The sequence below is a fragment of the Nannobrachium achirus genome (genome assembly GCF_963921795.1).
Source record: "Nannobrachium achirus genome assembly, chromosome: 6".
Lineage (NCBI taxonomy): Eukaryota > Metazoa > Chordata > Actinopteri > Myctophiformes > Myctophidae > Nannobrachium > Nannobrachium achirus.
The window spans coordinates 65,002,986-65,147,164 of record NC_137815.1 but is presented as its reverse complement, the minus strand read 5'-3'; the positions used below and the strand labels follow the sequence as shown (position 1 = coordinate 65,147,164).

The following is a 144,179-nucleotide window of genomic DNA, read 5'->3' as shown; positions in this document are numbered from 1 at the left end:
TTATAAGCGCAAATATACTTGCTTGGCAAACCGAGAAGAGGAAGCTGTGACATTTTCTCACCCTAAATTATTCACATTTTTGACAACAGCGGACATGTGCCAAATGCAATGGAAGTTAACTGAAGGCGCTGTATTTTTCTCTTTTTCACTCTCAGTCAAAATGCACACTCTAACCTTTATGAGCGTGTGTTCCTGGGTAAAAGAGAAGCGATGCTTTGATGTTTTTTTTCTCTCTCAGAACCCACTGTGTTATCGAGTGCTACTTTACAAAACACACAATGTGGAATATTTTGTTTCTTGTGACAACACAATTACTACATGGAGAGAATGATAGCATCTTACAGTATCTCTGTAAGATTGTGCCATTTCAGAGCCTATTGATACATGAGCCCTATCTTCCCATGTAGCTCCTCTTCTGTCTTCCTCTTCTTCTGCACTGAAATAATGTCTTTAAGATACATTTAGTCGCAATAGAACATCCGATACTGTAGGGAAACCACTGGGCTGGGTGATTTACCACATACCCCAGATCTCTCTGTGTTAAATTTATAATTCTAATTACTAAGAAAAGGTAGGCCTATAGCTGCAAGCAAGGAGCAGTTACAGTAGACATTCACCCTATGCCAGGGGTCTTCAACAGGGGGTCCGGGACCCCCAGGGGGTCCTCAGAGTTACTACAGGGGGGCCACCAAATCTTTGTGTGATAGGATAATTCTTTTAGATTAACGACTTGAACCCTCGCATCCCTATTCTGAGGAGAACTTTGGCCTAAAATAGCAGATCTACGAGCTTGTAGATCGGCTATTTCCGGCAAATAGGTTGGGTGTGGAGGTAAAAAAAAGAGCAGACCAAGTACCGAGTGATAGGTTAAGTTTACAAAGTATCGACAATTTAAGAGATTAAATGTCTGAAATAACACATTAACATGAATCCAACATCGACTGGTGACAGTGCTGTCAAACAAGTCTATGAATCTACCTATGAAATCGATGAAAATCTGCAACACAGTTCTACACAACATGTAGAGGGGGTCCGTGCTTCATCTGTCCCTCAGCTAAGTAGTCTCGTGTAGCCAGACAACTATTCCACAATCTCCGAATGCTATATAGAGTCTGGAACGGCAGCTCCCGAACGGCGAGTATCGGAAGTAGCCACTGCTACACGGAAGTTGGCGGAACTGTAGTCCCACTGGAAACATAACAGAAGCACACTCGAGTCATTTTGAGCAGCATATTCTTGTTATGCGTGTATAGTTTAAGAAAACATTTGAAAACATCATGGAAGTAACACCAACAACACCAGAGAAAGACGAAATAACGCCCCCAAAAATATTGAAAGGAGTCATAATGCTTCCAGTAGGACATGTTATTGTTACTGCACCAAGGGAGCGGCTGCGTCACATCCGCTCTATCTCGCACTCATCGTTTCTAATTCCGTGCCCCAGACTGTATGCCGGGAGCATTCGCAAATCACGGAGGCAACAGTCTGGCCACGCGAGACTATCAGCTAAGGGGTCCTTGGCCTGAAAACGTTGAAGACCCCTGCCCTATGCTGAAAGGAGTCAGGTCAATCCAGGGACCTTCAGATTACCAGGCGACCACTCTGCCTCCTGAGTCACTGCCACCCATTATGGCACTAACTTGACCATTGAAACAAACAGCCTATTAACTATGACTCATTACTGAACCCAGTAACCCACACATTGCTGCAAAAACAAAACACAAAAACACACACAAAAAAAAACAGCTTCCTGGCGAACTCAGAAGAAACACAAGAACAGGAGGATTTTTTTTTGTCTCATATTCCTTTCATTTTTCCATTGATTCAACACGCAGTAATCCTCCCACCCCCCCTATCTGAGCAACGGAGGAATGCGCACATCCAACTCTGCAGATATTTAATACAGGACTGCACTATACATTATGGATGTGGGCCTCTCTGCAATATCCTTTTAAACAGAGCCAACACGCAAACAGAGAAAACAGCAAATGACCTGCCCTTGGAATACTGCTGGCGTTAATAAGTTCCATTGTAGTGCAGATTATCTGTCCATGCGGTATCTGTCTCTAAACACTGGAGTTATTAAAAGGACTTGGACGAGATGACCTGCTGTGAAGGTCAAAGTGGCCATCGTGTAAACAAACAACAAATCAGTCACTTCTCTCTGTCAATGGATCTCATAATGTCATTAAATGAACCAAGCTGACACACTGGCAGGCTGCCACTGTGACACAAGATGATGCATGACTGCAAGCTGTTTGATTGCATCCGATGTTGTTCCAAGGCCCTCAAACAACATTTGTGTGGCGAGTGTGTGTTTGTTTGTGTGCATAATACTTACAGTGTGTGTGCGTGCGTGCGTGTGTGTGTGTGTGTGTGTGTGTGCCGTGTGCCGTGTGTGTGTGTGTGTGTGTGTGTGTGTGTGTGTGTGTGTGTGTGTGTGTGTGTGTGTGTGTGTGCGTGTGCGTGTGTGTGTGCGTGTGCATGTGCGTGTGCGTGACTGCGTGTGTGTGTGTAGTGTACCGGTATGTGGTGCGTGCGTGTTTTATGCATTTGCGTGCATGTGTGTATGAGCGTGCATGGAAGCACCTGTATGTGTGTGTGTGTGTGTGTGTGTGCGTGTGTGTGTGTGTGTGTGTGTGTGTGTGTGTGTGTGTGTGTGCGTGCGATGAAAGACAGCGAAGAGAGGCTAGATAAAAATGGCACTGAGTTCATAGCGTACTCAATTTCTTGCCTCCTTTTTGGAGCAAACTGAGGCCAGTGACGAAACATAAGGATTCTTTTGAGGTCAATCTAAAAAGCTCTGAGGAAAGGGCACCTATATGAGCTAAACTAGACGCTCAGTGGAACGAATAAAAGACACAGAACTTGCCACAGAACTTGGAAATGCATGTGTGTAAGGTGACTATTACTCAAGGATGACAATGACAAATCTGTCAAGTAATTATGCAACAACAGATTTTTCAAATTGAAATGGGTTGGAAAATTACACAAGCTATTCTATGTGTGAGGCTTAGTTTCCTGTAGCCTACAGTATACAGCAGTGACCCCCAATTTGATGCTTATAGGCCATGGACCCACACTATTTTGTATCTTCAGGAACCCAAATTCCACTGTAAACCCATCCAGTAAGTGTTAACAAATGGAATCACATGGTTCTATCCAATAACTATATATCATTGAGCTGGAGACCCCATGGAACTCCTGGGGGTCATATGACCTCACATGAAGGACCCCTGGCCTACATGACCAAACAGCAAGTCATTCTTATTATTTAAAATCATGTTTGGGCCATGCGTCATCTTTGTGATTCTTATTGCAGGCAATCCATCATATGAATTAACACCTGTTTTGCACTGTGAAAGGTTCAGTGCTAATTTGACCGTGGGAAGCCCCACTGGATGTAGCCCACACCAACAGGTTCTCACCCCTATTGCGTCATACAACCGACGCGATCTTAAATACCGAATGCTTCTCACCATAGACGCGGACGGATTGCCTAATGTCTCAAGGGTTAGACGCATTGGGTGGTCTAAGAAGAAAGAAAAAAAAGTAGTTCCTGATGCGGGATTCGATACGCTCTGAAGGCTTCTTGGTTTACCAGCCACCCGTCGCTACCGTTCACGCCACTATAAACGACGGAGCGGCGCCGTCTCAGGCGGCGATGACCCCCGTGAGTCGCCACCGAGGCGAGCGATAGCGAGCCGAGTTGCCGCGACGAGCGGTGGGAACGCCGCATGAGCCGACTCAGCCGCGTTACCGAATTACGTGCCGTTATGGACAGAATAGTAAATCTTGACCAGGGGACTGCTTCCGCCTCCGAATGTGGCTCAAAGAAGGGACTACGTTATCATTTCACGTTTTGTCAAAGATAAAAGCACAAAAAAAAAGGTACTTCCCAGTCACTCTCGTTAGCTCAGTCGGTAGAGCATGGAGATACGGGTTCGATTCCCCGTGACGGCCGTCAGTGAAAAATCTTCCAGTAAACACATGTCGGCGCATGCGTACTAAGACTCTGTCTCGTCCAAAAACTCTCCGTCTCCGTCGCACCCTAGACGCAATAGTCACTCCCAAAACTTCACAGGGGTGAAGCAAAGGAAAGAAAGACACGGCGTCGGGAGGGTGAAGCAAAGGGAGTGAGAATGGGTTGCACACACCAGTGGTTCTCAAGCCTTTTCATGTCAAGGACCCCCAAATTGACACTTATTAGCCCGCAGACCCCCATTTGAAAACATATGCCAGGCAAGATCCCCCATAAGAGAAGATGTATACAGCTCTAGCAGTGATCCCCAATTAACCATTTTAATTTCAAGTTTTAATTTCCCAATTTGATATGCATTAATAGGCTACGGACCCCCATTCAATGGCATTTCTATCTCTGAGAGTGACCCCAATTTTTATTTTAAAATCAAAGTTAATTTAACTTTAAATGGAACCAAATGGACCCCCTGAAACTCCCTCAAGGACCCCAGGGGCCCCCCGGACCCCACTTTAAGAACCAATGGCCTATGTCTACAGTTTACAGTTTAGGCATTTAGCAGATGCTTTTAATCCAAAGCGACTTACAATAAGCAGATACAACATCACAATAATAAACAAGATAATAGGTCAGTACATTAACAGCAATATAACAATGTAAATGGATATCTATCTAGAGAAAACACAATATAATCAAAGTTCTAAAGAAACCTAAAAAGACAAATGCTAACTAGCTTCATGTATGATCATTGATTTAACTGTAGTGCTAAGGGTTTAGGTGGAGTCTACTGAGGATATAGCAATGTAGGCTTACATCTCCAGATATGAGAATGAATCAATTGTGTTTTCAGCCCCAAAGCCCGGGGGAAGGACCATGATGATACCACTTAAAATAATGACAATAGGCTAGCCTGCTACTGTATTCTTCCTCGAATCTTAATGGATTGAAGCCGGTTCTTGCGCCCAGAGCACAGTTCATTATCGATTCTCCTCAATGTACAAAGAAAAGCGCCAGCTGGAGTATTTTTCTTTCAACCAATGAAACCATCCATCGTCTTCTTTAGATTGTCCTCCTCGATGCTATTGTCACCTGACATCTCAATGGACGGCCACCTGCTATAGGCTACATTACTTTTTATGCGAATAATAATGTGACCTTTAATACCTCGCTCGCGGTGCACTCAGCCTACAAAACAACGCCAAGTCAAACTTCCATGCAGCGGCGTCAGTTCAAAAAAAGCTAAGGTATGGCAACATGATTGACTGGTGTCTTGCACGAGCGCGTGCCAACAGGCACGATTACAGTACATTTTATTATTTTCCCCTGTAGCCAAGGTATGGCAGCTGCCATAGCTTGCCATACCCAATTGACGCCTCTGGAATAAAAGATAACGCATGCAGTCACTGCCTGAATGGCAGTGTTGTTACTGTATGTGTCTGTTACAAATGTGAAATGTCAGTATCTAGGCTACCCTCTGTGCCTGGAAGACAGCATGGATTGCTGCTGCTCCGCCTGAATGAATGAAGCGCTGGAACACAAAACATGTTTGCCAAACTGTCAGGCGTTTGTCCTCCATGTCAATCCTTGCTCTCTCAGTCTCATCCGATGCTATAACCACCATTTAAGTGATCGATATCGCCCAGCCCGTACTTAAAAGCAATGCAATGGACAAAACATGGGGAACCGGCTAGAAAAAAGAAAAAAGTGAACACAGGCTGATTTTTAATTAGCCTACCTACATGAACGAAATATGAAGAACCCAAAAAAGGCACAAGGCTCACATCAACGCATTTGACATCGTCTTTGCGCACGATTTTACCTACAATCTTTTGCTTAGGATAGGATATAGCAGGCTAGGCGAAACGCGCACAAACAACCAGTTCAACACTTTTGGTTTCAAGATGATCTTACCTTAAAAAGAGAGCACTTCTTCTATGGACCGGACTGGAGACTTGCGATTTATCCTGCTTTAGTGCTTATCGTTCGTAACTTCCCATAAACGGACTCACCGACCGAAGCGGCGTTTTTTTATAGAAAGAACCGCTCACAAAGCTGGGACGGCCGAGCGCAATATAAACGGCAGCGGCGGTAAAAGATCATCAAGAGGTCTGTTTGTCCGCTGAGTTGGTGTCTCTCCGGCGAAAGAAAACGTAATAAGCGCCCGGGTCCACGGCGATCTCCATTACCGAGCACTTTAAACAGAGATGAGGAGAGGAGAGGAGACCGAGATAGACGGAGCTTTGTGAGGCAAGCGAGCAACCAAACTCACGTCCCCCTGGGGCGAGAGAGAGAGAGAGAGAGAGAGAGAGAGAGAGAGAGAGAGAGAGAGAGAGAGATGGGGACTGTGAATCAGCACCAAGGACAGCTCGCATTGTGTGTCTAGACTAGGCTCTTCTTTGGCTCCTATTTTTTGCAGCCTCCCCCTTTTTCAAGGCCCAGTCGATATTCAGGCTTGCCTTGGTACACATGACATACTTAACATTTCTGGGCCAAGTATGCTGAACATTTTTGTTTAAGGCAGTGGTTCTCAACATGTGGGTCGGGACCCCAAATTATTTTGGGGGGTCCCCAGATGATCAACTTTAATGTGCAACATTGTTTTCTCACTCAACAGTAAACAAACCAACATAAAGTTGAAGTGTATAGAGGGTATTTGGACATTTCTAGTGACAATTTAAGGACCTTTTAATACCTCTGAAATGACCAATTAAACATTGGCCAATTTGTCAAATATTGAAATCGCAAACGCGAGGCGTTGTGAGCATGTAGATCTGCTATTTTCACAATAGAACTGTGTTATACAAAATACCTCAACCCTTAGTGCTCGTCAGGGTGGGGGGTCCCCAGTTAAAATATGATTATTTTGGGGGTCGTGGCCTGAAAAGGTTGAGAACCACTGGCAGATTACACATTTTCACACGATAGACCTCTCTAAATAAGGAGGCCGAGAAATAAAGAAAAGCTGACATATTGAGGTTCTACCATGCAGGCAAGTATACAGAGGGGAGACCCCAGGCAGCTTAGTGCTTTATTATAGCCTTGTTTTCACCTGTCAGATGTGATAACCCTTCACTCCGGGAGGCCTGGGGGTGGGGAGGAGAGAGAGAGCTGCTCGCTTCTCCTTCTTTCCAGTGTACACTGACTGTATCTCAAAAGTCGACCCTGACCCTGATGATGCTCTCACACAAGTAACGAGCACAAGCACACAATGCAATAACACGGGTAAAGAGGTGTGCGAGAAAACACACACACACACACACACACACACACACACACACACACACACACACACACACACACACACACACACACACACACACACACATTTGGTCAGTCGGGAGGTCTTAAAAACAAAATATTGTATGTTTTAAACATTTTGAGAGGGTTTCCTTCTGAGCACTTTATTCTGTGGAAAGACGACATCAGCTTATATACAGCAGATTACCACATTACACTAATGACATTACAAATGACTTAGTGTAGTATAGTATAGTTGCGACCGTATAGGTCCCAGTTTAGTATGTGAACAGTGACCCTATCTCTGTCTATAACGCCTGACACTGTGGTTCCCCTGACACATCACTGTGACATCACAGGTGACATCACAGTGATGTCAGATACTCAGAGCAGGGATCTCCATATATGGGTATAAAAACAGGTGACATCACAGTTATGTCAGCTACTCGGAGCAGGGATCTCCATATGGGCATAAAAGGGATTCTGTGATGTCAGATACTCAGAGCAGGGATCTCCATATATGGGCATAAAAGGGATTCATGGCCAAGAGCAAGACAGATGGCCAACACAGATGGCGCGACCTCGCTTTTCGCCCTTAGGCGTCTTACTGGTATAGTATAGTATAGTATAGTATAGCATAGAATAGTATAGTATAGTATAGTATAGTATAGTATAGTATAGCATAGAATAGTATAGTATAGTATAGTATAGTATAGCATAGAATAGTATAGTATAGTATAGTATAGTATAGTATAGTATAGCATAGAATAGTATAGTATAGTATAGTATAGTATAGTATAGCATAGAATAGTATAGTATAGTATAGTATAGCATAGAATAGTATAGTATAGTATAGTATAGTATAGTATAGTATAGCATAGAATAGTATAGTATAGTATAGTATAGTATAGTATAGTATAGTATAGCATAGAATAGTATAGTATAGTATAGTATAGTATAGTATAGTATAGCATAGAATAGTATAGTATAGTATAGTATAGTATAGTATAGTATAGTATAGTATAGCATAGCATAGCATAGCATAGTATAGTATAGTATAGTATAGTATAGTATAGCATAGAATAGTATAGTATAGTATAGTATAGTATAGTATAGTATAGTATAGTATAGTATAGCATAGAATAGTATAGTATAGTATAGTATAGCATAGCATAGAATAGTATAGTATAGTATAGTATAGTATAGTATAGTATAGTATAGTATAGTATAGCATAGAATAGTATAGTATAGTATAGTATAGTATAGTATAGTATAGTATAGTATACTATACAGTATAGTATAGTAGTATAATGTGGTATAGTAGCCTACTAGCCTACTTGCCTATAGCATACATGTAGACATTTTAAAATAACCAGACCTGAGATTTCACAAAGCTTTTCTCATTTTATAATTGTGTTTTCCAGTAGATCAAATGAATTTAAGTTCCTTGTCAAGTTATGTCAACTGAGTAGATACATTTGTTGATCATTTGTTGAAATGATTGAAATGAAGGATAAAGAGCAGATGAGTCCATCATGTGATACTTCAGCTGATGAGCAGATGGTCTGCCTTTTAAACACACATGCACGCGTGTGTGAACCCTCCCCAGCCACACACACACACGTACGCACGCACGCACGCACGCATGCATGCACACGCGCGCACACACACACACACACACACACATACGCACCCACACACATACTGTACAAGGTGGCCTTGTAGTTTGCACATGAGTGATCTCTCTTTTTCTTTTCTTTTTTACCGAATGGATTCCCAGATTGGGCCTTATTATACTATATCATAAAAGGTTACAGATTAAAATGATATGTTGGGTTAAATCTACAGCACTAAAACATCAGAGGTATTCTGTCACATCTCCATGCTTCCTGGCTAGTTCCAAAAGGCTGATTACCATGTGTGCTAATTAGGCAAATTGTCTTGCAGTAATTAAGCAAAGTGCCAGCATCTGGCCTGCACATCAACTCATCTGACAGCAATCATCAGCCACATTAGCTCTTTAAACAAATAAACAAATGTTGATGGATAGTTGTACTTAGATGTACAGCTGTCTGTCAGCATCTCCTTGTGTTTAAGATTTGGTCCTGGGCTAACAGTCTCTGATTCAAAGCACGCTTTTGTAAATGTTCAACCCCAAAAGTCTAAACATTAAATTAGCACATCAGAGTTCCGTTTACTTTATTGTGGACCCTTGTGGGTACATTTTTACACGTTCAGGGTAAATTGATACTCTAGATTTTAGGGGTCTTGGCTCATCTCAAGGAACAATTGATTAAGACACTGTAAATGGTTAGTTGAGAAAGCATCAACATGTGCTGGGATGCACCAGATTGATTTGAGTCTCACCAGGAGTTTTCATTTTATATACAGTTGTAACAGAATACAATATAGGCTATAACTATGTTGTTGTCTTTGGCATTCCACATCATTCATTCATTCATCATTTGTCATTTTAGTGAGCACAGTCTAATAAAGACAGCATTTCCAAAATAGCATTCAGAACAATATACCATCTTCTTTATTATACCACCTTTTTGGATTCCTGGTGGGCTATGGCCCACCGGTGGGCCCACAGGTTGAGAATCACTGTTCTGTTGAGATTTGTAAAAAATTGCACTCACGCGCACACACACCTTTGCTGGATGTCTTTTGCCTTTTGTGGGTGTCACTTGAGTGTCCTGGACTTCCAGACCCCAGGTGGGCAGTCATACCCACACCCTCAATACTGGAGCTCCCCAGGGTTGATTACTGAGCCCTCTGTACGTCCTACTCCTAGTCAAGTCAAGTCAAGTCAAGTCAAGTCAATTTTATTTATATAGCACATTTTAAAAACCACCATGGTCAACCAAAGTGCTGCACAACATACAACCCCCCCCCCCCCCCCCCCCCCAAAAAAAAACAATAGAAGATATGCAATGTTACAAATAAAAATACAGTGTGAAGAAACACAAGTAAAATGTATATACAGAATGTGATTTAAAAGGCCAGGGAAAACAAGTACGTTTTCTATCTGACCAGGGAAGATGCAGTCTTTACACTCATGGGCAGGGTCCACAGGATCGGTGCGGCGACCGAGAAAGCACGATCACCTAGCTTTGGGTTTGTGAGCGGAACCTTCAAGCGCATTTGGTCAGCTGATCATAGTTGCCTGGTGGAATCAGGGGGTTCGATGAGGTTGGATATGTAGGGTGGTGCAAGATTGAATTGGGCTTTATAGGTAAACAGAAGGATTTTGAACTGTATTGTAGGGAGGATAAAACGGGGGAGATGTGGTCCCTAACCCTAACCCGGTCAGGAGCCTGGCAGCTGAGTTTTTAACCAGTTGTAGTCTAGAGAGGGAGGTGCTAGAAACACCTGAGTAAAGAGAGTTGCAATTCATGGGTTGCATTTGTAGTCCTAAACAGCCATGCTGGACCAACAAAGGTGTTTCAATTAGTTTGATTGGGTCTGTTTACATTCCCAAGCGGAAAAAAACAAAATAGATTGTAGCTCTTAACTCGCTCTTAATAGGTGTAACATCGCCTGAATCAATGTTTTTGTTTGTATATTATTTATTGCGGGCGCAACCGACGGAGCAGGAGACGTAGACCAGAGTTTTTCCAGCGGGGAATACATCTGCAGGGACACCGCACTGTGAAAAAACATACAACTTCCGGGAAAATTCAGCCCCACCTCCTGGAACGGTCTCTGCCCCATATCTTGACCAGGCTTTTCTCTTCGCAGATGAGTAAGCCTGCCTACGCGAGGCTACAACATGGCTGGTGTAGGACTACAAATGCAACCCATGAATAGTCAAGCCCTGATGATATCAGAGCATGCTCCTATGTCCTATAGTGGCCAGAAACAGTGCCACCACTATATTGCAAGGATTGCTGACAACACAGTGGTGGTCCGCCCAATCTGAAACGACAATGAGGAAGAGGAAGAGGTTGCATTCACCTGACTCAGAGAAAGCCTGTTGCAAAGAAGGCCAAACAAATGCCTTCTTCTTCACCGCCGGCAGTTGAGTAAGTTAAAGGTCTCTGAGGAGGTGGTGAAATCTTTCTACTCCACTGTCACCCAGAGCATCTTGACATCCTGACAGAGCCATCAATATCTGGTATGGGACTACCTCTTCCCAGGATCTGCGAGCCCTGAGGAAGGTTGTACTGTTGGCTGAGTGCACCGTTGGGAGCTCTCTCCCATCCCTGCATGACACATAACAGAAGAGCGGGAAAAAACTATTCTGAAAGACTGTAACAGATTGGTTGTGACGATGTGGCATGAAAAGCACCTCTCAAAGATCAGGGCTCAAGGCTGATGGAAAGTTCCTGAGGATGTCAGGAGAGCCCTTAAAGGACAACTCCGCACTAAATAACATCTACGCTCATTTTCCTACTTATATTGATCACAAATGACTGTCTATGGGGTCTATTAGGCAGAAATGCCTCCGTTGTTTCCAGACCCCAGCAGCCCTCATGGGCGTCATGGCGGGTCATGCTGTTGTAGGGTCTGTGTGTGTGCGTCTCAATTCAATTCAATTGAATTCAATTCAATTGAATTCAATTCAATTCAATTCAATTCAATTCAAAGGGCTCTATTGGCTTGCAAAAACATACGTTTACATTGCCGAAGCAGAAGTGTACACAATACAATACAATCAATACAATACAATACAATACAATACAATACAATACAATACAAAACAAAGTATGTACAACTGAAGGGAGTAAAACAGTTTTCATGTATCATCGAGGTTACTCAATGCAGACAGTACAGTACGGGGATATACACAATGATTAGTAGTCTTTAAGGCCACTGAGCAATAGTCGTCTAGCTAAAATACGTCTAATAAACGTCTAGATTTGAATGTTTTTAGACGTCTAAGCTAAGACTAGGGAGAGATTGAAATGAACCGTTGGGAGGCGGAGCGCTCCCATAGCCTATTTGCATGTATGCAAACGTTGCCTATAGTTCTTTTGTTTTAACCGGGCTGCCCGGCGGCTACAGAGATAATTGTTCACTTTGTGATACAAGCACCAAATTTTGCACAAAGTTTCCTCTGGACCTACCTTTTCCAAAAAGCAAGTTAGCCACTCAATTAAAAACAAATAGGGTTGGGGTCCCATTGACTTTCTATACAGTAAAATAATACAACAAAATAAATCTGCTTTAAGTAGCAAGTGAGGGGTCAAACTAGGGGTTTTTCATGAGCCTGAATCCAATGCAAGCATTTGTTTTGCACAAAAAACATTCCTTGGGCTAGAAAGGCCCCCACAAAAGCTTGAAAACCACGGTGAAAAGTGATGACTCATCACTAAACCATAGTTTTGTGGTGGCCTTTCTAGCCCAAGGAATTTTTTTCTGCAAAACAGATGCTTACAATGGATTCAGCACCATGAAAAAACCCTAGTTTGACCCCTCATATGCTATTTGAAGCAGATTTATTTGTTTGTATTATTTTACTGTATAGAAAGTCAATGGGACTCCAACCCTATTTGTTTTTAATTGAGTGGCTAACTTGCTTTTCTGAACAAGTAGGTACTAGGCATTGTTCATGGCAAATTTGGTGCTTGTATCACTAAGTGAACGATTCTATCAATAAATTGACTTTATAGCCGCTTGACCCATGCAGCTCAGAGAGGTAATTTTCAGGGCTGCGGAGAATGAAAACCTATCTGCGATCCACAATGGGACAAGCAAGACTAAACCATCTTACTCTGCTGAACTGTCACACGGAGGAGGCACTGAAACGGGAGGGAGGGGGAGAGGGGCGGGGGTAGCACTCGATATGGCTTCAGCTCCCCGCGGCATGGACAAAACTCGGCGCCTCTGCAAAGCTCTATACCACCACAATCAGTCCAAATGTATATTAGTGCCAAGGCACTCAAAATACATTCAAAGCACTTACAGAATGTGTTGTATTCTGAAACTAAAGGCGATAGTGAGGCCTATAGAGGAAGATAATTATGTGTCATTTCACAGTGCATACGAGATTATTAAATTTCACAGTGCCTATACAGAACAAGTGTAATTTCACCCTGGTGTGATTTCACTGCCCTGTCAACACCGCTCCAATGCGTTACGAGCAAGTTGTAAAAAAGAAATCCCTATCTCATTTGACTAACAACCACCTCAAGTGCTGCATTGTTACTATCTGTAAAAAGGAAAGTCTGTTGGAGAAGTGGGGTCCATACTGTACTGTGCTGTATTTGTAACAAATGTATCTACACAGTACATTAGATCAGGAGCTGTATTTCTGTATTTTACGAGCTTATTGTAGCATACTTACAGAAGCTAGGTCTAATATCTAAGCTAAGAGATAATTATTTTGATTTTGATTAATATAGTGTTTTTTTGGGGGCTTTTATGCCTTTATTAATAGGACAGTAGACTGACAGGTAATGGGGAGAGAGATGGGGAGTGACACGCGGCAAAGGTCGTCCGGATTGGGAAATTGAACCAGCGACGCTGCCAGGCATCTGTGCCTAAGTGGTATGCGCCTGGACCAGTAGGCCAGCAGACAGCCCTGATAAATGTAGTAGTTTATAGCCACAAGGCCTACTATACAAGTAGTATTTATTGCCAGCATTGTAATTCAGAATATATTAATCATATCCAAGCTTGTCAGTTGGCCAGAGGGGACAGTACATTTGACAGGAGGAAACCACAGGCCAGACTGTCCTGAATTCTGGTAAGATCGACTCATATTCATGATTCTGGTCCCTCTAGTAGTCTAATGAATGTCTCTAACTTAGATAGGACAGGAACATAGAGTATCTGTGTCCCTGGCACAGGCCAGGCTAGCGATGGCCCCTGGTTGCCCACTGGGATTTGCTGCCTTAACCAATTTCAACCTGACTTCCCTACTTTGGGGAATGACATTATAAGTGAACATTTTCAACAAAAACTTTTTGAATAGGGCTTAAGTGGTTACAATAAGTCCATGACAAGCTATCAGAACGCATTGTACTATATGTTTCATATGGTTCTGAAAGAAGGTCTTTAATTTATTTTAACCACTTAAACCCCAGCATCCCTTTGGGGAAATATTTAGCAGAAAATAGCCTTGTGTTGTGTTGTAAGCTTGTAGGTCTGCTATTTTCTAGATGTTCATTGTTGAGCGAAAACATAAAAGTTAGTAGTATAGACTAGTAAGACGCCTCGGGGCGACAAGCCCCGAGGCGTGGTCGCGCCATGTCTTGGCCGTCTGTCCAGTGATGTGTATCGGACCAGTTACCCATATATGGAGATCCAGGTACTGTATATGGAGATATGCTGTGAGACCCAAACATGCTTACTCAGTTATTCGTTCCTATGACATCTATCACATCTGACATCATACATACAATCATTTTTATGCCCATACATGGAGATCCCTGTCTGAACCAGCCACACAGATATGGGCTGTCATCCTCCATATATGGGCATTCCCATATGAAGTCCTTTTAGATATGGGCTTAATAGTGATGACATCATGGATCTCCATATATGGGCATAAAAGGGATTCTGTTAGAGTGGTTCTCATGACATCACAACATATACAATCCACTTTATGCCCATACATGGAGATCCCTGTCTCAACCAGCCACACCACTGTGATGTCACCTGTTTATGCCCATATATGGAGATCCCTGCTCTGAGTATCTGACATCACTGTGTCAGGCGTTATAGACAGAGATACGGTCGCAACTAAAGCCCTGAGGGACTCCGGTCAAACAAGTAGGGTTTAAAGTGATAGTTCACCTATTTTTGACATAAAGCTGTGTGAAATACTTGCCATTAAAACAGTGGTTAAAAATGTATTAATTGATTACCAGAGTCCCGTGGTCAGAGTTCTGGTCAGTTTCTAATAAATATTAAGTAGTTCCAATGGGGTGGGGGCCATTTGGTGTGGCCCAATCATTGAAAATAGATTAATCCACCAAACTAGCGTCATTTGTGTTGTTGGCCTATTTCTACCATATAGAGCGAGGTTTCGTTCTGATCAGCTGCCTGCAAAGCACCTTGTTTTGGGGAAATACGTTGCAGCGGCGTAGTGATACTGGACACAAAAAATAGTACCGTGTGACAGAGGGGTCAAAGTTGAACGAAAGTTGGTCTATTTGGTAGAAATAGGTCAACAATACAAATGAAGCTAGTTTTGTGGATTCATCTATTTTTAATGATTGGGCCATGAGCCCCTGCCAAATCACCGGAACTACTTTATATTCATCTAAAACTGACCAGAACTCTGACCACGGGACTCTGGTAATGAATTAATACATGTGTAACCACTATTTTAATGGCAAGTATTTCACACAGCTTCATGTAAAAAATAGGTGAACTATCACTTTAAGTTGTTAATGTAATCAGGTTAAAGTGTCCCAGCTGGATTTGGTTTGGACAGTGATGCTGGTGACATTCTGGACATGTGTTGTGTGGTTGGAGGCAAACTGTGGGATTTGCTCATAATACGTTACCATTAAATGAATTGTGATAATGAAAGTAGATGTTCTGTATATAGGGATTAAGTATCGTCTCAATCACTCTCTGCACCACATAGTCAGAGGATATTAATACAATCTGGGAATAAATTCCTTAGCAAGAAATGTCTTCACCAATGTGTTTGTAAAGGTGTCTAGTAACACATCTACACGTTTGAGATTCTAAATCCCCAGGGGATTTTTTTTTACAGCTGCTGAAAGTTTGGGTCCCATTCACTTACTATACACTACTATAGTATAGTGTATTATACACTATATATATCTCACACATTTTATCATCGCCATGAAAACACAGCTCTGACATTGTCATTGATTCAGGCGATGTTACTACACCTATTAAGAGAGAGTTAAGAGCTACAATCTATTTTTTATTTTTATTTTTATTTTCTGGGGAATGTACCGGTAAACAGACCCGCACCGCATGACGTGACTTCCATTAAGCGCAGCACTTCCGCTAGAAATCTTGGAACCAACCGGAAGGAATATTGTGGCCAGGGTGATATCTGTGTGGCTGGTTCTACAGACAGGGATCTCAATGTATGGGCATAAAAGGGTATGATGTCAAATGTCATAGACGTCATAGGACTTTCACATAACGAATATCTGAGTAAGCATGTTTGGGCTCTCACAGCATATCGCCATATACAGTACAGTACATGGAACTCCATATATGGGTACCAGGGGTCTCCATATATGGGTAACTGGTACGATATACATCACTGGCCAGATGGCCAAGAATAGGGGAGTTCTCTATAAGCCTCTAGGCTTCTAAACCTCTCCTGCACAATATGGTTATATGTATATATTTTTATATGTGTAGTTTTTATGCGCAAGAAGCACCATTTCTATTTCTCAGATTCTGTTATAGCTGTGGGAACGTTTTGGCCCTCACAAGTACAGTAGGACTCTCTCTTTCTCACGCATGTGCACACGCACACACACACACAAACACACACCAGACTGTAGGTGTCATACTGTTGTAGATGTTGTCTGGGTTGTGGGAGCAACTCACATATGTCGCCTCCATTTTTAACAGCCAATTACGGAGTGAAGCGAATGAGAACCCCCCAGAAGAAATAGGGAGGATGAAGCTGTGAAAGTGCTCTGTGTTTGTGTGTGCGACTTGCGTGCTTGCGTGCATGCCTGTGTGCGTGCGTGTGTGCGTGCGTGCGTGCGTGCGTGCGTGCGTGCGTGCGTGCATGCATGAGAAAGAGAGAGAGAGAGCAATAAAAGGTGAGACAGGGAAAATGTAGGTGTGAATTTAAGTGTGAATTTGCATAATAATAATAATCCTCGATTTTGGATGGAAGCCATACTTTTAATAACTTCTCAAGCGCATTTGGACTAAATGTAATTTAATTCAATTACAAAGTGCATGGAGTTCCCAGCAGCACGGTATTCCTCCCAAACTAGACACACAAGGGAACAGATGCATGTTGTGAAAAGAGTTTAATTTATTGGCAAACATAGTCTATCTGTCAAAACAGCCCAAAATAATATGGAAAATAATTAATTTTGGAACCAATAACGGGCTGACCCCTGGAGAAAACACCCACGCCATGTGCCGACAGAACTGTTGAAACTTGTGACAAATGAAGGGTGGATGTGAAATGATCTAATTGGTCCATTCGTCCACTTCAGTGTATCCACACTGGTTTTCGTTGTTCGTAACCTGTGTTATTACCTGTGGATGATACAGTTTAGGGACAGCGAGTAGGGGTGTAACGACACATTTTAACAGAGATACGATACGCATCACGATACATGGTTAACGATACGATACATGGATGATAACGGTTCATTCATGGCGATACGATACGATTCAATGATTTAAAATCGATATAGTAACTATTTAGCAGTGAAATGAAATCTGTGTAAAACGTGTAAAAATCTATTATTATGGAAGTAAACGCTGTGATTATCTAGCAAATACATGGACATTATATTTCAACACATATGTGACTCAGTGTGACTGAGGGGCAGTCATTTCGGAAGGCAGGGTTTTTCACTACTGCTAATATGATTTTTTTTTTTTTTTTTTCTAAAATGAAAAAAGCCACAAATGCATCTCAAAATATCTAGGCTACATTTAACTTAAACACCAGAGCTTAACTCTGCATGTAAATAAGACTTTTTTTTAATTAATGTGAGAGATCGTCAGGTCATTTGCAGGTTAGACATTTATTTAGAACTTGAATATCTCAAAAGTAGTATTTCAGCATGGCATCATTCTATAAGCCATATCTTCAAAACTGTTGGGTCAATCTCCACAACCAATATATCATTGTGTAGCTATGATCCCCAGCTTTCAAATGAAATGAAAAAATGAAAATGAGAAAAAATGCAATGACTAGCCGTCAGCTGCGCTGGGACACATATGGACAAACCCACCTTGACATGAACACAGAGATTACACACATTTATCGATAGACCAAGAGTAGCTATATGGAATGGAATGGTAATTAGACCCCTCTTTTTCATCTTCCCTCTTAAAATTGCCAAATACAAGTACTTGCCAAAAATACTTAGTTTCCATACAATCAATTATTTGCATTGCAAAACGATTCGATACGATTAGCCCATTTTAAAACGATATGATACGATACAAAGCCAAAACGGTACAATATTTTGCTTTTGCAAATATCGTAGAATAGATCATTGCAAATTAAAATCGATTTTTCGATTCAGTTACTATATCGTTACACCCCTCACAGTAAGCCATCTCACTTGCTCTCCCCGTTACTTCCCTCTCCTGTCTTCATTATCCTCTGTCTCTCTCATGGCACATCAAGGCTGTCACTTCCTGGCTGTGTTTCTCATTTTGCGTTCCTGCTGTTCATTTGCAGAGGTATCCCGTCATCCATCCATGCTGACGTATGGTTTTCCATCCTCTTTCTCTGTACTGTAGTAGCTCCACCCTCACACCATTATCCTGTCTAAACCTAGCCTTACATTAAGATCATCCTACCGAGACATCCCAATTGTGACGTTGGGATGACGGTAGGAGACTCTTACCGGTAAAAAGTATTTGTATTGAAATCAACAGACTAATACATTGTGCAAAGTTACCACTGTAGTCATTAACATTGGGAGAATGACGGCGGTGTCTTCTATTTTGCATTTGTACATGTGTCGTTTGGCCGACCGTCCAGCAGGAGTGTATAACAAAGTCGGTAAGACTCTCCTACCGTCGTCCCAACGTCACAATGCAGAAGTCTCGCTAGGAGACTATTAATGTTGTCTAACCCCACCTAGCCACGCACCATGCACAAATATGCACACAAGACAATGTGCACACAAGTGCAGCCTCGTTGCTCTAGCACATCACAGCAGTCACCCATTAGGAGCCACAACAAAGAACTGCTCTACAGGCACATCACAGCTTTCCCATTTCCTTTTATTTCCATTTCATAACTTCATAAAATGCAAATAAGCTCAAACATCCTGTGTTATACCTGTGTTATATACAGACGTTGGAGTTAATGAAAGCATATTTGGAGATATTTGAATAATAATTTGGAGAAAGTATGAAACATATCCACAACTTTCCAACGTCCCATCGTGCAATTACGCAGAGGGAGTGCGGCAGTTCCGGCGCCGCAGCCAAGAGTGATCTACAAGCTCACAACGGTTGCATCTGTGACGCGATGTGAGCTTGTACGGTATGTCTGCTGTTCTTCGGAAGTGTCCCACAAATAATTCTATGGTAAATTCTCAAGGAAACAGGTGGATTGAATATAATGTTTTTTTATGGTAGGCCTAGTGTAGGACCATCTGTTTACCTCTTCACTCCTCTTAGCTTAGTACTAAGCTAACAATGACTCATGGCTCTGCCACCCCCACCCAAAATATAAACAAACTGAACAGAACCTCCTTTCACTTATTTAACACAACTGTCGCTTTATAAATGGTAGTGGGTAGCCAGGCAAATGCAGGATTAACGGCGGTTTAGATAAGAAGATTAGTGAGAGGATTTTGACCACACGAAGGACAATTCTGTTCAGCCTAGCAGCCATTAACTAATTGCGATGACAGACTACAGTATCTTAAGGGCTTACACTTTGTTGCACGCAGTGTCGCACACCAAAATTAGCAGATCTATAGAGATCTGCTGGATAGATCAGCTGGATATATTCATTGTGCGACACCAGTGCACAACTAATGCCAGCTTTACACCAAATGACTTGGCAATCATTGTCGCAGAAAGTTTTCTCGATGGTGGAATGAAAAGGTTTTGCAGCATGCATTGACATCTCAGTCATTTGTTTAGTCAGAGCTGTCATTCAATGTTATATGAGATACTTCAATGGTTTCCAGTGGAAATAAGCTTAGTCTTTTCATGGATCTCCTTTTAGTAGACCTTGTACCAGTGAACTGTACCGTCATGAAACTGTACCTTTTCCTATGCAAACTTCTAATAAAGTCTTCAATCAATCAATCAATCAATCTTAAGTGGGCCTAAATACCGAGGGCTTCCAACGTAAAAAAGACCGTAAAAGGTCTTATTTGGGATGTTCCTTTTGGGCAGGGTGTTCAACTGTACTTGTTCTGTACTACATTTCAATTGTATTGACTATACTTGTACTTTTCTCCATTTTTGTCTAATAAAAATTATCAAAAAATAATCAAGTCTATTTCTCATCTTGGTGGTTCCGATCAAACCCGAAATGTTTAATATTATCTTAAAGGACAACTTTAGTTTTTTACAACAAGGATTCATATTTTAAAAATTATTTTATTATTAATTATTTCTATTGTTTTAGAGATTCTTATTTTAGTGGTTGGGGGCATGCCTACAAGTGGCTAAATATGTAATTTTACACAGAATAAGCCCATTCCCAAGATACACGCAACCTTTCATGGTTGGATGTAACTTATGGGGGCTAGAAGTGTTACTGTAAATAGCAATAAAGAAACTGCTGGCTTAATTGTGTCTAAAAAGACATATTTAGCCACTTGTATGCATGCCCCCATGCGTACGCATGCCCCACATTTTAGCACGGTAAACGCGATAAAACAATAGAACGAAGCCAATGAAAACATTTTAACACTCACTTTTTCTTTTCTTTAATTACAATCTAAAATATGAACCCTTGTTGTAAAAAAACACAGTTGTCCTTTAATATTAGTCTTTAGTCTTCGCACATGCCCATGTGAAATGAGCCTTATCCACAACCAATAGGTGAACTTGCTCAAGCAAGTATAAATTCAGCTTTAAAGTAAAGACGTGTGCATGTGCAAATTATATTCTGACCCAACAAAATGACAGATTTTCAATCTAGTAATAACACATAATAGTTTTTGGCAAGTGACAACATTGTGCGATGGAGTATCTAATTAAAGTTTTGTGCTTTTTCTGTTTTGTTTTATGTGTCTATGGAGTTACCATTACTCTAATAGACCCCTGGGTGTGGTTATAATATGCAAATGTGTCTTCCCTCTCTATCTTTGGTTTCTTCCTGAAAGCTGAAAGCCTTTTTAGTCAAAAGGCCCAATGAAAATACACCACTTTAGTGACACACTAAAATCATCCCCTCCCCTTAAGTTATTAGGCAGTTTAAGCTGCCCGTTTCTACAACCGCAACGCTGCTATGACGTAATCACCGTAGCGGTCAAAATCATTAAGCAAACAGCCGCCGGCGACGGGGGCCCACCCCTTCTACTGAACTCTTTGGTTCCCAAAACTTCCCATGGCGACGCGTCTATGCAGCAGACGTAGACGCTACGTGGAAAGGGAGCTTCTGGCGTTGTAGAGACGGCGGCAACGGCAGCAGGTTTATCTGTCGAGCGCTGATCGTTCCCGGTTACCGTTGTCATCTGCCGTAGCTGTTCAAAGCTGTGGGCGCGGCTCACTCAAGGTGGGTGTTGCTAAGGCGAAAACCAGGTATTTAATGAACAGGTGGGTCCATCCATCCATCCATCCATCCATCCATCCATGTGTGGCCACATAAAAACATAATTTTAACACTTTCTGTACACTTTTTTTTTGGAAAAAAAATCCTCCTAGTATAATACCTGATGATCATGTTTTATGGGGGGGAAAAAATCCCAGCACCCTTAAGTTTTAGGCATTACACCTATTGGTCACTCAGATAAGAACAGGTCTATTTCTGATAGCCGCTTGCAGTGATTGCGACCGAAGGTCGCATTTACCCTGAAAAACCTTGTCACTTGAGTGACTTTCCTTCCTTCCTTCCTTCCTTCCTTCCTTCCTTCCTTCCTTCCTTCCTTCCTTCCTTCCTTCCTTCCTTCCTTCCTTCCTTCCTTCTGTAACCTTCCTTCTGTAACCTTCCTTCTGTACAGGGAGTGATGTCAGTGTGATGTCAGCGAGTTGTGACATCACTTCCTGTACGGGGCGGCTACACGAAAGACTAAAAAAAGAGAAGGATACACAAGACTAAGAAAGACAAAAAAAAGAGAAGAATAAAAAAGAAGGTACAGAATGACTCATATATGGGCATAAAAAGTATGTCATGTGACATCACTTCCTGTACAGACAGTCAGACAGACAGACAGCCATTGACTCTGGCCTATAATGGCTACTGTCTATGACGGTGGTCCCATATGACATGATGGACTGGACTATCTCCATAATTATATAGTGTTCTCCACATCTCCATGTTTAGGCCCTATCGCTCACACCCTAGGTGGGGTTGGCGATAGGGCCTTTCTGTGTGGAGTTTGCATGTTCTCCCCGTGTCTCCTAGGGTTGATACCCTCACAAAAACATGAACAAACTCCCCCCAGAATGACAACAACTAGAATCGTCAGAGAAACGCTGTGGTTGGCCAGATCCTCTCCCTTTAGGGCGAGGTCGCATGTCACCCTGAGGTCGCATTCCACCCTCAGGTGTCTTACTAGTATACATATACAGTATAGCAGCAGAGGAAAAGGAAACATTGGCCATGCAGTTTAGCGTGAGTGCTATTAATAGAATTATACCAATACGGTTTCCTGGCATGAAATTTGTGACACGCCAATAACCATGTAAATGAGATACCTTCTCCACTCTCCTGACATCTTGGAGATTTTTCATTTGTTTGAATGAATTCAGCTGGACACATTTGAAACACGCACGCATGCGCACTCACACACACACTCACACACACAGTTTAAAACTATACAGTATGACATGTGTAACTTGTGAGCTATGAAACATTACCAGTCGTGCACGTCATTTCAGATCTTACTCTGTGACCTTGCTTTGTGATGTTCAGAGCAAGTCCAGAAATAGCGTATATGGAGGTTAAAATCTGTGCAAATGGGACAGGCAATGAAATGGGGGCAGCCATGTTCACTTTAAAGAGCTCAAGCTTCCTCGTGACATTTCATAACAATCCCCACATTGCAGATTCATATAATATGAGCATGGGATTTTTATGTGCATGCCTGGACCACAATCAGAGACATCCTGACAACCACTGTGTATAGATAATATAGCCTATACACTTTATAGTCCTCAGAGATAGTCCAACAATTTCAATATTTGAACCAATGTGGCCATGTATGAAAGAGATATAAATTGTGTGTGTGTGTGTGTGTGTGTGTGTGTGTGTGTGTGTGTGTGTGTGTGTGTGTGTGTGTGTGTGTGTGTGTGCGTGCGTGCGTGCGTGCGTGCGTGCGTGCGTGCGTGTGTGCGTGCGTGCCTGTGTGCGTGCGTGCGATGTTGGGAACAGCTGGCTCCCTTGGGGACACTCAACTGAGCAGCTAATGCAGTTGAGACAAATCCACTTAACATGATGATGACAACTGTGTCGTTTTCTACGTAATATCTTTACTGCTTATCTGTATTCTTAATGGTTTAGTCACAATAATCTAAAGATGCACATGCTGCTGTTTTGTTGATTTATCAAAATGCAATGCTGTTATTGTAAGACTGTTGATCAGCTAGCCGATCAACATTCTAAAGGATTATCTGAAGGACCGATAGCCGTTGGTTTTAAAGACAAAAATTGGCATGGTCGATAAATTGATTACTGTTCGTGTTTGTCAGTCTTGCACATCTCTAATGTGTGTAATCACCTTTCATTTTAAAAGATAATTTAGTTAGGCATAATCATTTCCAAATACACGAGAACTGTAAAGTAACACAGATACATACATCTGCGACAATCAATCAACCAACTACAGCTAAAACGTTTATCCTCATAATAAACATCTTTGTTCAGAATTTTCAAGTAATACAGAAAGAGCAGTTTTCACCAACCATTAAGAACTTCATCCCAAATAGTATACATACCTCATTGGTTGCATTACAGAAGTGAGGATTCATAATTCTTCAGTTTTTAGTTAAGTAAATACTTACTGATGGGGGAAAGGGAAAATAAACAGCATACATTTGTCCCCCTTTCATTTGTGCATCATAAGTAATGATGCACAAATGAAAGTAATGAGTTCTGCCTCTGCTAGCACTAAGGCAGGAACCAAGAAATAGCAATTTACCAAACAAAACAAAAAATATCTGACAATAGGGGCAGTTACAGTTTGTAATATTTCAAACTGTTAGAGGTAGAGATATTGATTAATGTTTACTGTCGTGAACAATGACTTCATTCAATATCCCCCCCAAAAAAAACATTCTGCTAACGCAGGAAGTCTGTTTGTCTTTCCCTGGCTGAAACACCCAACACTCCAAGCGTCCTAAACCAAGATGTATCTGTTCCATTTGGGCACTCTCAGAGAGCCCCATAAGGTGCACCCCGGACTAGACACTGAGAAACAGGGTCATATAGACTGTAATAGAATGACCTCCCCCATAAAGACTGCAGACTCACCTCTTCATAGGCCTATCTCACCCCCTAGCACTCCTTATTCCTTCTATCGCTTCTTATCACCCATTTTTGGGTGAATAGATGCTTATACTGTACTATGCCAATATTTTTACTTGTTCACATAACTTATTTTAGTTTGCTTGAATGATAAGAATTATATTCAGATAGAGTGTTGTTTACCTAGTGTAGGTCTCCTCCAAAACATTTCTCTGAACTCTACTTAGCCAACCTGTTCATTTACCCTTCCTTTGTTGACTAGGAAGCATGCCATTCACTCTGATCTTGCACTTGTTAGTTGCTCTGCATAAGAGATTCTGCTAAATCTCTAAATTGTTGTGTGTGTGTGCGTAAGTGCATTAGTGCGTGCGTGCGTGCGTGCGTGCGTGCGTGCGTGTGCGTGTGTGTGTGTGTGTGCGTGCGTCTGTGCTGTTTCCGTCTGCCTGCCTGTCTCTGTGTTCATGCGACCTTGGGTGTGTGAATGAACATGAGCCAGATTTTTGATGAGGCTCAAGTAATCCGGGGTGACATGACAAATCTATTTGGAGAAAAACAAACAACAGTAACACACATCTGCTGCCTCATTACGGAGACTGTTGTTGGTTTTCAGTGGGATGGAGGTAAAACGTGGGATGGAGGTAAAACGAGTGTCACAGACAGCAAAGATCAGCTCTGATGACTGGCTGTGTAATCATATCTGCCATGTTCCTAATTAACAATGGAACAAGCTGTCAGAACACTTAGTGGCACAGCAACCAGCTAGCCAGAGCTTTATTCTTCTTCTTTCGTGTATCATCCTCCTTGATGATTGAGAAGAACAAGACACAGGTACCAGTTTATTTTTGAAGCGGTGAAAGCCGCTTCCAAGGAGTGGCTTTGTGTGTCCCCCGTCCATATATGGTCATTTCAGTCCAGAATGAACAGGTTTTATCTGTCTGTAAATGTGTGTCCCCCATGTCCATATATGGTCATTTCAGTCCAGAATGAACAGGTTTTATCTGTCCGTAAATGTGTGTCACATGTGTGTCCCCCATGTCCATATTTGGTCATTTCAGTCTAGAATGAACAGGTTTTATCTGTCCCGTACGTCCAGAATATGTGTGCAGTGTCCGTCCCGGTCTGATGATTGGATGATTAAAAATGTCCAATGAGACCATAGTTTGAGGCTTGGTCAAGCTTCACATGACAATCCGGCCCACCAGATAAAATCATTCAGAATTCAGAATTCAGAATTCTGTAGCTCTAGACAATTTTATACTCAGATTCACTGCTTCACTTCGAACCGATGTTTGATTTTTAAAGCTATTGACAGGTTATTACCACCCTATATTAGAATATTGATAGATTGGAAAAAGAATACTCCAGACCCACTCAAGTGACTGGCTTCAACTTGAGGTTCCATCGATTCACTCTGAACTAGGTAAATCAGCTTTCTGTTTTGATGCTCCCGACTCATGGAAATTAATGCTCCTATGGACAATTTAATAACATGCTCTTAGATCTCCCTACCTCAGTATGCAATTGTTTTTAACTTACTAATTGTCAATGATGTCTATGATGTTTTTGTTGTTGTTTTATATTTGTATGCTAATTGTTGATCTTTGTGTATGTAATCTCGTCAGCATTGCAAATGAGGGTGAACCTCAGCTCAATGCTCTTTTCGAGAATAATTAAAGGTTTCAATCAATCAATCAATAAAGGGGGGGGGGGGGTCATTTGTCATTTTAGGTTTTCCATTGTTTCCTCTTTAGATCAGCGCTGCACATTGTCAGAGTATACTCTAAGGGTGCCGATATACAGGTAGACAACAGGTGCCGATGTCTATATCGGCACCCGTTGCCTGCCATTGCATGGGTAAAATTAGCTATGGTCCAGTGCGCTCTGACAGGCGGCTGGCTAAAAGACTAGACCAGGATTTCTGTACCCCTCAGAACTCAACTTCAGTCAAAATAAACAAAACTACTTCGCTACTCACCTAACCAAAGGCAGTTTTGCTTTGTTGAAAGTCTATTCTCTGCGGTGGGAAACCTCTCAGCACCCCACCCACTCTGTAAAATACATTATTTTTGTCAAGAAATAAAACGCATCCAACTCGACCGCCGCTTATTTCCGGGTTGTGTCTGCGGTGGCCGCTGGGTAGCTCGAGGTGGGAAGTATGTTTTGTTTATTTTGACTGAAGTTGAGTCTAGTCTTTTAGCCAGCTGCCTGTCAGAGCATCTCTCTGGACCAGAGCGAGGGCAAATACGCACAAAGTACTTCTTTAAGCAGAAGCACAAGGCCTCTTTTCCCCCTCTTACAAGGGCTGCTCTCAGTAAAAATGGAGATGAGTCGACAAACATGTAAGAGCTAAATTGATCACACTGTTTAATGTATATTTTTTGCACCCCTATTTGTCTTGTGTATTTTGAGTTTAACGTGCTTAAACAGTATATTCATGTTTAGACAGTATTGTATGCTATTTTGTCTGGTTAAAGTGCGCCCCCTCTTGGTGATGCTGATACTGTATATTTGCTATGTTGTATAACAGCGCACTGGTGAATTTAATTAGTTGATGAAAGAGAAAAGAAAGAGAAGAGACGCTAGTTTGTAGCAGAAGGAACACAAATAGTTTTGACCGTGTTCACAGGTGTTTTTCGAAGTCAGAGAACCTGTTTAGGACAGAAGACTACACACTAAAAACTCATGGGTCATTTCTTGACCCAAATCATGGGTCATTTGTGTTAGGTCACATTTCTGGGTCATTTCTCAGAGCCACAACCCTTCCTTGAGTTATTGGGATATTATTTTGACCCAATTCCAGGGTTGTTCGAGTTAGGTAATATTTATCTGGGGGTGACCCGTTTTTGGGGTTAGTGGTAACCCCTATACTTGGGTCAGTTGTCTAGCTTTGGGCCAATCAGGGGACAGGCACCATAAACCTGTTTGCAAAGCATGCTGGGAAAAGCATTTTTCTAGGTTTCCAGAGACATTTTCTAAGCTGTTGGGAGCTAAAAATGCTAAATATGTCATATCCTTGTGTCTGTCTCGGCAAGCTGTCTGTCATATGTCTGAATTTGATTTGTCAATATTTGAGCCTAAACCCTAACTGTAAGTGCTTGGCTGCTAGCTTAGGGTTGAGCTCCCTCCCCAACAGCTTGTCTGAAAGAGAAGAACTCATAGTAATTCTGAGATTATTTTTGTGTATCTTCTCTAAACTATTCTGACTATAGTATTATCAACATTGTTGCATAATATATTGTATGCACTTTTATGTTGATATTACCAATCTTCGAACAAATCATCTGAGAAGAAACCCTGAAACATTTCTGATGTTATGTTAATGACAGATAATATTGACATTGTCATTCTAAAGACCATGCATATGTAGGTTGTATTCATTTAGCCCACTCAACCCCAAAACTTGGGTCATATTGACTACAATCTTGGGTCATTTTAAACAAATAATTTGGTTATTTATTTGACCCAATTTATGGGTCAATATTCATAACCAAATTTCTTGAGTTAAAATAACCAAACCTGGCATTGGTCCCTATTTGACCCGTGAGTTGGATCAAAAATGACCCAAGTTGAGTTGTTTTTGACCCAGCAGTTTTTAGAGTGTACTCTGTTTTGTACAAGAGGAAGGATTATACGTTTTTTTGTTTCTTTTTTGGGTGCTTTTGTACTGCCTGGAATTAACAATAAGTAAAACCATCAAACGCCATCCTTGCCTCATGTGGAGTCCGTGAGTACTGTGGTCCAGTTTCTCTTTTGGATGTACAAATACAGTAAGCCCACCTGTGTTTACGTGTCAGACCATTCCTCCAAGCTAGTGTTTGTGGCAAACGAATTTTTGGGACTTTAAGAAAACTTTGCCACTATATTTAGTCAAAACTATTTTCCTTATGGATGGATATATGGATGGAAACGCTAATAAGTAAGAGGAATTAATATCTGCATCAAGATTCAAGCCTATAAAACTGTTTTGTGGAACTTGTGACTGAAAAAGGGAATATATTTTCGATTTTTGAACTATTAGGCTACAAGTAGTTCGTTTTTCACATCAGCTGGTGGCAATATGAGTGATGAGGGCATTACACAAGAGCCCCAAGGGCAGGAATGTGCAGTTCCCGAGCTTAGTCACAAGAGGGAGCCAAAGCCCACACAAAAGGCTGTGGAGGACAGATTACACAGGCTTATGAATGCTAGAAGATACAAGCTCAGAGTGATGTCTGCTAAGGAGAACGAAATTGGAGAGCTTATGCAAGATGATTGCAATGTGGAGGAAGTTGAAGAAGTACTCTTAATAAACCTAAAACAGACAATTGATGGGTTCATTGAAGCGAATAGAGCTGTGCTACCTTTCATTGATGAAGCTGAACAAAATGCAGACCAAGAGCAATGGTTTGAACCAAAGCTGGTGTATTTCCATGATATTATTGCAAAGACAGAGCAATGGATCGAGGAGGCCAAACAAAGACGCCTTACGACGGCACTGACATATGACGAAGATGTGACCCCCTTGGACAGTGTCTCTGTGATCTCCAAAACAAAACGTAGAACAGACAACAAATCTGGTATTGGACCAGGGTCTGTAGGAGGTCATTCCCGTGCTTCCCATGCTTCTACTGTTACCTCAGCTCGCTTAAAAGAAGAAGCCAACAGAGCAGCACTGGTAGCCAAGGCAGCTGCCATGAAGCAAAAACAAGAGCTGGAATTACAACAAGCTCAGTTGCAAAAGGATATGGAAATTCAGCAAGCACAGATAAAGGCTAAGATGGCACAGCTAGAAATGGAAACTGCTATAGCAGAGTCTAATGCCAAAATCAAGGTTTATTCAGAGTTTGAAGACCCACATCATGACATCATGTCACAGGTGAAGCCTGAAGAGGGTGCTGCTTTCATTCCTAAGCAGACACAAATAAAGCTGGGCTCATCACCACACTTACCTGACGTCAGACGCAGAACGACCGTCTCAGTCCCACAGTCCCACACACCTGGCCTTGCTAGTGTCAGGTCTGTGACTTATCGTGATCCGCCACCAAGGCAAGAATACACTGTGGGTGGGCCACAACAAAATGATGACATGGGGAACATTTTTAGAGTAATGCAGAGACAGAATGACATTACGGAGATGCTTGCAAGGCAACAACAACTGTCTCATCTTCCTCAAGTAGACGTTCCAGTTTTCCATGGCGACCCACTCCAGTACAGATCCTTTATGCGAGCGTTTGAACACGCCATTGAATCAAAGAGCCAAAATGATGCAGACAAGCTCTACTACCTAGAACAGTATACTAGGGGAGAACCGAGAGACCTCATCAGAAGCTGTCAACATATGACACCAGCACGAGGTTTCAGAGAGGCAATGAAGCTACTCACAGAACATTATGGGAACGAGCTAAAAATCGCCACTGCTTATATGGATAAAGCGTTCCAATGGCCTCAGATAAAGTCAGAAGACAACAAGTCACTGAACTCTTTCTCACTGTTTCTTGTGTCATGTCGCAATGCCATGGAGGACATTGACTACATGGACGAGATGGACAACCCTGCCAACATGAGGGTCATCATCTCAAAACTCCCTTACAAGCTCCGTGAAAGGTGGAGAGGGGCTGCTTTCGACCTACAGGAAAGACAGCGGGGACGAGCCAAGTTCCCAGATTTGGTTCGGTTTATTGAAAGACAGGCCAAAGTCAACATGGACCCGCTCTTCGGGAATATAGCAGATGCTGGGCCTACTACAGAAAAAAGAGACAAGAACAAGACAGCAGGGAGAGGTGTTAAGAAAGATGAAACTAAGCGGAGTAGCTTTGCAACTAATGTCGTCTCAAGAGAAGAGCAGGCACAGTCTACCCCTAAGCCAAAACAGGATAATACCCCTTCCAATGTTGCCCTTGTCAAACCTTGCCTGTTCTGTGAAAAGAACCATGCTATGGAAGTCTGTCACTCTATCCGTGACAAACCACACAAGGACAAAGTTGAGTTCTTGAAAAAATCCGGACTCTGTTTTGGCTGTTTAGTCAAAGGTCACCGCAGCAAAGACTGTAAAAAGAAAGCAACTTGCCAAGTGTGCTCGGGGAAACACCCCAGTCTGCTCCACATCTCCAAGCCAGAACCCAGCTCCAGTGAGGGAGCCGACAGCGGTGAGACAGAACAACCCGTCCAGAGAGCTGCTGAGCCCGTACACCAAGAAACCAGTGCGTACACAGGGGCCGGTAATGGGGACGGCGTCCTTGCCATTGTGCCTGTCCGTGTCAAATCCAAGAAAGGTCCCAAAACAGTCGAGACTTATGCCTTTATTGACCCGGGCAGCACAGGTACGTTCTGCACCGAAGACTTAGCCAGGCAGCTGAACCTCTCAGGCAGAAAGACAGAGATTCTTCTGCAAACCATGAACCTGAAAGGGAGTATCGACAGCCACGTACTCTCTGATATGGAAGTAAGCGGTCTCGAAGAAAACAACTTCATAGACCTGCCCAAAGTGTTCACACAGAAGGAGATACCAGTGAGCAAACAGAACATTCCTTTGCAGAGGGATGTAGACAAGTGGCCATATTTGAGAGAAGTGAAACTGCCTTACATTGATGCTGACGTGGGACTCCTGATAGGGACCAACGCCCACAAGGCAATGGAGCCATGGAGAGTAATTAACAGCCAGGGCAGCGGACCCTACGCTGTGAGGACAGCCCTTGGCTGGGTCATAAACGGACCACTCAAGGAACACAAATATGCCAGTTCAGAAAGTGATGAACAGCAATGGTTCACTGTTAATCGGATCTCTCTTCAGAGCATAGAAGAGTTAACCATCCAACAGTACAACCACGACTTTCCTGAGAGGAACTGTGATGACAAGTTGGAGATGTCCGTGGAGGACCATCAGTTCATGGACAAGGTGACAAACTCTGTATGTCATGTTGATGGGCACTACTATGTCAACCTGCCCGTAAAGAATGAAACACTCGACTTGCCAAACAATCGGAGTGTTGCCCTGCAGCGTGCAGTTAATTTGAAGAGGAAATTCATCAAGAATCCTGAATTCCATAAGGAATACACAGCCTTCATCAACAGCATGATAGACAATGGTCATGCAGTTCAGGTACGTGATGCAGAACACAGACGTCAAGATGGAAAAACCTGGTATATCCCCCACCATGGGGTATACCACCCCAAGAAGAAGAAGCTGCGTGTCGTCTTCGATTGTGCCGCTTCCTTTCAAGGTACATCTTTGAACGACATACTGCTCCAAGGTCCAGACCTAACAAACTCACTTGTTGGAGTGTTGTTGAGATTTCGCCAGGAACATGTTGCTGTCATGGCTGACATCGAAGCAATGTACTACCAGGTACGAGTACCTGATGAAGATACAGACCTCATGCGCTTCCTGTGGTGGCCTCAAGGATGCCTCACAGAGAACCTTGTGGAGTACAAGATGGTGGTCCATATCTTTGGCGCCAAGTCGTCCCCAAGCTGTGCAACGTTCGCACTGAGAAAGACAGCTGAGGACAACCGAAGCAACTCATCGACTGAAACAGTGGACACTGTTCTCAGAAACTTTTACGTTGACGACTGCTTGAAGTCAGTTCCAAGTGAAGAGGAAGCTGTCGCTCTGGTAAAAGAACTCACTGCACTGTGTGCTACAGGAGGGTTTCATCTAACGAAGTGGGCCAGCAACAGCCGCTTGCTGATGTCGTCAATCCCAGAAGAGGAGAGGGCAAAAGATTTCAAGAACCTGGACTTAAGTCAAGATGCATTGCCTGTGGAGAGAGCCCTAGGTGTGCAATGGTGCACTGAAGATGACTCGTTCAGGTTCACCATCAATACCAAAGACAAGCCAATATCGAGGCGTGGAATCCTCTCTGTCGTAAGTTCAATCTTCGACCCTCTGGGCTTTCTGGCGCCACTGACCCTCACTGCAAAGATGCACCTCCAACAGATGTGCAAAGACAAACTAGGATGGGACGAGAATGTTCCAGAAGCATTGGCTCAGAAATGGCTGAAGTGGCTGAACGACCTTCATCAGTTGTCTGACTTCAGTGTGAGGAGGTCTATCAAGCCTACTAATTTTGGGTCCAACACCACCGCCCAACTTCACCATTTTTCGGATGCAAGTGAACATGGATATGGGACCGTGTCATACTTGCGACTTGTTGATGAAGACGGTCAGCCCCACTGCGCTTTCTTAATGGGAAAGTCCAGGGTGGCACCACTGAAACAGACCACAATCCCACGCATGGAACTGACAGCGACTGTCGTAGCTGTCAAAGTGGACAAGATGATGAAAAAGGAACTTCAACTTGACTTGCTGGACTCTGTGTTCTGGACCGACAGTACCACGGTGCTAAGGTACCTTGCAAGTGAAACAAGTCGTTTCAAGACCTTTGTCGCTAACAGGGTTGCTGTCATCAGAGAGAACACAAGATCAACGCAGTGGAGGTACGTCAACTCCTCACTGAATCCAGCGGACTGTGCGTCACGTGGACAAACAGCAGAGAACTTCTTGAAGAACCACAGTTGGATCTACGGACCAACTTACTTACTGACACCAGAAGAACAGTGGCCTGAACGGCCTGACCTACAACAGGTCCAACTGGATGACATGGAACTGAGGAAATCAGCCACAGTGAACGTGAACTTAACCCACACAATAGAAAGTCCTGTGAGCCGACTGATTCATCACTATTCCAAGTGGTATCGACTGAAGAAAGCCGTTGCTTGGCTGCTCAAGCTCAAACAGGTTCTTCTGCAGCTCAGTAAAAAACGGCAGGAGCTCAGAAGTACCCTGAGTCAGACGACCACTGACTCAGCAACGCTGAAGGATGCAGTGGAACGGAGCATGACTGACTACAAGAAAACACTGGAAAGAACGTCTCTGACTGTGAAAGACTTAACAGATGCCGAGAGAGAGATTATCCTCTTCAGTCAACGCCAAAGATTTGGCGAAGAACTGTCAGCTCTGCAACAAGGAGCCAGTGTCAAAAGAAGTAGTCCAACCTACAAATTGGATCCTGTCCTGCAGGACGGCATACTCAGAGTCGGAGGCAGGCTCTGCAATTCTTCTATGACGGAAGAGGCCATGCACCCTGTCATCTTGTCTAAAGACATGCACATTGCTGTTTTGATCCTGCAAGACATCCATGAAAGGATTGGGCACTCTGGCCGAAACTACATGCTCTCAGAATTACGACAGAGTTACTGGATTCCCAAAGCAAACTCTGCTATAAGAAGACTCCTCAAGAAGTGTGTTGTCTGTAGCAGACACCATGGAAAGGTTGGAGAACAAAAGATGTCCAATCTACCTCCCGACAGAGTGCTACCTGACCTACCCCCGTTCACAAATGTGGGGGTTGATTACTTTGGCCCTGTTGAGGTAAAAAGAGGTCGCAGCATTGTGAAAAGGTACGGTGTGCTCTTTACTTGTCTAACTATTAGAGCCGTACATATTGAAGTCGCACACTCCTTGGACACGGACTCGTGCATCAATGCACTGCGCAGGTTTGTGTGTCGAAGAGGACAAGTGAGGATAATTCGGTCGGACAACGGCACGAATCTAGTTGGTGCTGAGCGGGAGCTCCGCGAGTCCATACAGCAGTGGAACCAATCCAAAATTCAAGACTCGCTCATGCAGAGAGGAATCCAGTGGATTTTCAATCCACCAAGCGGCTCTCACCATGGCGGAGTTTGGGAGAGGCAAATCCGCACCGTGAGAAAAGTCCTGCACTCTGTATTAAAGCAGCAGACACTCGACGATGAGAGCCTCCAGACAGTTTTATGTGAAGCTGAAGCCATCATTAACAGCAGGCCCATCACAACATCGTCAGACGACCCCAGTGATCTTGAGCCCCTGACGCCCAATCACTTGTTGTTGATGAAGAAACAGCCGTTGATGCCTGTAGGCCTGTTCCAGACAGCAGATCTGTATGCTCGTCGACGTTGGAGGCAGACTCAGTACATCGCCGATCTGTTCTGGAAGCGGTGGACCAGAGAGTATCTGCCCCTTCTTCAAGAACGCCAAAAGTGGTCCCAAGTCAAGCGAAACCTTGCACCTAACGACATTGTACTGATTGTGGACGACTCTGCCCCCCGCAATTCTTGGAGCATGGGCAGGGTTCTAAAGACTATCCCAGACAAGAACGGTCTCGTCCGTAGAGTCTTGATCAAGACAAAGACCAATACCTTGGAGAGGCCAGTTGACAAGCTTTGCCTGCTCTGCGAAGCTGACTCATAAGAAGAAGATGTCAGGACAATGAGAAAAGGACATTGAACTTTATTTGATTGTTGTGTTTAGCTCTTGAAATTTCATTTCTTTTGTAATTGATATGCACCCTGAATAGTCAATTAGGGGCCGGTAATGTAAGAGCTAAATTGATCACACTGTTTAATGTATATTTTTTGCACCCCTATTTGTCTTGTGTATTTTGAGTTTAACGTGCTTAAACAGTATATTCATGTTTAGACAGTATTGTATGCTATTTTGTCTGGTTAAAGTGCGCCCCCTCTTGGTGATGCTGATACTGTATATTTGCTATGTTGTATAACAGCGCACTGGTGAATTTAATTAGTTGATGAAAGAGAAAAGAAAGAGAAGAGACGCTAGTTTGTAGCAGAAGGAACACAAATAGTTTTGACCGTGTTCACAGGTGTTTTTCGAAGTCAGAGAACCTGTTTAGGACAGAAGACTACTCTGTTTTGTACAAGAGGAAGGATTATACGTTTTTTTGTTTCTTTTTTGGGTGCTTTTGTACTGCCTGGAATTAACAATAAGTAAAACCATCAAACGCCATCCTTGCCTCATGTGGAGTCCGTGAGTACTGTGGTCCAGTTTCTCTTTTGGATGTACAAATACAGTAAGCCCACCTGTGTTTACGTGTCAGACCATTCCTCCAAGCTAGTGTTTGTGGCAAACGAATTTTTGGGACTTTAAGAAAACTTTGCCACTATAAACAAGACTGGACGTAAATTACCTTTGGCTATGATTTCTATTTTGCTTAAATTGTTCTAAATGTGCTCATCTTTGTTCTTATCTCTATTATTTAGCAGCCAAATGTGTGTCAGTAGAAACTCTGCTTATAGTTGGGGCGAATCCGATACTTCCGTGATCACGAGAGCAAAGGGCCGTTTCTCAGTGGTTTTGTCAACTATGAAGGTTAAATAACAAATTTTCAGTCTCATTCACTTACCCCAAAAGACTGTGAAAAGTGATGACTCATCACTAAACCATATAGTTTTGTTGGCCGTTTTTAGCCCAAGGAATGTTTTTCGTGCAAAACAAATGATTGCAATGGATTCAGAATAATTAAAAACACCTAGTTTGACCCCTCACATCCAACTTAAAGCAGATTTTTTGGGAGTCATTTTTTCCTTTATAGTATGTAAGTGAATGAGACTGAAAATTACCCTAGCTGTCAAACATTTTGCCCGCATTTTTAGGGACATGGGAGCTCAATTTGTTTGTTATTTAACCTTCATAGTTGACAAACCCACTGAGAAACGGACCTTTGCTCTCGTGATCACGGAAGTATCGGATTCGCCCCAACTATTATCTGAATCACCACCGTGAGGCTGGCTCGCGAGGCTGCCGCCTTGCAGACTGTATTGGCCGGAGTATTATTTGATCTTCTTTCAGTGGATGAAACGCTCTGTTTACAGTCAGACAGAACATAGGAAACCTGAGAGGGCCAACAAGATGATTCTGTTCAGCAGGGAATGTAACTGGGAGGGATAGTATGGGTCTCTGCATCTGCATGTGTAATACTCCTCACTGTCCGGTGAAAAGAAGCAGATGAACATGTCACTGGTATAGGAGGAGATGTGGTTGTCTGCACATCCTCCCCAAGACCCATCAGTAGAGGCCAGCAGTGACAGAGACAACACCAATCCAATCCAACCCTAAAGGCTTTATCATAGTCTGAGGTGACGATCTATCACCTCAACTTTTAGGTGATAAGCTATCACCTAAAAATGAGATAACAAGTGGAGGCCATCATAGTCATTACGGACACGGTGAAGTCCTATCACCGCACCTCTGAAACCAGGAAAGCACACTGATCTGCAAGCTCACAGTTTGTAGATTATGCTATTTTTGAAAAGGAAAATAAATATATATATTTTTTAACATTGAAACAAGTATCTGAAAATCTTTCTAAATCTAACATGCCCAAAATAGGGACGCCAGGTTGAAAATAGTTAAATGAATGCTGAGGGCTTTGCTGTGCACCAGACGACTGCTGGCCTCATTACCGCAGACAGCAAGACAACTGAAGGGAGGAATAATGTCAGCTGTCATCTCCCACCCAACCCAACGTGCAGCTCAGCATTTTGTCTCATGTGGTTGTCCTTCACTGTTATCATGCAGGTACTCTGCGTGCGTATCATTGTTGTCGGGTGGAAACCTTGTATGTCCAAAACCGTTTGTTTTGTATTTATAATTTTAAAAATGATTTAAACTAGTGAAAACAGCCGATCTACAAGCACACAACACCTCACGGTGCAAGGCGTTGTGTGCTTGTAGATCTGCTGTTTTCGCTACTTTTGTGCGACGTCCTTGTATGATGAAGCAGGGCTTTACTTTGTGAAAAAAGATATACAGAGATACGAGGTTTCTGCCCGACAGTTACGATATACAGTACTGTGTACAGAATACATGGTAACAGATCCTTTCACCCTCGGCAAACGGCCAAACGGGTGAACGGATTGGTATTCGTAGTGGTGGTTTATGTATGTTAAATAATATTACAATTTATACCTGCAAAGTAACAAGTAACTAAAGTTCTCAAATAAATTTAGTGGAGTAAAAGTACAATATTTGGATCCGAGATACAGTGGAGTAGAAGTAAAAGTATTGGACATTGAAAGTTAAGTACAAATAACTACAAATTTAACTTAAGTAGGCTACAGTACTTAAGTAATTGTACTTAGTTACTGTACACCACTGGTATGTGTATGCATTAGCATGTGCGTGTGCCTGCGTGTGTCCTGCGTATGTTTCTAGAAACTCTGGGAGGTTTATGGTGATGAGTTGAGACCCAGTTAGAAGGTTAATAACAGGTCCTTCAGGGCCGCAACGGGAAGCATGTGTGTGGAAGAGCGAGGGTAAGTGTGTGTGCATGCGTGTGTGGACGTAAGTGAGGGGGGGGAGAGAGAGAGAGAGAGAGAGAGAGAGAGAGAGAGAGAGAGTGTTTCCACACAAAATGAAGTGGAAACTGAGCTGTACTTCCTAACCGGCGAAACCGCCTGTCCACTGTACCAAGACATCAGAGACACATACTTCCCACATCATAACCACCCAAGGAGAGTTTGAAAACATGACCAATGATGAAAAACTCCCATACCTGCTGCCCGAAGTAAAACAATGTGCAAACACAGCAGCAAGATTCGTGAGCTGCTGTGATAGGAGAAGGATATCAAATGGAACCCAACCACCTTAAAAAACATTGTATATCCTTGCTCTGCCTGCACGTAACCTTGATGCATGACAACTGTTACACTCTTTTCACCTGTACATTTTGTATTGTATTGTATTGTATTGTATTGTATTGTATTGTATTGTATTGTATTGTATTGTGTACACTTCTGCTTTGGCAATGTAAACGTATGTTTTCTCATGCGAATAAAGCCCTTTGAATTGAATTGAATTGAATTGAATTGAGTTGAATTGAATTGAATTGCGAGAGAGAGAGAGAGAGAGAGAGAGAGAGAGAGAGAGAGAGAGAGAGAGAGAGAGAGAGAGAGAAACCAACTGAGTAGGATGGCTTTTATGGGGATATACTGTATGGTGAAGTAAATGGAGAGGATCTGAATACATACTGTGTCTCTGTGTCTCATGATTATGTTAGCATAAATCTAAGTATGCATGTATGTATCTGTTTGAATTTCATTGCAAAGGTTTCATTTGCATTTGTAAGGCATTGACCTTTCCATAGATCATACTGCAGAACATTCCACAGAAAACACTAATATCTTTCAATTTGTATGCAGTACAGTACAGTACAGTACAGTACAGTACAGTACAGTACAGTACAGTACACACATGCTTTCCTTCTCATGGGAAATCATATTTACCTACCTAAATGATCAATACGTGGAAAAACAGATCATGCCACATTCCAAGGACACACTGGGCAGATTCTAGAACCTTGACTGAATTAATCACTGCCAGAGAAATGCATAATTACAAACATCTCAACATGTATCAGATAATTACCATGCACAGCTGGATTGTCTTTATTGACTGACCCGGTGGTGAGGCTTTAAAGGGGTCCCACCATTCTTTTAAAAATATATATTTTATATAAATATTGGTCCATAATACGTTTTATACAGGTTTTAGCCTAAACAACCACTCAGGGTGAGAATGTGTTGCATATTGAGACTGTCTGTCTCTAATTCCAAGCCATTTCAGATGCAATACCAAAATGCCCTTTGTTGGCAACGGGGCGCTGTCTTTGGGCTAAAATTGGAATGATACAGTGAATATTAGAGAACCACGATGAGAACCTGTAGAGTCAATTGTAATCCTCTCTGTATCGTTCCAATTTTAGCACCACTTTACCTCATCGTTCCACCTCATATATATATAGTCTCAATAGAATATAGCCTCCCAAAAAGTACCGCCCCCTTCTCAAGGGGACCCAATAGGAAATGAGCCCCCTGTGACATAGAATGGGGCCGATTTCGAAAGTACTGTTCAGACACGCCCATTCAGAAAATCACTCAAATGAAAGGCAAGGCTTAGAGTTGGTTCCCTTGGCCACAAGGAGGTATAAGAGGATATGCACCTGCGGTGCCATCCTCTTATAGCCACACCCTGAAGAAGACACCTTTAGTGTCGAAACCGGTCGGCTTTATTGGCTTTTTATTGTTTTAATATGTAAAAGCCTTAAGTGTCCAATAAAGGCTTTTTAACTGCGTTCCTTGGCTCTGAGTGTGCGAGAAGAACCTCCTGATGGGATCCCTTGCTGATTTAATCCTATATTAACTTCTAGATACCACACATGCTAAACTCCGAAGCACTCGGCTCACCTTGTTTCATTGCTTAGAGTTAATGATTTTATTTTTTATTTTTTGGGGGGGCTGGAAGACCAAAAAACAAGAAAAAAAAAATGAAAAATGTGAAATCCATGGTGGGACCCCTTTAACTCCATGTACAAGGACTGAGGAGGTGGTGTTTTGATGGTATGGTACGGTACAGTACAGTACAGTACAGTACAGTACAGTACAGTACAGACTCATGAGGCTGAACAGGAAGGCGGCCCCAATACAAGGGCATCTTACATACAGTATCATCATAGAAGGTTGCTGTTGTTGTTTTCCCCATGGACCACATGATTTTACCATGTTGTTATGTTCAGTAAATAGGTTCATTAATGCCACAGAGTAAAGGTCTTTGCACACAGGCGTGTTTATCCGCACGGATAAAACGGACAATTTAATTTTTTTAAAAGAAAACAATGATTCTCTACGACCTCATGCACACCGGATCCGAATTAGCCGTGCGACGAGTGGCTGCGGCCGTGCGTTTTTTTCTCGATCGAACCCAGTTCGATTCATGCGTCTTGTCGCATGCGGTAAAAAACTCATCACTCTTTTTATGACTCCTTTTGGGATCTGCAGTGTCGATTCCGCACAGCATTGCACACCAAATCCAATGCATTTTATTCATGCAGCAAACGAAAAAAAACGCAACTGTCCTGTGTGCAAAGGGCTTTAGGCATATTCGGGTGAGCTGTTGGACAGTCTCGGGAGAGTGTTTTTTGCAGGTCTTTCAGTCCAAATGTATCAAAAAAGCAACTGGATAAAGCACCGTTGGTCCGACCAGTTTAACCAGGTTAGCCCAAAGACAGCGCCCCGTTGCCAACAAAGGGCATTTTGGTATTGCTGCTGAAACGGCGTGGAATTAGAGACAGACAGAACATGAAATTTCAATATCTGAGTGGTTGTTTAGGCTAAAACCTGTATAAAACCGTATTATGGACCAATATTTATATAAAATATATATTTTGAAAAGCATGGTGGGGCCCCTTTAAGGGCGAAAAGCAACCTCGCGCCATCTGTCTTGGCCATCTGTCTTGGCCATATAGATGTCTACAGACAAGCTGTGACGGTTCTGATAGTAAACTGCGACCGTACATCATCATCAAAACTAAGCCAACTGATGTAGACACTGTTAGAGAAGACATTGCAGTGTAGAAATGACATGCTACTATTAAACACAGAACAGATTATAAATCCAAAGGAAGCCTTTTCAGGTCAATTCTCTCTGGAAGTCTCTGTAAGTATGATGCAAACCTACATTGCATGCTGAACTCTGCCTGACACCTGTATGTAAGCAAATGTCTAATTAACACTGGAGAGTGGTTGGTGGTTGGAGCTGTGTGAACATGCAAAATTCATAGACTCATTTATTTTGATCAAAGAGCCGAGCGTGATAATAATAGATCTGCATGAATTTTGTGTTATAAGACATGGATGTACCAATTTCCTTTTTGCAGGCCTACAGTATGTTCTAGGGACGTGCAGATTATGTTAGAGAGGCAGGGGCTGAAATTTCTAAAAGGGCCTTTTGGTGAACATGTCCAAAATAGGAGACCTCCAAGCTCACAACGCGCTGTGCTGCGACGCGTTGTGAGCTTCCGTGCGTGATACAACACTGAACTGAGACGTGGCTTAACGGCATGGATATCTAAACAGAGAGGGCAATTCTTTCAACTTAAGATGCTGCATTCAAGTTCAGTAGAGTTTGGACAAGGCACTTCTCTTTAATGCTGCCGTCAGGAAGTTCAGGTATGGCATGGAAAGGGGGACTTTGCATTTATTTAACCATAGTAAAAATCACACCCAATGTGAAGTGAGCGGTGGTCGTGCTTGCATAACATCTTCAGACTAGGATTTAAGTATAGGATGCCACACACACACATTTTGCTATGGCAAAACGCTGAGGAAAAAGGCTACAGACATACAACATATGACATCACTAGACAAACATGATGCTACGCACACACATTTTACTATGGCAAAACGCTGAGGAAAAAGGCTACGGACACACGCACAGCTACGGACACACACACATTTTGCTATGGCAAAACGCTGAGGAAAAAGGCTACAGACATACGACATATGACATCACTAGACAAACATGATGCTACGCACACACAATTTACTGTGGCAAAACGCTGAGGAAAAAGGCCACGGACACACGCACAGCCACGTATAGGAGCGGTTTGCACCGCTCAAAAATTGCATTCATGGTCTGGAGAGAGGGCACTTTTTACAGACAGATAAAAGGGCAGGGTGCTCAAGCGCCCTTTGATGTCTATGTGTGCACGTGCCTGGTATGTTCTTAAATAGGTCTTAAAAGTATTATATTAACCCACTGAATTAAACATTACACTATATACAGTATCCAACACACAAGGGGCTATGTGATGTGTGAGGACATGTAAGCTATCTGGTGCATGCAGGCTGCGAGTGACTGTCTCTCCACTAGCAACTGCTGGTGGGGTCAAATGGTATTGAGTCTATGGCCTCCCGCTGAACCACTGCCAATAATTACAGATTTACAGGGTGAAGGATTAGAGCAGATTGAACTGGCTTCATCTCAGCATGGTTAAATGGCAGGAGGCTTGTGATAACATTTATATGGAGGAGGGAGGGTGCATTGTGTGTACGTATTGGGCTAGCAGAGACACGGTCATGGATAGAAACGTGAAGGTCATTACATGCTCAAGGTACGGTAAGTCTTACCCTGAGAGGAAGCCACATTCTGGGCCCTGGGTACTTTAACTAAAATGTGTGTGCATTTTTCAAAAATATTTCAAATCCTTCTAAGGTTTTTTGAAAAACCTTTGTTTCTATGTCAGTGGTGCTCAAATCTTTCCATGTGAAGGACCCCCAAAATGATATGTATTTGGCTACTGACCCCCATGTCAAAATATTTATTTTCAGGGACCTCCCAGAAGCAAAATTTGAGTTACAAATTGTTCACCTAAAAATACATACGTTCAAAGATTTGCACACATTTTAACAACGTTTAAAAAAATAGCAGATCTATAAGCTCGCAGTGCCGCGCCGTGAGCTTGTATATCTGCTATTTGTCGGGGACTGCATGCCCATAAGTCCGAAGGTTCATTAGTCCGAAGGTTCATTAGTCCGAATTTAGTTTGGGTTTCTGAGGTTAGGGTTAGGGTTAGAGTTAGGCATGGTATTCTTAACAAATTAGGACTAATGAACCTTCGGACGTACAAAATAATTCCAGGCCCCTCCACCTTGGGCCCTAGTTACTCAGTCCCACTACCCCCCTATGTATTTTTACAACATAAATCTTTTATGTGGGTCCCTTTTAAAACATTTTTACAACATAAATCTTGTATGGGAGTCCTTGCTTGGCACAAAAAAATATATAGATTTTTGGTCCGTGGCCAAATACATTTCAATTTGATATGAAAAAGTCTGAGAACCAACAATGTAGCCTATACTGTACTAGGGGACAGCGTAGGACTGTTGTTTCACTCTGGGAACATGAACGTTCCAGCTTAACCATTTAAACCCTGGTCTGGTCTTAGACTAGTGAAACAGACCCGAGTTCTAAAAACCGTGAAATCATCCTGCAGTCTGAAACCTGCCAGCGAACTCCTGGGGCTGCTTGACCCAAATTCAGAGCTTCCTTTTTCTATGACAGGTGGAAGGCAGGCACAGCGGGAATAGAGCACGCCTGCGTGTGAGATAGCAGCACGGCTATATTTGTTCAAAAGAGGTTACCTCCAGCAACTTGTGTCACACGCTGATCTTCTCCCACAGAATGAAGGCCAACGTGTTCTCTACGGAGTCTCCAATGAGGCCACTGGAACTTATCTGGAACTAATGCTGCATGAATTAAAGTTCAATTTCAATCTCTTTCTTAATCCTGTACGTATTTCCACAGCAGGGGTCTTCTACGTTTTCAGGCCAAGGACCCCTTAGTTGAGAGAGAGAGAGATGAAGCAGGGACCCCCGCAACCTGTTCATAGATTGCATAAATAGTTTAATCGTTTGACTGCATAATCAGTGTGTTTTGGATTCATGTCAATTTTGTGTTATCAGATATTTAACCACTCGAATCGTCAATACTTAATAAAACTTGACCTTTCACTCTGTACTTAGTCTGCTCTTTTTCCCCTCTACACCAAACCTCTTTGCCGAAAATAGCTGATCTACAAGCTCAGAAGATCTTTGGCTTCAGTTCTCAGAATATGGACACTAGGGTTGAAGTTGTTAATATAAAAAGAGGACCCCCTGTAGTAACTCTGAGGACCTCCTAGGGGTCCCGGACCCCCTGTTGAAGACCACTGATCCACAGGAATTCTTCCAAAGAAACCAACTTTCATTATACAATTATCTTTTCTCAGTATGTTGTATGTTTCACTATAATATTACTTTATTACATTGTTTCATGTGTATTTTGTTCTTTTTTTCCGGCAGGCCGGAACAGCCAGGGGACAGGGCAGGATTAACCCTTTGTGGTGACCAATTGTGTCAGGGTGAGTGTTGCTTTCTGCCTGCCGGAGAAAAAGAGTAATAAGACGCCTCAGAGCGACATGCGAAGGGCGAGGTCGCGCCAATTCTTGGCTATCTGGCCAGTGATGTATATCGAACCAGTTACCCAATCTCGACAGTGCCTGTTGAGATTGGTAGAACATGCCCATATATGGGCATTACCAAATATGGGCATTCCCAGATATTCCCTTAATATTGACGAGATCGGGACAGGGATCTCCATATATGGGCATAGAACAGACAAGGACGTAATTAAGTGTGATCTGGGAATGCCCATATATGGGCATGTAATGACATCACATTGTCGACTATAAAATATATGGGCATGAAAGGGACATGAAGCCAGAGTGTGATGTCAGAGCAGCAAACCCATTCTGTTAAGAGTGGTTCCCCTACATCACAGTGACATCAGAACATGATGTCAAGAGTGATGTCACAGTGACAAGGGAACCAATAGACTGTAAAAATGTGTACCAAACCAAGACACAAGAGAGCAGGGTAAAGTGTTGCCAAACTGGGCATTTATTTTCAATTCAGGTGACAGGCAAGTATTTTCAACATAAATGAATGCTTTGTTTAAATCAGGATAATGCAGAAAATGAGAATAGGCTATTAACTAAACATAAATTCTTCCCCGGTCGGGGCTGCCGTGTTCTCCTCTTCTCTTTCCTCTAGCCCAGGTTCGAGGTGAGTATTTCTAAGGTAAGTACCGTATGTCTTTCCCCAGGTCAAGGTGAGTATTTGAGTCTCTTTCTTTCCACAGGGTTTGCGTAAGTATTGTGTCCTCCGGTTCCAGGTTCCAGGTAGGTATGGTTGTTCGCTCCTTTTCCTTTTTTCGCGAACCCCACACTAGATAATATTATTAAGTAGTAGCTTTAGCTCCCGATACAAGCCTAAAATCAGCAGGTAGCTCAGGAACTGCTCCAGTTGCACAACCCCGATTAGACCCAGGATGAAGGATAATGGGGACACCTTCTCCCAGGCACCCACAACCAGGCCGGCAGCCAGTCTATCTATGGTCAAAACTTACTATCTGTGCAGTGCTTGCTCCACCATCATATTAACTATTTGTTGTTAGATTGTTCCTGATTAATATGCAAAAATCATGATACAGTAATATTAACTATATGCTGGCAGAGCAAGCACTAGTCTGCACAGATACTGTAGCAAGTCTTTGTACAGAGTAACAGTGTAACTACTAAATGAATATTGTGGATGTACCCTTCTATTTAATCCTTTTGCGGATGTTGATGTGTCATCTATGGTCAAAAGAAAATGGTTGAATAGAACTCATATTTTGGGACCATCGCTCCATTGTTCACAATGTTTGTAATGCAGGCTGCTATCCCAAGGAATATTTTAAGAAGGAATGGAAACACGTGACCACCGGGCATGTGCCATGTCTGGCTATGAAGCTCACCATGGGTGCCAGAACCTGCAGCCGGAAGTGCGATAAAATACATGTCAGTGAAGCGACCGTGGTTTTCCCAATGACCCTGAGCGCAACGGTGGGGGCCGATGGGCAATAGGCTTCCCACACCCCCCGCCCCCACTGTTGTGCTCAGGTTCGTTGGGAAAACCACGGTCGCGACAGTGAATTGCTGACGGCTGTATACATCCCACCAGAAGTGAATGCATCCGAAGCTATGGACGAGCTAAGCGATGTCATTTGTAAGCAGGAAAATAAGCACCCGGAAGCCATTTCAATCGTGGCGGGGGACTTTAACCACTGCAACTTGAAATCGGTGTTGCCGCACTTCTACCAGCACGTTAAGTGCCCAACAAGGAAGGTAAGGACGCTGGATCACTGTTATTCCACCATCAAGGATGCCTACAAAGCGGTCCAACGGCCCCACTTTGGGAGATCTGACCACCATGCGGTGCTACTACTACCTGCCTACAAGCAGAGGATGAAGAGCGAGCAACCCAGGGTGAGGTCTGTACAGTGCTGGTCCACAGATAATGTATCTAAACTCCAGGGCTGCTTTGAATCGACAGAATGGTCCATCTTCAAAGACTCAGCCACAAGTTTGGATAACTATGCTGACACTGTCACCAGCTATGTTAAATTCTGTGTGGATAATTGCATCCCAGCGCGAACCGTTCGCTCCTATCCCAACGAGAAGCCGTGGATGAACCAGGATACTCGTCTGAAGTTGAGGGAGCGCCGAGCCGCTTTTCAATCTGGGGACGAGGAACGGTACAAAAAATCCAGATACGACCTGAGGAGGGCGATCAGAGACGCTAAGAGACAATATAGGGACAAACTGGAGAACAACTATAGTGGCTGTGACGCACGGCGTATGTGGAGAGGGCTGCAGGCGATTACGGATTACAAACCGAAGCCGGCTGTTATTAACACCTCGGACTCTCTACCAGACGAATTGAATAACTTTTTCGCCCGCTTTGAATCTCACAACACGGACCCAGTTACACCGGTGCGGGGTACACCCGGTGCGGTGGAGCTGCAGGTGACACAACGAGATGTGAGTAAAACTTTTAAAAGCGTTGGGACTCATAAGGCGGCCGGTCCTGATGGGATTGCCTCACGTGTCCTTAAGTTGTGTTTTGACCAGCTTTCGGGAGTCTTTACTGACATTTTCAATATGTCCCTGTCATTGTGTATGGTACCGTTGTGTTTCAAGGAAACCATAATTGTACCCATAGCAAAGAAAAATCCTGTCACCTGTCTTAATGATTATCGCCCTGTGGCTTTGACCTCTGTTCTTATGAAGTGTCTGGAAAAAATGGTTATATCACATATAACGCACATTATCCCTGCCAATACTGATCCATTACAGTTTGCATACTGTGCTAACAGATCAGTCGATGATGCTATTTCTCTCGCACTACACATTGCCTTGAAACATCTGGAGAATAAGAACTCTTATGTCAGACTACTCTTCATAGATTATAGCTCTGCCTTTAACACGATTGTACCATCTAAGCTTGTGTTGAAACTCAGGGGTCTTGGTCTGGGCAGTAGTATCTGCAACTGGCTGTTTGACTTTTTGACAGGCAGGCCACAATCTGTACGAATAGGGAACAAGCATTCATCTAAGATATTGACCAGGACTGGAGCGCCCCAGGGCTGTTGCCTCAGTCCCTTGTTGTATAGTCTGTTCACCTATGACTGTGTTGCCAGGTGTGGAAATAATTCTATTCTCAAATTTGCAGATGACACCACGGTTATAGGACTAATATCTAACGATGATGAGAGGGCCTATAGGAGGGAAATTGAAGAGCTAACCCTATGGTGCCAGAATAACAATCTCTCTCTAAATGTTAGTAAAACAAAAGAGATCATCGTTGACTTTAGGAAATCTGAAGTCGATCACAGTCCCGTAACCATAAATGGTTCACCCGTAGACATAGTGGACAGTTTCAAATTCCTGGGTGTTCACATAACAAACTCACTCACATGGTCTCAAAACAGCGAAGGTATCCTTAAGAAAGCGCAGCAGCGACTGTACTTTCTGCGGCGCCTCAGGAGATTTGGCCTAAGCACCAAGGCTCTTGTTAATTTCTATCGCTGTACCATAGAAAGTGTATTGACAGGATGCATAACAGTGTGGTTTGGTAACGTGACTGCTCAAGACAGTAAACAGTTACAGAGAATTGTGAAGAGAGCTGCCAAAATCATTGGCACAGAATTACCACAGCTACACACAATCTATAACACACGCTGTAAGAAAAAGACAGAGAACATCTTAAAGGACAGCTGTCATCCCGCCCATTCCCTGTTCTATCTCCTCCCTTCAAAAAAACGTTACCAGAGCATCAAATCTCACACCACCCGTTTCAGTAATAGTTTCTATGCTCAAGCAATCAGGCTGCTTAACGAAGAGATGGAAGCGAGACGTAGGTAGTCATGTACAATATACGCAGTTTTTAAACTGTACACTGTCACACTGTATGGTTGTTTTGTTGTTTTTTGGGTTGTCCTGGGTGACCTGTTGTTGTCGTATTGTTTTTGTGTGCAATAAGGCTGAGAGTGCTCTTGGCACAAGCATTTCATTGTTTGTCTGTACTTGTATGGATACGCATTTGACTAATAAACCGAACCTGAACCTGAGCCGGCTTGATCAGCTCATGAACAAACCTGGAACAAAAACTATTTATGAACGACTGAGACCTTTGTCATATAATCTGTTCAGGAATATAAAAGAAGACATATCAAAGGTATTTTTACAATCACTTGCTTTACAGTAAATAATAATCGTTTCTGTCTCCGAAGTATCGCGAGATTTGGTTCCCAGACAGGAAACGGTGGATAGTCTTGCGATACTTGGCACGTTTAGAAACATACTTTTTGCTCTTTAGATACTGCTATAAAATGACAAAGTGCACACATCGAAAATCCACACAGCACAAAAAAATGTGTGACATGCCTTCTTTTATTTTCCTGAGCTGAGTATGTTATAAAGGTCTCACTTTTTCATAAATAGTGTTTGTTCATGAACTTCATGAGCTGCTGGGAGGCTGCTCCAGTCTTCCACCGAACTTCCGGCTGCAGTTTGGCACCCATGGTGCGACGAATCTGCCGGTTGGAACTGCGAGATAGCGAAAGGGGCGTGGATGTCTTTACCTCTTATTTACCTTGTGCTATCCCAGGAAGTCATGTGATCCAAGATGGCCACGGTGTGAATAAGGTCTATTGCATTTAAACGGGTCCATTTGGGTACACTCTCAGAGTATAAGGGTCCAAATATAATTTAGCTGGGGACCCCCTGGAACAAGTACCCCTGGGGGTCCCCACAGTGGCGTCAGATCAGAAAAAGCTAAGGTATGGCAACATGACTGGTGTCTTGCACGCGCGCCTTCGCGCTCGTGCAAGACACCAGTCATGTTACCATACCTTAGCAACAGGCATGACAAATTTATTTTAAGAAGTACATTTTATGTTTTTTCCCCCGTTTCTACGGTTTAACGGTTGTTCAAGTGCAGCTAAACTTGGCATGTTATTAAACGTGCCACAATTAACAATAATGCATTGCTCCTGTGCAGCTGACCTGCGGAATCTGGGAATATACCATCTTGTCAAGATGGGGAGAATAAAAGTGTGGAAATATAATTATAATACCTTGTTAGAGTGACCATTTTGTTACATTTTGCATTTTTAGTTATTTTACTGTAATTTAACAACATAATAACCAGCACAGATAGACAAAGAGACATTCATGGATTTATATTTAAAAGTAACTTCTATTTTCCCCCCTGGACCCATGCAGGGTATGGCAGCTGCATACCCCTGCCATACCAACCCAATTGACACCCCTGGGTCCCCGGACCCCACTTTGAGAACCAATGCCATGATATATAGAGATCTCTATGTGACTGTCTGTCTGCCTGTGTCCCTTTTATGCTCATAACAGTAGCTGTACACGCAGGTCTTCATTCAGTAGAACCAGTAGAAACGTTATAATGAATTTTAAAATGAATGCGAACATAATTAACTAAACACATCTCATGATGATTTAAATAAAACTTTAAACAACAATTGAAAAGTGGTTATGAAAAGGTTTGTACTAAGGTAATAATATCAAATGTAAAAATATGGGCATAACGACCCATCTATACTATAATTTTGCAAATGTCTGTCTGAGTGAGTGAGTGAGTGAGTGTCTGTCTGTCTGAAACAGCGTTTCTCCTCAGTGGCTGGAGCAATTGATCTGAAATCGCATCACAATTAGCATATGAACACACCTAACATAACTGTGAAGCCCGTTTGTCACTTTCACAAATCGTATGCTGTATATTAGCATTTTTATGGTGTATCTACTATCTATTCTGCATCTAGCTTGAGGCTAATCTATTCTGCATCTAGCATGAGGCAACATGTTTAACCAGCTGTGTGTGTCTGTCTGTGTGTGTGTGTGTGTGTGTGCAGGCAGGCGGGTGTGTGTGCAGGCGGGTGGGCGGGCGGGCTGGGGGGGGGGACAGTATCTCTGTAGCCATTAAACGAAACGGGTTTCTTACATTGATGCTCCTACATATTATCATGCAAGCACCAGTTAAAGTTACTTTCCATCCCTCATATACTGTGTGCACCCCATAACCCACACACTGCACATCATTTTGGAGCTCATATCTTTGAACGGGTAAGGGCTAGTATATAGAGATTTCTGTATCTGTCTGTCTGTCTGTGTCCATTTTATGCCCATACCTTAATATGGAGTTTTATCCTCCACAACCCCACCACCTGCTTGTAGTTCCACCCAAAGGTACACAGAAGTTGCAAATAAAACTCATTAAGTCATTCTTAATTGTATTTTTCTTTGGGCTTAAAACAATGGGCATGAGTTTATGAATTACTGCCTAGGGGCCCCACTTTGAGAACCACTGCACTAACTGAATGACACAGAAGACATCTCCCCCATGTGGAAAATCCTGGTCACGCACTCACATTAAAAGTGCATTGCCTACAACCTACTGCATTGTCGACGCCCCCCAAATAAACTTGAGCCCGCCTCCTATTCTCCACCACTCTTCCTCCAAGACTACACCTGTTACACGGGACACAGCATGGATGGTTCCTAAAACGTATTCTTCTGGAGCTTCTACCTTCAAATTAGCATGCTTCCAAAACCCTTGAAGATTGTTTATTTTTTAATATTTGCAACTTGGATATGAGGTGAAAACTCTGCAACAATTTAACATCATTACAAGGTAGGTTCAAATTGATTGATTGATTGAAGACTTTATTAGAAGTTTGCATAGGAAAAGGTACAGTTTCATGACGGTACAGTTCACTGGTACAAGGTCTACTAAAAGGAGATCCATGAAAAGACTAAGCTTATTTCCACAGGAAACCATTAAAATTTCACATGCAATGCATCCATTAAAATTCACATGCAATCTATGGGACATGGAATTAGCCATGTGGGACTGCACATAATAATGGTTAGCCCTACTATTGGTGTCAGGTTTCAATTCAGACTGCAGGATGATTTCATGTTTTATTGTATAGGCTACTACTGCCATATTGCACCAAATATGTTTACCAACACTCTGCCTAATAGTGCCTATATAGCATTAGCCTAGTATCTGGTTACTATGTGTAGCCTATGCTACACATAGTAAATAATAATAATAATTAATAAATAATTAATATTAAAAAATGAAAATGTCAAAAAGAATGGTGCAGGAAGATGGTACAGGCTATCATCCTCTTACTTTAAAGTCATACAGTGTAACATTTTCATTTAAACTTTTAAATTTAAATCTATTAGTCATGATGTCCTCACCTGACACATTTCTTGCACCAGAAATCAAATTATTTATGTATTTAAAAGTTGTTTCTGAGGCTTTGCCAAAAGGATTACACACTATGGCTTTAAAGCATACAGCATCGAGCTGTGATAGACTTCTAAAGAAATGGCAATCACAAAAAGTCGGAGAGTGTATTTACACACATTTAAGTCAATCATATTTTCTACCTGTAGGCCTACTGGTACAGTAGCAGTGTCACTGACTTCCTTGTGACCCTCATGGGTCTTTTGCCATGGCATCCCACCTGTTAACAACTGTCACTGGACAGAGAGCATTTGTCTATCCTTTTCTTTCTGGACTTGTTGGATCTGTTGAGTCCCAGAAACCAAAGGTCACGACTTCTTGGCTTCATGTGCTAGGGTCAATGGTCTGTTTGCGGGTCACCTGCTTGCCATGCATCAAGAGTCTTTACTTGGCATCCAAGGGAAAACTTAAGCTGTCATTGGGAACTTATCCGTGTTTTGATGGATACATCCAGTGGCTTTGAAGAGTGGCCTCCTTGTAGAGGCTAGACTAGAGCTTTCAGTGTTCCAGTGTTAGAACTACTGACCTTTTAGATGAGCCTTTAATAGTAGGCCTACATGCATACGCCTTGAAAGAGAGCTATCTGCATCAGAGACATGACTAGATGTTTTTTTTCCTTCTCTCTCGTATTGCTTTTTCTTTTACAAAACGGGTTCATTGCAAACTCCTTTAAACAGAAACTGAGGATAGGTCAAAATAAGTGAACCAACTCATCACATCAATTTAATTTAGAAATGCAGAATAGGCTATATTAATAACACTCACACTACATTCTTCCCTGTACACCAAACCTCTTTGCTGAAAATAGCCGATCTACAAGCTCACAACACGTAGGGTAGACACGTTGTGAGCTTGTAGATCTACTATTTTGGCTAAGGTTCCCCCCTGAATAAGGATGCCAGGATTCAAGTGGTTAAAAAATAAAATAAAAAAAGGCCCTATCACACAAAGATTTTTGCGGCCACCCAGCAGTATCTCTGAGGACCCCCTAGGGGTCCCGGACTCCCTTTTGAAGACCCTTGACTTGGGCTACACTAACTTCATCTGTGTCTTTTGATTGATTGATTGAAGGCTTTATTAGAAGTTTGCATAGGAAAATGTACAGATTCATGACGGTACAAGTTCACTGGTACAAGGTCTACTAAAAGGAGATCCATGAAAAGACTAAGCTTATTTCAACAGGAAACCATTTAAGTATCTCATATAACATTGAATGACAGACAAATAGAACACAGTACTATGCAGTAGACATGTAAAGAAAAAAAGAAAGAAAAAGAAAACAGTAGGTCTATACAATCAGTAAGTACAGTATATACAATATATACAAGGAAGGGGCAGGTAACAATCGGTTTATGCTTCGGTTTATGCTTTTCAGACGCGCAATTGCCTCTCAATGCTGAGGTGGAGAGTACATTGTGACAAAAAGCCCTATACAACTGTAAGGAATGGATTAGATGCAAGTTTAAAACTTGCACAATAAAGGTACAAAATTAAAGCAGGCTCGGGAGACTGCAGCTCTGTCTTGTTGTTTTTGATAGTGGCTTTTTGGGGACAAGACAAAAGACGTTTCAAACAGCCGATAGGGGTGCCTTTATGTAACTACTGTAATGTAGTTCAAGAGTGACCAAGTCTCTTGACCAAAACCAAACAGTCATGAGCTAAGAGGTTGATGACAAATCTGTAAGTTAAAACACTTGTCACGAGGACCACAAACTGTAGATTTTGCTTGCTGGTTGGTGATTTCATTTTCTGAAGAGATACATATAGTAGTGGCCTGTATGTTTGCTTGTTAGTACTTGAAACCGAAACGGGTAGTAGTAGTAGTGGTAGTAGTAGTAGTATAGTATTCCTCGATACAAGCATTCTCTTTAAATGCTTGTGAATTGGCTTACATGTACTGTAGAATGACTGTCTTTATAAAGTCAAAGTCAAAACAAATTCAGCTACTTCAGAATTCGCCAATCTTTATTTTGGCCTACATTCATGTCATTTTCAGCAAGTAGCCAGTATGTGGCAATCCTTGACATATTGAGGAATTAGATAATTGTATTATTATTATTATTACTTTTTTTGTAAGGTTACAAGGTTAGATCTCTATATGCTGGAAAGAAAAGTGCTGACTAGTGTCTTGAAGCCTGGTTAGTTTTTAGGGCAGTCTTTCTGAGACTTGTTTAGAATGGAGCCTGTGAGTACATGGGCATGCTTGTGTGCACCTATCATAGACTGTGGCACCTATACAGAGACTAAATCACTAATGAAGGCTCCTGTCAGGTGTGCGTAGTGTACACAGCTGCAGACAAGTTGACACACACACACACACACACACACACACACACACACACACACACACACACACACACACACACACACACACACACACACCACACACAAGATTATTGAGAAGAAGCCAGACACCTAGGCCTACTAGACAATCAGTGCTTTTATACAGCTATGTTTATCTGTCTGATCTTGTTCTTTTTTTTTAACACTGCAAGCTGACAAATCCTTTGTCACAACCTTGGCTTGCACACATCAACTATATGTACATGTGCCCCTGCTATGCATGCAATGTCTACCCTTTTCACCTTACAGACATATGTTGCAAATTAAAGTAGTACAAAAAAAATCTTCAAACCCAGATCTATGCTTCAGGCACTTTAGAGGCTTTAAAGAGGCGGTGCCATAGTTTTGTACTTTTTCTAGTTTTCATGTGTCTAGGAGGTTGACAGTACTTCATTAGACCCCCTGGTGTGGTTGTTATGAGCAATTATGTATTGCCTTTCTATTTGGGTTTTAGCTGTAGGCTGCCACCTTGTGGGGTCAAACGTGCCGGTCCAAAAACACACATACTTATTACATCACAGAATCAACCCCTCCCCTAATTACCATTCACCCAACATACGTGGGTGTGGCTAACTTCAGCTGGGTCACCACCCACCATGACAACCACGCATACCAATGAAATGGTGGGTGTGGCCACATAAAAACATAATTTTAACTCTTTCTGTACACTTTTTTGGAAAGAATCTTCCTCCTAGTATAATCATAATAGTAGATAATCATGTTTTATAGGGGGGGAAATCATGGCACCCCATCTTTAAGGGTTGTTCCATCCTGCTCAATTTATTCTGACAGTAGAAATGGACACTTTGACCAAGCACACGTAAGACTTCCTAATAGGGAATCGCATGTATACACAAATTGGCCTGTAAGTGGCATTGGTTGCTGAGCCAAATCTGTAGGAGCAGTGTCCCTGAATGTGTTTGTGTTTTGGGGAGCAGTGTTAAAAAATGTGTTTGGAAAAAATCGGCCTGATGGTGCCTGATGCGCCATGTGAGAAATCAGGTGCCGGAGGTAGTGATTTGCCATCCAAGTTGTGTGATTGTAGGGCAAAATCTGTAGGAGCAGTGTCCATAAATGTGTTTTGCAAGAATCGGTCAGATGGTGGCGCCGGCCTGATGGTGGCGCTAGAAGAGGGCCATGTGAGAAATCAGGGCCGGAGGTTGTGATTTGCCATCCAAGTTGCGTGATTTTAGGACCAAATCTGTAGGAGCAGTGTCCCTAAATGTGTTTAGCAAGAATCGGCCTCATGGTGGTGCTACAAGAGGGGCATGGGAGAAATGAGGGGTAACGGTGGCGGAGATATGAGTATAGGGCAAAAGTGTGAAGTGACGGACATACTGACTGACGGATGGACAGACAGAATGACAGACGGACAGCCAGTGGAGGTTTTGATAGTAACTGCGACCTGGCGGTCGCAACAACAAAGGAGGGACCCACACACAATTTGTATTTCATCTTATCAATCTATCATTTCAGGGATACCTCAAACTAAATTGGGAGTGTATACTTGTGTCCCAATTCTATATTATGTAAATAACATTGTAACGACCCTGCAAGAGATCGGGACGCAACTCGCTCCACTGAGTGAGCTAGCTCTCTTGGCGTGGCTTGTTGCTTGCCTGGTCTGCTGAGTGGGTGGCCTCGGTTCGCCTCCCAGTTGTAGGCGAACTTCCCCATTCAGTCTGCTAAACGTTACAATATAGTTACAAACAATGTATTAGTATGGACACAGCACCGACTTTTACAATGAGCATAGTGTCCTGAACAAACTGTATGGTTTGTTGATACAGTTTCTCTTGCTCAGATGCTTAAAGGATGTTTCTGCGTCAGAATATAGGTTATAGTTAAACAGACAGCATTGTGTATGTTTCTGATCGAACAGAATAATATCAGTTTTAGACGACATTTAACTTTAAATTCATTATGTTTAAGTGTGAAGCTGAAAAAGGCATTTGTGGTTATGATCAAGCCTGCAAAAGCTTTCAAAAAGGTCAACATGTTGGAACATTTTTTGATTACCATTCAAGCTATGTTTATACATTGGCATATATGGATATCCAGATGTCCAGAACCGCATATATGGGCATATACTGATGACAGGAATCTCCATATATGGGCATAAAAGGTATTGGCAGATACAGAGATCTCCAAAAATGGGCACGAAAGGGACACAGATGGTACAATGGTTACTATGACAAAGCCCTGACACCATGACATGACATGGGTGTCAGTGTCTAGTAAATTAATAAATGTCATAATTAACAGTAGAATGTCTTCGTGTCTATTGCAAACAGCTAGTTTTGAATTCTAAACATTTATAATTGTGCATTTATACGCCAATATTGTGCCATAATTGGATATTTTTTTTTTTTTTTTTTTTTATGTTTAATATTTTCTCCCAGGGTCCTCGAACGGCGTGGACCCCCCCCTGAGAAGTGGGTAACAGTCAATACAAATATGTAGGCCTGGGACTAGCAATTTCTTTTTTTTAAGTTTTAACTGATATTGTTGCCTAGATATGGACCACCTTTAATAGTTGATCAAATATGCCACCTAGTGGTGTAATGTTGGCATGAGAGTGTTTTATATAGTGTGGCACTGAGTTTAACATTGTTTAAGTTGTTTAATGCAATCAGATAGGACTTTTCTGTTTGGATGTATGGGCTGTCAAGGCCAGAAAGTAGGGTTTTTTTGCCACTCAGTTGGCGTTTCCGCATAACTACGGTATGTATGACCCTCTATATAGGCTTATATCAGAAGGAAGTGACATAATATAGCCTGGCGATAGTAAACAGCTGTGTTTCATTAGTGAATACAATTCACTCATAATTTATAATACTGTCGATATTTACATTCAATGCATCATAAATAGAACATAAGGAACTACTCAGGAGAGTGTGGATAATCCTTTCATTGGATATCAGGGTTTATTGATTGATTGAGGTATTTATTAGAAGTATTGCATAGGAAAAGGTACAGTTTCATGACAGTACAGTTCACTGATACAAGGTCAACTAAAAGGAAACTCGGGTAAGGCAAAGCTTATTTTCATTGAGATCCTTCCTTCTCTTCAACTCATATAACATAATCGAATGACAGACAGATAGAACACATTACTATGCAGTAGATCTCTTCAGCAAAAAATGAAACACTTGTAAACAAAAGAACAAAAAAAACAACAACAGTGCAAAAATATACCCATGCCCATGTTCGACTGTGTGTGTGTGTGTGTGTGTGTGTGTGTGTGTGTGTGTGTGTGTGTGTGTGTGTGTGTGTGTGTGTGTGTGTGTGTGTGTGTGTGTGTGTGTGTGTGTGTGTGTGTGCGCGCGCGCGCGCGTGTTTATTGTGTTTAGGTGAGTGAGTAAGTTGTATGGCCTGGAATCGAACCTGCACTACTCTAACCACTATGGCCGATGAGTGGTAAAATGATGTATTTAGTGCCTTTATCCAAGCTACTTTACATAGATTGTACATTACATTCACCATTCACTGCACACACATTCATACTCCGATGGCAGAGGAAACCATACGTGCTCATCTGCATGTCTAGCAGGAATGTATAGGGGAAGACAGTCATAAATTAAAGTAGTAGCCTATTTGGTCTCAATGAAAGTCCTAGACCAAGAGTATACATATCTAACATATAATTTTCCAAATGTCTGAGTGTCTGTCTGTCTGTAACAGCGTTTCTCCTCGGTGGCTGGAGCAATTGATCTGAAATCGCATCACCATCAGCATATGAACACACCTGACATAACTGTGAAGGCCGTTTGTCACTTTCACAAATCGTTTGCTGTATATTAGCCTTTTTATGGTGTATCTATATCTATTCTGCATCTAGCTTGAGGCATATTCATTCTGCATCTAGCATGAGGCAACATGTTTAACCAGCTCTGTGTGTGTGTGTGTGTGTGTGTGTGTGTGTGTGCGTGTGCGTGTGCGTGTGCGCGTGCGCGTGCGTGCGTGCGTGCGTGCGTGCGTGCGTGCGTGCGTGCGTGCGTGCGTGCGTGCGTGCGTGCGTGCGTGCGCGGGCGCGGGCGGGCGGGCGGGGCCGGGGGGGTCGTTTGTCTTGCCCTGTTACAGATTTTGTCCAAAAATCATGCAGATCGGTACACAGTATCTCTGTAGCCATTAAACGAAACGGGTATTTCTTACATTGATGCTCCTACATATTATCATGCAAGCACCAGTTAAAGTTACTTTCCATCCCTCATATACTGTGTGCACAGTACAGTGCACATCCCATAACCCACACACTGCACATCATTTCGGAGCTCATATCTTTGAACGGGTAAGGTCTAGTTCACATAGTTTGGTGATGTGTGGATAAACTGTGATTGATTTACAGTTCAAAATTGCCCCAGCCTTATGTGTTTGGGACTGATGGTGCCCTATATTTTAAACACATGCAACTGTGTTATGAAACATATCCTGTGAGGTTTGACAAATGATTGTTGATGTTCTATTTATGTGCTATTATGACCTCAACAAGCTTTATCTCTGTTTTGATCAGCTTTGTCCAGTCCACGGAAAGTTTGGTAGCAATCGGATGTGGGTGTGATGTGGAAGAGTTGATGGTGACAAACTGTTGTCTCTTGGGAGAGATATGACCAGGGACATGCTGGGCCCCTGATTCAGCCCGGGAAAAAGAGTTGGAGAGGCCCTCATTGCGAGCTGCTACTCAAAGATTTGCCATTTCAGATCATGACAAGTGACAAGCCAGTGGGCCAATTACTGTACATGAGTTATATTTCGTCGTTGTCGGGTGGAAACCTTGTATGTCCAAAACCGTTTGTTTTGTATTTATCATTTTAAAAATGATTTAAACTAGTGAAAACAGCCGATCTACAAGCACACAACGCCTCGCACCACGAGGCGTTGTGTGCTTGTAGATCTGCTGTTTTCACTACTTTTGTGCAACGGCCTTGTATGATGAAGCAGGGCTTTGCTTTGCGAAAAAAAACTTGGAGATACAAGGTTTCTGCCTGACAGTGACGATTTACTTTGTTGGCCGCCTTAATGGCCGGACTGCACCGGCCGGGAATGAACCAGCCTTTCGGGAGTTGTCCCGCTTTTCCCAATGGCCAGCACGTCCCTGGATATGACTGGAACCAGTCCAGGATATGGAAGGATGTCCGAGAGGCCAAGGTAGGTGGAGAGGCGTTCGAGGAGGATGTTGTGGGCAGGGGTGTCGCACCAAATTCTGGGCCCTGGGAACAAGGATTCATTGCGGGCCCCCCATGACTGTTCTTCATAGGGGGAGGGGGTTTAACCCATTGAGACTGGGAACGCATTATTTTGTGCTTTAACTATTGAAGAATAGCAGATATACTGTACAAGCTCACAGAGAGGCACCGAGTGCCACGCTGCAAGCTTGTAGATCTGCTATTTTTTGAAAAATCATGAAACATTTTCAAAAGGTTTTTTGAAAAACCTATGTTTCTATGTCAGTGGTGCTCAAACCTCTTCATGTGAAGGACCCCCAAAATGATATGTATTTGGCCAGACTCCCATTTCAAAATATTTAGTTCCAGGGACCCCCCAGAAGCAAAATGTGAGTTACAAATGTTCGCTTAAAAAAATATATATATTCAAAGATTTGCACTCAAAGTGAGCTTGTATATCTGCTATTTTTCAATAGCAAAAGTATAAAATAATTAAGTCCCCTCCACCATGGGCCCTAGTAACTCAGTCCCACTTTTCCCCCCTTGTGACGCCCCTGATTAGTGATCTTCAGTAGGGCGGTCTCTGTGCTGCGGTGAGTTGTGTAGGCAGATTGGAGTGGTTCATATGGTTGGCCATGTGTTTGCCATGTCCTGGGGGAGAGAGAGAGATGGGATGATTAAAGTAAAGTATAAGGCCCTGACACACCAAAGCAGACATTGGCAGACAGTTTCTTTCAGTTCCAGTGTAAAGTGATAAATCTGACACATTAGCACCCCCCACCTATCCCCCCCACCCACTCATGCACACCCGCGCGCGTGCACGCGCGCACGCACACGCACACACACACACACACACACACACACACACACACACACACACACACACACACACACACACACACATGCACACACATCCCTGTCCAAACAGCTGTTCCAACAGCACATGCTACATTCTGCAGGACTCAGACAGACAGACAGACAGAGGGAGAGGGGAGAGGGGAGAGGGAGAGGGAGAGAGATAGGAATGGGGGGAATTAAAGGAGTTAAGGAGGAATTACACCAATTATTCCAGTTAGAGTAGGCCAACCTATAATAAATTAACACATTTGAGAGAGAAGTACAGACAGGTATGTGCCTGTAAACTGTCTCCATTTGTTTCAAGTTTCGATAGCTAACCTTGAGACCTTTGCATTCTCACACACAGGAAGGGAGACTCAAGGTGAAAGCAAGGCATTGTGGGTACAGTAGGAAATGGACTCTAAAAACAGTCAGTCCATTTCTTGGGACTGACTCCGTCACTTATAACGGAACTTCTGACAAGACAAGCACAAAGAAAAGTGAAATAAATATGAATTTAGACATGGTGGTCTGACGGAGAAGACGGAACAGAAGAGACCGAGATGATACAGATGGGAAGAAGCGTCTGAGAAAGAGGGGGAAGAAGGGTGGGGGTCCTTGACGGGTGTGATTTACAGGCAGACTTGTGGTTACTTTGTCTGGTATTCTCATACAGCTTGCATTATTGTATTATTGCATTGTCTCGTTCTTTCCCATGAAAATGAAACGTCATTATTTAGTTTAATTTCCATCACACAAATCAGTTGTTAATGGTGAGAACTTCATGTCCTGAACTTCATGTCCCATCCCATAATATTAAAAATGACCATAAGTCACCATGAAACTTTTACACTAATATTCTTATAGACTTTGTAGCAGAAAACACGCAACTTTGCATATAATTTCTGGGGTCATCTTTGCAATGCATCGATGAGCGCATCGGGAGTCCCGGTGGGTAACAGGAAAGGTGGGCATCAAAACATTCTGGGCACTAGGGAAAACTGGGCACTGTACTTTAGTGAGTATTTCCAATTTCTGATACTTTTACTTCTACTCCACAACATCTCGGATCCAAATTGTACTTTTCTTCCACCACTATTCATTTGAAAACTTTAGTTACTAGTTACTTTGCAGATATATAAGTGATTATTTTATAAAACATACATTAATCCACTTTAGCCCTATTTTATACCCATGCAATTTGAAAATAGCTGATCTACGCGCTCACAACGCGATGCACGTTGTGAGCTTGTAGTCTACAAAAAAATGTGAGCTTGTAGTCTACAAATTTTTTTTTGAAAATAGCAGATCTACAAGTTGTAGATCTGCTATTTGCAAACATTTTTGTACTATTACTTTTGGTACTTTATGTATATTTTACTCAAGTACATTTTGAATTCCGGACTTTTACTTGTAACCGAGTATTTCTATACTGCAGTATTGATACTTTTACTTGAGTAAAACATTTGAGTACTTTTCCCACCACTAGTCACAAGGGGAAATCCGTGCACCAAAACGGGAATACTTTGAAGTCGTAGGATTCATGTCCACAGAATGTAGTTTGCACCTGTCTGGCATGCGTATTACTGGCCTAGTGGCCAGTCATCCCCCCAAAATGGTGCCCAGGGTCCCCTAGTGCCCACCTCTCCTGTATTATTTTGGTGCCCAGCATTGACTTGGTTATTGATTGGGTAGTCTCGCATGGCCAGACTGTTGCCTCCGCGATTTGCAAATGCTCCCGGCATACAGTCTGGGAGAAAGAACTGATAAGGATGAGTGTGAGATAAAGCGGATGTGACGCACCCGCTCCCTTGGTGCAGTAGCTAGCAATAACATGTCCTACTGGAAGCGTTATGTCTCCGTTCAATATTTTTGGTGGCGTTATTTTGTCGTGTTGTTGGTGTTACTGTAGCGTCACGGCCGGGAGGCGAACCCGGGACCCCGATATGCCAGGTATGCGCGCTGACCAGTCAGCCAAAGTGCCAGGCACGTTGGCGAGAGCCAACGCACATACCGTATAGCCTACATTACTTCCATGATGTTTTCAAATGTTTTCTTAAACTATATACGCATAACAAGAATATGCCGCTTGAATGACTCTGTGCTAAAGTGTTTCTGTAATGGGACTACAGTTCCGTGCAGCGGTGACTACTTCTGATACTTGCCGTTTGGGAATTGTAGTTCCAGACTCTATATAGCATTCAGAGATTGTGGAGTAGTTGTCTGGCGACGCGAGACTATTGATTGGGTGAAATACAGTAGGCAACTTGGCATGCTCTCTCTCTGTCTCGATGAGCGAGCTCTTTTCTGATGTCATACACAAAGAACCTATTGCATGATGACATTGGGCATGTCAAGCCCGTATAGGGCATGTTTTTATATGCTAATTTGGGCTGACGTCGGTAAAATGTGCAGTTCATTATGACAATTATAATACTGCACTCTGTCAAGGTGCCAACTTGCTCCGGCTTGTGCACTCGTGGCTATGTATGGCCTACTAACCTTAACCCTAACCCTGCACCAGCAGAGCACCAGCAGAGCGCTCCTTGTTATTTATATCAGGACGCACTTGTTGATAGTGACGTCACCAGTAATGCTGGTCCCTCATTGGCTGTTGATGGTGACGTCACCAAGAATGCTGATACCTGATTGGCTACGGGCGTAAACACATGACAGACACGCCGGATACAAAATCACCGAACGCAGTGCTTGCGCGCTCTGCTGGCGCAAGTCATTATATGCATGACCGACACCTCCATCCGGCACAGACACCGCCACAACTTGAAATTTATATCCATCCTTGACCTCCTCCTGACCGGTTGACCTCACGTCGCCGAGGACCCATGGCAGGAAATCTGTTGGATCGGTGATTGTCCAGAACTTCCCATGTGTATGTGTGTCTTTCCTTTGCATATCTCGAGAACCGTCCAACCGATCCAACCTCGAACTTGGCATGTGTATCGCAGAGGACCCGAGGCCTGAGGGAGAGCGCGGTGTGAAGTTGGTCAGGTCAGCAGTTCTCCATAATCTAATTATACATTTGGCAAATCTATATCCGTCTGTGTGTCTGTCTGTCTGCGCTTACGTCATCCAACGGGAAAACCCTTGAAATAACACAGAGTGACGTCATCAAGGAGGGTGATGACGTCACCATCATCACCAATGAGGGACCAGCATTGAGTTCCATTTTATTCTGAAGTGTTCAGAATAAAATGGAACTCAAAATCTGAGCCTGTCTTGTATTTTCACTCTGGTGTGCTGCTTTTTCCACTCATGTGGATCCTTGAATTCAGTTGTACCGAGAGCTAAGCACCCACTGCCCAAATCAGTGGCAGCAATCAGAGGAAGCGCACCTGTTCTCGTCTCCTGAGGGACCAGCAATCTTGGTGACTTCACCATCAACAAGTGTGACCTGATAAGGCGCGCTCTGCTGGCGCACAAGTAGGCCATACATGGCCATACATACATCTAAAGGGTGACGTCATAATATCGAGACATATATACTGTATATATATGTATAAGGGCCACGAGAGGGGCCATCTATGCCCTATCAGAACATCTTGAGGATTGGTGGGTTGGTGAGCTGAGCTTCACATGGCATTTCAGCCAACCAGACTATAAATGGGCCAATCTCCATGATTGGTCAAGTTTCAGGCAATCTGGCCAGCCATTGTCAAAGAAAAGTTCCTCTTTTCAGTTTTTGCAGCACTGCACTCTATACAAATAAATTATAGCCTTCCCCATTCTCATGCCAATGGTTTCCGGTAATATTATTGTTATTGACCACTTATTTTGTATGTCCATGGCAAAAATCGAATTTGAAAAATGTCCACCACAAGCTGGCATGGTGGTGACCCCTGACACACGCACGCACGCGCGCGCGCGCGCGCGCACACACACACACACACACACACACACACACACACACACACACACACACACACACACACACACACACACACACACACACACACACACACACACACACACACACCTGTTGTCCTCCGCTTGACCTGTAACAACATTTCTTCCTGTCTGGCTATCTCCAGCTCGGCTCTATGTTTGGGCCCGGGTGTTTCCCATGGCCCAGCAGCAGCAGGCCTTGTTATCATATACTGCTCTCTCTCCCAAAACACCATTGTGTCCACAGCTTTGCTTATACAAGCCAGAAAATGTTAACAAGTTAGCCTAAAGCACCGTTAGCTAACGACTTGGCGCGGCGTCTTCTTGGGTGTTCTGGTGCTGCTGGAGAGACTAGTAACAAAAGGCTTCTTGAAAGACTGGCTTGACATTTCACAGAATTATTAGACTGAGATATGTGGTGCACTTCACTTATACACAGACATTGGAGTGTCGTGTGTCAAATATGCAACGGTTTATTTGCCTTCTTTTCCCACTTTGCAACCATATATCAACCCACTCACTTTCCCCCTAGCTGTTTTGAATAACTGAAGCTCAACTCTCCCTTGTTTTACTCATTGTTTGTTATTTTACACAGTGAACACAATTATTCTCAGCGGTTTTTAATTTTCAGCTTGCAGATATCCATCTTTCTTGTCTTTTTCGCTGGCTCTGTCTGCTGTTGTGAATGTAGCTAGCACCTGCTTCCAGCACTGGACCGAGACCCAGCAGTGGTGGTCAGCTGAGGTTATTGACCTCTCTTAGCACCGTGCATGTCAGGAAAACACATCAGGACGGGGAACAACTAAAACATGTGAACGACCTCAGCAGGGAAGGATCCGTAGAGGGCTCGTACGTACCCTATATTCTATTCACATCTGACAATAATCAACACTGCACCTCCATTTTTACATCTCTCTCCTGACCAACATACTGTATTCCACAATGATCAGAAGGGGAAAAAAACATACTATTTTTAGGCTGCAGGGTTGATTTGTATTACGATCCGTTTATCATTAAATAATCTTTACACAAAATTGATACTGTATATCAGTAAAAGACAGACACTTCGCATTCAATATCGCCCACTTCAACTTACAATACATTAGTATTCTAAAGTACTCATATGTTAACCTATATGAATCCAGTTTAACCCTTAAAGGGGTACTGTCACTTAAAGGGGCCTCCAACAACAGCTGACCAGTACAGTAAGTAATCATACAGTCAGGCTATACAGACAATTAATTTGACTGGCTTATAATTGTGCATCCCCACAATGACATCATAAAAATATTAACTTGATTCTTAAAGTGACAGTAACCCTTTAGGTGACAGGCCCCCTTTAAGTTCTGTTCTTATTCACTTCACCTTGGTTCTGCTCGCGGGTCATTTTGACCCGCCGGATATTTGGTTTAAAAAACAATACGAATATAAAATTTTACGTGGCAAATCCTCATCATACATTGACTGTGTCTCAATTCCAAACAATTCCTAAGACATATATGGTAAATGTTTGCATTTATGCTTTGCTATATCCTACTAATAAAGGAGCAAACTCACGCTCTAACGCTCTAACGCTCACGCTCTAACGCTCTAACGCTCACGCTTATCTACGTTTATCTATTCACTCGCTTCCTACTAATAAAGGAGCAAACTCACGCTCTAACGCTCTAACGCTCACGCTCTAACGCTCTAACGCTCACGCTTATCTACGTTTATCTATTCACTCGCTTCAGCAAATGATACCAAAGTTCACATGGTATTGGCCATTAGCATTATACCAACACTGACGGAGCCCGAATTTCATTTCTCCCAAATTAAAGCAGTTAATTAGCGTTTTCTTAACCACTTCTGTTGAACTCTGCTGTCTGTTGCCAGGGTTACGGTCCGTTCCTCCAGGCCATGGGATCTGTAGCCCCACACACACACACCCCTTTCTCTCACAGATAGGAATGTTTCTCTCTCTCTCTCTCTCTCTCTCTCTCTCTCTCTCACACACTTTCACCGGGTGCGTTTGACATATTTTGGAGCACATATCTTCGAACGGGTAAGGTCTAGTCACATTAAACATTGAAAGAGCTAGGCGTTTTTACTGATAGCTGAAATTCAGGTGAAATAAGAGCTGAAAACACGTGAACATGTGAACACACATTAACGTCACATATGAATGTACATTTGTATGTATACACTAGGAAGCACATGCTTCACAAACACGGACTGCATGTGAGGCACATATGAGGTCCTGCACCTCCTGCAAGCAGTCTGTGTCTTCCTGTCTGTTGTAGGACACTGAACAGCGCTTTCTTTTGCCAGATGCTTCAACTCTAAGTTCACTGTTTATTTTACCAATACATCAAATGAATAGTTTGGAATTGAGACAAAGTCAATGTATGATGATGATTTGTTAAGTAAAAATGTATATTAGTATTGTTTATTTTTTTTTTACCAAATATCCCCCGGGTCAAAATGACCCGCGAACATAATTAGAGGGTCAAAATAAATGGGAGGGGTGTAGCATGGGTGTAGTGCAAAAATATTTTTTGTACATGAGGATCTTTAAGGCCAGTGAGTTTCAGGTGGAAAAAAGTGTAAACTTCTGCCTTTTTCTTTCAAATGAAAATGTAAAACGGGTCAAAATGAAAAAGAAAAATTAAAAAAAGTCAGTACAGTATAAGTACAGTATGTCGTTTTCCAGTCAGAGGAGAGATGTTTCCATTTTAGTCTTTAATTCTCCTCCAATAGAGCATTCAGGAACCTATGTGGCTTTTAAGCCGTGACATCATTTTGTAGTCAGACCTCCAAGCAGATTTATTATCAATATCTGTCCCTCGCTATTTCAACAGATCCGAGACAAAAATAACGACTAAAGTATAATTCTACCACTTTCCTTTCAACAACAAAGAGAAGAGAAATTAGTAAATAGTAAAAAGATTCACGGGCGCTGGGGCCTTTTGGCCCCAAAAGTTCTTCTCTGCCTACAAAATGATGTCAGACTTAACAGCCCCATACAGTATTAATCTCAGTGTCCTCAAAGCTTTCACACAGAATCTCACAGATAGATTCCAGCTCCAGTTGACAATGCAGCCGAGCAGAGAAATCCTGCAGAGGATGGTGTTCTCCTAAAGGGATTTGTTGTTCATGTTGTGGATTTGCTGTAAACAGGATTTAGTCTAATGTAATGACATGAAGACAGTATTATCTGGGATCACCATGAGAGGATGTCTCAACTGTAACAGTGGAAGGAATCCACAAATGAAACTCTTAATACAGTGTGTTTTATGTACAAGGATTATATTAAATCCTACTAGAAATCTCTGGCTGTTGCTGATATAGCATTCATTATTTGCCATGGCTGGTTTTGCCATCTGTAATTACTTTCTTGAATATTTTTTTTTATTCTTAGGATTTTTTTCATGTTTCCTAACCTCAATTACACCAATAAAAACCTGGCCTTTCAACGTTCAGTGTTTTTTCTGTAATCTGTCGTTTTTTTTTTTTTTTTTTTTTTTTTATAATTAGGCTCAGAAAGGTGAGTGTATCACCTTTGCTGTTACTTTACATTGTGTTTGCATCGGTCCAATGCACCATTTACCATGTATCACTTTGGTTGTTGAGTTCACCCTCCCCTACAACCACACCCTCCCCTGGATGATGATGTGTACGTCCAGAGCCCAGAGGCAAATGAACTCACTTTTCTGAGCCTAGCTAGTAATTCAAATAACTGCAGATTACAGAAAAAACACTGAATGTTGAAAGTTCTTTTTTTTTTTTTTTTTTTTTTTAGTAATTGAGGTCAGGAAAAAGAATGACATTTGATGTTACAAGACCTTTAATAAATAATGTACTTTTTTGTTCCTAGTCACCATCTAGACTTGTAAATATTTTACACTTCAAAACAAAATGTCTGTTAGAGTGATGACTTGTAATTTATGAGTCTTTAAGGTAAAGTAAGTGATGATGTCGGTTATATTCCAAAGGGACTCTGTTTGTAGCTTTGTAAAACGTGATGTCTTATAAAATCTCAATGGGGACAAAGTGCTCAAAGTGGGCCAGATGGAAAGCAATTCAGAGCGCTGGAAACGTTTTGGTCCTGCATGTCTTTTACTAGCCATAAAAATGGAATGCGATTTGTGCAACCTGACGGAGGGTTTGATGGAATGATGGATTTACAATCACAGCCGAGACATACATTTAGGAAGCTTTGGTGTCAGCAGCACAGTGAAGTCTGGTAGTTAGATGGACAACATACAGGAACACATGCAAGCATGTAGTGTGCACACACACAGACACACAGAAACACACAGACACACACACACAGACACGCACGCACGCACGCACGCACGCACACACACACGCACAGCGAAATCCCCCTTCAGCCGTTTGGAATGCACTTGAACGGCAAAGCTTTCTCAAGCCGACCCTTATTTTCTGCGAAGCATCACACAGTGACACGCAGAAGTCACAACATGTCTTCAGTGCACTCAGGAATACCACACACACACAAACACATCTGGGGTGTAGACAGATAGAGGCTGGGAACTGCAGGGTCCAGCCATGGGCTGCTATCCCTTCTGTTTGTGGAAGGAGCGCTAACCCGGCAGACATATCTAAAGCCCCTTTTCGACTGCAGCTTTAGCACCACACCACACCACACTACACCACACCACACCACACCGCACCACATACAAATATCTACATTTTCCATTATACAAAAGTACCCCTATCGGTAAGAAACAAATTGACCCTAGGCCTTTTAACTGTGATTATAATACAATATAAAATTGTATTACCACTATCCTAAATTATAATACACTATAATGGATTATAACTGTGATTATAATACACTATAACGTATTAATGTATTACTGTGATAATTATAATACACTATAATAGATTATGATAATGGTTATAAACACAATAGAATCTATTATCATGTATTACAACCAGGCCTGGAATTTCGTCATTTTAGGGGCAAGGCCAATTGGCCTTTGGTGTTGTCCATTTTTTTAGGGCACAAAGGCCAAATGCCAGGGCAGGAAGGCCATCAAATAAAACAAGATTTAGTCCATTGAAAGAATTTGTTGAATTTAAGTGTTAGGGATGATAACCTAATCTGCAGTGATATGGATACATTATGGTATTTACAATCTGATCCATGCTAAACCCAGCACCAATCAAAGTCACTGGATTGGTTTAAAGATGGGGACCTAGGGGGAGTTAAGATTTCAGAATCTCAACAAAAGACAATGGTGTCTACATGACAAGAAAGAGACAGAGGAGAAAGTGGTACAGTCAGCTGGGGCATTAAGGCCACTGTGGCCTCAAGTCATGCCATTGGTTTGAGGGGCACAAGGCCAAACTGAGGGGCAACGACGGCCATGGCCTTCATGGCCTCCATGAAATTCCTGCCCTGATTACAACTATATCCTGGTGGTCTAAATGAAAAGTCAGTGAGTGAAAAGTCAGTGAGTGATGAAGTGTTTGGCCTTGTTTGGCCTAGCACAGACCTACTTGGATACTTTTTAGTGCCACGTTTAGTACCACCTTCACAGTTCACACCACTCTACCCAGGTCCTTGTAGTGGAAAACCTGGCATAAGTGGGCGGTGTGGAGTGGTGGGGAGTTGGGCCAGTGGAAAAGGGGCTTGAGTTGTGACCGGCGGGGGGGGGTGAGGTGTGGGGTGAGATGTGGGGTGGGGGTACCTAATCTCCACAGGCCCGGGCAGGGCAGGAAATGATGTCACAGACATAGCAGCAGATCTCCAGACGCAGATAAGGGGTGCCCTCTCTGGGAACGTGAGCGTTTATACTATAAACGGGACAGGACAGATAGCTCCATTGTTTTCTGCTTCCGTCTTTCATGTTGTCCACATCAGACATCACAGATTACCAGTGACATGCAATGCTTTTCGGCGGTTTGTCATTGAGACTGCGCGCGTCATTGCAATGTCACTGAAATATGTCGAGCGGGTTTTGAGGTCGACAACATGTACAGTAGGTGGGGGGAATTTGGCACTAAAGTCAACAGACTGCCTATTGCGGCTCGAAGCAGTTGGTCTCCGAGTGCAACATAAAATAAATCTGACTCACACAAGTTAATGAAGCCGTACTTGGAGAGCAAAGAAATAAATAAAGAGAGCTAATTGATCCCAGAGCTGATCCAGTGGGGGTAGCACCCACGGAGAGGTGGTATGTACATTGTACCCACTCCATCATGGTCAGACACGTGCACACATAGACATCATAGGGGGCTTGAGCCCCTGCCCTTTTATCCGCCTGTAAAAAGTGCCCTATCCAGACCATGAATGCTGTTTTTACTCTGGGTGAAAGAAATGCAAATGCCCTCTTTCCATGCCATACCTGAAGGCAGCATTCAAGAGAACTGTCTCGTCCAAACTCTCCTGAACTTGAACTTAGCATCTTATGTTGAAAGAATTGCCCTCTCTGTGTAGAAATCCATGCACATCTCCAGTAACAACCTTCATTATACTTAGTTGAGTGTGGTATGTATCAAGCACTGAAAATAGCCAAGCTCACAACGCGTCGCAGCACGACGCGTTGTGAGCTTGGAGGTCTGCTATTTTCAATATTTTCACCAAAGGCCCTTTTAGAAATTTGAGCCCCTGCCTCTCTAAAATTCTCTGCACGTCCCTGATCATGGTAATGTTTCTGTGCGTGCACACTCACACGTGAGTCACTCTTTATAGACCCAGCTAGACAGTCAGATATGTGGGCTGCTGGCTGCTGTGTCTCAGTCTGCATGGGAGGTCATCACCAGGGGGAACGCGGGAGAGTTTGGGAAGGGAGTGCTGTTTGTTTGAAATACGGTAAATCACTGCCTTAGGGGTGTCCCACTCATTTGGACGCAATACAAGGAGAGAGGAAGTGGACAAGGGGCTGCTGTGGTCGTCTCATTGTGTAGAAAGGTCCTCTGCGTCGTTTTTAATTTCAAACTGGTTGTGAGGAGAAGAAGGGCCAAACAGCTGGTGAGGTTCTGTCTACAGTCTATACTCTTTCAAACCTTTATTTGTTCTCAAAAAACTTTGAGGTTGCCCTCATTTGCAGTGTCGTCGAGATACAACAATACATACATCAATATTCACAAAATGTACAATCAATATTCACAAAACAAGTTTAGAAACAGTTGACACAGTTCAGGGACCTTTAGTGTGAGCCAGTCACTGGAGTGTGTCCTATATGTCACAGGATTCCAATCCAGCAGCGATTTAAAGTAAAGGTAAAGTCCCATCAATTGCCTTAAAAATAAACAGGTACCAATGTTTGGCAAAAACAGAGAACAACCGGGTGCTCAATGGAGATAAAAAAATGTTTTAAAAAGTAAGTGGTGCTGCCAGGATCAGTGGGAAAACACTGTTAGGACGAGGGGATCCGAGCACTCAGATTCAGGAGGAGAGGAACTTCAAGTTAAAACAAAGTTTATTTATTTAAAACCAACATGTTTCGACCTACATGGTCTTCTTCAGGGCAAGAGCTGGAGCAACAAACATACAGAGCCATTAAATAGTGGTTATTCACATGGAGGTACCAATGTTTGTTTCGCCTGTCGGTCAAGAAGGCCAACCCACTCTACAGGAAGCAATGATGAGTCCTATAATGTTCACCAGATATAAAACGCAGAGCAGAATGATAAACTGTCAAGCGGCTTGAGGACAGAAGGAGCAGCCTTTTCATAGATGACTCACTTTGGAGGAGACACTGCTTCAGTATTTGTACCCTTGAACATCTATGTACATCTTATGTACTGTACTGTCTGTAGGCACTTCTGTAACTGACTGTCCCTCACATCAAACTGCATTATGTGTTTATGTCCTCGGCATACTTACTTGGCATTTATGTGGATATAAATAAATGATTCAAGTGTGTGTGTGTGTGTGTGTGTGTGTGTGTGTGTGTGTGTGTGTGTGTGTGTGTGTGTGTGTGTGTGTGTGTGTGTGCGTGTGTGTGTGCGTGCGTGCGTGCGTGCGTGCGTGCGTGCGTGCGTGCGTGCGTGCGTGCGTGCGTGCGTGCGTGCGTGCGTGCGTGCGTGCGTGCGTGCGTGCGTGCGTGCGTGCACGTGCAGTGCATGCAAATGTAAAATGTTATGTCTTGTGTGTCCGGATGTTCAAGTAATTAAATGTGTATATATTTACTAGGTTGTGTAATATGCTCGCAAGGGCGACAACTTCCTGTCTCGGGGAATATCTCAATATCTGTGAATTTCCCTGTCTAGTTATGTCTGGTGCTGTGTGTGTGTGTGTGTGTGTGTGTGTGTGTGTGTGTGTGTGTGTGTGTGTGTGTGTGTGTGTGTGTGTGTGTGTGTGTGTGTGTGTGTGTGTGTGTTTTTGTCTCCATTTTATGTCCTCTATGAGTTCCACACTCACTGAGTCAGAGCGCTCACGGACACATGCACACACGCACGCATACACAATGTCTCTCTGTCTTTTTCTCTCTCTCTCTGTTGGTGGAGATGGACACAGGGGCGTCACAAGGGGGGGGGAAAGTGGGACTGAGTTACTAGGGCCCAAGGTGGAGGGGCCTTAATTATTTTATACTTTAACTATTGAAAAATAGCAGATATACAAGCTCACAGCGCGGCACCGAGTGCCGCGCTGCGAGCTTGTAGATCTGCTATTTTTGAAAAGTTGTGAAAATGTGTGCAAATCTTTTAATGAATGTATTTTTAAGTGAACATTTGTAACTCAAAATTGTATTCTGGGGGGTCCCTGGAACTAAATATTTTGAGATGGGGGTCCGTGGCCAAATACATATCATTTTGGGGGTCCTTCACATGAAAACGTTTGAGCACCACTGACATAGAAACATAGGTCCTTCTAAAAACCTTTCACGATTTTTCAAAAATAGCAGCGCGGCACTCGGATACCATGTACCAAGATACCCATGTACCTGGCAAACTACTTCTTAAAGGTCAAGGATGTTCACGATCACAACACCAGAGGCAGCTCCACTAATCATCATCAACGTAGATTTAACACTAAACAAGGCGCTAACTCGTTCTCCTGCTATACCATCAACATGTGGAACGCCCTTCCACAAGCCTTAAAGGAGAGCAAATCCCTAGCCTCCTTCAAAATTGGTATGAAAAGTCACCTTCAGACAGCTGCTACCCGTGACTTGTAAATAGACTAAGCCCCCATGCTCCCCCCCCCCCCCCCCCCCCCCTTTTTTCTTTTTTTTTCTGCCTTTGTATTTGATGTTATGCTTTTGAAACTGATATTATCCTAGATAAAGTACTATGTTCTATCCGTCTGTCTTTCAATGTTATATGAGATACTTAAAGTTTGGTTCCTGTGGAAATAAGCCTCGGCTTTCTAGGATCTCCTTTTAGTTGACCTTGTACCAGTGATTTGTACTGTCATGAAACTGTACTTTTTTCTATTGCAAACTTCTAATAAATTCTTCAATCAATCAATCAAAAGGTGCCGCAGTGCGAGCTTGTATATTTGCTATGTTTCAATAGTTAAAGTGCCCAGGGCCCAGAATGTGGTGCGACACCCCTGGATGGACGGCCCATCTGGTTCTCATGAAGCAGGGATCAGATCGGAGTGTCAGCCCGCTGTGGCCTCTTTCATCCTGCCTGCCCTCCGTCTCAGCAGCATGTTTCTGGTCAGGAGAAAAACCCCAACCAGTGAGACCAAAACAAAAGCAGGCGGTACTCTCTTTTTACATGGGTAACGGTCACAGACTGCACGCTAACGGTCTGTTACAGGGGTCTTCAACGTTTTCAGGCCAATTAAGGACCCCTTAGCTGAGAGAGAAATTAAGCAGGGACCACCAGATTCCATATAGTTTCATCGTTTGACAGCACAATCATCAGTGTATTTTGGATTCATGTCAATTTGTATTATCAGATATGTAACCACTTGAACCATCAATACTAAACTTGACTTTTCACTCTGTACTTAGTCTGCTCTTTTCCCCCTCTATACCAAACCTCACAACGCCTCGCGCTGCGAGGCGTTGTGAGCTTGTAGATCGGCTAGTTTTGGCTGAAGTTCCCAGAATATGGACACTATTGGGGGCGCCTGGTGGCCTAGTGGACCAGGCGCATACCATAGGCATTGCCATTTCGGCATCAATGCCTGTCGGCGTCGCCGGTTCGATTCCCGATCCCGTGCGACCTTTGCCGCATGTCACTCCCCGTCTCTCCCCCATTTCCTGTCAGTCTACTGTCCTATCCAATAAAGGCAAAAAAAGCCCAAAAACAAATCTTAAAAAAAAAAAAAAGAATATGGACGCTATTGGTTCAATTGATTAATATAAAAAAGGAGAAAAAAAGTTTCTATCACACAAAGATTTGGCGGCCCCCCTGTAGTAACTCTGAGGACCCCCTAGGGGTCCCGGACCCCCTGTTGAAGACCCCTGGTCTATTATGTTGTAACAGACAATACCAGACCAGCGCGAGACGTTGTGAGCTTGTAGATCTGCTATTTTCAGCAAAGTGGTTTGGTGTAGAGGGGAAAAGAGCAGACTAAGAACAGAGTGAAAGGTCAAGTTTATTAAGAGTTGACGGTTCAAGTGGTTAAATATCTGACATGGATCCAAAATACACTGAAGATTGTGCCATCAAACAATGAAACTATATGGTATCTATGAACAGGTTGTGGGGGTCCCTGCTTCATCTCTCTCTCTCAACTAAGGGGTCCTTGGCCTGAAGACCCCTGTCTTACAGTATACAGAGAAAACATTGAGCAGCGAGATAGGAGTTGTTAACAAGTAGAACCATTGTTCTGTCGGTCGTGGTGAGGGACAGAGGAGGAGCCGAGAGAGAGAGTAGGAGTACCTGCTGTCTATCCACAAACATCTGTCTCTCACTGTCTGTTAGGACACATCGAGAAACATCTGCCAAGACCTCAGGCAAGCAGGGTCTAGCCCTCTGCCAAGCCAGAGAGGAGGGGAGAAAGAAAGAAAGAAAGAAAGAAAGAAAGAAAGAAAGAAAAGGAAGGAAAACAGCAAAGAAAGAAACATATGTTGTGAGGGAGTGAAAGATAGGTGTTCCACATTTCCAAATGTTAACCTACATATTTTGTGGTTTGGTGCGAAAGACAAATTAGTAGGTTTTTTTTCTCAGTCTGAAAGAAAAACATGCGAGGAATGTTCGAGTGACTGCTGAAACCACAGATAGAGAGACACGTTATAAACCCTCCTTACTTTACAGCTGTGCGTCTGAAACCTGTTGTGAATGTTCTTCTCATGCCTTCATTTTCATTTCCTTACAGTCATAGAAACGAATGATTCTCTTTCTCTAAAATGGTATTGTTCACATACATCAGTGTTTCTCAAACTTTCACATTTCAGGGTTTCCTCTTAACTCTGACAGTGTACAAATGGAACCAAATGAACGGGGTTCATTTGGTTCCATTTGTACTCTGTCAGAGTTACAGACTTGCATGTGTCAATTTAGACCCCCATAAAGGAACCCACAGAGTCCCTGGAATCCACTTTGGGAACCACTGACTGGATTTGGAATGGTCAAATGCGAATAGACGTGGAGACTGGAGACCCACCGAGAACTCCAACGACATCACCGCCATATTGATTTGACTTATTTTGACACGGGGCAAAGAAAAACAAACGGGGGTCTGTCAATCTCCTCCTTCAAGGAATGCCGGAGGGGTCCTGTCTATAAGGTTCTTTTCTGGAAGGGGTCTTGGGTTTCACACTGTTCTGACCCTACAGCCCCAGACACATGCAGCATGAGTCCAGAGGGTGTAGCCGTGCATTCCTAGCAGCCTAGTGTGGAAGCAGCCTGCCAGCTCTCTTCACTTTGCCCCGGCCGGCGCTGCCTGGCTGGAGCTTCTGCAGGGAAGCCCCCTTCATTCTGCTGTCTCTCCCTTTGATGTGGGTCAAACCCTGGGCCGTCCGTCATGAGGAGGAGAGGGGCTGAAGAGGAGCGGAAATGAGAAAGCCCATGGGCAGACAGGGGAAGACTATCGGAGACACAGATAGAGGAGAAAGACTGACTTAGCTCCCCTCCTGAAAAGCCCTCCATGATTAAAATAGAGAGAAAAGGGGCCACAAAGGAGGGGTTAGATTTCTGCAGCCCTCTGATGCAGGGCTAGAGGAGGGGTGCGTGCTTGTGTGTGGGTGTGTGTGTGTACACCCCGCATGGATTTACAGTATATATATGGGTCACTGTCAAAGTGGGTGGGATATCTATATTCAAATGAGTGTTCGTTACACATTGAGATTTTGTAGACAGGTTCTGCCAAAGTGAACTATAAGACACAGATGTGTGTGCACGCGTGTGCGCACACATCTGTGTGTGTGTGTGTGTGTGTGTGTGTGTGTGTGTGTGTGTGTGTGTGTGTGTGTGTGTGTGTGTGTGTGTGCGTGTGCGTGTGCGTGTGCGTGTGCGTGCATGTGTGTTGGTGTGTGAGAGACAGTGTGAGAAGAAAAGTCTGAAAAGCCTAGAGGGGGATTTCCTCTGAAAGGGAAAGCTTTTCTTCTCCTCCCCCTCTCATTCTCTCTCTCTCTCTCTCTCTCTCTCTCTCTCTCTCTCTCTCTCTCTCTCTCTCTCTGTCCCTCCTTCCCTCTGTCTTAGCCTCATTCTTAACTCAGAGCACACACAGAGAGCAACAGAGCTGCAGTGAATCAACAGGCGGCGTGACTCTCTACTGCTGCTTGCTTGTTTCTCAGTCAGTCAGGCATACTTGTTGGAACGTCTTGGGAAGAAGAATGGGAGCTACCTCACTGTTTCACTCCAAGTCAACCGCATGTCACGTGGACATATAGCTGGACCCATGGTTCAACACACCGGCTGCTGTTGATACCCTAAACATGACAGGACTCTAGCTTCCACACAGTCTTCCAGGGGAAGTTGACTGGAGAGAGGAGGATAATCAGGAGGATATCCAAACATGAACCAACTTTCAGCCGGCTAGAGGACACACACACACACACTGCTGCCAAGATGGTAGAGTAATCAGCTTTTTATTTGAACATTGTTGTCGTTGCCTTATGTTTAATGAGCCCTGTAGTGGATGTGGTGGTGGTGGTGGTGTTGAGAGGATAAGTGGCTTTGTTGTGAGTGGTGTGTGGCTCCTCATGCATGGCTGATGATGTCGTGTTGGTAATTAAGCGTCATGTCTGGCTAAGCCATTCACTGCACAGTCCTGGTCGTTAAGTGTGTTAAAAGTAGGACCCTCTTTACAGGTCCCAAGATTTTACAGTGTAGCCTACTTAAAGAAAACACAGACTGAGCCTTGTAAATAGCATTCAGTGTAACTGTACCTTTTATGCTTTTGAGGAAGTGCAGGAGTAGTAAGAGTGTAACAGCACTAGTGCATACTGAACAACTTTTACTACAGGGAGAGTTTGTGAAACTTTTACAATGCACAGCTGATGTCAACGCCATCTCAAAAGGTTTTGTTGTTATCCTAAGCACAGTTGGTGGGACTGTTTCAGATGAGTGCACCATATGAGGCTTCTCTCACATATGAGAGACAGACAGATATGAGGGACAGCACATTCTTTTGTTTTGCAGCACTTGCAGGATTTAATTGGCTTGGATGGATGACACACATTCTTGAGTGGGGTTGTATTTTGCAGTATGATATTAGCCTGAGTCTTTTTTTGCATCTTGCACATAATGGGATTCTTCAGCTTGAGTGTGTTGTTTTAAAAAGGTCCAACCACCAAATCCGCAGGGCATTTTTGAGCGGTGGTCACAACGCTCCTATACGTGGCCGTGTGTGTGGGTCTGTCTGTCTGTCTGTTTGTCTGTTTGTCTGTCTGTCTGTCTGTCTGTCTGTCTGTCTGTCTGTCTGTCTCCGGGTATGTAGCCTGCACTGCAGTAACCTTTTCTGACCACACATGTTAAGGGAGGGGCGCTGTTGTTCAGGATAGGCCAGGCATAGGCCAGGCACACTCACACACAAACACACACACACAGGGGGCACACACACACACACACACACACACACACAGGGGGCACACACACACACACACACACACACACACACACACACACACACACACACACACACACACACACACACACCACCGCTCAGTTCACACGAGTGTGATTTTTATGACTCTAGGGGACTAATCCTGGTCACAATGGAGTTTAATTAATGACCATGGTTAAACCACAAGAAAAGAGCCATGTTAGTCTTGAAGATGATATTTTGGAAGCATGTGGTGCGTTTGAACTTTTTAGGGTGCGTTTACTGTTGCGTAAAATGACGAATACAAGTAGATAATTAGTGGACTCCAGCTGAGAATGATGTGGCAACAAAATGTCAATCTTCAAATTTAGATTTTTATTTGATTAAATCTTCAAAAAGTATTCCACATCCAGTTTGTTTAGTTATCTTTTTTTTTATGTTTGAGAAACTCTCGGTGACACTTGCTATGCATCCTATGTCTATAATACATTATAAACATGCTTATGATGTATTATAATCTGCTTATAACACTGTAAAATTATAGTTATAAGAACGAACTCATTAACGCTCATAATGCTTTATAACCATAATCATTATAAAGCATTCTATAATGACTTGGCATCTAGGATCTCGACGACAGTCGAAGGATGATGATGATAATGACTTATAAGGAGACATATAATGCATTGTAGACATACAGTAGGATGCATAGCAAGTGTTATCAAACTCTCTACTGCTTGTTTCTGTTTTCAGGAAGAGAATAATTCTACTGCTCATCACGCAATAGTTTTCCTACAACAACAGTTACATTTTCCTTGGTTGAATTTACAGTAAACACAACCACAATCTTAATGCACAACAGCGGTGGAGGATTCACACAAGCGGGGATGTCGTCTCGTCGTTCTTTTTCAGAATTTAAAATTAGAATGAATTCTGCTCTCCAATATGGCACTGATAATAGCGCGGCGTTGTGTGTCTTGTTATCCTACAGATGTTGAGGCCATGTGGTGACTATAGTCTACTAACCCACTCACTGTTTAGAGCAGTGGTTCTTATTAAAGTGGATTCCAGGGACTCTGTGGGTTCCTTTAAGGGGGTCTACATTGACCCATACAAGTCTGTAACTCTGACAGTGTACAAATGGAACCAAATGAACACTAATGGGTTCATTTGGTTCCATTTGTACACTGTCAGAGTTAAGGGGAGACCTTGAAAGTTTGAGAAACACTGGTTTAAGGCCCATTCCCACTGGGCCAGATAACAGATAAAAAAAAATCTCTTTCTACAGATATTTTTCCATTCAAGTGGATGGTAGATACAGATAAAAAAAATATTGGTCACAGATAAAGCAAATATCTGTGACAGATACATTTTTTTATCTGTATCTACCATCCACTTGAATGGAAAAAGATCTGGAGAAAGAGATTTTTTTTATCTGTTATCTGGCCCAGTGGGAATGGGCCTTTAGAGATACAAAAGGTTTTGGCTTCCAAGAAGATGTGTCCCGGCACAAGAATGAAGAGCTGTGAATGCCACAGCCATTCTGGACATTCCTTAAACACCCCCATACAGCTCTCTGTACCACATATTATCACCACTATTAGGACTTTACGGGATATTTGCTGGTATCCATTATCCTCAACAGTCAGTAAATCTCTTTAGTCAACAAACCAGTCATTAAAAGTAGATAATTGTGGACTTGAGTTAAGAATGATATTATGTGGCCATCACTGATCATCAGTCTCCAGCAATTGGTTGTTATTATCATTATTATATTTTTTTCTCCAATATTTGTTTATTGAGTACAATGTATGTCGAACCCCCAAATCTTTGGCAGCATAGCTGCTTTAACATGACAAAGCAAGCACACAAAGACAATAGCAAGTACCAAAAATACAGACATTACATTATTAAACAACAACAGTAAAATGAAAATAAATAAAACAGACAAAAAACGACAAGCACACGAGCGGTTTGACATGACTGCACAAGTGCACATTACAGGTCACCAGAGACCTTTTCCTTGAACTGTTCAATAAGTTACATTGAAGCTCAGCCTAGAGGGGTTTTGATTGATTGATTGAAGACTTTATTAGAAGTTTGCATAGGAAAAGGTACAGTTTCATGACGGTACAGTTCACTGGTACAAGGTCTACTAAAAGGAGATCCATGAAAATACTAAGCTTAATTCCACAGGAAACCATTAAAGTATCTCATATAACATCTCATACAAGACTGGCTGCCATACCCTTATGAACATTATCATTATGTATTGTTTAACTACAATTGTATTGTATTTCATTGAATCTCCACAGTATTCCACCTCCAGTTTTTAGATTTATTTCTTTTCTTTTTGTCAGGAAAAACTGGATAGACCCCATAAAGTCTATTCAAATGTGCCAGAGAAGTGATGGCTTCAAAGAAAGCAGGAAGGAAGGATGTTTATTGAAGTCTAGACTTGGCAGCCTCTCATGGCCACTACTGTACTTTGTCCCTCCACTCACATCTATGCTGCCGTTGTTTGAGCAGGTGTTACGACTCAAACCGTGCTCCCTAGGAGTTTGTTTTTTTGGCTGCATTGTTTATTCCTCAATGCGAGCCTGATGTTATCTTCTTTGACCAACCTCCCCAAACTCCAAGTCATTAGCCTATCGGGCAGAGCCGTTAGATTGCCGTGCTGAGTATCAGGGACGTGCAGAGAATGTTAGAGAGGCAGGGGCTGACATTTCTAAAAGGGCCTTTTGGTGAAAGCACCGAAAATAGCCGATCTCCAAGCTCACAACGCGTCGCAGTGCGACGCGTTGTGAGCTTGGGGGTCGGCTATTTTCGGTGCTCGATACCACACTGAACTATAAGCACAATCAAGTCAATACTGGAGATGTGGCGTAACGGCAAGGATTTCTACACAGAGAGGGCAATTCTTTCAACATAAGATGCTGTATTCAATTTCAGGAGAATTGAATGCTTCCTTCAGGTATGGCATTAAAAGGGGGGCATTTGCATTTATTTCAGCATAGTAAAAACTGCATTCATGGTCTGGAGAGGGCACTTTTTACAGAAGGATAAAAGGGCAGGGGCTCAAGCCCCCTTTCATGTCTATGTGTGCACGACACGTGCCTGCATGAGTGTGAACTGGACTTTGTACAGTAAACACTAACTTCTGATACACACGCATGAAAAGTCTTAGACCCTCTCTGGTTGATCTTAGTTACTGTATGACTAGCCTCGGGATCCAGGCATTTCAAGAAGGAGTATAGGAGTATAGTCAGTCAGAGCCAAGGTCAAATGCATTCTTACAGCAGCACGTGTTTTCCAGTCAATGTAAACCTGGTGGTCTCGTCCAGAGCAGATGTTATTTACAATGTGAATGCCGGCATCCGCTGCAGGGATGGCAGGGAGTTTATTCAAAGTTAATGCAAATGACTGAACCCCGGGGCGAGTGCTGCTCTTGGCTTTCAGGGAGCGCTCCGAGCCTTGCCAAAACCTGTTTACACTCAGCCTGAGTCTGTCTTACATTCACCTAAAATGGTGAAGAAGAACGCTACGAGTTGCAGTGAATTAAAGAATGCAAATAATTGAGTTCACAAGGGAGCATTGAGTTCTTCATTCCCGACGTTTGGGAGCCAAAATGACAGAGCATGTATACTATATATCAACCCAGTCTCCAGGGCAAAACATTGCATTCCAAAAACTCAAGAATGCAATGTTTTGCCCTGGAGACTGGGTTGTATATATATGTACAGAGGTATTTATTTTTGTCTGTAGGTGTGTGTCACCACAGAACAGAGTACAATATTACCCCCGTCAGAAAATCAGTGCTATACAGTATACGCTGTCCAGGAGCCTGTGGATGATGATTAGCTCAGGGGTCCTCAACGTTTTCAGGCCAAGGACCCCTTAGTTGAGAGAGAGATGAAGCAGGGACCCCCACAACCTTGTCATAGATTCCATATAGTTTCATTGTTTGACAGCACGATCATCAGTGTATTTTGTATTCATGTCAATTTGTGTTCTCAGATATTTAACCACTTGAACCGTCAATACTACTGATAAACTTGACCTTTCACTCGGTACTTAGTCTGCTCTTTTTCCCCTCTACACCAAACGTCTTTGCTGAAAATAGCTGATCTACAAGCTCACAACTGCTCGCAGCGTGAGGCGCTGTGAGCTTGTAGATCTGCGATTTTTGGCTAAAGTTCTCAGAATATGAGCGCTAGGGTTCAAGTGGTTAATATAAAAAAAGGAGAAAAAAGGTTCTATCTCACAAAGATTTGGAGGACCCCCCTGTAGTAACTCTGTCCCGGACCCCCTGTTGAAGACCCCTGCTATACAGTATACGCTGTCCAGCAGCCTGTGGATGTTGATTAGCTAGTAGTAGACACATGTTGGCCTGGCCTCATAGCTGGGGTCAGTGTCTCTCTCTCTAAGCAGCCACGCGTGAGTCATCATGACATCCATGTCCAGCCAGTAACAAGTCAGCATGTCTCAGTAATACTACTGTCTCCTGGCAGCCACGGCAACCCACTGCTGCTCTTTAAAGTAGTACGTCTGCCAGTCTCTGCCACAGTCCTACCACTGCCGAATAAAAGTCAAAGCTATTGCAAAACATGATGTGATTTGCAGGACAAAAAAGTTTTATGATTGCAGACATCTGTCTGCAGAGGAATTCTATTTTGGTTCAGGCAGCGAGTAGAGCCAGCCAGTGTACTTGAGTGTTGTCATGGCGCTGCAAACCATATTATTCTCAATGTTTATGATCTACATCACAAAAGTGGGTCAAACGCGCTGCACTGTGCGAGCGCCTGTGCAGTGTTTTCAGAGCAGAACTATTTGCCAAGTGTGCAGGGGGAAGTGGCCGAGTGGCTCTAGTACATTATATAGGCTCTCTGTGAGTTGGTGAACTCTTTCTTATGTGCGCCTTATAGTCAGGTGCGCCTTATATATGAAAACAGTTTGAAAATAGACCATTCATTGACAGTGCGCCTTATAGTCAGGTGCGCCTTATAGTCCAGAAAATACTGTATATGTATTTTTTAAGCGAACTTTTGTTAGGCCTACTCAAATTTGAGTTACTAGGGCCCAAGGTGGAAGGGCTTGGAATTATTTTATACTTTAGCTATTGAAAAATAGCAGATCTACAAGCTCGCAGCGCGGTACTTGTGAAAAGTCGTGAAAATGTGTGCAAATCTTTGAATATATGTTTTTAAGCGAACATTTGTATCTCAAATTTTGCTTCTGGGGGGTCCCTGGAACTAAATATTTTGAGATGGGGGTCTGTGGCCAAATACATATCATTTTGGGGGTCCTTCACATGAAAAGGTTTGAGCACCACTGACATAGAAACATAGGTTTTTCAAAAAACCTCAAAGACACATTTTCAAGATTTTTCAAAAATAGCACATCTACAAGCTCCCGCGCTTGTATATGTGCTATTTTCAATAGTTATAGCACAAAATAATGCGTAATACTGCGTTCCCAGTCTAAATGGGTTAAAACCCCTCCCCCTATGAAGAACATTCATGGGGGGCCCGCAGTCAATCCTTGTACCCAGGGCCCAGAATTTGGTGTGACAACCCTGCACACAACTGGGGGCGGCTTATGGTTCGTCTCAAAATTGAAAATGATAACTGCTGTCCAAGGATAGCACGGTGCTGTCTATCTTGTTATCCTGCAGATGTCGAGGGAGGCCACATGGAGACTAGTCCACAAAAAACCCACGCTGTGATTTGTGTTAGAAATGTTTTTGGCTTCCAAGAAAATGTGTCCCGACACAAGAATGAAGAGCTGCGAATGCCACAGCCATTCTGGACATTCCTTAAACACCCCCAGCCCTCTTGCCATCCAACCACCACATTATTCACCACTATTAGGACTTTTATTATGGGCTATTTGCTGATAGCCATGCATTATCCTCACCATCTTCAGCAAAACAAATGTTCTTTTTTTTGCCTGCCTGTAACTGTGAATGTTCAAGTATAATGTGGATACGTATTTTTGTTTGTACCTTGCTATTTTCATTTCTACTTTTCCTGACATTCTGACATTTGAACATTCGCTAGTAAAAAGGGAGATGAGAACATAGAGAATGTGTTTTGTCACGTTTAGTGGGTGCGTATGCTAATGCTGGAGGTTTTCCAAGACTTTCCTTCTTTTTTTCTTCTTCAAATTGTGGCATGTTTGCTCTGGGGTGTTTCACTGGATGCGAGGCCTTCAGATTGTTGTTGTTGTTTTTTTGGGGCTAGTCCCAGTTGTCCTACGCCCAGTTGTCCTACGTCCCAGTTGTCCTACTGTGTCCCAGTTGTCCTACTGTAGCCTGGCTGTATGGGCTAGTCCGTGAACAGACTGTAAAGCAAGCGATCTTCATCCCATTCATGCGTTTATCGTGCGCTTGCCCAGGCCTTACGGCCTGGGCATAAATATAACGATTGCATTCACCACGGCTTCGTAACTCAATCTTCGCGGGCACTCGCGCCTGCAGCGCTCGGGCGCGAAGAGCAGGACCAAGGTCCGCTGGCCTTTGCGCCGCTTGCAATGTCGTGGACAATAATTACAGCAGTAGGACGGTGAATTTTCGGCGAGAGCTGTACACTACTTGAGTAGCTGTACGAATGCTGAGGTGGGGGTAGGCTACATGTAGCTACTGGCTACAGTAGGACAACTGGGACACAGTAGGACAACTGGGACGTAGGACAACTGGGCGTAGGACAACTGGGATTTTCCTGTTTTTTTGTCGTTGTTTCAGATTTGCATGCATGCCAGCCTTAACCCAGCAAATATCCAAATATGCTTTGCATCCTGGCAAGGCAACCTCCATGCAAAGGACACAATGTTGTGTTGTCGAGATTAATTTGTCCACAGTGAGAATGTGCTCAATCTCCCTTCTCCCTTTTACAGCCTTAGAACTGGCACACAGTAAACACCTCAGTGTTAAAATAACTCTGTTTAGACAAATGGACCTGTAAGGGTCCATTTGGTTATGTTTTGTACCCCCACAGAGTAGCAATGGATGCATTTTCTCTTGACAATTTTACAGAGCATGGTGGGAGAGCTTCCAGGGTCATTCTAAAGAACGTTCACGAGTTGAAACATTCGCCGTGTGTAATAACCTTGGCTAAAATAGGAGTGAGGAGAACCTGAATCAGTCCAGAGCGTTGGAAATGAATTACCTTGAACTGCTGGTGAAGTATTAGTCAATATAGTTGATGTCCACAGACATGACAGCAGGATCCAATTATCCAGCTTATTGTCATCCAAGATCAAACCGCCGCCATCATTTCTGTATGACAAATGACTGTAGTACTGCCTCCAGTGTTTAACTAATTCCTTCACACTGAGATTCTGGTTGCTCTGTAAATATCGTCACTGTCGGGCAGAAACCTTGTATCTTCATGTTTCAAATGTGTATATTTTTTCGCAAAGCAAAGCCCTGCTTCATCATACAAGGCCGTCGCACAAAAGTAGTGAAAACAGCAGATCTACAAGCGCACAACGCCTCGCACCGCGAGGCGTTGTGTGCTTGTAGATCGGCTGTTTTCACTAGTTTAAATCATTTTAGAAATGATAAATACAAAACAAACAGTTTTGGACTTACAAGGTTTCCACCTGACAACGACGATATATCTATTGACATTATTACGATTCCAGAATCTTGTTGGCACAAACATTCCATTTGTGACTGTAATTAAATGTGGAATTCTGCAGCGCTTCAAACATCTTTAAATCCTGATCTTGATCGGCTCACCCACAGAGAAAATATGCTTTTAATACTGCAACCTTATGAGGTGTTAGGACAAAGGCAATACAACACCAGAAACCCGAGACACTACAGTATTTATGTGGCCCTCTTAACTTCAGTAGTGTAGACTGCTTTCTTTGGAACTATAAAACCACTGGAAATACCGACTGAGCCAAATCAACTTTTAAGTCGCACACACACACTATCAGGGGTGTCGCACCAAATTCTGGGCCCTGGGTACAATGGGAACGCATTATTACTTTGTGCTTTAACTATTGAAAAATCGAACGTCTGTTCGAAGTGGAGCTGTGTGTGTGTGTGTGTGTGTGTGTGTGTGTGTGTGTGTGTGTGTGTGTGTGTGTGTGTGTGTGTGTGTGTGTGTGTGTGTGTGTGTGTGTGTGTGTGTGTGTGTGTGTGTGTGTAGCACCTCTCTGGTCACCCAGGATCATGTGTACCGATTTTTGTGACATTTGAAGAAAATATGTAGGAAAAGGAGCAAAAAGTGTGTTTTGGAGAAAATTCAAGATGGCGGAAAATCTATCCTGGCGCAAATGGGCGTGGCCTATATCGGGAGATGCGTCTTGACCCAAGGAATCCAGGGAAAAAAGAATTTTAATTTTCCGACCTACGGTTCAACAGTTACAGGCCAAAACGTAAACTGGGCTGTTATAGCGCCACCATGAGGCCAAATGACACTATTATTTTTTATTTAATCCTTGAAATCATTATGAACCTCCTCTCCAAGTCTTGAAACTGTAGCCCCTATGGTTTGCGAGAGAAAAATAATTGAATGTGAGTTTTTGCGATTCCCATTATAAGTCAATGGGGAAAATTAATTCACTAATAAATTAATATCAATTAAACTATAGAACCTTTCTCTTAGCAAGTTACTAGCACACGATTCCCGAGTAAGCCGGTCGATTTGACATATGGCGCGAGTGTGTGGTGCAAAAACTGTGGGAGGAGTAGCGTGCCAAACTTTAGGCTACATACAGACACGGACGGACGGCCACACACACGGCCACGTATAGGGAGCTTGTGTTCCACACAGCTCCAAAAATGGCAGATATACATACACAGCATGGCACTCGGTGCCGCGCTGTGAGCTTGTATAGCTTGTAGATCTGCTATTTTTGAAAAATCGTGAAAAAGTATTTTTCAAGAATATTTCAAATCCTTCTAAGGTTTTTTGAAAAACCTATGTTTCTATGTCAGTGGTGCTCAAACTTTTTCATGTGAACGACCAGCTCCAAAATGATATGTATTTGGCCACAGACCCCAATCTCAAAATATTTAGTTCCAGGGACCCCCCAGAAGCAAAATTCGAGTTACAAATGTTCGCTTAAAAACATATATTCAAAGATTTGCACACATTTTCTCGACTTTTCAAAAATAGCAGATCTACAAGCTCGCAGCGCGGCTGTGAGCTTGTAGATCTGCTATTTTTCAGTAGCTAAAGTATAAAATAATTCCAAGCCCTTCCACCTTGGGCCCTAGTAACTCAGTCCCACTCTCCCCCCCCCCCCTTGTGACGCGCCTGCACACTATGTTTGTTAGGGGTTAGTGGATAGATGGGTGTTGGGCTTCGTCTCGTGAGGGGGCTTTTCTTTTATTGGGCAGGTAGTGTTGAAAGTATTTAAGATGTCTTAGTTCAATGATGTGCCAAAGAAAGCTCTGAATCACACAAAGACCATACTGTACCAATCAACGCCACTTACCGCCTCTCTAAGAAACAAAGGGGGTGGTGGTTGTAACCAGTGGTGTAAAGTAACTAAGTACATTTACTCAAGTTGTACTTAAGTACAATTTTGAGATATTTGTACTTTACTTGATTATTTCCAATTTCCAGTACTTTTTACTTCTACTCCACTACATCTGAGAGACAAATACCGTACTTTTACTCCACTACATTTATTTGATTTTTTTTTTTTTATATATATATTTATAGTTTTTTTTACACATAACACAATACATATAATCACACACACACACACACACACACACACACACACACACACACACACACACACACACACACACACATAGGCGACTCTAGCCTCTTCCAGCAAGGGGTGCACGACCTCTATTACCTCATACACGCGCGCGAAAAAAATTGCGTATATTAGCGGTTTTGTAATGTTGTTTTAGCGGATTTCTGCAGTTAATTTTGTACCCAATGCATTTTTTCAAGTTAAAATCGGTTCGGTTCTACACGGCGGCAGAACCATTTTGGGCTTAATATAATAGGGTTTATAAAAGCATGATCTGACTGTCTTAGTCTTACCTTGGGCTGGTCAGGAGGAAATGGTTCAGTCACGCACAGTGAGACAAGAGTCCTGGCTGATAGAGCCTGAGGTCTGTGTTTTGTAGAGGAAAGTCAGGTACAAAATGATCCTCTCCATGTGATGTTTCAGGGCAAGCAGCTATATTATAATATCTACCGGTAGTCACGTCCATAGTAGTGAAGAGCTCGAACTCCATGCTTTATTTTTAACAGATGTTGTTTTCAATTTCAATACTGGCGCGTGGATATGACATCACATCAGGAGGGGAGGGGGGGGCTGCCTGGAGCTGCCAGCCTCTATCACTACCACTAGGGGGTGTTGTTGTATTCGGTCTGAGTGGATGTAAAGTTACATTACAAAAAAAAAAAAATCAAAATGGCCGCCTGGCGGCCAGGGGTTGCACGTGCACCCTAGGACACCCCTTAAAATCGCCTATGCACACACACACACACACACACACACACACACACACACACACACACACACACACACACACACACACACACACACACACACACACACACCCCACCTGCACATGCCCAACAAATGACATCATTCACATCATCCTTCTCTTTTCTTTTCCTTTTTCTTTTCCTTTCCTCCTCCCGTTCTCTCTTTCTCTTTAGCCACACATTTCCTTTAGGTTCTTGTTTCCATGTCGTTCATGTACACCTCCCAGAGCCGGTCAAAGTCACTCTGTCTACCTCTAACCACATAGGTTAGCCTCTCCATCCCGATAGAGTTCATGAGCTCCCTATGCCACATCCTCAATGTTGGGGCTTCAACACTTTTCCAGCATAATGCCACAGCTCTTCTAGCTTGGAGAAGTCCAAAGTCAAAGATTTCAGTTTGCTTTGCTGACTGTATAAAGTTCCTTGGGTGGATTCCAAGTATACAGAGCTTAGCACTCAGTGGAACGGTAATTTTTAAAGATTCCTGACATACACTTTATGACTTCATTCCAAAATATTTGCATCTTAGGAAAAGTTTAGTTACTGGTTGCTTTGTAGGTTTAGACTTTTATTCAAAAACATACGTTACACATTTCAGCCCTATTTTTACATTTTGGCGATTTGAAAATAGTCGATCTACAAAGCTCACAATTATCGGCTGTTTTCAAAAGATTTGTATACATTTTATACATTTGAAAACTTGTGAAATTCAGGGACATTCTGCATAATGAGTACTTTTCTACTTTTGGTAGTTTAAGTACATTTTGATACTTTGTACTTTTACCCAAGTACACTTTGAATTCCGGACTTTTACTTGTAACAGAGTATTTATATATTTATATATTTTTACTTGAGTAAGAAATCAGAGTACTTTTTCCACCACTGGTCTTAACACAGCAAACCTGGTTTCATGATACCTACAGTAAATGCATTATTATATTGTTGTTGTCGGGTGGAAACCTTGTATGTCCAAAACCGTTTGTTTTGTATTTATCATTTTAAAAATGATTTAAACTGGTGAAAACAGCCGATCTACAAGCACACAACGCCTCGCACCGTGACGCGTCGTGTGCTTGTAGATCGGCTGTTTTCATTACTTTTGTGCGATGGCCATATGATGAAGCAGTGCTTTACTTTAAATGTACAAATTTGAAACTTAATTGGAGATAAAAAGGTTTCTGCCCGACAGTGACGATATTTATCATCATTACTACAAAATCTAAAAGCATGCCTTTTTGCTTAAGCCTCTGATGAAAAGAAACCTTGACAGAATTGCAAGTAAGATTATCTCTGACACCATGATGACACCTGAATTTACCCCCGGGGAAAGTTTGATCCATCTTATCTATCTAATCTGTGGCGACGAGTTCACAAAAGTCCATCTCCCCTCCAGAAACTGTATTCATCCTTTATCTAATAGGATCATTTGTGTTTATATTAGTCACTGCTTGTTTTGGGAGGAGAACTGTACGCTTGCCCAAGGTCCCACCATGACCTCATGCACAACACAGACTAAACAGTTTGCTGTTGTTATGATTGGGTCGGTGGTGTCTAAAAGTTAACGCTGACATGAGTCAACAGGCTGCAGGGGTGTCGCACCAAATTCTGGGCCCTGGGTACAAGCATTCACTGCGGGCCCCCCATGAATGTTCTTCATAGGGGGAGGGGGTTTAACCCATTTAGACTGGGAACGCATTATCACGCATTATTTTGTGCTTTAACTATTGAAAAATAGCAGATATACAAGCTCACAGCGTGGCACCGAGTGCCGCGCTGCGAGCTTGTAGATCTGCTATTTTTTTTTTATCGTGAAAATTTGTGCGGAGTCTGAATATAAGGTTTTTTGAAAAAACCTATGTTTCTATGTCAGTCAGTGGTGCTCAAACGTTTTCATGTGAAGGACGCCCAAAATGACATGTATTTGGCCACAGAACCCCATCTCAAAATATTTAGTTCCAGGGACCCCCCCCCCCCCCCCCCAGAAGCTAAATTTGAGTTTAGCAGATATACAAGCTGTGAGCTTGTATATCTGCTATTTTTCAATAGCTAAAGTATAAAATAGTTAAGGCCCCTCCACCTTGGGCCCTAGTAACTCAGTCCCACTCCCCCCGCCCCTTGTTGTGACAACCCTGAACAGGCCTACTGGCCTGTCACTCCTGATCTGGATAAATACATCCTGGCTGTAAGATAATTCTCACAGGAAGTCTGCGTTCCTGGGCTCGAGTGTTTCTCTTTGTCTGAAGATGATATCCATTATTTACTTAGGTTTCAGAAGAAAATGTGATGACTAGTCCAGAGCGAGACATCAGCAAATCCCAGCAGCCTGTCACACAAGAGGACAGGGTCATTTTGTTGAAGTTAATCCATGATAAGCAAAATGCAGGTAGCTAACCTTCTTTAAAACCCATTCAGAACAGGTACACATTATTGTGTATCATTATTTTATGCTTTAACTATTGAAAAATAGCCGATATACAAGCTTGCAGCGCGGCACAGTACAAATAGATCTGCTATTTTTGAAAAAACATGAAAATTTGAATTTTGACCCGATTCTATAAGTGTCTTTTGAATCCTTCTAAGATTTTTTGAAAAACCTATGTTTCTATATCAGAAATCTGGCCAGCCATCGTCAAAGAAAAGGTCCTTTTCACTTAACTGGAGCTCAGTTAGTCTGTTCTTGAGAGACTACTATGTCAGTGGTTCTCAAAAAAAAAAGGACCCCCAAAATGACATGTATTTGGCCACGGACCCCCAACTCAAAATATTTAGTTCCAGGGACCCCCAAGAAGCAAAATTTGATATACTTGACGTTCGCTTTAAAAATACCTATGTTCAAAGATTTGCACACATTTTCACAACTTTTTCAAAAATAGCAGATCTACAAGCTCGCAGCGCGGCACTCGGTGCCACGCTGTGAGCTTGTATATCTGCTATTTTTCACTGGTTAAAGCATTCATTAATTCTAGGCCTAAATGGGGTTAAGCTATTGACCTTTTGTTGCCAATGTTGGTGCTTAAAATTGCAGTGCATTGTGCAATGACATCTCAACACCTTGTTTATACTGCAGCTGAAATCCAGATCAGGACCTTCTTTGACCAAAGCCCAAGGCAGTGTCTTGAGACTAATAAAGGAACCTGCAATTTTCTCCAAAGTCCTCATTAGAGCACAGATCACCTGAGGGTCTCTGTGTGTGTAGGACAAAGGGGGATCAGAACGTTATTAACAGATGCCCCTGTCTAGTCCACTCCAGCAAGTCAAGCCATGTCAGACAATGACCTTTGTTAAAGAATGAGGTTCTTAAAGAGCCCAGTGCTTGATGAACAGAATTAAACCACATGGTAAACTCACTGGACAATAGCAGGCAGAGGCAGAGCCATATTCTCTATCACAGGGGTCTTCAACTTTTCAGGCCAAGGACCCCTTAGCTGAGAGAGAGAGATGAAGCAGGGACCCCCACAACCTTTTCGTAGATTCCATATACCGGTAGTTTCATTGTTTGACTGCACAATCATCAATGTATTTTGGATTCATGTCAATTTGTGTTTTCAGATATTTAACCGTCAATTCTTAATACTTGACCTTTCACTCTGTACTTGTCTGCTCTTTTTCCCCTCTACACCAAATCTCTTTGTCGAAAATAGCCACTCACAACACCTCGCAACACCTCGTGCTGCGAGGCGTTGTGAGCTTGTAGATCTGCTATTTTTGGCTAAAGTTCTCAGAATATGGACACTAGGGTTCAACACTGGTTAATATAAAAAAAGGAGTAAAAAAGGTTTCTATCACACAAAGATTTGGAGGACCACCCTGTAGTAACTCCGAGGACCCCCTAGGGGTCCCGGAACCCCTGTTGAAGACCCCTGCTCTATCACATACATGTATGGGGGGGCATCGATGCAATGTATTATGGCAGCAAATTATCTTCAAAAGTAAATTATTCCATTAATCTATCCTTAACTGAGGCCTACAACATTGTAAATATTATTTTTATTACTTCAATTATATTTGATTCATTTACTGCTCATTATTCATTTCACTCCTAAAGGAATGTGCCAGTCAGGTTAGGATGGATGCAGATCAAACCCCACTGTCTCTGCAGGTGATCATTAAACTACATTCAAGCTTGATTAAACGCTCCCTCGCCTGCGCAAACCATCTGTGGGAATAAAATCCTCGGCGGCGGAGACACACTTAACAACATCATTCCTCACCTCGAGACAAGGAAGTGAGAGCCAGATTACACAGACACGATGTTGCCCTGTAATTTGTTATCATACACATGTTGGTCAGTGATAGTCTCTGGGTGTTAATGGACTTGAACAAATGGCTCTGCGCAATTAATCCTCTTTAGGAAATGTTAGGATCACATTAATGCTCTTAACAAAGCAGCAAACAGATTGATGTGTTGTACTATTGGTTTCAAACAGGGGTGTAGTTGTCCCGATTTAAAATTAAGCAAACAGAACTGAAAGTTCCTATGATTGTCCGCTAGTTGCGCTGTTCTGGCTCCAGAAGCAACATGTTCTCCTTAGGATTCCATTCATTTCACCCGAACTTTTACATTTGATTTTCTTACCTTAATAAACATTGTCATAAATACTTTATGGTTCCTGTCGCTAGTTTAAAGCCTTGTTTCAATCACCATGATAGGCGTTTTGTGAAAATATGGTCCAATTTATATTTGATGTTATAGCAGGGTATGCTGTAGGAGGGGCTTGGGATCATAGGCTTGTGATGGTTCTTCTTCGTGTGCTTTATTCTCGGCAAGCTCAAGACAATGTCCCATGTATCCCTGCGGTTGCACGTGACCCTTGACAGCCAATAGCATTCAAGATGGTACCATTTCTATCAACAAACGTCGATTTCTACAATGATGGCGTCACCCATATACAACGGCCAAAAAAGCTTCATAGAAACCAATGGCTTTCCACTGTCCATATTTTTCTTACAGTCTATGGTTTCAAAGCATGCCTATTAACACACACATCGGCGGTGGGTGCTAGGCCAACGAAACCCGCACACCATTTTAGACAATGTTTCGATCCTCCTTACAGGTCAGCATACCGACCTGATGAAGATCCTGTGAGGATTGAAACAGGGGCGTCACAAGGGGTAGGAAAGTGGGACTGAGTTACTGGGGCCCAAGGTGGAGGGGCCCTAATAACTTTATCTATTGAAAAATAGCAGATATACAAGCTCACAGCGCGGCACCGAGTGCCGCGCTGCGAGCTTGTAGATCTGCTATTTTTGAAAAGTTGTGAAAATGTGTGAAAATCTTTGAATATATGTATTTTTTAAGCGAACATTTCTGACTCAAATTTTGCTTCTGGGGGTCCCTGGTACTAAATATTTTGAGATCGGGGTCCGTGGCCAAATACATATTATCTTGGGGGTCCTTGACATAGGTTTCTTGCACACATTTTCACGATTTTTCAAAAATAGCAGATCTATATCTGCTATTTTTCAATAGTTAACATTCATGGGGGGCCCGCAGTGAATCCTTGTACCCAGGGCCCAGAATTTGGTGTGACGCCCCTGGATTGAAAAGTCGTCGCAAATAAAGTAAATCCTTTACCTGGAAAATGATGCGTGGGCTCTACCTTTGTACCATTGTTTGCAAGCAGAGCGATTCGCATGTAGGCCTATGTTTCTCTTTGTTAATGCTGCTTCTAAAACGGCTAGTTCCATTCCTTGATTCTGATTGGCTGGTTTCCCTTTAATTGCTGTGGTATATGAGACTATAACCCACACCTTGAATCAGTTTATATCAAACCCAGGTGTTTTATTTCTTCCCACAGTGTTCCACAGTGCACCAATTATCTGCACCTGTGTTGTTGGCAAAAAAGCTGGGAAATACTTTCTTGTAGCTGGGAACTACTTTGATGCAGACCTTGTAGTGAAATAGAACAGTTTTAATTGGTACATGTCTATGATTTTTCATGTTGACATATTATAAGGGTTACATGTCTCCATTCCGACATGTCTCCTTTCCGACACTAACCCTATCTCTTACCCTAACCCTAACCTTAACCTCTATGGAAGTGTTGCCACTCCGACAATAAGAAGTCAATGTCGGAATGGAGTTTTAGAGGCATGTGCATACCTAGTATTTTAACGGCTGAGAAGCATGGTGCGAGACACGAGGCGAAGCCTAATGTCTCCCAACATTATAGCACTAAGCTTCAGACAATTGCATTTTGCTTTATGGGTATTATATGTACAATATTTTGGTGCTGGTTGAGGGTCAAAAGAAACATTGTAACATTAGAGCACAATACCAAAAATGGTCTGTTAACTGTATAAACATACAGATGTGTTTATCCTAGGGAGAAGCGATGGGAAGCAATGGGATACTAATGAACTCATAACACTGTCTCCTTCACCTCTCTGCCAAGTTCACCTGGCTAGCTAGTCTGTCTGAACAGGGTCCAACTGAGCTGTGTGGACTGTTCATTCACAGAGATACAGACAACTGAACCACCCATGATGGGCCAGAGGGGGAAAAATAACTTGATCCAGAACTTGTCTTTCGTCAATGTCAAACCGGAACCATGTTAAAAGAGCTTTTTAGCTTCAAACTCGAGGAGACATTTCAAAATTGGAGACATTACCAAAGCCATGTTGCAATGAGAAATTGAAACACTTCTGACTTCATGTGGGACAGGAGTTTGCACAGTCAAATTGTTAATAATGATGTTATGACTGTAGCACATAGAATCTGAACTGAAGATGGATTACAATATCACTTGCATACTGGGGAAAACGGTCCACTATTAGCTTTGAGACATACAGTAGAAGTTGAATCAAATTCTTTACAGCTGTGATGCATTACCTCGCAAGGTCCAGCCTCAAAGGTATTTTGTTCTCCAGTGCATAATCTATTGTGACAGATGTGCACAATCAGGAAAAAGGATGCATTCTTTTCTGCTGAGGCCATGTAATGTTTCCAAGAGATACAAAGACTAAGACTAAGTCTAAGATTAGTCCAATATTGACACTGGCATGGCATGGCAATATTTACATACCACAATGGTAATGATTCTAGAGATGACTAGTCTCACAGGAATGTGTACTGTAAGTCTAATTTATTTAAATGAATAAAAAGTTCATGACTTTCTGCAAAGTGAGCTTTATTTTTACAGATGAACACAACTCATAATCCAGACAGACACATTAGCACGGTTAGCAAAATAGAGGTCAGCGTAGCATAGTCCCAATGCTGGCCAGTGAGAGGTCTTTGAAACGACTGGTGAGGATGTTTACACTGGGCCGGTTTGTGGTCTCTGTGAGACCAGTTAGCTAAAAGAGGAAGGGACTTAAAACAGAGCTCTTTGAGGAGTGGGAGAGCAACACTGCAGGAAGGGAACAGTGACATTATGGCATGAATAACATGCATATTGCTACTGCTAGCTGGCTCCATGCAGACCTGTAGCTGCTTCAAAATATACTAGTAAGACGCCTCAGGGCGACAAGCGACCTCGCCCTAAAGTACAGCACAGTGCAGGGTGTAAATGATTTTTTTTTCCTTTTCTATTGACACCATGGAGACTTGAGTTCAATCATATATTTTGTTTTTTTTCTCAATCCTAAGACAAAAAAAATACAATAGATTTGATTCCGAATGGGTACCCAAATGCATTTGGGTTCCCTTCCGGAATCAATGGGGGTAAATTATAATCAAATCTTTGATGGAAGTCTCCATGCATGGTGTGAGTTTCAAATTTGTATTTTTTTTTTCTTGCAAAGCAAAGCCCTGCTTCATCATACAAGGCCGTCGCACAAAAGTAGTGAAAACAGCGGATCTACAAGCAAACAACACCACGCGGTGCAAGGCGTTGTGTGCTTGTAGATCGGCTGTTTTCACTAGTTTAAATCATTTTTAAAATGATAAATACAAAACAAACAGTTTTGGACATACAAGGTTTCCACCTGACAACGACGACATACACAAAATATGTAGACCTACTGTGCTAGCACACAATTCATCACACACTATAATATCAAAAGACTCCGGAGCTGCTTTTTGGCAGCGGCCGCGTATTGCTCATAAATAGATGACTTGTGACTTGGCTTGATCATGTGTAAGAAGTGTGAACCTGAATCTGTGTTGATGTTTCCTTACCACTTCACAAACCACACATTTCTTTATGTCTTCTGCAGTTCTGCTCGCTTCAACCTTTGAAAACGGCACAAAGGATGGCTTCAATCTTTCCCCTCCCCTCAATTGCTTGCGTGTGTTTCGTTTGGACACGACCGCTCGGCACAGCTGGCTCTGGTAGCCTATGGCCAGGGCCTGGTCCAACGGCTTAATTCTTATGAGCATGGTTATGTGATGCAGACATGTCCATGCCGTAAACATTAGCACCAAGCGTGACTCTTAACAGAGAACTGGTGTCTTTTACGCAGCTTCACTCTGGGGCTCGTGAGCAGGACCAGACGTTTCTTTGTTGGATCTTGTCTGTTTGAGTAAGATCAGAACCTGACCCTTGCCCACTTGAAGTATACCAGCTTAAATGAGGTGGAACTTGGCCCAACATGAAACAAGTGTTCACATACGCAGAGCAAGACAGATTTAATCATACCAACGTACTGCTGAAAGGGGTTGTGATGAGGCCCAATCAAAATGCCACCTTGATCTTCTGAAAAAGGCAAATTTATTTTGTTCTTTTTTTCTCTCCTTTTCTTCTCCCTGTGCTGCTCGTGTCGAGAAGATGAAACAGAGCAAGCACTCGCTGGGTGGATTGTTGATGTATTTGCTCTTAATATGTTCTAGTCACCACATTGTTACGGGTGAAAATGGCTGAGTAGACAGCTCAGTTTGATTTGCTTGGGGGGATAAAAAAAAGAATGTATATTTTAGCTGATCAAGCTCACAATGTGTCAGAATGAATGTGTCACAATGCGACGCATTTTGAGCTTGTACTGTTAGGTCAACTATTTTCGCTATTTGTCCCATGACAAAGTACAGTATAGGGCTTAAGTTGTGTTTGTGTTTGTGTATGGGTGTTAGTGCGTCTTCACTGACCAATGCCACAGAAGTACCTGCACAATAGTTTTCCCCAAATGTTTTATACTTTGAAATATTATATTTTAACTGCTCTGACCGGTCTCAGTTTACCAGTCTGAAATCCACATCGGAGCCGCATCGTTTCTCTCTGGATCCTGAGATCCACATGATTCTTTTGATGCATTTAATAGAAAAATTCAAAGATAAAAAATAAGACATGAGAGAAATCAGTGTATAATTGGAGAATTTACTTTAGTTTAACTGTACGGAAAACACATCCAATGCGTTTCACGGTTGGAGCTCTCTCTGACAAGATGGTGGTCAGACATTCGTATATAAAAGAATACAGTATATGACAGTTAGGCATGGGACTCATTGATTGGTTCTCAGATCATAACAACGAGACAGAGACACATAGGGTCCTGGTAACTTTCCACGAGCAGTGACATACTGTAAGCATAGAAACATGGCACAATATACTGTATATTTATTGAATTCAAAACGATATGATGTTAACTATATTATTGAGTATTGTGTATCTGTAAAGCACTCTGTGCACTCGTGCTGTGAAGATGTGCTATATAAATAAAGTTCATTCATTCATTCAACTACAACCAATCTATCAGAATTGAACCCTGTGAGTAGATACTGTACTACTGCCGACTTCACTAAACACAGCTGATCGCAGAATCCCATGAGTATCTTTAGTATGCTTATACTGTAAAGTATTTCACTTTTTCTTTTGGTTACAGAAAGTAAAGCTGGCATTGCTTAAAGGCATTCCAAAGTAGGCTACTGAAAAAAGAGGCCAAGAAAATATATCTGTCGTGTGGTTTTACGTCTTTGGATGTTCCTTGGTCATGTGGACATTCTTTGGTCAAAGCAGTGCTGTCAGCACTAATCAAAAGTCCAAACAGACACCAGCCTTTGAAAGTGACCTTCCGTGGCAGACATATAGAGCACATATACAGTTCATTTCACATACGTTTACATTTATGCTTTCTAGGCAGACTGAATGTGTATTAGGATAAGAATTGACTGCACTGACGCAGAAAGTGAATTCGCTGTTAATAGAAAGTAGGAGGTTAAATTATCTTTCTGGTCAAATAGATTTATGTATTCAGGATTGCAAAACCTTTTTGTTTTTACACAAGATTCTTAACACCCTTAAACACAACCAAGCAGGCACGTGCACACATAGACATGAAAGGGGGCTTGAGCCCCTGCCCTTTTATCCTTCTGTAAAGAGTTCCCTCTCCAGACCATGAATGCAGTTTTTACTATGCTAAAATAAATGCAAATGGCCCCCTTTCCATGCCAAAGCTGAAGGCAGTATTCAATTCTCCTGAACTGGAATGCAGCATGTTGAAAGAATTGCCCACTCTGTGTAGAAATCCATGCCGTTACGCCACATCTGCAGTATTGACTTGATTATGCTTAGTTCGGTGTGGCATCAAGCACCGAAAATAGTCGACCTCCAAGCTCGAAAATAGCCGACCTCCAAGCTCATCAGCTAGGACTGGCTTGACTTTACCTCAAAACTTTTGATGTAAAATGGTTCAGAAGTACATAATAATCTGTGTGCACAACGATTTGACGAGAGTAGCATCAAATCTATAAACAGATTTTAAAACAAATGATGAATGCAGTTGTTGAGTACTACGTACGTTTTCCAGTTTGGGGAGTGATTGAAATACCTTGAAATCAAAGACGGTGCACACAGTGTGCTGTGCTCCGTCTAGCATACAGCTGTAGTTCCCATCAGGTACCTTTTCAAATAAATGTTGGTTTGGTTTATGGGTATCACATCAGCTCTGAAAACCATCTGCTTCATGTTAAGAGATGTTAATTGTATACTTCAGGCCAGGGGTCTTCAATGTTTTCAGGCCAAGGACCCCTTAGCTGAGAGAGAGATGAAGCAGGGACCCCCAGATTCCATATAGTTTCATCGTTTGAATTCGTTTTGGATTCATGTCAAGTTGTGCTATCAGATATGCAACCACTTGAACCGTCAATACTTAATAAACTTGACCTTTCACTCTGTGCTTAGTCTGCTCTTTTCCCCCTTTACACCAAAGCTCTTTGACGAAAATAGCTGATCTACAAGCTCACAACGCCTCGCACTGCGAGGCGTTGTGAGCTTGTACATCTGCTATTTTTGGCTAAAGTTCTCCGAATATGGACGCTTCGGGTTCAAGTGGTTAAAATAAAAAAGGAGAAAAAAAAGTTTCTATCACACAAAGATTTGGAGGACCCCCTGTAGTAACGTTGAGAACCCCCTAGGGGTCCCGGACCCCCTGTTGAAGACCCCTGGTATACTTGAATGTGGAGGACACGGCGTGACATTAAAATTATCACGCCAACATGTCTTGATTGTTCGAATGTCAAATGTCAGTTACGAATAAACGAGATATTTAACCACTTGTGAGCTATTTTTGATGGCGTTACACTGGCGTACAGTGCAAATTACGCACACTAGGCCTAGGCTTTCTTTTTTCTTTCTTTTTTTCTTCACCTATAATGACATGCCCGAAATAGGGGATGCCAGGGTTAATGTGGCTGCGGGGCCAGATTACTGGCTACAAAAGACTCGGGTCATATTGGGTTACACTTTTAACTCATGTTTCTAGGTAACTCCTTTGTCAGAAATCTGCATCTGGGTCGTGTGTTCATTTGTTTTTGTTTCTTTAGCTTGTATTAGTTTACAGGGAGGCTCGCTTCCTGTGGGTTGGGATAGAAAATTGCACGCTTGCGAGACAGAGCTGCTGGCACTTGGGTTGCCAGTAAATGTATCTCAGTCGTTGTTTGCAGTCAGACGCTCACGATCACGGCTCGCCCGTCAAGGTCACATGAACTCTAATCTCCTCCTGACCTACCTCCTCTCTGTTCTCCTCCAGAACCCAGAATCTCTGGACTCATCCATCCAGAGCGCCCTGTCGGCGCTGTTCCCCCCCTTTGAGGCCACGGCGTCCGTCGTCCTCTGCCAGCTGTTCCGTACCATCGAGGAGCGTTACCACGGCGACGCGCTGCACTGCCTGCTGGATTTCCTCATTCCCAGTAAACACCTCCTTGAGAGCGTGCAACAGGCGGCGTGTGTGAGTATACTATGCAGGGACGTGCAGAGAATGTTAGAGAGGCAGGGGCTGACATTTCTAAAAGGGCCTTTTGGTGAAAATATTGAAAACAGCATGCAGACCTCCAAGCTCACAACGCGTCGCGCTGTGACGCGTTGTGAGCTTGGAGGTCGGCTATTTTTGGTGCTTGATACCACACTGAACTAAGCATAATAAAGTAAATACTGGAGAGATGGTGCTTAACGGTATGTATTTCTACACAGAGAGGGCAATTCTTTCAACATAAGATGCTGCATTCAAGTTCAGGAGAGTTTGGACCAGGCAATTCTCTTGAATGCCGCCTTCATGTATGGCATGGAAAGAGGGCACTTGCATTTCTTTCACCATAGTAAAAGTGCATTCTTGGTCTGGAAAGGGCACTTTTTACAGACGGATAAAAGGGCAGGGGCTTAAGCCCCCTTTGATGTCTATGTGTGCACGTGCCTGATACTAAGTGTGCTGTACGTACAGATTCACACAAATTCACACTTCTCATTCACACTTACAGTATATAACTTCTATTAAATCAGTTCATAGAATCACTATATACTGTATGAAGAGGGCTTTGGTCCATCAGACATTATTAACTTATGAGGCTTCGTGTTTACTTTGATTTAAAGAGATTTGAGACTTTAAGATGCCTGCATTGCATCGGTTCCAATTATTTACAGTGGCTCTATGCCCAGATATGCACGTGAGATAACACAGTCTAAGCTTGCTATTCACTTCAGCTCAAGCACAAGGGATTTATTTCAACAGTGTATTCAAGGACACTGTTTTCCAGCTAAATCCAGGGTTCAGCAAAGTTATTCATTAATATAACATGGGGTTAAGTGTGAGCCTACGTCTCCTCCATTTATAATCACATTCAATTCAGTAGAGGCGAGAACCCAGGAGAGATGGTAAATAGTGCCCGTTTCAAACTAAATAAACAAGGACAGCATTCCAAGTTGACTTTTTAATTGCCACATGGACGTTTCGGGCAAGTGTGTTCACAGAGTGTGCCTGTACTTCCACAAGCAGTAGTAGACATAGGTGGTTTGGGGTTAATTATAGATGCCAACAACTTACAACAGGTCTATCCCAGCAGGGGATACACAATCTCGGCCAGGGGCGTAACACCAAATTCTGGGCCCTGGGTACAAGGATTCACTGCTCGGGCCCCCCATGAATGTTAACAAAAAATAGCAGATATACAAGCTCACAGCGCGGCACCGAGTGCCGCGCTGCGAGCTTGTATATCTGCTATTTTTGAAAAATCGTGAAAATGTGTGCAAGAAACCTATGTCAAGGACCCCCAAGATGATATGTATTTGGCCACGGACCCCGATCTCAAAATATTTAGTTCCAGGGACCCCCAGAAGCAAAATTTGAGTTAGAAATGTTCGCTTAAAAAATACATAGAGTATATTCAAAGATTTTCACAAATTTTCAAAACATTTCAAAAATAGGGTTAGGGTTAGGGTTCAATAGATAAAGTTAATAGGGCCCCTCCACCTTGGGCCCCATGTAACTCAGTCCCACTTTCCTACCCCTTGTGACGCCCCTGATCTCGGCTACTAAAACATGAAACCGTTTATATTATAGTCTTCAATGCACTTAAAATTTGTATCTGTAATTTCCTGGTGTAGAGTGGTCTTCTCATCTGAGCTTTATCCAGGGTACTCATTCTCTATTCTCTATCACTGACAGTAAGGCATGGTTTGAATGATTGATTGATTGAAGACTTTATTAGAAGTTTGCATAGGAAAAGGTACAGTTTCATGACAGTACAGTTCACTGGTACAAGGTCAACTAAAAGGAGATCCTAGTAAGCGTTTCTGCTTATTTGTGCAGGAAACCATTTAAGTAGGCCTTTCTCATATAACATTGAATGACAGACGGATAGAACACAGTACTATTCAGTAGATATAGTCAGGAAAAAAAATAACTGGAAAATAATGCTGGACTATTTTTTTTTTTTTTTTACCAGTTACGAACAGGGTTCGGGAGCTACTACATTCAGTGTTAATTTTGTTGACTAAGACAAAAGATAAAAGACAAAGATTTGATATTTAGTTGACTACGACTAGACTAAGACTAAACAATTTCAAAAGACTAAAACTAAGACTAAAACTAAATGTGTATTATTCAAAAGACTAAGACTCTTGCTGTCAAAATGAACACGGCAGAACACACCCTGAAACCATATTCTTTTCTCTCTCCACTCAGGCGTCATACTCTGATGTGCTTTTCCGCTGTGAGGGATGGCCGCTGTGTCTCCATGACAAAACCGTCATCCAGCTAGCTCCTCTCAACCCTCTGCTACTGCGCCCGGGGGACTTCTACCTCCAGGTGGAGCCGTTTGGGGAACAGGCGGCGCGCATCGTCCTCAAAAGCCTCCTGGAAGAGGGGTGTCGCGAGGTGGAGGAGACGCCGATCCCCGAGACGTCCTACCCTTGCATCTTCACCGAGGACTGGCTGCAAGAAATCAATGAAGGACGCCATGGGACCCGGCTCTCACGTTGCCTACTCTCCACGGACCAAGGGATAATCAAGTTGCCCTGGGTTAAGGTAGCCATTCCAGAGTTTTTGGATAAGCCTAAGGCCATCATGCCCTCTCCTTCTGTCACCCGCGAAGCTCCTCTCGAGCCGAAACACCCGTCGGCGCCTTCCCATTTCAACTCTTCCACCCTCCCTTTGGAGAACATGATTCTTCCTCCAAGGGACAGGATCTCGGTGTCTTTGAGACTCGGGGATAGCTCCTCGAAACTCGTCAAAATGGAACGTGACAAACGCGCCCCCAAAATACTCTCCACGCCGCAAACCAAGCCCGTGGGATGGGTCTCGCCCAACACCTGGGACAGTCCGAACTATCGTGAGATAGAGGGGGATTACGTGGACCTTGTCGATTTTGCCAAGGAGAAGCAGTCTTTGGCAAAACTGGACGGCACTCCGAATCCCACTGCGCCTCTTTTGTTCAAACCGGTCAGGCCACCTCCGCCTATACCTGTAGGCAACAGTGCCCCCTGCGGACGTACCCTGAAATGTTCAGAGGAGCCCTGCTCGCCCTGCAGTCAGAGAAAGCTAGGGCACGAACCTACTGACCTAGAGTTGAAATGTAGGTATAGAGATTCTTACATGGCAGCTTTACGGAACCCAGTCCCTTTTGAGAAGGGGAGTGTTGACCTCCTGTCTGCCCTGGATGAGGTTGGCCTCTGTGAGGAGCTGGAGTCTGGATCCCAGATCATAAACGCTCTTCACAGGGAAGAGCAAGGCACGTCTTATAACCACTGTAACGAAGCAACCATAAGCCATGATGAGCCACATGAAAATGGACAATGCTGTGAAACAACAACGCCACATTCTGTGCCACCCTTCAAACAACCAGCCAGTAGTTTGGAATCAGGGAACGCAATGAAGGAATTGCCCGTTGATCATATACCCCACCCTGCGGGAGGTGATAGTCAGGAAGCACAGAGAAATCCATTTCCCCACCAAGTAGGACATAACTCTAAGGGGCATCTAATGCCTGGTGCTCCTCTGCCCGTCTTGGAGGCCTGCGATGGCAGCGTTAAAGCTCACCAGAGGGTGGAGGTGATTAAACCCTCGGGGAAGCACAAAGCCAAACTCAGGTCTCTGTCCACGGTGTCAGAGATAGTCACTGGAAACCCGCTTCTTCACAAAGCCAACAACAGGAGCTACAGTGACATCTGTCCTGAAATGATACCCAACATACTGCAGCGTCAGAAAGACACAGACCCCGTGGGTCTGGTGTCTCCAAAGATGGACAGGCGACATCACAGTAAAAAAGGTAAATAATAAGAGGGTGTGTTTGATAGCCGCTGAGAGAGCAACGGATAAAATGTAAATGTTTTAAAAACAATAATGGCAGGGCGTATGTTGAACATGTATTGTATCATGTCACATACTGTAAATGAGTCAAACAGTTAGGCCTAACTAAACTTTAAACATTTTTAAGTGGCTTTTATTTATTTAGTAGGCTAATAAAGATGTCAGTGTTTTATTGCCAGAGGGCAACAAAACACTCTCACACACAGTTGATTATGATTATGATTATTATAATTATGATTATTACTGCAGAACCAGCTGATTTTTATCATACACTGCTTGCTCTAATAGGGCCGCTGAACCCATTCTGTCGAGAACGACTGATTGAAACTCAACTGTGACCTCTGGTGCTGTGGGGAGTGTGCTCCAACGCTCCTTAGAGGGTCACAGTTCATGAGGGCACTTCAGAATGAGAGGGTTCAAAGGGCATAGGTCGGACTTGAGTATGATGTTTCACAGGGGGATTCCTCCACTGCTCTGTGGCTTCCTGAGCAAGAATGGCAGCATTCACGTCATTCCTTGTTACCAGGGGACAGAAATAGCCTCTGCCACCCGTCGTTCAGCCGGAGAGAGCTTGTGTGCCAACTGTGGACAGCATAGCGGGGAGGAGGAAGCTGCCTAACGCCGCTGTCGGGTGGAAACCTTGTATATCCCAAAGCATTCCTGTTTATTGTGATTATTATTATACATTTGTATTGAATAGTGAAAATTGCCGATCTACGTACAATCGCGATGCATTGTAAGCTTGTAGATCTGCTCGCTACTTTTGTGCGACACTCTTATATTACGAAGTAGAGCATTCATTTACGACAGGAGTCTTCGACATTTTCAGGCCAAGGACCCCTTAGCTGACAGGGAGATGAAGCAGGGACCCCCACTACATATTGTATAAAATTGTGTTCAGATTTTCATCGATTTCATCGATAGATTCATAGACGCGTTTGAAATGCACTGTCATCAGTCTATGTTGGATTTGTGTTAATGTGGTTTTTCAGACATTTAACCACATAAATTGTCGATACTTACAGTAGTAAATTTGACCTTTCACTCCAAACCTATTTGCTGCGAGGCGTTGAGAGCTTGTAGATCTGCTATTTTTGGCTAAAGTTCTCCTCAGAGCGATGCGAGGATTCAAGTTGTTCATTTAAAAGAATGATCCTATAATACAAACATTTGGAGGACCCCCTGTTGTAACTCTGAGGACCCCCTAGGGGTCCCGAACCCCCTGTTGAAGACCCTTGATTTACGAAAACACATTTTTAATATGGAGAAACAAGGTTTCTGCCTGACACCCACGATACAGTATGTGTACAATACATCACAGTAAAATACAGTTAATTCCTCCATCTAAAAGTGCATAAATGGACATAAATGTGCAATTGTGCACCCTCACACCCACAGAAGAACATCTCGACATCTCAAGTGGAGATGTGCTCGCCGTAGGCTATTACAGCAGCCATGGGAGTGAACACAGACAAGACTTTGTGCGCTTTAAAGAGGGGCCAATTAGGATGTCTGAAATCAAAGCCAAGCTTAGTCAGGCCAGCGGTGTTTTGTTACAGAAACCATGTCCAGCGTTTTAAAAGCTGTCTGTTGCACAGTGGTGCAGCTGCGTTGGGTTGGTCCATGTTGAAAGAGGACTGTTCAGAGTTATGGCCTCAGAAATCCCTCTCATGACAGAATTACTCCCAGTATTAAGAGGGCAGAGGTTGCTGGACAGGATATACAAGTCAGCAATTATAGCGACCAATATAAACAGAAACAGAACTTTTCTATTGTTTTTCCCATGAAATTCCTTTGTAGAAGGAATATGTCCTCTGGTGAATTTAAAAATACATTCAAATTATATTGCATACTGAAAACTAACTCCCTCTATAGTTATAATGTGTCTGTCATGCTATGCTCTATTAAAATCTTTCAGTTCACGCTTTTATCTTTTAGTTCCTTTAACTTTTCCTTTTATTTTCCCTTTCAATGGAAGTCAGTTAACATGCTTGTGACATACTGACCTTTAGACTCCCACTTTAGGCAAGGGTGAAATCCCCCCCACCACAAACGGACCTGACTCCAAACCCCACAGATCCAGGACAGACAAACCATTGTGTCTGCAAGCAGTTTGTGATGTTCCTCTGTCCTCCCCGAGCCGGGAATCCAGCTTCAGAGACGTCAGTGGTCTGCTTCAGCTGGGCATTATCTGTTTACCAGGTACAAAGCAGCACGTCATCAACTGTACATTTGTTTATTTATGCTTCATGCATGGTATACTGGTGCCTCTAGGGCCGCAATCAGACATACGCGTGAGACATCTTCTCTGTATCGTTTGAGAATGAGGGGGGAGGGGAGAGTCCAATGCATTTTCTATCTAAGTCACGTGGTTTCATGTCGTTGCCGTGTTTCTTGCTCAACCGAAGGCTGTCTTTTGGCCAAGAGACACGGCAACGACAAAGAACCACGTGACTTTCATTGACAATGAATTGGCTCCCTCCCCCCACTCATTCTCAGACGATACGGACACGATAGCTATCGCAACTGTCTGTAGCGCGCCAAAAAAAACGTCCATGTATTTTTTCCATGGAGATTTACAAGAATATTTATATCAATTATTTTAAGCCTAGCATCCAGCCATCCAGGATACTGGAGAAACTAGCTCTGGTCCAGAGCGTCAGCTGCACTGATGCTCTGACAGGAGGCTGGCTAAAAGACTAGACCAGGATTTCTCTATCCCCACGAGGGCTCAACTTCAGTGAAAATAAACGCAACTACTTCTGTTTTGCGTTGTTGAAAGTCTATAATTCTCCGCGGTGGGAAACCTCTCAGCACCCCACCCACTCTGTAAGATACATTATTTTTGTCATAAAATAAAACACATTCAACTTGACCGCCGCTTATTTCCGTGTTGTGTCTTGCTGGTGGCCGCTGGGTGGCTCGAGGTGGGTGCCTTTTATTTCATGACAAAGATAATGTATTTTACAGAGTGGGTGGGGTGCTGAGAGGTTTCCCACCACGGAGAATAGACTTTCAACAACGCAAAACTACCTTTGGTTAGGTGAGTAGTTTTGTTTATTTTGACTGAAGTTGAGCCCTCGTAGGGGTACAGAAATCCTGGTCTAGTGTTTTAGCCAGCCGCCTGTCAGAGCATCAGTGCAGCTGACGCTCTGGACCAGAGTTATGGTGAATCGTGACCACAAAACCCTTAAGTGAAAGACTGAATGAAAATTTTACATTTAATTATATGATTTTACGACATTTAATAAATACCCCTTTTTTCACAGAATCAACGGTTTTATCATGATTCACCAGTATCCTGGATGGCTTGATTCTAGGCTTAAAATAATTGATATAAATATTTTTGTAAATCCCTATGAAAAGAAAAATAATGGCCGATGTTTTAGTGGCACCAGTAATCCACGGCCACTTTTATGCCCTATACAGCTATTGTTTTGTTTGTTGTGATGTATAATCTCTCAACATATCACCTAATCCCTCATTATTTCTAGTCTTAAATATTTAAAATGTTTGTCCAAGCACAATAGAGGGTATGCGCGTGACATCATGACCATACCCAGAAGTTTACGGGAACACCTACTGAGTGGCAAAAGTCTACTTTCTGGCCTCGACGACCCATACATCCAAACAGAAAAGTCCTATCTGATTGCATTAAACAACGTTAAACTCACTTTGCCACTCACTTTGCCACTCGATTTGCCATTCACGTTATGCATGCGCATACCCTCTATATAAAGATTTATTTCATCATTTTGCTATTCACCACTGTGAGACCTGTCTTTATAGTCGGGGATCCACATGCCCAAAAACTCAAGGAACAGCTATTCCTGTGATGTTCTGCCACACTTTTTATTTCTGTTTTATCTATTAGTTTGTTTATTAAGGTCCACAGAATGAGAGGTCCACAGAAAAGTCATCACTTTTCAGTCATCACAGTGATGAGTCATCACTTTTCACACTTTTGTTGTTCCGTTTTCTAGCCCAAGGAATGTTTTTTGTGCAAAACAAATGCTTGCAATGGATTCAGAATCATGAAAACCCTCCAGTTTGACCCCTCACAAGCTACTTAAAGCAGATTTTTCTTTTTTATAATATATTTCCTTTCCTGTGTAGTGGAGTCAATGGGACAGTGAATATACAAATGGCCATAACTTTTTTTCGCGATGTTTCCGGCAGAGCAGGCCTCTCATTCCGTGGACCTTAATGACCAAACTAATAGATAAAACAGAAATAAAAAGTGCGGCAGAACATCACAGGTCCTCTCCCATTTTGAGGGACTGGATCCCCGGCTATTATGATCCCACGGAATAACATGGCATTGTGTGTGCTCTGCCTATCCCTAGGTGGCAGGGACAAGACAGGCAGAGCAGTGGTAGAGGTTCATGCAGGCAGGAAGGAGTGGACATCCCCTCTAGTGTCAGCCCCGGGGGTCTGCAGGCTGCTGCTCTACCTACATGCCATACCCAGGTACCTGTACACCACTTGGGCTGATGTCACGATCATGACATTTTACATGACAATTAATTGTCACTCAAATAATTGCGATTAACAATTGAATTGTGTTTTTGTTGTTGACCATTACATTTCTGTTTGGCTTGTAGGCATTGAAGTTGCACATGGCAGATATGTCACATAATACAAAGAAACGACTGACACATTTGACAACTTTATATTTAAAAAAGAACATTGGTAGTGGAAATAGCCGATCTACAAGCTCCCCACGTGTCGCATCACAACACTTGTAGATCTGCTATTTCCACTTTTTTATATATATATATAATATAATATTTTTCAACATGGAAACGATTGACGATTATGAAAAAAGAATTGCGATTATGTAAAATAATTGCGAGTATGTCAAATAATTGCGATTAGACGATTATGTAATGATTGTGACAAGACTATACACCACAAACACTTTACTATAATGAGATTGATACACCTGGGACAGACTTCAACAGGGGGTCGGCGGCCACCAGGCCAGGTTTTCAGTGTTACAGGTGGGCCACCAAATTATGTGATAGGTTGTGTAGTTTTGTTTTTCGTTAGATGTCAATGTCTGAGAATGCAGTAATTCACAATCATGCATCCAACATATTATAACAGTAAGTGCCATTGGTTCCTGGGTGTAGGGGGATGTGCGTGGCAAATGTATTGCTTAGGTAGGGCCAGAGAATGTGGGGTTTAGCTGTAACGGGGTCGTGTTCAAGTAGTAAGAGATACTGTATCTTAGTATGTAGGTGGAGCAAATGTGTAACAAAGGTGTTGTGTTGAATTATGACAGTCACAGGTTTTGTTGTGGTGAGCACAGTGGGTCATTGAAAAGAATGGAGACAGGCGTATTCATGGGTTGCATTTGTAGTCCTACACCAGCCATGTTGAGGACCAACACAGGTGTTCTGATTGGCGTAGAACATTAGTTCTGTGCCAATCGGACAAATAGAAACACCTGTGTTGGTCCTCAACATGGCCATTTAGGACTACAAATGCAACCCATGAATTCCTTTAGAGGCAGTGAAAATGTCCTATTCCTCCTTTGGCCACTAGGGGGAGATGAGACTACAATATCCTCCTGTGGTCTTACAGGCCTGTTTAGTGCTTTATTCAGTGTTTGGGCTCTTACTGTATGTCCTAAATCAGGTCATTTGATTGCTGCAATACACAGAGACAACCCATCCAGTATAGTGTGGGACAACATGTGAGACAAATCAAACAAATACATGTTGCAAATACAGATCCTTCTAAAAAAATTAGAATATTGTGTAAAAAAGCATTGCAGATGTCATAGCACCCCAAATCATAACTGACTTTGGAAACTTCCCACTGGGCTTAAAGCAACTCTGACTTCAGAAGGTTGACATTTCTCTATTATAAATCCTTGTTTTGAGTGGTCATGTCATGTGTAATATTGTAATATTTTGGAGTATGGACTTTTGATATTCATGAGCTGTATGCCATAAAAATTCAAAGTTTTAACAAAAAAAGGTTTGGAATAATTCAGTGAATGTCCAATGTATCTAGAAAGTTATGAAAGTTTCAAGAAATATATGAACGTTTCAAGAAATTGTACTTTTACACAATATTCCAATTTTTGGAGAAGGATCTGTAATGGTGCATTGATTGTACAATAATAAGCAAATGGAATGATACAGCATGCATGCACGGGCCTGGGGTTGAGCTCACGGCTAGAGTTGTTACAGCTGAGCAGGTTTATGGCATGAGGAATAGGTGAGAGCTTCTGTCTGTTTGATTTAATGTGTCATTGCCTGAACCTGCGACTTCAAGGGAGCGCCGCAAATTCTCCCCGCAAGGGCTGTCTAGATTACCGCGCTTCAGTGATCTAGGCTTTGCATAAGGCTTGTTTTACATGGATATCTTCATCATAAACCAAGCATGATATGGAGGAGGCGAAAAGTGTGGGTTCACCTTCCATCCAAACTGAATGACTGATTCATGCACCAATGATGTATATCTCTTTAGAAAACACGTCACGATTTAGTTATCAGGGGTGTTCAACCCTTTTTTATATTAACCACTTTAACCCTAGAGTCCATATTCTTAAGCCAGAACTTAAGCCAAAAATAGCTACAGAGCTAATGGAGGAGAGGGTAATAGGGGTGTGACTAGACCCAGCAGGTGCCACCATCGTCCAGCACTTAGACACCACTAAACCTCCAGACGCACGCCTATGACACTCCACCCCTGCTCCAGTTGTGTGTTTGTGCACAAGAGTGAGTCCACGACGATCTGTTACAAAGTTACAACTGCGAGGCGTTGTGAGCTTGTAGATCGGCTATTTTCGGCAAAGAGGTTTGGTGAAGTGGGGAAAAAAGAGCAGACTAAGTACAAAGTGAAAGGTCAAGTTTATTAAGTATTGACGGTTCAAGTGGTTAAATATCTGAAAATACAAATTGACATAAATCCAAAATACAGTGATGATTGTGCTGTCAAACATTGAAATTATATGGAATCTATGAGGCGGTTGTGGGGGTCCCTGCTTCATCTTTCTCTCAACTAATGGGTTCTTGGCCTGAAAACGCTGAAGACCCCTGAGTTATCACACTCGGGTCTTTTTGCGATGCGTAGCCTACTTTTTCATGCAGTATGTCGCCACTTCAACTTGAACAACTCTTTTTACCCCTGACCCTGTCCAACGCTCGCCTCTCTCCCAGGGCTGTCCCCTTGTTAAAACACCAGTGTCCTCAGTTCCGCCACAACATACATTTACAGCCCGTCTGTGTTTACACTGGACTTAATGGATTAGACGTTGGGGTTCAAGGTACCACTCTGCTAGTAAAACAGCTCGGCCTGTTGCCTGTTAAGAAGCATTTCTGACCGCAAGAACAACAACAGCGTATAGCCTGCAGCCAGACTGACTGCCAACCAGTCTGGTATGCGCTATGCAGCACCTTGCTAGAACTGCAAGCCACATCTCATTTAAGCCCCTTTTCCACTGACATGGCCCAACACCACACCAATCCCCAGCGCCCACTTGTGCCAGGTTTTCCACTACGAGGACCTGGGTAGTACTAGAGTGGTGTGAAAGTGGTACTAAACGTGGTGCTAAAAAGTATCCAATCCAGAGTAGGTCTGAGCTAGGCCAAACAGGGCCAAACACTTCATAATGAATGATCACTCACTGACTTTTCATTTAGACCACCAGGATATAGTTGTAATACATTCTATTGTGTTATAAGCACTATTATAGTGTATTATAGTTATGTTAGTAATACTTTATAGTGTAATATAATCACAGTTATAATCCATTATAGTGTATTGTATTTAGGATAGTTGTAATACAAATTTATATTGTGTTATAATCACAGTAAAAAGGGTAAATTTGTTTCTTACCGATAGGGGTACTTTTGTTTAATGGAAAATGTAGATAGGCCTATTTTTATGTGGTGCAGTGTGGAGCGGTGTAGTGTCGTGTAGTGTGGTGCTAAAGCTGCAGTCGAAAAGGGGCTTTAGTCTCGCACACTGGTAACATAAGAAGAGGCCATTAGGGTAGTTTGTGAAGTCGTCGAACGTTTGGGGATAGAGGATGGATGTGTGAAAGGGGGAGAGAGGGAGGGAGAGATGGCGAGAAAGAGAGAGAGATAGATAGAGAGATAAGGAGTTGATAAGTGAGGCGTAAAAAAGCTCTCGAATGCCACTTCAGTCTCAGATAAAGATTTTTACGATGAAGTGAAACACGTCTTAGTAATGCGCTCCAACACGACTCTGTGTTTTCCCAGGCAGGATGTCAGAGACCTGGGAATGACTCTGGTAATTGATGCCAGGAAGAAGACTCCGTCGCCCCTCCTCTACAAAGCCCTGCTCATGGCCCAGGTTGGAACGGCGTCAGAACGCATGCACGCACGCACGCACGCACGCACGCACATACACGTACACACGCAGGGGCGTCACAAGGGGTGGGAAGTGGGACTGAGTTACTAGATATACAAGCGAGCTTGTAGATCTGCTATTTTTGAAAAGCCGTGAAAATGTGTGCAAATCTTTGAATGTATGTGTTTTTTTAAGCGAACATTTGTAACTCGAGTTTTGCTTCTGGGGTGTCCCTGGAACTAAATATATTGAGATGGGGGTCCGTGGCCAAATACATTTCATTTTGGGGGTCCGTCACATGACAAAGTTTGAGCACCACTGACATAGAAACATAGGTTTTTCAAAAAACCTTAAAGGATTTGAAATATTCAAAGACTTGCACAAATGTTCAAGATTTTTCAAAAATAGCAGATCTACAAGCTCGCAGCACGGCACTTGGTGCTGCACTGTGAGCTTGTATATCTGCTATTTTTCAATAGTTAAAGGACCCAGGGCCCAGAATTTGGTGTGACACCCCTGTACACACGCACGTGTGAGAGAGAGAGAGAGAAAGAGAGAGAGAGAGAGAGAGAGCAGTGCCATCAAGCCGTCAACTTAGATTTACAGATAAGGAATTTCAGTGCACAGATGATTAGTCAACAAGGGTCTGGTTTCGGGTGAAGCAAACTAGGCGTTTACTGTAAATGCATCGTGATTCATCGGTGCAAGTTTGTTCAGGCTTTTGCATTTCTAGTGAAAATAAAATAATTGTAAAAACACTAGGGGGAGATATTTCCATTTTTATAAAAGCAGAAGTGTAGGCTACTTCATCTTGATCACACCTCCATCGTTCAAATATAACTCACACATTCGATCCATAAAATTATACAGCTGGTTTTTCAGTTCAGATATCAGGTTTGTCCACAGTGTTATTGTTCCTTGTTGTGCTTGATTAATCCTTGCAGAAGAAATCTCCAGATATGAAATATCCCAAAATCTCCTCAGCCAATGAGTTTCTGAAATGTCATGAGGTGGATTCCATCTTTGAGCGATAATCTTTATGGCTGCCGTCAATCCTGCAAGCCAAACTTTCCGGGTCTTTTCCGTAAGATGTAATTTAGAGTCATCATTTAAAAGGTTCACAAATGGTTCTACTGGAAACTGTACCTCTGTTAGGTCCGATATAATCCTTATAACCTTTCCCCAAAACTCAGAAATCCCCGGACATTCCCATACCATATGAACAAATGAGCCTATTGTTCCCGGGGCACAAAATGATCTTGATCTGATTTACTATTAAGCAAGATCTATGTGGTGGAAGAGATGATGGTGAAAGTAACGTTTCATTTTGTTGTGCAATATTGTTTACCCTGACGATACCTCAATCCTCAGTTGACCTGAGGGTTGAGATATTGAGCATGGTTTATAATAACGATCCGTCCTGTTTAATGTGTGGAATCATGTCATGGTTTGTCATTGATTGATTGAATGTCCGTTTGCAGGAGCAGGCCCTCCATGCCGTCCACAGCATCCTAATGCTGGTTGAAAAAGACGTGTGTCCTCGACCTGAAAGGCAGCCCGGCTTACAGGTCACAAACAACACCTCCTCTTCTGTCCATTGTCAGTTTAGTGAGACTATAAGAGATGTCCTGACACGGTCTGCTTCTCTGTCCCATTAGATGGATGTGGTGACCTCTATGAAAGCCCTCAACAAAATGGTGGAGGTCCCCCAGTTGACCTCTGACCTGGGCGGGACCTTCACTTATAGCCATGCTGACTGGCTGCAGTTCCACCAGGTATACATATTTTGATATTTGGGGCATGTTGTGTAGGAAAATGTGTTAAAAACTGGTCAAAATTCTTAAACATATCAAAAATGTAAAAATGTGCAAGCTAACAATGGTCTATTTTAAGTGGATCGCTGTGAGATCTACTTGTAGATCGGCTATTCGCTATTAGTATGATGGAGTATTTAGGGCTTACCGTTGTGCTCAAAACGATTCAACCCCCACTGCAAATCTGGTTTATTGGCTAAATTCACAAACTGTCAACTGAATGAAATAAATAAGTCATACAAGAACAATGTAAATATCTCAACAAAAGCAATATTTTCAGTGTTTTTCTTTTTTTCAAATTCAATACTAAATGCCACTTTCAATACCACTTTCACTTTCAATTATTTAACTTTCAATTACACCTGAAAACATCTGTAATCAACTGCAATCGACTAATCAAGGGCTTAAATAGTTGCATCAGATGTGCACCTGGCCTGACTAGAAGTTTGTTGACTTGTTGACTGAGATTAGATCAGTTAGAAACATGGCTAAGTCTAAGGAATGGTTAAAAGAGTTCAGAGAAGAGATTATTGCTTTGTACAAAAAAGGAAAAGGATATAAAACAATTGCAAAGAACACTGAATGTTCCATAAAGTACGGTTTTGAGCATAATTCACAAGTTATAAGTCAAAGGATCAGTGGCTATATACACTAATAACCCTAATTTCCAGAGGGGGTTGAATAATTTCGAGAACAATAGTAAGTGGTTAACTTCTTCATATCTTTAGGGCTCTTGTGGCTGCATGTGGTAGATTGACTAATCTAATTTTCGGGTTTTCCTATAGGACGTCCTAGCTTTTACAGCAACATATACTATTGTCTTCCCTGCCGGTCGGTCCCACTGCACTCATTAACCTTGCAGTCAGGGAGTTGGTGGACACAGCTGTTCAAACACAGGTCACCCACTGAGGAGGACCCCCCCCCCCCCCCCCCACACACACACACACACACACACAGATTTAAGATGAATTACCACTGTTGTCTTTAATCCCAGGATGATCTTTAGCGCTCTTGCATGGATGGAGGCGGGGTTGGGGTGGGGAAAAAAGAGACATTTCATAATTTTATGATGGATTATCTTATTTGTTATGCCAAAAAGCACCGACCTACAATTTAATGAGTAGATTTATTTATTGCGACCGTCAGGTCGCAAGTTACTATGAAAAGCTCCACCGGCCGTCTGTCTGTCTGTCCGTCTGTCCGTCACGTCACACTTTTGCCCCTACTCTTATCTCTGCCACCGTTGGCCCTATCGATGCCAGACTTTGCACACACACTCCTTGGATGGCAAATCACAACCTCCAGCTGATTTCTCACATGGCCCTCTTCTAGCGCCACCATCAGGCCAATTTTTGGACACTGCTCCTACAGATTTTGCCCTAAAATCCCGCAAAGCGGTGCACAGTATCTCTAAAGTCATGTCATCAACAATGCCATATTCCCTCCTGATTGGCTACATTGCCTTCTAAAGTTTGTGTATGCGACGTGGCGGTCGATTATCTCCCGATTAGGGAGTCTTACTGGTTTATGTATGTATGTATGTATGTATAAAGACTAGTATAGACTAATTCAACAGCAGCCAACACTGTTTCTGGGGAGGGTAGATTGTGAAACCATTCAAACACATGAACTCAAGCAATACACTTACTTGTTGATCAATTTAGGGTCTATAACCAGTAAGACTCCCTAATCGGGAGATAAGCGACCGTAGGTGACTTATCTCCACAAATAGGGCAAAAATGTGTTTTTCCAAAATCTTCCTGAGCCATGTTGATGACATGAGTGTAGACATACTGTGTAGTGATTTTCGTGATTTTAGGGCAAAATCTGTAGGAGCAGTGTCCAAAAATGTGTTTTTAAAAATCGGCCTGAAGGTGGCGCTATATGGGACAGATTCATGTTGATGGGATGAGTGTAGACATATTGAGTAGCAATTTGCGTGATTTTAGGGCCAAAACTGTAGGAGTAGTGGGCAAAAATGTGTTGTAAAAATCGGCCTGAAGGTGGCGCTAGAAGAGGGCCATGTGAGAAATGAGGGGTGGGGTCTCCGCGTTGCCTTGGCGGACGAATAGGTACCGGCCCCGGCTCTCCCGGACGCTCCTAGGCCGAGTTACGGCATTTTATGTGAGCTGCAGTGGAGGGGGTCCTCCACTGGGGGCGTCACCACTTTTGCATCCGTTCTGGAGCACCAGGAGTGGGTGGTCCCCAGGAATTCCCCGTGAGCAGCCCCGTTGGGGTGGTCATTTGGTAATTTTTGCACATGTGCTCATTTTTTACACTTGGGGGTCCCCGAGGGAGCTGGGGGTCCCTGGAGCTCCGGGGGTCCTTGGAGGTTGTAGTTTGGCAGGTAAGGAGTGTGTGTGCAAAATCTGGCATGGATCGGGGCAACGGTTGCGGAGATATGAGCAGGGCAAAAGTGTGACGTCACAAGTGTGACGGACTGACGTGTGACGTCACAAGTGTGACGGACTGACGCACGGACACCTGGTGGAGCTTTCTGTAGTAAATGCGACCTACGGTCGCAATTATCTATTAAAAACTGGAGATGAAATGGGTGCCTGGGACCTATACTAGATTAAATTGCTGTCTGGGTCTACCAGTTCTAAGGAATACATTTGGCAGATAGTGATTTAGGGCTTACATAAGTACATGTAAAGACTACTGTTAAATATTTCCCTTATTTGCAAAAACCTTTTTTGCCCCCAGACTTATACTTACTGCATGGCCTCAGGTTAGCACTGTCTATAGTTCTTCCAGTGGGCACCGGGGGGAGCCAACGAGCAGTGTTAGCAAATTTCCACCACCATGCCCATGATTCTCTTAAAATATACAGCCCTTTATTTGGTTCACCTCCTTTGTGTCATGCATGTAATTTATTTCAGAGGCTGCTCTCTTTCATGGCTGACCTGCAAGGGGCAGACAGTCTGCTCCAGAGGGCTATTAAGAAAGTGGATGGCAGTAAAAGAATGGACCTTACTCAGGTAATTCACAAGCCACGTTCTTGGCTGAATTTAATTGGGCTGCTACAGATATTTATATATGTGTGTGTGTGTGTGTGTGTGTGTGTGTGTGTGTGTGTGTGTGTGTGTGTGTGTGTGTGTGTGTGTGTGTGTGTGTGTGTGTGTGTGTGTGTGTATATATATCTATATATATATATCTATATATATCTATATATATCTATATATATATATATATATATATATATATATATATATATATATATATATATATATATGTGTATATGTATATGTATATATATTTTTTTTAGGGGGTCAGTTGTATAAACATGTTCATACATTGTGATCAGGGGTGTCGCACCAAATGCTGGTCCTCGGGTACAAGGATTCACTGCGGGCCCCCCATTAATGTTCTTCATAGAGGGAGGGGGTTTAACCCATTTAGACTGGGAACACATTATTACACATTATTTTGTGCTTTAACTATTGAAAAATAGCAGATATACAAGCTCGTATAAGCTTGTATGTCTGCTATTTTTGAAAATCCCGAATACTTCAAATCCTTCTAAGGTTTATTGAAAACCCTATGTTGAAAAACCCATCTCAAAATATTTAGTTCCAGGGACCCCCCAGAAGCAAATAAAAATACATGTATTCAAAGATTTGCACACATATTCACGACTTTTCAAAAATAGCAGATCTACAAGCTCGCTCCGCTACACTGAGTGCCGCGCTGTGAGTTAAAGTATAAAATAATGAAGGCCCCTCCACCTTGGGCCCTAGTAACCCCCCCCCTTGTGATTGTGATTGCTACAGGATGTCCAGCTATGCATCTTGGATCAGAGGACATTGATGAAAGAGGTTCTGGAGGACACCCGATTGGTCACCCTGCAGAGAGAAGGCGGGGCCATACTGGCCAGGATGAAGAAGGAGGAGTTTCGCTTTCCACAGTCAGAGGACTACAGGTGTTGTTATACCACGAACCACCACGTGCAAATATTGAAACGTTTATTTTGTCTCCATGATAGCGACATTATCAGGCATGTGGACACATAGACATCAAAGGAGGCTTGAGCCCCTGGCCTTTTATCCTACTATAAAAAGTGCCCTCTCCAGACCATGAATGCAGTTTTTACTATGGTGAAAGAACTGCCCTCTTTCCATGCCATACCTGAAGGCAGCATTCAAGAGAATTGCCTTGTCCAAACTCTGCTGAACTTGAATGCATCATCTTATGTTGAAACTAAAGACTTGCCCTCTCTGTGTAGAAATCCATGCTGTTATGCCACATCTCCAATATTGACTTGATTATGCTTATTTCAGTGTGGTATCAAACACCGAAAATAGCCGGCCTCCAAGCTCACAATGCGTCGCAGCGCAACGCGTTGTGAGCTTGGAGGTCTGCATTCTTTCTACATTCTTTGCACGTCCCTGGACATTATGAAACCAAAACACAAATTAATTACAGTGTGGATAAGTCCCATCACCGAGTAGAATTCATTAATCTTCCTAATTGGACACCATTGCTTTTTTAGTACACGATATTGCCTTTGGCGGTAATGTACTTGTTTTTTCACGATATTGCATCAGAGTCAGACATCATAAGCATATAAAAATAACCCCAGGGCCCAAACTCTGCAAGCACCAACAGATCTTGTTCTACAGTACATCTCTCTATGGCTGAGCTATGAGCAATTTTCCTTTTGATCCTGACCTGGATTGTGACCTTCGCTTTTTGTCCCAAAATAAAGGAAAACAATATCTCTGTTGGTGCGAACAAATAGAAATCTTGTTCTGTGCCACTCGATTATGATCTTAACCTTTAAACCAACATTTCATTAACTCTTCGAGGCAGCCTAGTAACATACTGATCATTCAGTAGGCATATGAAACCAAAGGAATTCCCAGAGTTATGAGGATCTGTGGCCTAAGGGCCCACCCAGACTATTGCGATATCTAATAAAATCCGGGAAAGTAGATCAGTGATCATTTCAAATGACAGCGATCCTCTTTCTTGAAATCGGGTTCAGACATATCCCGCTGTGCAAGTGAATATCTGATACCTTCTGAATCTAGCCAGATATCCTGGATTGACCGCCCATAGCGATCTCTGGATGAGATTTTTAATTTTCTTTGCAGTTGAGAATAAATAGGGCAAAATGTGCTGCTCCCAAAACAAGGCTCACGGAAGCTTCAATATGAGTGCGAGCGGGTGTTTTTTTGTTACTCCGGGAGCAACTGGGTACCGGTCTATTGGATCCACATGGTTACATCTGTACCCTCGCGGACGTGACGCGATGTAACATTGCCGACAGACAACCAGGGAACTGTGTAGTTATCACTTACCAAACGTCGGTGAAATTCTATGGTTCTGCATATTTTGGCTAAATGCTTCGGTTTAAACGTTTGTGCAGACTGCAGAACCACCTCCGTATATTGTTGTTATCGTAGCGTTTTACTGCTCGCCGTGCGTGCACATGCAAAACAAACTGGGGGCCCTTGAAATTAAAAACGTCCGAGGACCACTGCCACAGAATTCCATGAAAATCCAACTGCCCTTGAATGTGACCTTGACCTTTTTAGACTCAAAAGTGAATCATCTATTTTGGGGCAGCCTGCTTGGTTTCATTAAACATGCTCATCCATTCTCAGCCTCGCAAAACAACAACAACAACACAGGAACCATTCTTAACACCCTGCCACACATTAGCATGCAGGCAGGTATTTATAAGCTCATCCAGACATTTATCATAATTATACTCCAAATGTGATAATGATTTACAGTCAAAATATGCAAAAACTCAAGATTATGAATAGGTTACAGTTTACAGTTTATGCATTTAGCAGATGCTTTTTAATCCAAAGCGACTTACAATAAGCGTTGACAACAATGCCAATACAGTGCTCACAGATAAAGTATATTATCTGTTAAAGTTGACATTATACAATGCATATTGTCGTTATTGGGTGGAAACCTTCTATGTCCAAAACCGTTTGTTTTGTATTTATCATTTTAAAAATGATGATGATGATGAAATGATTTAAAAACAGCAGATTTTGAAAACAGACGATTTAGATGTGCTGTTTTCACTACTTTTGTGCAACGGCCTTGTATGGTGAAGCAGGCAATAATATATTTTTTTATTTGTCACATTCCTAAGACAAAAGATTTATTATAGTAAATGTACCCCCATTGATTCCAGATGGGGACCCAAATGCATTGCGTCCCCATCCGGAATCAATAGAGGTACATTTATTTAAGTCATTTTGGTGGTGAACTACTCCTTTAATTTTGAATTAGGAAGTTTGAGAACTAGTGATTTAGAAGGCAGTTGTAGAGTTGACCTCGGGTCTTGGTTTAATGCTTTTTTCCCTCTCTTCCTTTAGAGACGCTCTGGAGTCCATGACGGTTCTCTATAACCAGGTGGAGGAGAAGCTCCATACCCTGGTGATGTGCTCCAATGAGTCTCTGCAGTGCCTTGATTTCCTCTACAAGCTCAGGGAGATGGAGGGCCAAATCAACACGGTACCCTAGTTCTTTGCCTTTGGTGTGATTGGAATGTGTTTGGCAGGAGATCCCTGTATCAGCATTTAAAGTTGTATGATGTGAGATATCCGAATACATTGGCTACAGTATAAGTGTATACATGGTATCTGCACATTTCTAAAGTGACACATTAAGGACTTTTTAGTACCTCTGGTCATTTTATTTTTATCAGTGCATTGCTGGATTGGAATTTAGACATTAAGAAAATCTGAAATCTTCAAAAAATATCAATGATAGTGAAAATAGTTAGTTTCACTATCACTATATAATTAGTCCAGCTATTTTCTCTATATTTGAAATAGGGCTTTTAAGTATAATGTACTTTATCTCTTTCTAGAAATGTAGTGGAGTCAAAAGTAAAATATTTGTCTTTGAACTGTAGTGGAGTGAAAGTATTATAAATAAGCCTACTTTAGAGATTTACTAAATTGTACTCAATTATTATTATGCAGGTCAGGAAAGGTGTAAGAAATCAGAGTATTCAGACCCGTAACCAAGTGTTGTGATGGGATTTGGATTTGAACTTCTCCGTCTTCTCTTCTTCTCCGTCCTCTAGAGCAAGGAGATAGTTGGAGAAGTCCTTTTCAGCTGTTTCTGTCCTTGTCCCCTTTTATGGGCATAATGGTTGGATCGGCGGTTCTACTGAAAAAGGTTCTTTTGTACAACTGTACATCATGCAAGTACAGTAACGACAGGGGAAATAGCTCAGAATGTAGGCAAAGATCTGAGCTATCCGTGCGCAAAAGATCTCCATGATCTCTGTATCTCTCATTTTCGGGCCAATTCGGCCTCGGCTTCAATTAGTGGTTTGATGATGGATCGGTGGTTCTACTGAAAAAAAATGTTTTGTACAACTGTACATCAAGCAAGTACAGTAACGGCAAGGGAAGTAGCTAAGAACGTAGGCGAAGATCTGAGCTATCTGCGTGCGAAAGTTGGAGTGCTGTGAGACCTCTTTCATGCGATTCGGGCCAATTCGGCCTCTGCTTCAATTAGTAGTCAGGATATGGCTAGCAGCTTATCAATAGGCTATACACATTAGACATTTAGCAGACACTTCTATTCAGAGACAAAGTGCAATTTAAATTGCCAAGGACATTTTATCAAACATCCTGAGGCAATTAGCGTGATTGAGGAATTAGAATGCTAGGAGAACAAAGGTGTGCCAGTACTACAAAGTACCCAGGAAAACAAATAAGCATTTAAATCTAAAGCAGTGGTTCTCAACATTTTCTGGACCAGGGTCCCACTTGAAAATCTCAAAAGTGTCGTGGCCCACCCATCTGACCACTTAACACGCCAGCCATGCGGCTCGCATTATCCTCACGGCCCACCAGTGGGCCCCGGCCTACATGTTGAGAACCGCTGCTCTATAGGTCCTATAGGATTGTTTGTGTTGAAACATGGTTGATATTGAGCCGCACATAAAGGCATCAATCTGTATGAATGAGGCATCTATGTCAAACTACCTGAATAGTATGGTGAGAAATATTCGCAGTGTGTAAGGGCCTTGCGAGCGTACAAGTCATACCAAATGGACCCTTGTGAGCCTGTAACTCCAAGGGGCTCTTTTGAAGTTTTAAAGGGATATTCCACTTTCTAAAAATGTTATCATCTACTCAGGCTTTTGTGAACACCCTGGACAGATTCTAATTTGCTTGATTATTAAAAATAAATGAAAAAGGTTGGCCATGGCCAGCTCACGTATTAGGAGAGTAGTATGAGTCACCAGAAAAAGGTGTTTTTGATGACTTTATTTGGTTAAAAAGGAGTTTAGAGTTAGAATGGGTTTGTATAGGACTGGGCCATGGATGGGGAGTGTCTGATAACATGAATATCAAATATCTAAATATTGAATCAAGCAAATTAAAAGGGTGGTCACAAATGCCTGTTTAGGTGATAAAATGACCAAAACGTTTTTTTTTAAAAGTGGAATATCCCTTTAAGTCTAAACAAAAAAAGTAACGTTCCATCAAAGCCCACAACGTGTCGCTTGCTTCACGCCACATTGTGAGCTTGTAGATCAGCTATTTTTACTAGTTTTGGTCCCGGGCAATCCTCTAATCTCTTTTGGGTCTCGACCTGAAAGGTTTGGGAACCACTGGTGTACACTACCAAGCATCTATCTAAATACTAGAGGAGAAGGAACTGCTGACGCCAGGAGGATAGCATAGCACAGGGTTCCCCAATAGGCGGCCCGCGGGCCATTTGCGGCCTGCAGGGGGCTACTGTCTGGCCCCCACCAACCCCAGTAATAATGGTGGTATAAGTGCAGCAACAACACTAGTATATCGTCGTTGTCGGGTGGAAATCTCGTATCTCCACATTTGTACGTTCTTTCGCAAATCATACAAGGCCGTCGCACAAAAGTAGTGAAAACAGCAGATCTACAAGCACACAACGCCTCGCACCGCGAGGCGTTGTGTGCTTGTAGATCGGCTGTTTTCACTAGTTTAAATCATTCTTAAAATGATAAATTCAAAACGAACGGTTTTGGACATTTTCACCCGACAACGATGAAAACTGTCGCTGGAGTAGTGGGAACACCACCGTCGCCCCCTGCAATGTTGTGGCCCTCGGCTTAATACCCTAGACATAATTCGGCCCTTGGGGAAAACTAATTGGGGAACGCTGGCATAGCAGGACGGTAAGCATTCATAACTAAAGTGTGTGTCTGTGTGCCTTGCAGGTGGGAACATGGTTCAGTGTGGAGGGAGAGCAGACACTAAAGGACTCAATTATAACCAACGATGATTCCCTGGCATCCGCTGAGAAGACCTTGCTGCACTTTGACTGCTTTCTCACACAGGCTAAGGTAACAGAACAGAGGTCTTCAACAGGGGGTCTGGGACCCCGAGGCGGTCCCCAGAGTTACTACAGGGGGGCCTCCAAATCTGTGTGTGATAGGATCATTATTTTAAAATGAACAACTTGAACCCTCGCATCCCAATTCTGAGGAGAAAAAATAGCAGATCTACAGATCTGCTTGTAGATTGGCTATTTTTGGCAAATAGGTTTGGTGTAGAGGTAAAAGAAAACGCATACCAAGTACAGAGTGAAAGACGATTTAAGCGATGCGACGCGTTGTGAGCTTGTAGATCGGCTATTTCCACAATCAATGTTCTTTATATAAGTATAAAGTTGTCAAATATGTCAGTAAATTCTTTGTATATTTAGGTTATGTGTCATAATTGCCACGTGCAACTTCAAAGCCTAAAAGCCAAAGAGAAATATAACTGTCAACGACAAATATACACAATTAAATCGTTAATCGCAATTATTTGAGTGACAATTAATCATCATTAAAAATTAATCGTCCTAAAATGTCATTATCAGGGATGGATATCGTTCACCTTTGAATCGATACAATACCTTTTTCGATACCTGGGAATCGATACAATACCCTTTTCGATACCATTTTCGATACTTTTTATTTAAGTTTAACTGCTCTACAGCTGCTGCCGATGATGATGATCTCACAGTGTGGCGGAGCGGAGAGTATAGACGTTGGATAATCATCATAATAATAAACATTATAGGCTATTGTCGGCTATTTTCCACAGTAACAAGTGTAGCCTACTAAAGCAGTCATTAAACTCTCAGTAGCCCAACTGTTACAGATGCAACCGGCCAGGGGTGCGTTCCAGAGTATCGAAACGAGGTATCGTTCGTTTTTACATGAACCGATACCCGATAGTATCGACGTCATGCAATCGATACCATTAAAAGTATCGCAGACCATACTCATCCATAATCGTGACAGCCCTAAACCTGACCAGGGGAGATGTTGCACTTTTGAGCTTGCAGGATTATGCATTGTCAGCCAGTAGGTGTCGTACCTGACAAGAGGGTCTACATTTCTCAATGGAAGAGTGTACTGTAGAGCAGGGGTCTTCAACGTTGTCAGGCCAAGGACCCCTTAGTTGAGAGAGAGAGAGATGAAGCAGGGACCCCCACAACCTTTTCATAGATTCCATATATAGTTTCATCGTTTGACAGCACAATCATCATTGTATTTCGGATTCATGTCAATTTGTTTTCGGATATTTAACCACTTGAGCCGTCATTACCTAATAAATTTGACCTTTTACTCTGTACTTAGTCTGCTCTTTTCCCCCTCTACACCAAAGCTCTTTGCCGAAAATAGCCGATCTACAAGCTTGTAGATCTGCTATTTTTGGCTACAGTTGTCAGAATATGGCACTAGGTTTCAAGTTGTTAAGATAAAAAGGATTGGAAGATTTGGAGGACCCCCTGTAGTAACTCTGGGGACCCCCTAGTTATATGAACAACATAATACCACATAGATTGGTTGAATTAAAGTTGTATTCTTTAAAATAGGTTCTGCATTGCAGCTTTTTAAATCTGAGAGTGTAAAAATGTAACCATTACATTAGTTCAGTTCACTCTTCTGAGTTTACACTTGGATAAATGAAGACTGAGGATTTTACTGTGTACACAGCAGTCAAACTCGAATTTAAACAAGTTGCGATAACGGTTGAATTGACAGCAAACTTTTTCTCATCACATTAAAGTGAGCGCAGAGTCTGCCAACAGCACAACCCCATTTCTTTCACCTTCTTCACGCTTGAAGGAATCTAAATTATGGCACCCTAATTTGCATACAAATGTAAAAATATAATAAAACATATCCTTTATAGTCAAGATCCTTGATTATCTTGCCGAGGAGGGTTAGGAAATGCAGGTGTTTCACATGTTTATCATTCATTGTCTTGCAGGAGAGAAAACGTCACGCGTTGACCCTAGTGGCGGACAGCGAGAACATCGTGGGTGCCCACGAATCCAGCCCCGAAACAGATGTTTTTCAGATCGTGGTCAGCACGTTCAAATCCAACATGGAGGAATTTCTGATGCGGGCCGAACAAAAGCACAAAGAACTGGACAGAATGGTGCATTTGTACCGTTTCTGTGAACAGGTTGGTGAATAAACCCGGAGTCGCATCAGAACATGACTCTTTCTCAATATTAGCCACTTCTGTTTTAATTCTCTCGTTCCTTTTTCATTCCCTGCACATACATACTGTACTTTCCATATTTTCACACCGTAGCTCTAACCCAGTAGCCTAGTTCCAGACCCTGAATCGCTAGCCACACCCCTTTCATTTTTTTGTTTGGCGATTCAGGTCTAGAATTGCTCTCAATGAGAAGGCCTGCCTCGGTTGAAAATCCAAACGGGCGAATCAGCGTCGTGAATCAGCGTCTTGTGATCAGCGTGGGTGGGGGTTTCCCAGAACTCATGTGTGTTTCCAAGAACACCAGCGCCGCCGCCGTACCGTACCGCGCGTCGCGATAAAATGCGGTAAATTGCGGTAAAATGCGATCGTATCGATCTCGCTATGAAACACCAGTAGCAGGCATGTTATGTTGTGTTTGATTACTAGTTCGTAGTGCTCCTATTCTGACTGTTTCTTTGGTTAGCAAGTAGCACTAGCAAGCAACAGGCTAGCCACTAGCCAGTCACACATAACAACACTATGTCATGTGTTGGTCAGTGAACCAATCGCTGAAGACTGCCTCTTTTTGGCAACGCCCATCCCTGCAAAGGCCGTAGGCTGAACCGAGTTCAGACTAAATAATGAAGTGAAACGAAATGTCAATTTAGGCTGAGTGTCAGGCTACTAACCCAGGGTTTCTCAAACCTTTACATTTCAAGGTCTCCCCTTAACTCTGACAGTATACAAATGGAACCAAATGAACCCTAACGGGTCCATTTGGTTCCATTTGTATACTGTCAGAGTTACAGACTTGTATGCGTCAATTTAGACCCCCATAAAGGAACCTAGAAAGTCCCTGGAATCCTCTTTGAGAACCACTGCTCTAACCTAAACTAAAAGCTGAATCCTATCTCTTATAATAATAATAATAATAATAATAATAATAAAACTTTATTTGTATAGCACCTTTCATGACATGAAATGCAGCTCAAAGTGCTTTACAGAGCATAAAATGAAGCACACGTGCTTAACAGAGAAAAAGTAAAATAGAAATAAAAAATACATAAAAAATAGATAAGTAAAATGATTACAATAAAGCAAGAAAAAATAAAAGCATAGAACATTGAAGAACAATTTCAGAGCCGTGCGGACGTCAATAGCAGCATAGGGATTAAAACATTTAGCTAAAAGCAAGAGTAAAGAAATAGGTCTTGAGCTGTGCTTTAAAGCTATCCACCGAGGCTGCCTGTCTTAGGTGTAGTGGTAGTTTATTCCAAGCTGTCGGTCCATAGAAGCAGAAAGCTGCTTCACCATATTTTTTATATGTCATTGTTGGCACCTCAAGTAGGTCTGCACTAGAGGACCTGAGTGGGCCGTGTCCACCGAGGCGTTTCTTTCCTGAGTGCAGCATATGTTTTCAATTGTTTACAATGGGAGTGCCATGTTTTCTTCAAAACAACAGCAGCATGACAAAGCTGTAAGCCAGCGTCTATTCTGCACTGCGCATTCACGCGTGGCACGTTTATCTGCTTACGGAGAGTTTAAATAATTTCAGCTTGGGAATTTCTAAGCGTTCTTATAGGCGAGCGCATTGCGTTTACAGCTGCAAAGAAACGATTTGGTGGACTAGCCTAACCTTTTCCCATCCATACAGAGTCACTGTTTTTGGTGAATGATAGATCATTTTGGTTGTCGTTAAAATCATATCATTTGAATTCAATAAATATACAGTGTATATTGTGCCAATGTGCCATGTTTCCATGCTTACAGTATGTCACTGCTAGTGGAAAGTTACCAGGACCCTACATGTCTCTATCTTGTTGTTATGATCTGAGAACCAATCAATGAGTCCCACGCCTAACTGTCATAATACTGTATTCTTTTATATACGAATGTCTGACCACCATCTTGTCAGAGAGAGCTCCAACCGAAACGGATTGGATGTGTTTTCTGTACTGTTCAACTTTTGTCTGTCTCTCTCAAAATATAGTAAATTCTCCAATTATACACTGATTTCTCTCATGTCTTATTTCGTTGAATTAAGGGAATAAGAGTCTCTGTTAGTGAAAACATGTGGAATTGCGCTTGTTAAAAGACACAAATCTCTCTGACGGTTCAGAAAAAGTACAGATGAAACATAATTCACCGATTTCACTCTTCTTCTCCTTCTCGTGCCTCCCTGTTCTCCAGGCTTCAGCCCTGGCCAAGGAATGCAGTCATTATCTGGAGCAGGTAGAGCTGGGGTGTTACCCTGGGAAGGCCTGTCAAAGCACACTCAAGACGTACGAGGAGAGACTGGGTGGCGAGTTCTCCGCCTCACACTTCCAGGCAGTGAAAGCTAAGGTCTGCAGCAGCAGCGGCGGTGGAGGAGGAGGGTCGGCGGGGGCCTCGGCGGGGATGAGGGTGTGGAATGCAGCCTGGGCCCAGTGCCAGAGGGTCAGGCAGTGTCTGGAGGAGTGGCAGCAGCAGAAGAAAGCCCCAGATAAGAGCCAGATCCAGCAGGCCGCAGCTGCAGTCTCTCAGGGGAATAGAAACGCGTTGGAGAGGGATGAAGAATGGAGGAGGGAAGAGGGGGAGGCGCGTCTCTCTTTGGCCCAGGATTCAGTCTGTCCGAAAGACAATAATTCAGAGGGCCTGCAGGAGAGGGGTGTTATTCCACCTTTGAAACTCCATTTGAAACCTGACTTGAAAGAGAAAAGTGGTGTCAAAACGCCACAGTTACCCAAAACGCCACAGTTACCCAAAACGCCACAGTTACCCAAAACGCCACAGTTACCTAAAACACCGGCGAAAGACAAGCAAGGGGTTCAAAATGACAGTCGCGTAGAAGCGAAATGGAGGCTCAGGGAGCACCACAGCGAGGCAGATCTGAGCAGGGTGGATTCGGGCAACAGGGCTGGTGAGGAGCTTCCAGCGTGGCACGCCTTGGGACGGTCCCTTAGTGAAGGGTCCGCTACCAGCACACGCCTGATGGCAATTTTTGGCTTCTCCCCTCTGAGTACAAGACATAACCAGTGTGAGCTTTGGTCACACCCGCTTGTAGTGAGTCAACAAACCAGCCAGGATTTGCCCATTTCCCGCAATGACAGCTTCTGCTCAGGTCACTCATGCTGTGAGTCAAATAAGGAAGGCAATGCAGAGGAGGGTGGTCTCAAGGGGTCTTCTGTGCCCACCAAGAGCCCTGGTGGCACAAGTGCCCAAGAAGCGTCATTAAGCAGCCACATGCAGATGGAACAAGATGCCATCAATGTTTTGTAAGTAATGACTACATTTCCACATTTATGATATCGAAGACAAGAAATTACACACGATGAATGATGATGCAGTCTGTAACTGGACCCAGTGAACTGCATTATCTATAGGATTTCCTTTTAACACAAATCAGACATAACTGACAAAACAACGCTATAATGTCAAAGGGAGAAATGCTGTGATATGCACACAGGTGACTATTAATGACCTGCAACAATGAAACACTGACTCCCTCTATGAATGTCAATTCACCCTTTGTTAGCCTGGTTGGTCCCTGACTGACCAACCAGCAGGCTCTATCTGCCTTGTCCCGCCCTGGTTCTGCCTTTTTTATGTTGAATTTGCTAAAACATATTTTTTGGGAGAAATAAAAACATTTAAATACATGCTGACTTGCTGAGTCTCTACTGCTACTGAGCAGCTCCATTTTCCTGAAACCAAGTTTGAAATTAGAATTGAACATACAGAATAACAATACGAAGCAACTGAATTACAATGGTAGTGGATGGAGTGTCCCACCGAGTGTCCTACCAAGACACAGCAACCAATGGGTGTGAAGAGGGGCGGGCGGGACGGGCGGGACTTGAAAAAGGGGTGAATTGGTTTGGGACTTTGCATTTCGTTGCGTGTACCTGTATGGGACAGTGACAAACAACCCTTCTCGATTGCTCTTGATTCTTGTTTTCGTTTGAAGCAGGAAGTTGCAGAAGATCATGCAGGAGCTGGTGTCCACAGAGAGGGAGTACGTGAGGGCACTGGGCTACGTTCGAGAGCAGTACTTCCCTGAACTGGAGAGGCCTGACGTTCCCCAGGACCTCCGGGGACAGAGGGGGAGCATCTTCGGCAACTTAGAGAAGCTCCACGACTTCCATCGACATCACTTCCTGAAGGAGTTGGAGGGCTGCGTGAAAGATCCGTTCCGAGTGGGCCGCTGCTTCCTGCGACATGTGGGTCCCTTATAAGCACACGACATCATCCTGACGAGTCATATTAATTGTTCTAAAAACACATAGGGTTTCATTTCTCAATCTTAATTTTTATTCCAATCACAGCTCCATGTTTTGAATTGCAGTCATCAAATGTCATGTCAGTATCAGGATATTTACAAATACAAAGTTAAAGGGAAGTATGAAAAGAATAAAAAAGAACAGAGTACAGTAAAGAGCAAGGTACAACAAAGAAAAGAAACGAAGAATATATACATAAAGTGTCAAAAAACTGTCAATGCTCAACGTGAAACAGCCAACTTGAACAAAAAAGCAAACCTTAAGCACAACTATCAATACAATACATTGCCCAAACAAAAGTGTCCATAACATACAATGCTAGTCAGTGGTACAAGTTTCTCACCGTCATGTCAAACACAAGCAAAATACTCAATACTACAGTACTAACACAACCTAATAGTGCTGAGCCAAACAAAAAAAGTGTCCAATGGTCAGTGCAAGAAAAACAAACTAAAAAAGAAAAACAAGAAAAGGTGACGCAGAGGGCACGGTGGCGCGTCAGTAGTGCTGTCGCCTCACAGCTAGAAGGTCCTGGGTTCGATTCCCGCCGGGGGATGCTGTGGGTGCTGGGGGCGTGTTCCCTCCTCCGCGTCATCAGTGCCCACACCCTAGGTGGGGTTGGCAAAAGGGCCTTTCTGTGTGGAGTTTGCATGTTCTCCCCGTGTCTCCTAGGGTAGATACCCTCACAAAAACATGCAGTAATCCTGGTCTCTATAATGCCTCCCCCTGGCCAGCCGGGGCTCCTGATGGAGGGGACTGGAACTGGTTGGAATAACGTGTTCCTTCCACGCGCTACGTCCAACCGGGGAAGCTCCCCCTGTCAGGTGATAAGAAGCGGCCCGCTCACTCCTCATGCACTGAAGGAAGCATGAGCTCAGTTCAGGGCCCTCCCCAGGTTGGCAGAGGGAGAGCAGAGCCCAGGAGTACAGCTTAGGCAATTGGCACCGGGCGAAAAAATGGGTTACAAAAATCGTGGGATAAAGATTTAGAATTAGAAAAGGTGACGCAGCAAGACGCACTTGAGCACCCTCCCCCGGAAAGGTCCTTAGAGGTCAGAGTCAGTACAACTATAGTTCCAGTTAAATAAGGTGTAAACGACGTCATGAATCAAGCAGTAATGTGGTTCAGTTCTAAATGAAAACCGCGATAACGCAGAACAGCTGAGAAAGACGTGTTCCTGCAAGCTTTATTTGCCTTCTCAGGAATGAGGAGTAATTTCCCTTCCCAACAGCCTTAACTATTCTTTAGAAATACCAAACATGGAAATTGGATGCAGCTGCCTGTATGGTTTACTGTGTAGGTCATATTTTTGTACATGGCATAATTTATACTGTAAAGTAAACAACAAAAACAGTAGTACATGCTTCACTGCTGGATACACCAGCAACATGTCACAACTCACATTATGCCTATTATTAAGAAAAGAAAAAAAGGAAAAGAACAAACACACTCTTCAGTTACAAAATATTTTTTTTATTTTACAAACAACAGGGGGAAAATAACATCTTGTTTTCCTATGTAGCAATAATGGGCTTCCACAAAATATGTTTATAATAAACTGCATCTGCACAGGATGACGCATTACTGTAATTCACAAATGGCATCCACTGAGGTAATGTTAGGTCTGTTAACCTATATCTTGGGCCACTGGTGGAAACAAACAATACATGTCGGCAAAGGAAACAGCTGTTCTGTAGTGTCTGTTCAAGCACACAACAACCAGTACAGTAACTGATGCACCAGTGGTTTTCAAACAGTGGTCCTTGAGGGGATTCCAGGTGGTCCCCAGGCTAGCTAAATCATGGAGTTGGTACCCAAATGGACCTTTATTAGATCTTTAACTATTGAGAGCGTAAAATGAAACCAAGTGGACTATTTATGGGTCCATTTGGTTTCATTTCACACTCTCAAGAGTTAAATTATTGTTAAACACCTGCAATTACTTAAAGTTGTACCATGTAACTTTTTTTATAAAACAAATCTTAAAATGGTCCTAGCTGTTAAATCGCTAAAGTTTTAGAACCCCCACTCCGTCATTTTCAGCTTCTAAAGCCTTCTCTTTATATGTTTTCTATGATCCCTGCCCGGGACCGGTTTTCGCGGAAAAATTGCGTCATCACACTACCGGCCAATCACAGCGAGGGTTATACACTGCCGGCCAATCACAGCGCAGAACATACACTGCCGGGCTCTCTGGTGGGTTTAGGAAACACGCCTTCAGGAAGTACACTGCAGTGTTTACACTGGAGGAGTCTAGCATGTAACTCTCCAACCGCTGCTCGTAGAAGGACACGGGAGACCTCATTGAAAGCGTCTCGGCGAGGCGAGGCGGACGCGGTGGTCTGACGGCCCGGTCCGCGAGCGAAAAACGGACGAAAAAAGCAAACGCGACCGCGGTTTGCTATACTGCTACAGACCACCAGTTGAGCAACTTACACAGTATAGCTTTAATTTACAAGAAGCTTACACAGGGGGCACGGTGGCGCAGTGGTTAGCGCTTCGCCTCACAGCTAGAAGGTCCTGGGTTTGTTTCCCGCCATGGGGATGCTGTGGGCGCTGGGGGCGTGTTCCTCCCTCCGCGTCATCAGCACCCACACCCTAGGTGGGGTTGGCGATAGGGCCTTTCTGTGTGGAGTTTGCATGTTCTCCCTGTGTCTCCTAGGGTAGATGCCCTCACAAAAACATGGAGTAGTCCTGGTTTCTATACTACCTCCCCCTAGCCAGCCAGGTGCTCCCCAATTCCCCTGGCGCGGCAGGGGGAGAGCGGAAACCAGGACTACAGGTTAGGTAGTTGGCACCGGGTGAATAAATGGGTTGCAAAAACCGTGGGATAAAAATTATAAAAAGAAAAAAAAGAAGCTTACACAATTAGAGAATGTAGAAATATTTTTTATTTTGGTCAACGTTTGCCTGTTATCTCTCTTGGGGCCAACATCAATACAGCATGAAATTGTGGACAACATCTTATCCGACGATAACAACAAAATGTTCTATGTTTTGGGTCTGAGAGGCTAAATCTCATCGACTCGTGGCCCGTGGCGTAAAGGGATATTTCACTTTTTTAAAAAAACGTTTGGTCATTTAATCATCTAATCGGGCTTTTATGAACACCTTGAACAGTTTTTAATAGTGATAGATTAATTAAAAACACCCACTATTTTTTCTGGTGACTCATACTACCCTCCTAATATGTGAGCAGGCATGAGCATTGAGCAACACGGCTTGCTCACATATTAGGAGGGCAGTATGAGTCACCAGAAAAAATAATGGGTGTTTTTAATTAATCTATCATAAAATGGAGTTTGAAGTTACAATGGGTGTGTATGTGGAGAGGCTTTGGGCCTGGAGGGCCTGATATCATTTACATCAAATATCTATATATTGAATCAAGCAAATTAAAAACTGGTCAGGTTGTTCATAAAAGCATAGTTAGACGATAAAATTACCAAACGTTTTTGAAAGTGGAATATCCCTTTAAATGCTGAATAAATAATAGACCTTGATGCGAAAAGGGTTGAAAACCACTGCAGTAACTGATACACCGATGGCATTATGAACGTCGTCTAATCTTTTCTATGTATTTCCACTACCCTAGAGAGAGAGCTTTGCCTTGTACGCTCTGTACAGCAAGAACAAACCCCAGTCTGACCGTCTGCTCATCAATCATGGACAGAGCTTCTTCAAGGTAAGCTGCAACCTTCAACCCTTCCACTGGTACGTCCTTCCACCGTACCGCCTAATTCTTCATGAAACATGCATGTTGCTTTGCCATGAAATAGAACAGGGGTCTTCAACAGGGGGTCCGGGACCCCTAGGGGGTCCTCACAGTTACTACAGGGGGTCCTCCAAATCTTCCAATCCTTTTTATATTAACAACTTGAAACCTAGTGCCATATTCTGACAACTGTAGCCAAAACATTTCGGCAAAGAGGTTTGGTGTAGAGGGGGAAAAGAGCAGACTAAGTACAGAGTGAAAGGTCAAATTTATTAGGTAATGATGGCTCAAGTTGTTAAATATCTGAAAACCAATTGACATGAATCCGAAATACAGTGATGATTGTGCTGTCAAATGATGAAACTATATGGAATCTATGAAAAGGTTGTGGGGGTCTCTCTCGACTAAGAGGTCCTTGGCCTGAAAACGTTGAAGACCCCTGAAATAGAAGAAAGAGACCAAAAAGGAACAACGTGACAATAGAGCTGTCATGCCTAATTCACATTCTCCAGTGCGATGGTGTCGTTGCTGACAAATTGATTTTCAATCTGTGTTAGCTTGAATATCAGTTCTTGTCAGCTGGAGTGATGGAGTATTCATTAAACTCAAGAGCCTTAAATGATCTTCAGTTTTTGTTTCATTTTCTGATCGTTTAGTTAAACCTAGGGTGACCATATACCCGGCATATATATATATATATATATATATATTCCCCCCCAAAATAATTTCTATTACGTAGGCTAGCCTACTCCTAAATTTACAGCTCAATTATGCCCTTTACCACTAATAGCATATTATTAGTTATGTATTTATTTTTTAGGGGGTTCCAATTGGACCCTTTACAGATCTATAGGCTAGAGAGATCCACTGAAAGTATGCCTTTTGACTCCTGTATGAACGTTCAGCTTTGTAACTAAATAAAAGAGAGGTAGCCCATTATTCAAACCACCGTATCTTCTGCTTTACAAGGTTGTACAAAAGATTCTGTCAATTTAGTTAGCAGAAGAGCTCTCACCTCGCACAGACTGTCTTGTAGGCTACTTTGCAGTGTTGATATGGGCTTGAAGCAGAACTTTTATTTGTAAATGGACAGACACAGAAGTAGGCTACCAGCTTTGCTGACAGAACGCTCTGCTTCTCATTGTTGGTCACTGGCACTTTTCGCGCATTTCATCCGTGAAACAGCATTAATTGCGTTTGCAGTGCGTTCGTTTGGCTCTGAGCAGCGCAAGCTGCTGCCGAGCTCTGCTCTGCCTCTGATCTGAATGAGACGCAGGAGGGAGAAATCAGCCCTCAACGTGCGAATGGCACAGGCTGAGGGAGCGATCAGCGCAGGCAGAGAGTAGTATGAATAATACAGGTTCCGGCCGGGGTTTGGGGTGGAAATCTGCCTCTCACAGTGTGTTTCCAAACGAACCATTGAACGGGCATTGTAAATGCCCATGCTTTAACTGTGATATGCGAGAAACCCCGGACATTTGAAGGAATTTATAAAACCCCCCCCGGACAGGCCGGACAGCCCCCTAAAAGAGGACATGTCCGGGCAAAAGAGGACGTATGGTCACCCTAGTTAAACCTCACTTGTTAAACCTGTCCAGAGATCTGTCAATTCATCTTTTTTACCTCCTTTTTGACGGTTTTGACCTGCAGCACATAGTTTAAATACTTAACCTCTATATCGTACCTGTCGGGCGGAAACCTTGTATCTCCAAGTTTCAAATGTGTAAATTATTTTGCAAAGTAAAGCCCTGCTTCATCAGACAAGGCCGTCGCACAAAAGTAGTGAAAACAGCAGATCTACAAGCACACAACGCCTCGCACCGCAAGGCCTTGTGTGCTTGTAGATCTGCTGTTTTCACTAGTTTAAATATTTTTTAAAATGATAAATACAAAACAAACGGTTTTGGACATACAAGGTTTCCACCCGACAACGACAATATACAGTACTTACTTGACTGGAGTCCCCCAGGGTTCTATACTAGGCCCCCTGATTGATTGATTGATTGATTGATTGATTGATTGATTGATTGATTGATTGATTGATTGATTGACTGATTGATTGAATACTTTATTAGCAGTTTGCAGAAAAAAGCACAAAAGTATAGTTCGATTCAAGTTCTGCTAAGAGGATTTAAAACCAAGAAAGCACTATGGCTTGTTTCCATACACTGTAGAGGGGGGGGGGGGGGGGGGGGGTTGGCTCTTCACAAAATAGCGTCACCGAAGATGAACCACTGTACCATCTCACAGCGTGTCATGTGTTGTGTCCTTGTAGATCCTTTCCCAGCCGGATGCTAGTAGGGTTCATGTGGCTTAAACTTTAATCTGTACTCATCCACGCCATTTGGGTTTTCAACAACCGCACTAAAACCCAACTCTCCCTCCGCAGCAGAAGCAGTCACAGCTGGGGGATAAAATGGACCTGTGGTCGTACTTGCTTAAACCAGTCCAGCGGATCAGTAAGTACAGCCTGCTGCTCCAGGACATAGTGAGGGAATGTGGGCCCGGGCAGACCCAGGAGATGGCTGAGGTCCAGGCAGCTCTGGAAGTCATCAACTTCCAACTCCGACACGGCAACAACCTACTGGCAATGGACGATATCCACAACTGTGATGTAAGGGCCTGGACACTAATTATGTATCAAATGTGTTTTAATGCCAAGCCAGAATTGTAGAAGAATGTGAAAGGCAGGCACGGGAGCAAAGATAATCATGTACTGTACTGTACTGTAGCAGAATTGAATTATGGACGCAGGCAATGGGAAAATAAACTGCAGCTTGGTTATGGACTGGAAGAATGTTAACTTTTAGCTGATGATATATTACATTACTGTGTAGGTACTTAATGGTTGCCTGGTAATCGTATCACGGAGATTTAATTTGTTGTGATAAAGTCCTCCGTCATGCACTGGAATCAATTCAACTTATATTTGCAGAGCTGCATATCTGGTACCATTTAAACCCTCTATTGGTAAAACGTACTTATAATATATGTACTTGATACAGTGTCTTTTTCACTCTCTACCAAAAAATAGCTATCAAGCTCACAACGCGTTGTGAGCTTGTAGATTGTCTATTTTTTGGCAAATGTTCCTTCCCAGGATAATAGATCACGATAATATCGTAAATCGTGATTTCTTTAGTCACAATAATCGTGACATATCAGGATGTTCATATGGTCCCATCCCTGTTTATAGGATGTGTTCTCTGTCCCATAGGTCAACCTGAAGGAGCAGGGACAGCTGATTCGCCAGGATGAGTTCCTGGTGTCATTCAGGAAGAAGAAATGTTTCCGGCACATATTCCTCTTCCAGGAACTCATCCTCTTCAGCAAGACCAAAAAGACGGACGTGGGGAATGAAACGTACATCTACAAACAGTCCTTCAAGGTATGATTGATTGATTATTTTATTAGTCACAATGAGCAACAACACAAGTACAGTAGTCACATTTAAAATGCAGCGGTACAGTTAGACATCCTGCCCAACAGGAACATCCCAATAAGGCCTTTTACAGTCTTGTTTACATTGTAAGTCCTTGGCACTCACATTACAGACATGGCAACAGTAACAAAAGAATATTTGTGCATTTAATACAAAATTAATAAAACACTGTATCGTTGTTGTCGAGTGGAAACCTTGTATGTCCAAAACCGTTAGTCGATCTACAAGCACACAACGCCTCGCACCGCGAGGCGTTGTGTGCTTGGAGATCTGCTGTTTTCACTACTTTTGTGCGACAGCCTTGTGTGATGAAGCAGGGCTTTGCTTTATAAAAAAACATACACATTTGAAACTTGGAGATATGAGGTTTCTGCCCGACAGTGATGATATGTTCAGCGCAGGGGAAAAGAGGGGGGGTGATAGGTAAGGGGGGGGGGGGGGGGTCTCACTTCTCGCCTGTCTTATGGGAGAAAGTGATGACTACCTTCGCCTCTGGCCTCCTGAAAGGTGAATTTTCAGGGCAGCCTTGAAGGGGCACAGCGAGCTACATGTCTTAAGGGAATTCCATTCACATGTATGCACATGTATCTACCTGTAGGTGTATTTTGTTGTTTCTGTAATTTGAATGATGGAAATGTAGGATTAGCCATTGGACTCCCCATGTGACATCAAATGTCATTCGTAGCAATCTTGTGTAGACACCATCCAGGACCTTTTCCCACTGTACTGTGAGTTTCCATTGATATCCGTTTGAGTTCTACCGTAGCCACAAGCAGCCACTTCTTGAGGTCATCTCCCACCTCATCCGTACATGGCCTTTCAGGAAAATGCGTAATTAATGCAGCTCACTTCAAGGGAAAGGCGTGCTCAACTACTCGAGGTAGTCTTGAATAAACTGGGTTTCGATTCTTGACAATATACTTAAAAGGAAGAAACAGCCGCACTCTCTGAAGAAGTTTAGGAGTCTGTTTAATATCATGATGAATATCTGCAGCAAATGGAACAGACGCATTTTCAACACGTCGGTCTTCCTCAGCGTTACGAAGGCCGACTTGGCGAAACACTGACACATATGTGCTCCATAGAGTTTCTTATTTTTATTTGACTACCAACCATGATTGAAGATACTGTCACGCTTCATTCTATAAACTCTCCATGAATTGTCTTTTAGACATCAGACGTAGGGATGACCCACAACAGTGGCGACAGCGGCCTGTGTTTCGAGATCTGGTTCCGCAGGAGGAAGAGCCAAGACACGTACGTTCTCCAAGCTGTCAGTCGTCAGGCGAAGGAGGCCTGGACCAAGGACCTTGAACGGATCCTCTGGGAGCAGGCTGCGCGTAACAGAGGTATGTACAAGCGTGCACTCTCTCGCTTTCTCTCTTTTTCTCTGTCTTTCTCTCTCTCTCTCTCTCTCTCGCTCTCTCTCTCTCTCTCTCTCTCTCTCTCTCTCTCTCTCTCTCTCTTTCACTCTCTCTCTCTCTCTCTCAGGCACGTGCACACATAGACACCAAAGGGGGCTTGAGCCCTGCCCTTTTATCCATCTATAAAAAAGTGCCCTCTCCAGACCATGAATGTGGTTTTTACTATGGTGAAAAAACGCAAATGCCCTACAGTATTTCCATGACATACCTGAAGGCAACATTCAAGAGAATTGCCTTGTCCAAACACTACTGAACTGTAATGCTGCATCTTATGTATTGCCCTCTCTGTGTAATTGTGTAATATTTTCACCAAAAGGCCCTTTTAACATTCTCTGCAGTCTGCACGTCCCTGCTCTCTCTCTCTCTCATACACAGAGTTCACACATATAACTGTTTTACATTTTGTAGACATAGACATGCACCCACAAGAGGATCCAGATCATAGTGTCCACAGCAGCAAGGCAACAACCACCCAAATCGTAGACAGCAGACCACAGCCATATTGCACCATAAGAACAGAGTGCTCAGTCTGTACTTGTACAGTAACTATTATTGTTTTAGAATATCATATACTAGTGCACTAGTGCAGTACCTTTTTGGAACACATTCCTCTATTGGATCACATGCCTCTAAGGAACAGTGTGGTTCTGGAGAACCACTTATCCAATTGATTTCACACTCGACACGGCCCTATCTTTGTTCCTTAGCAATAAACCTGACAAGTGTGAAATCTATTGGATGAGCGGTTCTCAAGATTTGCCAAGAGCAGATGCTATTCTGCCATAATTTCTACGCACATGTGCATGCAACTTATAAGTGACTTTGAGTATTTAGAAAAGCGGTATACTGTATAAATTGCTCGTATTATTATTATTATTATAACTCATACATAACCAATTTCATCCAGAGGTGCGCATGCAAGAGAGAGTATTCCTGGGTATTGGAAATAAACCCTTCATGGACATCCAGCCTAGCGATGCAGCTATTAATGACAGAGCCATCAACTACGTACTCATGGGAAGAGGTAAGGTGTCATTTAAACGTTTTATTTGATTTAGTCCCATAAAAACTTGTTTTACAAGAGAGACCTGGCCAATACGGGAAGCAGTAAACATAATTACAGTTAAGCAACACGTAACAAGTGAAATGGAAAAATACCCATTCACTGTTCATTAAATCAATTATCAATTGAGTCTCTCAATTGAGTACACTTTATAGTAATCTATTAATCGAAGCAAGACTTTGGGATACTGCTAGGCCACTGGCATACCCCATACTGTATAAAGTGTGTCGCGGGTTCGAATCCCGATTCCAACCACCTTTGCTGCGTTTCACTCCCCGTCTCTCTCTCCCTGTATCCTGTCAATCGCCACTGGTACTATCAATAAAGTCAGAAAAAGCCCAAAAATATATTTAAAAAAATAACTAGGTTCAGATGTGTAAGTTCCTTCTGCAGACTATTCCAACCTGAGGATACAGAAAATCAGATTCTATATTCCTCTCTTCTATTGACCAAACTTATAAAAAAGTACTTTGTTTTCCTTGAATCTCTAGGTGCTGAAACATAATTAGACCGCCAAAACCGCCATCATTCACATAGCTGGCTTTCTCTCTCTTGTACTACTGTACAGCATATCCCTTTTTAGATATTTTTATTCGATTACCATATTAGTCCTGTGAGGGGGAATTCAATTTGCTGCTCATCCAACTCCATCTGATGCATCTTGATTCTGTTCAGAGAACAAATCGCTGTGTGCCTATGGGATGCCAGGAGGACTCCCTGTTATGCGACCAAATTCCATCGGCTCGGGGAGCACCTCGTCTTCGTCTGGCAGCCATTGCTCTTCCTCCTCTGGAAGAGGGTCCCTGTCCCCCATGGGGTACTTATGTGGGCCAAAGCAGCGGTCGTCAGCGGGGGGACCTGACGGATATGTAGCGCCACCTGGAGTCCTGGAGGAGGATGACCTGGACCATGACAGTGGGAGTCAGAATTTACTGAGTAAGTGGGCTGGCACTAAGATTCACACATGCCCTGGGATGATTAGTTGGACATGGACCACTGTCCACACCTGGAAACTGCCTACTGCAGCCACAGGTCTTGTACTGTTAACACACCACTGAGCAGTCGAGTGTTAAAGGACGACTTCACCACTTTTCAACTTATCTTCATATAATTGGTCCTCCTCACTAATGTTCATGATAAAATAGCACTTTTTTTTCCTCATAGGAGGGCTGTGGGCATGCAGTTCAGAAACCTGCATGTCTGCCACTGACATCATTGATGGGGAATCCAAGCTGATAGAAACAGCAGGCTTTCTATATCTGACATTTTAACATGCTATAATGGAAGCCATAGTTCTGGCAATAATAAATATGAAAATATATATATATTTTTTTTTTCTGCCTAATAATTACGTCACTGGTAGACAGGTTTCTGAACTGCACACAGCCCTCCTAAGAGACACAGACCGAGTAGATTTTTTTTATCATGAACATTAGTGAGGACCAATTATATGATGATAAAAGTGGTGAAGCCGTCCTTTAAGTGCCTTGCTCAAGAGTTTCTAAATGGTATGTCTCAATGAGGGAGAGGGTCTAATTCCTATGCTTCGATAATCTTAGCATTTGAACTGAAAGAAAGTACTACAGTATCTTGAGGAATTTCTGAGCCACCAAAAATCCAGGGGATTTTTATGAAGTATAGAATAAGAATGCTACAGTATATGACACCATCTACAGTCGTCTGTGGATACGCCCGAAATGAATGATGATTAATAAAAGATGAGTTTAGTTTGCTAGACAATTCAACAGGAATATAATCGACCAGATTCATTTTGTACAGTTCTGATGTTTTTATAGTGGTATCTTTGGAGTCTGTTTGCCTTTTGTACTAAACACGATAACTGGACTGAATGTTGTAGTGTTCATATTTTTTTAACGTTTTAATCCTTTTTAAAGAGGTGGTGCCATAGTTTTGTACTTTTTCTGTTTTGTATGTGTCTATGGAGTTGACATTACTCTAATAGACCCCCAGGTTTGGTTATAATGTGCAGATTTGTCTTCCCTGTGTATTTTTGGTTACTTTCTGAAAGCTGAAAGACTGGGCCTCAAAAGGCCCAGTCGAAAAACACAGATTAAATGTCATCATAACATCATCCCCTCCACTTTTACCATTCACCCAACACTGTGGGTGTGGCTAAACTCAGCTGGGTCACCAACCACCAGACAACCAGGCATACTTAATTAACTGGTGGCTGTGGTCACATAAAAAAACAATTTTAACACTTTCTGTACACTTAAAAAAAAATCTTCCTCCTAGTATAATCATAATACCTGATCATCAAATATCATAATACCTGATCAAAATAGCTGCCACAGATATTTCTTTTATCTGTGGCAGATATCTTTTTTATCTGTATCTACCATCCACTTTGAATGGAAAAATATCTGGAGAAAGAGATTTTTGTATCTGTTATCTGGCCCAGTGGGAATGGGCCTTTAGGGGAGAACAAAATCATGGCACTGCATCTTTAATGAATGAAGTCCTTTTTTTCATTCATTCTTTCATTCATTTATTAATCTCCTTTATGCCAGTGGACAGCTCAGAGTCTTCTGGAGAGAGTGTCAGTGGTGTGAGCAGTTCAGGCCACAGTTACCACTGTGTCATCCCAGGAGACACCGAGGACACCTCCTCCGTCTGCTCCTCCACCAGCACCATAAAGGAGGCAGTGCTGCCTCCACCAGACATCCACAAACCACCAGACACCCCCACCCAGAAGACCCCGGAGAAAACACCACCTCCAGTCGCACCCAAGCCCAAATCCAAATCACCATACAAAGCCAAGGGCCCATCCTGTGGAAAGGTGTGGGACGATAATTATGAATCATTCAAATTATCAATATTTTCCTTATCTTACCACACTCATGAGTAATTGCTTATGTGATGAAATGCTGTTGTTTCTTTATTTTTTTTTCATGTTACTACAAGTATGGTTTGATGTCTCTTTCAGGTTGAAACCCCTGTCGTTGGAAAATCCACTGAGGTTTGAAGTGTGTTTGAAGACATATACTGTGAGGTATGTTTGACAAGACTAAATGTTGTGTTTCTTAAACATTATGTCAAATACTGCGTTTGTCACAGAGGTTGTCATAATGTGTGCAGTCTGTGCTCTCATGAAGAAAGTACAGCATGGCTAAAATATAGTAAAGCTATCCTTTAAATATCAATACTGATATACATATTAAATGGTCCACTCTTCTACAGGCATGGAGACAACAACCCACGAGGAGTGAAGAGAAAGTCTCGTTTGCTACTGTGTGTACAAGGGATTATTCAAACCTACTGTACTGTCATTGGTTTAATCTGTAACGTATACTGACTGCCACTGTAAGCCATTACCACTTTAATCTTACCACTAAAACAGCAGGTCAGGAAATATTTTGAAATGTACTGTATTTTGAATATGCACAAACAGCAATGTTGAAAAGAATACATGATGTGCTGTAGTATAAAGCAATCTAGTTTAACCACTTTAACCCGAGTGCACACACACACACACACACACACACACACACACACACACTCTCATTTTGAAATTATTTGGAAAATGTTTTTGGGTATTCCCCAACATCAAACAGCTTATGCATCATAGACGTGATTTAAAATAAGACATTGAAATAGTCTGTGAGCTCACTGGTTACCCATAACCCAATGCTAAAGCCTTAAATTCTTACAGTAGTTGCGCATCGGTGTTTCGTACCGAAGATACTAGCCGTGCCGTGGTTGTGAGCTTGTGGATCAGCTATTTTCAGTGTGAGACACAATATGCAACTCTGTATAGATTGTGTACTGTATGTAAATGATATATCCTGGTCAAATCAAATCATTCTGTAGACTACGTGAGGGATAAAGTCTGCCTCATCGGTCTTTATCGAGTGATAAGTCGCTCTGTGTCGCATCAGTGAGTAGCTTACCTGCCGACGCTCATAGTCGAAAGAACGACTCGTCGAAAGAGCAAGATTTCCCCGGTCTGTTTATGTTATTGAGCTGAGCGGTCTGTTATCAAGAAATAACAGACCGCTGATTTCAGCGATTGACCAATCAGAATCAAGCATTCAACCAAGCTGTGTAATAAATGATGTTATTGACACCCTACTATATATAGATCCAAATTATTTTTGGAAAAATACAAAAGTTTCACGTTTCAATGAGTTATTAGGTTTTCATGACATATCCCATGGAATACCTGCACTGTGGTAAATGCTGTACAATAACCAATAGCTAACTACTACGTACTTGGCTTTACTTTTCCTAGTAAAACATTTTTCATTTGACTCCGATCATTAACATTATTAATGCATACATTATATGAAATATTATGTTTCTGTTGTAAAGATTTTTACCTTTCTGCAGTTGTGTGGTTTAATGTTTGGAATATGGATTACTTGCATTGATAATGTATGTGTGATTCTATTAACCCCTCCATGACACTCTGTAGATATGATTCATTATTTATCCAGATTGGAATGTCAATTAATATGGAAATAATGAATTCACCTAAATTATGATGCCAGTTTGGTAAAAAGACCAATTGATCTATTATTTTGTTCCGCATTAAAAGGAAAAATGGGTAAACAAAAAAGCGGTTTCTGGAAAAACGAAGTAGTTCTACTTGCCTTAATTGTTGCTAAAGAACGAAATAATACTAAATCGAAAGGTTGTAAAATCATCCCTCAGTTTTATCTTTACAAGAGTCATGAAACAGACAGTCTAACAAAGCCTTGTAATAATGTTTGGGCATTTGTATGGTAGACATTTACAATGATGTAAATGTGAATTTTCAATTATGTAAATATTTTAAACATGTTCTTTTGCATGTTCCG

The 144,179-nt window shown here is 42.7% G+C and overlaps 1 protein-coding gene across 1 annotated transcript; it reads left to right on the top strand.

The window, feature by feature from the left end:
* The first annotated feature begins 76,362 nt into the window (after positions 1–76,362).
* Positions 76,363–142,624, top strand: quob (quattro b). The gene is made up of 24 exons (XM_080728364.1): positions 76,363–76,453; positions 99,803–100,000; positions 102,230–103,811; positions 105,878–106,054; positions 108,199–108,322; positions 112,093–112,186; positions 113,665–113,751; positions 113,842–113,958; positions 116,880–116,978; positions 117,771–117,919; positions 120,342–120,480; positions 123,191–123,316; positions 125,241–125,438; positions 127,647–128,710; positions 129,406–129,655; positions 133,311–133,400; positions 135,820–136,044; positions 136,648–136,818; positions 138,044–138,221; positions 139,204–139,320; positions 140,035–140,295; positions 141,891–142,159; positions 142,307–142,372; positions 142,561–142,624. Exons 1-23 carry the CDS (start codon positions 76,451–76,453, stop codon positions 142,343–142,345), a joined length of 5,757 nt encoding a protein of 1,918 aa, XP_080584490.1. The 5' UTR covers positions 76,363–76,450; the 3' UTR covers positions 142,346–142,372; positions 142,561–142,624.
* Positions 142,625–144,179: the final 1,555 nt, after the last annotated feature.

Bases quoted from the DNA above. Each gene is read 5' to 3' on its own strand.
- quob (XM_080728364.1), top strand. The intron at 106,055-108,198 runs GTACAAAGCAGC...GCCTATCCCTAG, and splicing joins GGGCATTATCTGTTTACCAG to GTGGCAGGGACAAGACAGGC. The intron at 139,321-140,034 runs GTAAGGTGTCAT...GATTCTGTTCAG, and splicing joins CTACGTACTCATGGGAAGAG to AGAACAAATCGCTGTGTGCC.